At 43.3% G+C, this 144,179-nt stretch overlaps 3 protein-coding genes across 15 annotated transcripts; 1 reads left to right on the top strand and 2 right to left on the bottom strand.

The window, feature by feature from the left end:
* Positions 1–15,311: 15,311 nt before the first annotated feature.
* Positions 15,312–25,651, bottom strand: LOC129814832 (uncharacterized). Its single transcript, XM_055867906.1, has 12 exons — positions 25,346–25,651; positions 24,450–24,696; positions 24,134–24,176; positions 22,377–22,420; positions 22,210–22,263; positions 21,501–21,537; positions 21,276–21,326; positions 20,928–21,020; positions 20,595–20,803; positions 17,431–18,893; positions 17,168–17,255; positions 15,312–16,477 (listed from the first exon to the last, which is right to left on the bottom strand). Exons 2-12 carry the CDS (start codon positions 24,682–24,684, stop codon positions 16,389–16,391), a joined length of 2,406 nt encoding a protein of 801 aa, XP_055723881.1. The 5' UTR covers positions 24,685–24,696; positions 25,346–25,651; the 3' UTR covers positions 15,312–16,388.
* Positions 25,652–40,679: 15,028 nt separating this feature from the next.
* LOC129814831 (poly(rC)-binding protein 2-like) lies at positions 40,680–56,605 on the top strand. 11 transcript variants are annotated; one of them, XM_055867894.1, is made up of 12 exons: positions 40,680–40,862; positions 42,593–42,731; positions 42,890–42,946; positions 43,055–43,171; positions 43,509–43,640; positions 46,525–46,659; positions 46,897–46,971; positions 49,521–49,562; positions 50,555–50,648; positions 51,037–51,098; positions 51,307–51,476; positions 52,419–55,430. In XM_055867894.1, the coding sequence occupies exons 2-12, from the start codon at positions 42,663–42,665 to the stop codon at positions 52,822–52,824; spliced, it is 1,359 nt and encodes a 452-aa protein (XP_055723869.1). In that variant the 5' UTR covers positions 40,680–40,862; positions 42,593–42,662; the 3' UTR covers positions 52,825–55,430. The 11 variants fall into 11 exon arrangements, with proteins under 11 accessions (XP_055723869.1, XP_055723875.1, XP_055723871.1 ...); XM_055867900.1 differs by having other exon boundaries at positions 40,681–40,862; positions 46,525–46,653; positions 50,576–50,648; XM_055867896.1 differs by having other exon boundaries at positions 40,681–40,862; positions 46,525–46,653.
* On the bottom strand, positions 55,917–134,949 carry LOC129814829 (mitogen-activated protein kinase kinase kinase 12-like). Of its 3 annotated transcripts, XM_055867892.1 has the most exons (17): positions 134,439–134,949; positions 133,204–133,317; positions 126,730–127,318; positions 117,246–117,429; positions 116,556–116,747; positions 116,117–116,275; positions 90,099–90,257; positions 87,770–87,878; positions 69,654–69,763; positions 66,558–66,674; positions 66,127–66,264; positions 65,586–65,831; positions 64,815–65,005; positions 64,205–64,467; positions 63,975–64,042; positions 63,525–63,819; positions 55,917–59,267 (listed from the first exon to the last, which is right to left on the bottom strand). In XM_055867892.1, exons 3-17 carry the CDS (start codon positions 127,232–127,234, stop codon positions 59,172–59,174), a joined length of 2,832 nt encoding a protein of 943 aa, XP_055723867.1. In that variant the 5' UTR covers positions 127,235–127,318; positions 133,204–133,317; positions 134,439–134,949; the 3' UTR covers positions 55,917–59,171. The 3 variants fall into 3 exon arrangements, with proteins under 3 accessions (XP_055723867.1, XP_055723866.1, XP_055723868.1); XM_055867891.1 differs by lacking the exon at positions 133,204–133,317; XM_055867893.1 differs by lacking the exon at positions 133,204–133,317 and having other exon boundaries at positions 64,815–65,002.
* Between the last annotated feature and the right edge of the window lie 9,230 nt (positions 134,950–144,179).

Below are 144,179 nucleotides of genomic sequence, written 5' to 3'. Positions count from 1 at the left end.
CAACCATCACTCCTGTGTTCCAATGGTACGTTATGTTAGCTAATCCAAGTTCATCATTTTAAAAGGCTAATTGATCATTAGAAAACCCTTTGGAATTATGTTAGCACAGCTGAAAACTGTTGTACTGATTAAAGACGCAATAAAACTGGCCTCCTTTAGACTAGTTGAGTATCTGGAGCATGAGCATTTGTGGGTTTGATGACATGCTCAAAATGCTCAATGCTGTGTACTACTCCCTTCACAGAACAGCACAAACTGGCCCTAACCAGAATAGAAAGAGGAGTGGGAGGTCCCGGTGCACAACTGAGCAAGAGGACAAGTACATCAGAGTGTCTAGTTTGAGAAACAGACGCCTCACAAGTCCTCAACTGGCAGCTTCATTAAACAGTACCTGCAAAACACCGGTCTCAGCGTCATTAGTGAAGAGGCGACTCCGGGATGCTGGCCTTCTAGGCAGAGTCCAGTGTCTGTGTTCTTTTGCCCATCTTAATCTTTTATTTCTATTGGTCAGTCTGAGATATGGCTTTTTCTTTGCAACTCTGCCTAATATTCCATAAAAAAATCTGCTGTTTCCAGCTACACTATTTCTGATCAATTTGTTATTTTAATGGACAAAAAATGTGCTCTTCTTTCAAACTTTTAAACGGTAGTGTATATTATTCAAATTAGCATTCAATAAACATTCATACTTCCTTACCATTGTTCTTGGCTTGTGCCACCTCTGCTCACTCTCAGTGCAACAATAGATGGGGAAACTGCACCAATCCCAAATTGGGAGTAGTTTGCTGTCTGGTTGAGCAGTGCAACTGTGTGGTTGCACAAAGTAGTCCCAGCAACACGGGAGCAGCGGCAGTGGGCCAGGATTACAGGGAGTGACACCTTTAACACAACAGCGCTGTTCAAATGTAGGTAAGTAAACAAACCAAGAACAATAGAAACAAACTGACAGCTCAAAGAAGGAAATCCTCAAACTAGTTTCTGGGGAGCCTATTCTAAATTCACACCTTAAGTGAATTATTTATAATATTACTGTTAAACTGTGCTATGTTGACTACACTATCTAGACAATCAATTTCCAAGTAGCCTCGCTGTGCTGCCATCCTGTTAGAAGGTAACAGATCATTTTATTACAATTTATTACAAATTTATTAAGATGGATTTTCATTGTGTTCCATGGTGTTTATCGCCCCCTAGTGGAGCTTTCTGGTACTTATAAAGACTGTAAGGAAACAGGAAAAGACACGCAGAGAAGCAGCTAAAAACAACGCTACGGTGTACCGCTTCAGCCTCGGAAAATATTTGTTTGTAAATTAGATTCAAGCATATTGCTAGTGATGATAATCTTGTTATTGATAGTATTGCTTACTTATCAATGTTAGTTGGTTGCATTTACTTACACAAATTGCCTTGCCTGTCATGTATGCCGTCAGCTGTATTATTTTGCTCGTGCGTCATGTAAACGAATTGTAAAACATACAATACTGTAGTTTTGTTACTGTTTCTATCGTAATATGCTTTGTTATTGTACAGAGGTGGCTGCACATTATTAGAGTAATGAAAAGAGTTAGCCAATATGAATAACGATTAGCAATATTGTTTGGCATCATGCCAGATACATGGTACCTTGGCACATGCTTTGTATTTATGCAACTTTAACTTGAAATGCATTATGTACAGCTACAGTATGTCGATGTGAAATTGAATACTAAAGTATATTATTTTCTGAATTTTGCAGTTTCACAACATTAACGTTTTCAATATATTCATTCAAGAAAAGTCACGTCTTGGGAGTTTTATTGAAGACTTAGCTGTTAGCTATCTGTCTAGTTTTGCATGGGAACGCAATTCCAGGACAGAATACTCGCCATTATTTTTAGGCACTTATTAATCCCAGGGAATTTGTTAATAACAACCCAAACAGTAAAACTTTGTGTTTTTCTATATTCATCCTTCTCTCAAACTGTGTAACTTCTCGGATTTCCTCATTGCCCTGTAACAAGTCACCCTCATGCTGATCTATCCTGTCACCTGATCTTTGTTGGAAACTGATAAATGCAAATAAAACAACTTAACCTTTTAGGAAAATGACTACTTAAAAACCTCTAGAGGATCGGACCCTTTTTTTTTTAAATTTTCGCCTAAAATGACATACCCAAATCTAACTGCCTGTAACTCAGGCCCGGAAGCAAGGATATGCATATTCTTGATATTATTTGAAAGGAAACACTTTGAAGTTTGTGAAAATGGGAAAGGAATATAGGAGAATATAACACAATAGATCTGGTAAAAGATAATACAAAGGAAAAACCAACCATTCTTTTGTAGTTTTTGTACCATCAACCTTGAAATGCAAGTGAAAGGCCATCATGTATTATTCCAGCCCAGCTGCAATTTAGATTTTGGCCACTAGATGACAGCAGTGTATGTGCAAAGTTTTAGACTGATCCAATGAACCAGTGCATTTCTGTTCAACATTTTGTACCAAGACTGCCCAAATGTGCCTAATTGGTTTATTAATAACTTTTCATGTTCAAAACTGTGCACTCTCCTCAAACAATAGCATGGTATTCTTTCACTGTAATAGCTACTGTAAATTGGACAATACAGTTAGATTAACAAGAATTTAAGCTTTCTGCCAGTATCAGATATGTCTATGTCCTGGGATATGTTCTTGTTAATTACAACCTCATGCTAATCGCATTAGCCTACGTTACCCACCAATCCTAAAGAAGTTTTAACCTCTCTGAGATAGGGTCTAGTTTCTTGAATTTACGCCTGACTGACGTGCCCATAGTAAACTGCCTGTTATTCAGGCCCAGAAACCAGGATGTGCATATAATTGATAGATTTGATAGAAAACACTTTGAAGTTTCTAAAACTGTTACAATAATGTCTGAGACTATAACAGAATTGATATTCAGCCCCCTCCTGTATTCCCTGTTCACTCATGACTGCACGGCCAGGCACGACTCCAACACCATCATTAAACAGTGGTAGGCCTGATCACCGACAATGACGAGACAGCCTATAGGGAGGAGGTCAGAGACCTGGCTGTGTGGTGCCATGACAACAACCAGTCCCTCAACGTGATCAAGACAAAGGAGATGATTGTGGACTACAGGAAAGAGGAAAGAGCACGGCCACATTGTCATCGATGGGGCTGCAGTGGAGCAGGTTGAGAGCTTCAAGTTCCTTGGGGTCCACATCACCAACAAACTAACATGGTCCAAGCACAACAAGACATGTAAAATGTATGTATATGTAGATTTTTGTTGTTGTTGATATTTGTCCTTCAAAGAGGGGGGGTTATTAAAAAATAAATAAAATAAATAATTTATACAAAAATCATAAAAATAGTTAAAATACTAAATACTAAAATATTAAAAATATAGAACTAACATTGTCCAAGCACACCAAGAAAGTCGTGAAGAGGGCACGACAAACCTATTCCCCCTCGGGAGACTGAAAAGATTTGTCATGGGTCCTCATATCCTCAAAAGGTTCTACAGCTGCACCATCGAGAGCATCCTGACTGGTTGCATCACTGCCATGTATGGCAACTGCTTGGCCTCTGACCGCAAGGCACTACAGAGGGTAGTGCGAACGGCCCAGTACATTACTGGGGCCAAGCTTCCTGCCATCCAGGACCTCTATGCCAGGCGGTGTCAACGGAAGGCACTAAAAATTGCCAAAGACTTCAGCCACCCTAGTCATAGACTGTTCTCTCTGCTACCACACGGCAAGCAGTACCGGAGCACCAAGTCTAGGTCCAAGGGGCTTCTAAACAGCTTCTACCCTTAAGCAATAAGACTCCTGAACATCTAGTCAAATGGCTACCCAGACTATTTGCAGTGCTACTCTCTGTTGTCATCTATGCATAGTCACTTTAATAACTACTAAGTATTCAGACCCTTTGCTATACAACTCCAAATTGAGCTCTTGTGCATCCTGTATCCATTGATCCTCTTTGAGATGTTTCTACAACTTGATTGGAGTCCACCTGTAGTAAATTCAATTGATTGCACATCATTTGGAAAGGCCCCCAACTGTCTGTATAAGGTCGCACAGTTGACAGTGCATGTCAGAGAAAAAACCAAGCCGTGAAATCGAATGAATTGTCCATAGAGCTCCGAGACAGGACTGTGTTGAGGCACAGATCTGGGGAAGGTTACCAAAACGTTTCTGCAACAATGAAGGTCCCCAAGAACAGTGGCCTCCATTCTTAAATGGAAGATGTATGAAACCACCAAGACTCTTCCTAAAGCTGGCCACCCGAACAAACTGAGCAATCGGGGGAGAAGGGCCTTGGTCAGGGAGGTGACAGAGCTATAGTTCCTCTGTTTATTTATTTATTTATTTATTTATTTTTTATTTAACCTTTATTTAACCAGGTAGGCAAATTGAGAACACGTTCTCATTTACAATTGCGACCTGGCCAAGATAAAGCAAAGCAGTTCGACACATACAACAACACATAGTTACACATGGAGTAAAAACAAACATATAGTCAATAATACAGTGAAAAAGATAAAAAAATAAGTCTATATACAATGTGAGCAAGTGAGGTGAGATAAGGGAGGTGAAGGCAAACAGATATATGTATAAATAAATAAAAATATAAAAAGGCCATGGAGGCGAAGTGAGTACAACACAGCAAGTAAAATAAAAACTAAAAAAAACACTGGAATGGTTGGTTTGCATTGGAAGAAAGTGCAAAGTAGAGACAGAAATAATGGGGTGCAAAGGAGCAAAATAAATTAATAAATACAGTAGGTAAAGAGGTAGTTGTTTGGGCTAAATTGTAGATGGGTTATGTACAGGTGCAGTAATCTATGAGCTGCTCTGACAGCTGGTGCTTAAAGCTAGTGAGGGAGATAGGTGTTTCCAGTTTCAGAGATTTTTGTAGTTCGTTCCAGTCATTGGCAGCAGAGAACTGGAAGGAGAGGCGTCCAAAGGAAGAATTGGTTTTGGGGGTGACTAGAGAGATATACCTGCTGGAGCGCGTGCTACGGGTAGGTGCTGCTATGGTGACCAGCGAGCTGAGATAAGGGGGGACTTTACCTAGCAGGGTCTTGTAGATGACCTGGAACCAATGGGTTTGGCGACGAGTATGAAGCGAGGGCCAGCCAACGAGAGTGTACAGGTCGCAGTGGTGGGTAGTATATGGGGCTTTGGTGACAAAACGGATGGCACTGTGATAGACTGCATCCAATTTATTGAGTAGGGTTTTGGAGGCTATTTTGTAAATGACATCACCGAAGTCGAGGATTGGTAGGATGGTCAGTTTTACAAGGGTATGTTTGGCAGCATGAGTAAAGGATGCTTTGTTGCGGAATAGGAAGCCAATTCTAGATTTGACTTTGGATTGGAGATGTTTGATGTGGGTCTGGAAGGAGAGTTTACAGTCTAACCAGACACCTAGGTATTTGTAGTTGTCCACATATTCTAAGTCAGAGCCGTCCAAAGTAGTGATGTTGGACAGGCGGGCAGGAGCAGGCAGCGATCGGTTGAAGAGCATGCATTTGGTTTTACTTGTATTTAAGAGCAGTTGGAGGCCACGGAAGGAGAGTTGTATGGCATTGAAGCTCGCCTGGAGGGTTGTTAACACAGTGTCAAAAGAAGGGCCAGAAGTATACAGAATAGTGTCGTCTGCGTAGAGGTGGATCAGAGAATCACCAGCAGCAAGAGCGACATCATTGATGTAAACAGAGAAGAGAGTCGGTCCAAGAATTGAACCCTGTGGCACCCCCATAGAGACTGCCAGAGGCCCGGACAACAGACCCTCCGATTTGACACACTGAACTCTATCAGAGAAGTAGTTGGTGAACCAGGCGAGGCAATCATTAGAGAAACCAAGGCTGTCGAGTCTGCCAATGAGGATGTGGTGATTGACAGAGTCAAAAGCCTTGGCCAGGTCAATGAATACGGCTGCACAGTATTGTTTCCTATCGATGGCGGTTACGATATCGTTTATGACCTTGAGCGTGGCTGAGGTGCACCCATGACCAGCTCTGAAACCAGATTGCATAGCGGAGAAGGTGTGGTGTGATTCGAAATGGTCGGTAATCTGTTTGTTGACTTGGCTTTCGAAGACCTTAGAAAGGCAGGGTAGGATAGATATAGGTCTGTAGCAGTTAGGGTCAAGGGTGTCCCCCCCTTTGAAGAGGGGGATAACCGCAGCTGCTTTCCAATCTTTGGGGATCTCAGACGACACGAAAGAGAGGTTGAAGAGGCTAGTAATAGGGGTGGCAACAATTTCAGCAGATAGTTTTAGAAAGAAAGGGTCCAGATTATCTAGCCCGGCTGATTTGTAAGGGTCCAGATTTTGCAGCTCATTAAGAACATCAGCTGACTGTATTTGGGAGAAAGAGAAATGGGGAAGGCTTGGGCGAGTAGCAGAGGGGAGGGCAGTGCTGTTGTCCCGGGTAGGGGTAGCCAGGTGGAAAGCATGGCCAGCCGTAGAAAAATGCTTATTGAAATTCTGGGAGATGGGAGAACCTTCCAGAAGGACAAACATCTCTGCAGCACTTCACCAATCAGGCCTTTATGGTAGAGTGGCCAGACGGAAAACACTCCTCAGTAAAAGGCACATGACAGCCCCCTTGGAGTTTGCCAAAATGCACCTAAAGACTCTCAGACCATGAGAAACAAGATTTTCTGGTCTGATGAAACCAAGGTTGAACTTGCGGAAACTTGCACCATCCCTACAGTGAAGCATGGTGGTGGCAGCATCATGCTGTGGGGATGTTTTTCAGCGGTAGGGACTGGGAGACTAGTCAGGATCAGGCCAAAGATGAACAAAGCAAAGTAGAGAGTGTTCCTTGATAAAAACCTGCTCCTGAGCAATCAAGACCTCACCTTCCAACAGGACAACGATCCTAAGCACACAGCCAAGACAACGCAGGAGTGGCTTTGGGACAAGTCTCAATGTCCTTGAGTGGCCCAGCCAAAGCCCGGACTTGAACCCAATGAAACATGTCTGGAGATACTTGGAAATAGCTGTACAGCAATGCTCCCTATCCAATCTGACAGACCTTGAGAGGCTCTGCAGAGAAGAATGGGAGAAACTCCCCAAATTCAGGTGTGCCAAACTTGTAGCGTCGTACTTGTTTGGCACTTGTAGCGAAGACTCAAGGCTGTAATCGCTGCCAAAGGTGCTTCAACAAAGTACTGAGTAAAGGGTCTGAATACTTACAGTTGAAGTCGGAAGTTTGCATACACTTAGTTTGGAGTCATTAAAACTCGTTTTCAACAACTCCACAAATTTCTTGTTAACAAACTATAGTTTTGGGAAGTCGGTTAGGACATCTACTTGGTGCATGGCACAAGTCATTTTCCAACAATTGTTTACAGACAGATTATTTCACTTATAATTCACTGTATCACAATTCCAGTGGGTCAGAGGTTCACATACACTAAGTTGACTGTGCCTTTAAACAGCTTGGAAATTCCAGAAAATTATGTCATGGCTTTAGAAGCTTCTGATAGGCTAATTGACATCATCTGTCAATTGGAGGTGTACCTGTGGGTGTATTTCAAGGCCTACCTTCAAACTCAGTGCCTCTTTGCTTGACATCATGGGAAAATCCAAAGAAATCAGCCAAGACCTCAGAAAAAAAATGTAGACCTCCAAAAGTCTGGTTCATCCTTGGGAGCAATTTCCAAACGGCTGAAGGTACCACGCTCATCTGTACAAACAATAGTACGCAAGTATAAACACCATGGGACCACGCATCCTTCATACTGCTCAGGAAGGAGACGCGTTCTGTCTCCTAGAGATGAACGTACTTTGGTGCAAAAAGTGCAAACCAATCCCAGAACAACAGCAAAGGACCTTGTGAAGATGCTGGAGGAAACAGGTACAAAAGTATCTATATCCACAGTAAAACGAGTACTATACCGACATACCCTGAAACGCCGCTCAGCAAGGAAGAAGCCACTGCTCCAAAACTGCCAGAAAAAAGCCAGACTACGGTTTGCAACTGCACATGGGGACAAATATCGTACTTTTTGGAGAAATATCCTCTGGTCTGATGAAACAAAAATAGAACTGTTTGGCCATAATGACCATCGTTATGTTTGGAGGAGAAAGGGGGAGGCTTGCAGGCCGAAGAGAACCATCCCAACCGTGAAGCACTGGAGTGGCAGCATCATGTTGTGGGGGTGCTTTGCTGCAGGAGGGACTGGTGCACTTCACAAAATAGATGGCATCATGAGGATGGAAAATTATGTGGATATATTGAAGCAACATCTCAAGACATCAGTCAGGAAGTTAAAGCTTGGTCGCAGCATGGTCGCAAGCTTGGGTCTTCCAAATGGACAATGACCCCAAGCATACTTCCAAAGTTGTGGCAAAATGGCTTAAGGACAACAAAGTCAAGGTATTGGAGTGGCAATCACAAAGCCCTGACCTCAGTCCTATAGAGAATTTATGGGCAGAACTGAAAAAGCATGTGCGAGCAAGGAGGCCTACAAACCTGACTCAGTTACACCTGCTCTGTCAGGAGGATTGGCCCAAAATTCACCCAACTTATTGTGGGAAGCTTGTGGAAGGCTACTCGAAACGTTTGACCCAAGTTAAACAATTTAAAAAGCAATGCTACCAAATACTAATTGAGTGTACGTAAACTTCTGACCCACTGGGATGAAAGAAATAAAATGTGAAATGTGATGAAAGAAATAAAAGCTGAAATAAATAATTCTCTATACTATTATTCTGACATTTCACATTAATAAAACAAAGTGGTGATCCTAACTGACCTAAAACAGGGAATTTTTACTTGGATTAAATGTCAGGAATTGTGAAAACCTGAGTTTAAAAGTAATTGGCTATGGTGTATGTAAACTTCCGACTTCAACTGTATGTAAATGTGATATTTCATTTTTTTTATAGGAACTATTTCTAAAATCCAGTTTTTACTTTGTCATTATGGGGTATTGTGTGTAGATTGATGAGGGGGGGGGGGGGATTTAATACATTTTAGAATAGGGCTGTAACCTACCAAAATGTGGGAAAAGTCAAGGGGTCTGAATACTTTCCAAAGGCACTGTATTGAATTTACTATCGTCGCATCTACAATGTAACCACATGGACTTGGATGAAATACCTCATCCAAGTCTGTGGCTACTCCTTCTGAAAAGACTGTATGTGCTAAAAGTGCAAGGATTTCCTTGTTACTAAAACCAATTCTAATCTATTGTTTCACCAGTCATCTAACTCAAGCATTTCAACTGTGGCGTTCACAGTAACATGGAGACTGTCACGCCCTGACCTTAGAGATCCTTTTTATGTCTCTCTCTTGGTTTGGTCAGGGCGTGAGTTTGGGTGGGCATTCTATGTCTGTTGTTCTATGTTTAATTTTCTGTGTGTTTGGCCGGGTGTGGTTCTCAATCAGAGGCAGCTGTCTATCGTTGTCTCTGATTGAGAACCATACTTAGGTAGCCTTTTTCCACCTGTGTTTTGTGGGTAGTTGTTTTCTGTTTTGTGTTGCGGCACCTTACAGGACTGTTTCATTTCGTTCACTCTCTTTGTTGTTTTTGTTATTTCAGTGTTCAGTTTATTTATGAAATTAACATGAACACTTACCACGCTGCGTTTTGGTCCACTCTTTCTTCCCAGGACGATGGTTACAGAGACATGCAAATAATTACCAAATCCCATACTTTAATATTGAAATATAATTTTCTTTATTCTCAAAATACTTCCACTATTCTGAAAATATTTCCACTTTATTCTCTAAATATTGCCACTTTTTTAAAGCACTATCCATGCAAAAACAATTATCCAAGTACCACCACCCACCTGTTTGTTAATATTTTCTCTTCACTTGGCCCTAATACTCTTGCGTACTTCTAATTTGACATAACTATTGAACATTTAAATGAAATGTGCGTGAGCCTGTGTATTTCGGACTTATTTGTTTCACTAGGCTATTGCATATCGCAAGCAATTATGACCGCAACAGGAAGAATACCTTTACGTTACTTCAATGCTCACATGAAAATCTTCCCGCCAGCCCGCCACTAATTGTTACTGGGCAGATTTCTGCTAACAAATCCAAGCCAAATCAATAGAGGCGCAAATCTAGCAACAGACGAGCATCAAGCCAGCAAACACGGCAATACAAGTGACCAAAAAAAGCAGTATCCAAAATACCAAATATACCAAATATACCAAATCATTTGTTTTGCTTTCAAAAGTATTTTTTTTATTTGCACATAAACCAATATTAATGTGATATTTTTTGTTGAACTCAGACACAGTGACTCTGACTTAAGCACTTGGATCAGTACTCAAGTAATGGGACTCCAGCCATATGGACCCCTGTCTCAACTCGTGACTCAACCATTGGTGACTCGGACTCGAATCAGACTTAGCCATAGGGACTCGTGACTCGACTCAGGCACAAGGGACTTGGCACTTAGCACTAACATCCATCCCCTTGCTCCCACAGGCAGTGGCAAGAAGAAGCCAGTCAAGCTGAACACGGCAGCTAAGATGTTGTCCAGGCTCCATGATGTTCCTGCGGACCTGAGGAGCAGCCGTGAGACGGAGGCAGAGGACAATACTTTTACCACAGTGAGACATGGGTTGTGTTCATTAAGGCACAAAATAGATAAATCATTTTACCTATGGTGCTCGTTGATGGCCTCTCTAAGCAAATAGTTTTTCAAAAAAATAATTGCTGCTGTGCTCGTCTCTTGATAGGTCGTCATTGTAAATAAGAGTCTGTTCTTAATTGTCTTCCCTGTATATATAAAGGTAAAATTAAAATAAAACATTTGCATGTGTTTGTATGTGAGATTCTGACTCCATCGTATCTGTCATGCCCTGACCATAGAGAGCCTTTTATTCTCTATGTTGGTTATGTTAGGGTGTGACTAGGGTGGGTTATCTAGGTTGTTTTATGTCTATGTTGGCATGGTATGGTTCCCAATCAGAGGCAGCTGTTTATCGTTGTCTCGGATTGGGGGATCATATATAGGCAGCCATTTCCCCACTGTTTTTTTGTGGGATCTTGTTTTGAGTTCGTGCCTGTGCACCTCGTATGTTTTGGTTCGTTGTTTGTTTATTTTTTTGTTTTGTAAGTTTCACTAAATAAAGATGTGGAACTCAGACCACGCTGCGCCTTGGTCCGTTTATTCTACAAACGAGCGTGACAGAAGATCCCACCACACCAGGACCAAACAGCGTGCCCAGGAGGACCGGCATCCTGGACTTGGGAAGAGATCAAGGAGAGAATATCCTAGACTTGGGAGGAAGATACGAAAGCCTGCCCGGGAAACAGACGACAGGAGAGAAGGGAGGAAAGCGACGATGCCGGGGTTCGCGGCCAGGTAGAAAGCCCAAAAGACAGCCCAAATCTTTTTTGGGGGGGGACGACACACGGGGTGGTCGGCGGAGCCGAGGAATGAGCCAGAGACCGTCAGGGAGTCGAAGGAGGAACTCGACGAAAGATTCCGGAAAGAGGTGGTGGCGATGAGAGTGTTGCAGAGCGGGCGTGCTGAGGAGCGTGACACCAGTCCGGTGTCATCTGCACCAGTTTCACGCATCTAGCCTCCAGTGCGCCTCCCCCGTCCGGTACGTCCTGTGTCTCCTCCACGCACTCGCCCTGAAGTGTGTGTCACCGTTCCGGTACAAGTTGTGGCGGTTCTACGCACTAGGTCTCCAGTACACAGCCCAGTACGTCCTGTGACAGCTCCCCGCTCTCGCTGTGCGAAGTGTGCCATTGTTCCGGTACAATTTGTGCCAGTTCTACGCACCAGGTCTCCAGTGCGCCTCCACAGCCCAGTACCTCCTGTGCTAGCTCCCCGCACTCACCGTACGGAGTGTGTCATCGTTCCGGCACCATCTGTGCCAACTCTACACACCAGGTCTCCAGTGCGCCTCCACAGCCCAGTACGTCCTGTGCCTCCTCCTTGCACTCTCCCTGAAGTGCGTGTCCCCTGTCCGGTACGTCCTGTGCATGCTCCTCGCACTCTTCCTCAAGTGCGCCTCCAAAGCCCAGTACGTCCTGTGCCTCCTCCTCGCACTCTCCCAGAAGTGCGTGTCCCCAGTCCGGTATGTCCTGTGCCTGCTCCTCGTATTCTCCCTCAAGTGCTCCTTCCCAGTCAGGTACGTCCTGTGCCTGCTCCCCGCACTCGCCCTGAAGTGCGTGTCAACAGTCCGGTGCCACCTGTGACTTGCGACTTGGACTTGGTCCGTTTACTCTAAAAATTATCGTGACAGTACCGTTGTCTACTCTGTTGGCAGCACATGGACAGCAGGGGGGAGGCAGGGAAGTGTAAAGGTTTGGGCTGTACATCTGAGGAACATCTGAGGGACTCTGAGGAACTCAGCAGGAGAGACGATACTGCAGCTGAGGAGCCACCCTCTGGGCATACCCAGCTCTATCTTATGCCCTCTGCTCCACGACCTCGCTGAGGAACAGCGCTTCAACGTCAACTATCTCGACATAGGTAAATATCCCCTATTTTACTGGGGTCGGGAGTTTTATTTACCATGACCTGATTAGGAAAACTAGGCCCTGGTGTTGTTCCTCATTTATCCATCACCATTATCTCTATAATTCACTCCTCAGCAATATCACTTCTAATTTTGTTTCAGCAATGAGCAAATTTCAGGTCTGCTGAGCGCAAACTTGAACATTGTGAAAATTCTGTGCACCTTTTCGTGCGTGTTTACTTTGAACACTGAGACTGTACCCGCTTTAAGTTACAATTTTAACAGTGGCCATGCACAGTATATGATCAGACCAATAATAGATTAGTTGTATTACTTGTGATGCACAGCTGAGTGAGCATACATTCATTACTGCTGCAGTGCTTGTTGTAGTGGAAATAGAGTGAGTGGAAATAGGAAGAAGTCGCATTTTCGGGCTTATAAAAGTGTTAAATACAAAGTTTTGACAGTGCTGAGTAAGAACTTAAACATGAACTCTTTTCTCTGGGCCTTCCAAGAAGGCAGAGTTTGTACTTTCAGACAGATTAAATGTTTCAAAATGGCAACAGTTCGACCTACCTGGCGCACAGGGCAGCTGAATCGGGTGCAACTACTGCTAACAGCCCGAGACGATAAAAAAAAAAATAGGAACACAAGGCTTTATTGTTAGTTTTTTTTAATTTTTAGAAATGTTTGGTGATCGACTAGGAATGCCTTGGAGATCAACCAGTTAGTGACCACTGCTCTAGAAAGTTGAGTGAAGTTCAATCTCGTGCTTCTCTCTGTGGGCTGATATTTCTTTGCAGCAGTCCCTGGGCAGTCTCAGGGTTACTGTTGAGAGGGAACATTGCTCCTCAGTATTTAGTATCCTACATGTATGGCTTGATGCTGGCAACAAACAATAGAGGATTTGGTAATTAATAAACAGATCTGGCAACCAGGCTAGAGATGGTGGTCTTTATTGTATTGAACCTAACGTAGGTTTGTTCATTTTAACTTGTTGTTCAAGAGGAGCGTAGTCTGAGCGATCTATGCCAGTGTCTGTTAGAGCTATCCACTCAGCCAATCAGTGTGCCACGGCTTCGCACCCAATCCGGACGCTGCCCATGCCAGCGCAGCCCACAATGCACTGCAGTACCTTAAAATCATAGCCAGGGGGAAGTGAGCAGGCAGTGACTCCGTCTTCCAGACCCAACTCGCTCTCCATGGCCGACCTTGACACTGGTCACATGACATCCACCTCTGAGGATGGAGCATCCTCCAATCAATGGTGGTCAAGGGACATGACCATTGATTGACCTTTTCCACAAGTTTATCCAGAATTATCCATAATCCATAATCCATTTATCCATTTTCATTTCTAAATGCCCTGAAGATATGGGATTTCCCTAGAGGATGCGTCCCTATAACATTGAAGATTTGGGCTTGCCCTTGACGCTCTCCTATACCTCTGAAGATATCCCCCATAGCCCGAAATGCCCTCTTGATTGCCTACCCTGACCATTCATTTGGATTGTCAGTCACCCACCTGCTCAGCTGTAACATGCCTAGAGACATAGACCCTGTGGGGAAAGGGCAGAAGACAATTTAAAAGAAAAAAATAACATTTTACTGTAGCCTCAATAACCCATTTTTCACACCTAAAATGTTAATTGATTGAAAAAATGGCCTTGGTTGCCTTTTTATTACTAAGTACTTTGTCGTCGACCAAAAACATTTCTCCCCCCGTTGTCACTTCACCTGGATAACTGTTGAAGAAGAGAGCTTGGTCCGCGTAAAGTATAATTTGGTGCATTTATAAAGTGGACATTTTAAATAGGAATTCTTAAATTGGAGACCTATGTATTTTTTTATCTACAAGACTCACCCGGTCTGTCTTACATGCCTTGTCATTAGTTGGATTATACCGAACTATGTAGTAAGGCCTTTCGAAAAGTAATCGGATAACTATTAAGGTCTACCTTTTACATTTGAATTGTTTAACATCTGAAGTGTAAAATGTTATTTTATGATGATTGGAACTCCATTTTAAACATTGGCTATTGAATTTGTTAATTTTCAGACCTCACAAACCCCACTTTTTTAAATTGTGTGACAAGATCGCTACTGTGATTAAAATTGGTCATTTTAGGGCGTCGCAAGTTTTAATAGCTGTTGAAGCAATGTTATCTTGTGTTTTGTGTGTTCGAGTAGCTGGTTACTCTCATAAAACCATGTCCATGGTCCTTAATTAACTTCGGTAACACAACTACTATCATTTTGAATTGTTAATATTACATGCCTCGACTGTCGTTGTGTTCATAATGTCTGAAATAGAGCATGACATTGAGATGGAACTACATTGTTACTTCCTGAATTGACTGTCATTTAAATCGAATTGACCCCAACCCTGTTGCTGACTAATCTTTTCTTCATCTTCCGTTACATGCTAATTGTGTAACCTGAACTCAATATTCTCCCATGTTTACTCCCAAGAGTTCAAATACAGATAGTCAAACCATGTTTTTGTATTGGAGGTAAAGTAAGGATCATTTTGGTAGTAAGTGTATCTAAAGTAAACTGGCCATAGTAGGCTATCTACCTATACGGGATTGCTGCTACATAGTAAGGCTACATCTCCTGATGATGATTATGATATGATTAGCAGAGAAGTTTAGCTGAAATTGACATAGCCCAATGTGTGTGATGTTGTGGAATGTGTTGCCCAAATACAAAGTAGAATTGGAACTGAAATGTTGCCTTTTATCATGTCCCTATGGCAGCTATAAACTGTTTGATTTGTTCCTGTTTAAATTAAATATTTGTGCTATTTCAGTGCAGGTTGATGTTAATTGAAGTCACTTAACATTCATATAATGATCATCTTAAATGTGTTTAAATTATCTTTATTAACATCCAATAAATAAATACCAACTTTCACAAAGCCACAGCAATAGTATCTTATGTACAGTACATCTGTCAAGGCTCAGGAGAAGACCTAGACGCAGACAGTTTCGAAGTAACAAACGTCTATTACAATAACAGAGAGGCAGGCAAATGACAGGTCAAGGGCAGGCAGAGGTCAGTAGTCCAGAGCAAAGTCCATAAGGTACAGAACGGCAGGCAGGCTCAAGGCAGGCAGAGGTCAGTAATCCAGGGTGGTGTGACAAGGTACAGAACGACAGGCTGGGTTGAGGCTGGCAGAACGGTCAAAAACCGGGAAAGCTAGAAAACAGGAACTAAAGACAGACGGGAAAACACACTGGTAGGCTTGACAAAACAAAACAAACTGGATACAGACAGAAAACACAGGTATAAATACACTGGGGATAATGAGGAAGATGGGCGACACCTGGAGGGGGGTTAAGACAAGCACAAAGACGGGTGAAACAGATCAGGGTGTGACAACATCGATTTAATGATTGTCACCAACAGGAACACTATACATGGAGATAGGACAATCTCTTCACAATTAAACAGTATGTGTGGACTATACCTCCAGGGCAATGCTTTCTGTCAGATTACGCAACTCTGTCTGCACTCAGTCAAAGGACTGGTGTCGCATAGGAGTGGCAGCATTCAGAATGCACCGACTGATCCCACCTGATTCATAATGTCATTGACGCTAACATGAACAGAGAGCCAAATCTCTTCATACTTCATAATCGAACAATCAGTCTCTGTTGAATATACCTACAGTGGATGAACATGTGTTCTGCGTGACTCATACAAATAATACTCAGAGTTCCCCGAGTCTAGTTCCCAGAGAGCCTTGGTCAAGTTCCTGCCCGACCACAACGCCCTAGTAGGTATTTAACATATCACCTAACCACATCGTATGATATAGCAATCTGATGCCCGACTGCACAGTCGATGACATGGCACTGACATGGCACGCGACCATTGGTTGACGCAAATGCGATGCCTGCGCGTCGAGTCAGGCAGGAACTCAACCGTTCTGGGTCTGTCAGCTCTTGTCTCTGTCAGTGGAGTAGACGTCTTCATCAGCGTAGCCACTACTGTCCGACTGCATGCTGTCCCCTCGAACCACCAGACCTACACAGAGACAAAGACACTGACACTGTCAGGTCTACACAGAGAGAAACACAAGCACACTTACATGGCACAGCCTGCATACTGTACAGGCAGATAAACACACAGTCAGGTCGAACGCGGATTTAGTTACACAGTCATACTCGTGTCACTTAACCCTTGAACCACCACCAGGCCTACAACATAGACACACAGATGGACACACAGTTCTATTCTATTCGTGGATTTAACACGTCAGGCCTGCAGTACAGTACTTCCCAGAATAAAACATGCAGGGTTGGCCAGAAATCAGCCCGCACTTCACTCAACATTTCCAGTTAGCTGACGAATCATAAAGAACAAGAACGTAAGAAAAGGTGTGAGAACAAGTGGTGAACGCAACCCTTTCTTCACACGCACACACACACACACATGCATGCACAGATGCACACAGCGACTCATTCACAGCTAACATGACGACAGCACTGCCCATTTGAGGAACAGTATCAACCACATTCACTTTCAAACTGTAAATTGAAACGGTTGTGTGTTCCTGTGAAATTAAACAGAAGTCACATTCAGCTGCTCCGAATCGCGGTAGTCAGTCACCGTTCACTAAACAACTACTTTGGTAGCAAGCAGATTGTACACTGTTAATATCACTCGGTTCAGCTGAATATGACCATGATGTGTCAATCAAGACTATGAACTCACCTGTGTTTTGATTGACGGTCGACAGTGACAAAGATGTTGACCGTACGGTTTCTTGCTGTCCAAAGTCTTCCTCCCCTGCACTATGTACCTATTAAACAAAATTGGAAAACAGGTGGTCAGAAACTCCTGGCTCCAAGTATATGTCAGGCATGGGTGGATAGGTAGTCGACTACGCCACCTAGATGTGTCAATAAGCCCTAGGAAGTCAGACTGGAGTAGATTGTGCCATATAGGTTAAATCCCCCCAAAATTCTGTCATTTACCTCCTCTAGCTCAAAGGAGTTGGCCTGTTGAAGACTGTGGGAGGCCTCCCCTTGGACCTGGATTGGTGTCGGTTTCAGAGGACTCAGGCACCACTTGTTCTCCCATCCACCTGGAGAATACTGGGCTGCTGTAGGCACCTCAGTGGTACCACCACTGGGAGTGAGAACCATCTCCGGTGTGTCTGCAGAACTAAAACTACAAGCCACATCAGTTACAGTGATTAGACAAGGGGACCTCTTTCCACTAGGGAGCTTTATGGGCACGAACGTTGGCTCCACCAGTGTCCCAGTTTCTCCCAAACGGGAGTCACCCTCGGGCTCAGCTTTTGGAATGGGAGTTATGACGACCTCTAAACTCTTGGCTGAGTTATTGGTAGTCAAACCCTTCTCCTCCCTGGGTTTGTGTAGCGTGTCTGATGTGGTGAAGGACCGGTCAGATCTGACGTTCTCACAGGACACAACAGACGACAAAAGGGTCGCCATCTGCGTGTTATTATTCCACTGTTGTAGTTGACTGCTGTAGAGTGCCTGGTGCACACTCTCAACGACCTGAGGACATATGACGTCATGGGTAACCTTGGCAACCGGTGGTGCCACCACCGCTGCCCAGTCTGTGGGATGAATTGTGTTTTGAGTTTCTCCAACCTCACAAGTAGGACTTGGAGTGGTAAGGCAAAAGTCCAGCTTCGTTCTACTACTGGGTTCTCGCTGACCTGATTCTGAAAGTGATGATGCTCGAAGATTTGGAGTTCCGTCGGTGTCTCTCTCTAAATCAGCCCCATCCCCATCTGATGACGATCCCTGGTCCAACCCCTTGCCTCTGACTGTGCCTCCATGTCCCTGTGTCTCTGTCGCTCTGTCCTTGACCAGACGTGGCTCCACAGAACTAATCAAACTACTATGCCCTGTGTCCATATCCTGTACATCTGATAACAAACCCTGCTCCATCTCCTTGTCACTGACTGTGTCTATGTGTCCTTGTGCCTCTGTCTCTCTATCCTTCACCATAGTACTCGTGTCCACAGCAGCACTCGTCCCATTACTGTCCCCTGTATCCTGATTATCCTCCTCCATGTCTCTGGATACAGCCTCTGCCTTGGCATTCTCCAGGACCAGTCCCACCAAGTCAGGCAGGCTGCTTCTCTTCTTGGGGGACAACCCAGACCCAGGTCCGAAAGAAAATCCCGGACCGTGGCAGGCAGAGTCTGAGCCTAGCTGGGTGGAACCACCAGAGCTAGTATACAGGCACATCTTAGAAACCGTGTCCTTGAGTCGCTCCACTGGAGACCTCGGCTCGCTGCGAACGCTTCCCATGCAGCGCCGTCCAGTCTGCTTGTCGGCGGTGGGGGAGAAGCTGAACTCGGGAGGGGAGAGCTTCTGAAGGGGCATGCGGGACACATGGGAGTAGAGGGAGTAGAAGGCATTGGCCATGGTTGTTAGCACCTCTACCTGCCTGAAACGACCTGCAGGGGGGAAGGTACGTTCATCAGGACAATTGAATGAGAAAACAACAATTTGTTTTGAATGTTCTGGCTGCCTAACGCACAGGACAATGAGAGATGCATTAACGTTTTTTGTTCATAGCAGACGGAGTATGATGTATTTATTGTATGTTAGTGTCGTGTCTTTGGCATTATTAAACTGAAGACGTATTTATCAAATAACTCTGTAATTATTATTACGCGATTAAACATGTAACTGTAATTAACTAGGAAGTCGGGGCACCAAGGAAAATATTCAGATTACAAAGTTATAATTTTCCTAATATAACTTTCAGATATTTGAATATCTGATCACTTAGTCTTCGAATTAATGAATTATTTATCCCATGTTAGTCTCATTCCAAACGTCGTAAATTGTTGGTTATCTGCACGAACCCAGTCTTCACTATGAGTCATCCATACATCAATTGTCTTAAATCATTTATTTACTAACTAAGTAATTCACAGAAATGTATAAACAAACAGTAGATAGTTGCAAGGAAATGATAACGGAGTTTCCCTAGTGGGATAAACCGGTATCGCGGCTTGGTGGACAAAAAGGGAAGTGGGGGTCAACTGAGATGAGAAACTATAAAGTTGATAATTATAACAATTGAAATGCTAATCCTTTGCACATGAACGCTCACTCATTCTGGAATAATCTAAGAGTTTAACCACGTGGTATGGTTAAAATATTCAGCCATCTACTAACACCTTAGCTTATACTCAGGTTTATGGTCTCCTATCAAACCTTGGCCCTCTCGTTATCGAGGAAAGCAGGTCTGGTGATAGAAAACCCGGGTGGGGGTTTGATTTGGAAGAGCAGAAAAGGGCCTGTCCCAGGACGCAAGACCATAACTGTGCTCATGGGCGGTCCTCTGATTTAGTTAAACTCCAAAGGGAATTGGAGTTTCCTTCATTAAACAGTCCAAAATCACATTACACAATTTGACAAACAGTATCATCCTCACTCATTCATCTTATACAACAATTAGATGTAAGCCTCATAACTGAGGCTATTATATAAACAGCGTTATGGTAATGTGGCCGTATTGTCTCCCATGAGTTTCACAAAATTGTACCAACGGACCAGTTCGTAGCTGGATTCTTCACTGATCTTTTATACCTTCTCCAGAACATAAATCTTGTTCGGACCTCAAGTTCTGTGAGGTGGAAGAAATTCCTTTGTTCTCTCTCACTCTCTCTCTCTCTATACTGTGGCCATGAGGAGATAATCTCCTCCAGGAATTTACAACCTGAGGTAGCAGCAGCCTGAGTGTAGGAGACAGAGAGAGGGGGATGGTGCTCGCTGTACCCAAAGAGGGCAACGTCATGACATTAGGATGATTGGTGGAGAAACATACTATACTGACAGTGCTATGTAAATGTAGACCGAGTCATATAGACACTGTCTGTGGATATAGGTGTCTATTTAGAGATGAAGCTCTTTAAACCATTTGAACTGCATAAAAAGTGCTGCATAACTAAAGTTATTATGTAAATGAAAGTTGACTCATGTACAGAGACTCTCTATACCTGGTTGTGTTGTGGGTGGGTGTTTATGACAATGATGATCATTACCACAGTAATGTGTGGGATTCCGACACATTGGTGTGTGGGATTCCAACACAATGGTGTGTGTGTGTGTGTGTGTGTGTGTGCGTGCATGCGTTTGTGTCTTACTGGCCAGAGAGAGTCCTGGGTCCTCCTGTCGGAGGCGGTTCAGTTGGGACTGGAGGAAGAGGCGGAAGTTGATACCGTGAAGCTGGGAGGGGAAGTTGAGGAAACGGGTGGGGATGCGGTCTGTAACCTCAGGCTCGTCACATCCGAACCCCAACTCGTACAGAGTCTCCTCTGCATCCTCTGCACACAGTTTCAGCACCTCAGACACACTGGGGTGTGTGTGTGTGTAGGTGAGTGGTGGGGATGGAGAGATAGAGGGAGATAGAGATGTCCTGACAGATTTGATATACTATATGACTGACATAAGGTTGATAGTGGTTGGTCCTAACACACCTTGATGCCTTACTGGTGCTGTTGGAGAAGCCACTGGAGGCAATACTGTAACCGAGGTGGAGTAAGGGCAGAGCCAGCCTCTGACGGGGAGTACTGCAGGAACAAAGACATGAGATCAACATGCGACAGGTGAAAAATAAGCAATGAAACAACTTCAAAAACAAATCAGAATTATTATAGTAACAGTGTATTAATGGTTGAAGCATGCCTGTATTCAACAGATATCATATATTAATGTAACCTTATTTAATGTACTAGTAGCTGGGAAAATGCATCAGGAGGGATAGTCGAAATAAACTCTAGAATATAAATATAGCTTGTCATAGTTTGTGGGTTGCTCTAACTGACCTGGTGGTGACTCCACCTCTGTGAAGATGTTCGGGTGGCGGAAGCAGCACCCTACACAGGCACCAGTCAGCAGGCACCACCGTGGGAAGATAAAAGCAGGTCAAGCTCAAGTCATGTCAACCAGACTTGACAAATCTAAACCTCCCTCTGAATAGGAAGGAATTTGGGGCATAATTTCTGTCATGAAACCACACATTCTTCATGTTTCTATTCCATTTATCTTACCTCAGTTCTGAGACTCCTTCGACATTTAATGCTGTAGCTGTAAAACATAAAAGTTTGAGTGAAAACAGAACACTGTTTGTGTGTGCGAGCGTGCGCATTTGCATTCATGCTTATGTGTGTGCGTTTTCCTCCCAGATCTCTGTGACATTTGGCCCTTTGTGTTGTGAGGCTCCAGTGAGTGGTGGCTCCTCTCTTTGCAAACATGCTATTATTGCTTTGTATATCAGGCCAATCTTAGGGAGAGTTTCCGTCAGTCAGCAGCTAAATCACACGCACCAGGATGTCAGTCGCTCATGGAAGAGGTGAAGGCTTAAGGTTTGATGCTACAATGAGTACATGTTCCTGGTGTACTATCAGTGGAGAAGCAGTCCTTAGACATGAGGACGGGGTATGTCACCAACATGTACAGACTTCTACTCTGAATTTAAATGGAAAATGTAAAAAATGAAAGCGTCCACTATTCAAACCGGTATAATAAATGGATTAAAGGCCTATGTTCTTTAAACATATTCAGTAATGGAAAACGAGTTTGAATAGGAATAGCAAAAACAAAGAGGAAGGCGCTCACTCAGAGGCAGGAACAAAGAGGAAAATAACCTTTTCCAAAACCTCCATGATGCTCTCCTACGTTTCCTACAAAGCTAGTTCCTGCTTTGATTATTTACTATGGTATGCGTGTCATTGGGTTTATGTTCTCTTTCATCCTCACCATCGGCACCCAGACTCAGGTCATCTTCAAAACTGTTCGCTTTCAGCAGAGACTCTGGAAGAGGAGAATACATTTTTTTTTTAAATAGAAGAGGAGAGACTATAATCAGTGTTTTATGCCGACCAGTCGGTAGATTGCAGTGACGCTGGCTTTATTGTCAGACTTACCAACAGTCAGATGATTGCTAGAGTTCTCTGCGCCTGTCTTCAGCCTATTAAAAATATATAACGTACACCAAAACAAAAGTTTAGGATTCTGTATGGAGGAATGTGTAAGCGTGTGAACTGGCGGCAGAGAAGTCAGACGCGGGAGAGAAATAACTGTGTTTTCAACGACGCAGTTTATTTACAAAGAAAACACCGGAAAACATAATAAAAATCAATGGGTAACAGAACCCGACGCACACTAGTACAGACGTACACATACACTTACAATAAACAATCACCGACAAGGACATGAGGGTTAAATACACAACATGTAATTGATGGGATTGGAACCAGGTGTGATGGAAGACAAGACAAAACCAATAGAAAATGGATCAGCGATCGCTAGAAGGTCGGTGACGTCGACCGCCCGAACAAGGAGAGGGACCAATTTCGGCGGAAGTCGTGGCAGAATGGTCTAAGATCACTCCAAATGTGTTCTCCAACTCATAAAACTAAAAATAAATGTTTTGAAAAAGGCTCAGGGCCAATATCTTCGCAAGGTCAATCATTTTGGATGACTTGTTCAACAAAATCTCTTTCTCTGAGCAATTGTATTAGTATAAAATAATATCCCACTTTTTTTGACCATACTATATAAAATAACAATTTGGTGTGTGCTTCTATTTGTCCTATTTCACACAAGTACATGTGTGTATTAATACACATGTGAATTAGAAATTTGTTTTCTTGCACATCCCAACTCTTCCTGAGATACTCTTGGAGAGTAGGGTCACAGCCAGGGTCTGCCATAATCAACGGTGACCCTGGAGCAATTAGGGTTAAGTGCCCTATTTCTTTTACAGAAGTTCACTTTGTCGGCTCGTGACCTTTCCGTTACTGGCCCGATGCTCTAACCGCTAGGCTACCTGCCGTCCTATATATCTATTTTATACAGTCATTTTTAGCTCATCTTTATCAAGGGTGTCAATTTCGCACACCACAGTATACTATACAGCTCTGGATCAAACCTATAGGCATCATCTCTAGCTAGCTATCCTCCCAGTCTGTTCAGTAAAGCCGAACAGCTTTTAAAAGTCGGCTCACTTCCTACATAGGAGATGCTCTCAGGCTGAGTGGTTAGCAGTCAGATTGTCAAGTCACGTTAACCACAGATGTTCTAAGAACGCCCCAACATTTCTTATCTGACATGATTTTAAATCAGATTCTATAAAACCCACAAAATAGCCTGATCATCCAAGTTCACACACCAGTTTAGCCACATTTTCAGACTCAACTTGATCAGCCAAGTTAGCCATGATCATTAGTAATACATGTGTAATTGCACAAAGCTTGCATCCAGTGATGGAACAATTGCTTTTCTGTGCTTACATGACTATAATTTTCTGGTCAACATATAACTGGAAGAATCAACAGAACAAACAGTACTTTTGTAAAATTTCCTATGATGCAAAGTTGGGACCATAAACACCAAAATAATTCAAATAGAATGTCCTCTAGTATAAACAGTGCCAAACTAGTTCTAGAACCAATGTGTTTTGGAAGAAGAATCCACTTTGGGCATTGCCATTGACCTGTATCCATATTCTAAACAGAATTCACATCTGTAACATTTCCCCAAACGGTGGGTGATTTACCTAGACAATTTATTTGTATTGTTTAACTTACCAGTTGCCACTGGCTGACACATCATCCTTACGAGTCTGTCTTGTAAATGTCATTTCAAAGTCAAACCTTGCACGGAATGTTCACTCACTCACCCACAGCCCAGAAGCCAGCTCTCAATCTTTCCTGCGGAGCATCCTGTGGAAACAGTGGACACAGAACAGTCTGGGTGAGCATTCAGCATTCAGAAAAGTCAAACTTCTTACACTGTTTCTTTCTGTGCTTTGTCGCAAAGATGTGTGATGCATCATGATGTGGCCAACCGCCCACATATGAGTTATAAATATACCAGACTAAGCAGAGTTTTAACCCCCTGCATGTTGTTTTCTTTATCACACAGATATCTTACACTAATAAATCAATGTCACTCAAATGTAAATTCTTAATCAAGCTACCAAAATGAGAACTGACCATCTGAGAAGACGTCATCCTCTGATGCAGACTGGTGTTGATCAGAGGGATAGGTGTACGGTGGTCCATGTGGGGCAGAAGGATGGGTATATCCTGGCCGTTGTAGGGTAGATGGGTGGGCAGAGGGGTGGATGTATGGTCCTGGTACCTGTGGATCTAGTTCTTCCAGGGTTAGCCACTGTCGACTGGTCTGGACCCAGGCCAGACGCCTGGTCGTAGAAGACGGGCTCTCCATCAGAATGCTCACCTATTCAAACAACAGTTCACCTATTCATTGAATAGCCTACTTCAATAATTATCAACTGGGAGAACCCAAATCATGAAGTAAGTGCTATATCATCAGTAGGTTTATATAGACACAATACTTCCAAACCAGGACCATCCAAATGATAGTTTCAGTGAAACTACAGTTGCCTACAGGGCATGCCATGCAGGAACAGATACCCCCCTGATTTATAATCTAGTACATCTGGTTGGAATAGCAAATTATTACATTATTGAAATGAACAGCTGTAATTTGAAACGAATTCACACCATAAGTAGATAATCATCATAATAGTCACAAACTCACAAAATATTTGCAATTATGTTAATGTTGTGCTGAAAAATCATAGCCTTACATGACAATCACATTAGAAGTTCCCTCTTAGAAAAATAAAGTTATTATATTATATAGCCTAGCAACTGCCAATATTTGTAGAAAGCTTTTCAGTGCACATAATTACTCATGTCAAATGTGATCAAACTTTATTTCACTGCTCAAGCAAAAACAAGGACATATATAGAAAACATGGCTGAAAATCCAAACGCATGCAGATGCTGATACCAAAGTAGGCCTACCGTATTCTATTTCAAGGACTAATGTAGAGACAAGCAAATGTTCATTTCAAGCCTACCTTCACTGGCGCACCGCAGGTTTCAATTCTGGTTTCTCCCACTGCGCTCACCAGTCTCGCCTCGCATCTTATTATCAGAATAGCACTGCATGACGTTACATCATCCAGGTTTTCTTCCGTTTTTCTGATGACAATTTACTTCAACTGTTTATCAAGTACAAATGTTGAGACTATCAACGCATCGCCTAGGCTACATGTTCGCGACTGTCTCGTTCAACTGTCTCTTTAGGCGCAAATACAAAGAAGATTAAAAAAAAGGAAGTGTGGCTTCAACTGACATGCGCCGAATATAACAATGAAATGCTTACTTACAAGCTCTTAACCAACAATGCAGCTAAGGAAATACCTTTAAAAAGTAAGAAATTAAAGTAACAAATAATTAAAGAGATGGTAGCAGCAACATTATGTACAAAATAAGTTACAAACAATGCAAAATATATTTTTTAAATAGTACAGTTGGTTAAGAGCTTATAAAACGGCAACCATCCTCTCCGGCGCCATTCTGTACAGATGATCTGTGTACTGTGTATCCAAGCAAACTATGGAACATTCTAATTCATCCAAAACCCAGATTTTAGTCTGTAACCTATGCCTATCTTAACATCTGGCACATAACAACAGCACAATTGCCAGAAAATAGCCTAACATTTCTTGCTCAGAGATTTCAAAATCCTCTCTCCAACTTTTATCACTCAAACTCTCCTTTCTGATTTATCTATAGTTATGCAAATGCGCATAGGGGATTTATTTACAATTATAAACCTGGTTCGAGCCCTGAAAGCCATGGTATATCAGACCATATACCACCGGTATGACAAAACATGACTTTTTACTGTTCTAATTACGTTGGTAACCGGTATATAATAGCAATAAGGCATCACATGGAAGAACTCTCTGGTAGCCTATTCCCTACATAATGCACTACTTTTGACCAGAAGTAGTGCACTATGTAGGGAATAGGGTGCCATTTTTGGACACCGATCTGAAATCCTAATTTGATATATTTTTGTTGTTGTTGCTATTTATGATTAATTATAGGTATACATTCAAGCTATCATGCTTTGATAAGTTTACTATCATAGCAAAACATGGTCTGAGGTTTGAACTAGGTCCCTTAGTTCCAGTGAAGGGAAATCTTAACGCTACGGAATACAATGACATTCTCGATGATTTTGTGCTTCCAACTTTGTGGTAAGTTTGGAGAAGGCCCTTTCCTGTTTTAGCATGACAATGCCCCCGTGCACAAAGCAAGGTCCGTACAGACATTGTTTGTTGATCGGCATGGAAGAACTTGACTGGCCTGCACAGAGCCCTGACCTCAACCCCATCAAACACCTTTGGGATGAATTGGAATGCCGACTGCGAGCCATCCCTATTTGCCCAACATCAGTGCACGACCTCACTAATGCTCTTGGGGCCGAATGGAAGCAAGTACCCGCAGCAATGTTCCAATAGGGGAAAGCCTTCCCAGAAGAGTGTAGGCTGTTAAATCAGCAAAGGGGGGACCAACTCTATATTAATGCCCTTGATTTTGGAATGAGATGTTTGACGAAAAGGTATCCATATACTTTTGGTCATGTAGTGTAACGTAGGCTAACGTGATTAGCATGAGGTTGTAAGTAACAAACCAAAAAATCCCAGGACATAGACATATCTGATATGGGCAGAAAGCTTAAATTCTTGTTCATCTAACTGCACTGTTCAATTTACAGTAGCTATTACAGTGAAATAATGCCATGCTATTGTTTGAGGAGAGTGCACAATTATGAACTTGATCATGTATTAATAAACCAATTAGGCACCTTTGGGCAGTCTTGATACAACATTATATAATGGTACATTGGATCAGTCTAAAACTTTTCACATATACTGCTGCCATCTAGTGGCCAAAATCTAAATTGCGCCTGGGCTGGAATACATTATTGCCTTTTTCTTGCATTTCAAAGATGGTACAAAAATGTTTTTATCTGTATTATCTTTTACCAGATCGAATGTGTTATATTCTCCTACATTCATTTTACATTTCCACAAACTTCAAAGTGTTTCCTTTCAAATGATATCAAGAACATGCATATCCTTGCTTCAGGTCCTGAGCTACAGACAGTTAGATTTGGGTATGTCATTTTAGGCGGAAATTGAAAAAAAGGGTTGGATCCTTAATTAAAGGCCCGGTGCAGTCAACGTGATTTTTATTAAAAAACCTGTTTTGGTGGGATAGCGTTTTGGCCTGTCTGGTGTCATCCCCAGGAGGTAAATTGGTTAATAGACATACCAATAAGAAAGAGTTACAAACCTCTTTGTCAATAATAGTTTGTTTTCAGTTTCCCCCTCCTCACTCAGACCACCACGACAGTCCAAGCTACATTCTTGCTTGAGAAATTGCTCTTTGCTAAGAATCTACTGTGTTTTTGTTTCTTTTTCGTCACTTTTTAATTGTTACAGAAATGATTTGATATTGAGATGATGGCTGCATTGGACCTTTTATATTGAATATGTCCTGTTGGGGCTTGAGGTTTAGATCAACTACAAGTTGTATGGGAAATGTATTTCAAGTGTTTTACAGTATTTGGTTGTCAACTCCTATCCTTCCTAGCAATTGTTAATCGTTTCTTTTCATTGGCCAACAAGTGCCCTTTACTTGGTTTTGTATTTGTGAATATTATTATTACTAATGCCAACAGCTGGATTAAAATGAATACAAAATATGTATGATCTATTCTTTGTGATACAAGTTGATTCTTTCACTGTTATGTCTGTAATGCTTTGTCCCTGCTGGCAGTCACTGAGTTTGAGGTGCTAAAGGAGCTCCTTTAACTTGACCCCCCAAAAAACATCTGGGTCAGATGGTTTAGACGCTTTCTTCGGTCCACCGGCTGAGATCCTCTTTTTTTATTTCACCTTTATTTAACCAGGTAGGCCAGTTGAACAAGTTCTCAGTTACAACTGCGACCTGGCCAAGATAAAGCATAGCAGTGTGACAAAAACAACAACACAGAGTTACGCATAAACAAACGTACAGTCAATAACACAAAAGAAAAGAAAAATAGAAATATCTATGTACAGTGTGTGCAAATGTAGAAGAGTAGGGAGGTAGGCAATAAATAGGCCATAGAGGCTAAAATAATAAAAATGTTGCATTAATACTGGATTGATATATGTGTAGATGATGATGTGCAAGTAGAGATACTGGGGTGCAAAAGAGCAAGAGGGTAAGTAATAATATGGGGACGAGGTAGTTGGGTGTGCTATTTACAGAATGGCTGTGCACAGGTAAAGTGATCGATAAGCTGCTCTGACAGCTGATGCTAAAAGTTAGAAAGGGAGATATAAGACTCCAGCTTCAGAGATTTTTGCAATTCGTTCCAGTCATTGGCAGCAGAGAACTGGAAGGAAAGGAGACCAAAGGAAGTGTTGGCTTTGGGGATGACCAGTGCAATATACCTGCTGGAGCGCGTGCTACTGATGGGTGTTGCTATGGTGACCAGTGAGCTGAGATAAGGCTGGGCTTTATCTAGCAAAGACTTATAGATGACCTGGAGCCAGTGGGATTGGCGACGGATATGTAGTGAGGGCCAGCCAACGAGAGCATAGAGGTCGCAGTGGTGGGTAGTATATGGGGCTTTGGTGACAAAACGGATGGCACTGTGATAGACTACATCCAGTTTGCTGATTAGAGTGTTGGGGGCTATTTTGAAAATGACATCGCCAAAGTCAAGGATCGGTAGGATGGTCAGTTTTACGAGGGTATGTTTGGCGGCATGAGTGAAGGAGGCTTTGTTGCGAAATAGGAAGCCCATTCTAGATGTAATTTTGGATTGGAGATGCTTAATGTGAGTCTGGAAGGATAGTTTACAGTCTAACCAGACACCTAGGTATTTGTAGTTGTTCACATATCGGGCGGGCAGGTGCGGGCAGCAATCTGTTGAAGAGCATGCATTTAGTTTTACTAGCATTTAAAAGCAGTTGGAGGCCACGGAAGGAGTGTTGTATGGCGTTGAAGCTTGTTTGGTGGTTTGTTAACATAGTGTCCAAAGAAGGGCCAGATGTATACAGAATGGTGTCGTCTGCGTAGAGGTGGATCAGAGAATCACCAGCAGCAAGAGTGACATCATTGATATATACAGAGAAAAGAGTCAGCCCGAGAATTGAGCCCTGTGGCACCACCATAGAGACTGCCAGAGGTCCGGACAACAGGCCCTCCGATTTGACACACTGAACTCTATCTGAGAAGTAGTTGGTGAACCAGGCGAGGCAGTCATTTGAGAAGCCATGGCTATTGAGTCTGCCGATAAGAATGCGGTGATTGACAGAGTCGAAAGCCGTGGCCAGGTCGATGAAGATGGCTGCACAGTACTGTCTTTTCTTGATGGCAGTTATGATATCGTTTAGGACCTTGAGCGTGGCTAAGGTGCACCCATGACCAGCTCTGAAACCAGATTGCATAGTGGAGAAGGTACGGTGGGATTTGAAATGGTCGATGATCAGTTTATTAACTTGGCTTTCGAAGATTTTAGAAAGGCTGGGCAGGATGGATATAGGTCTATAACTGTTTGGGTCTAAGGTGTTCCCCCTTTGAAGAGGGGGATGACCGCGGCAGCTTTCCAATCGTCTTTAAAGGTTGCTGCCCTATGATCTCCAAGCCTTTCTCTCCTTTCTGGGGAGGTTGCCGTTGCTTGGAAGGCAGCCACAGTTTGTCCTTTATTTAAAGGGGGAGATCAAGGTGTTCCTAACTGTTATAGGCCTATTTATATTTTGCCCTGTTTATCAAAAGTGTTGGAAAATATTGTCAATAATCAACTGACTGGCCTTCTTGATGTCTATAGTATTCTCTCGGGTATGCAATCAGGTTTCCGCTCAGGTTATGGATGTGTCACTGCAACCTTAAAGGTCCTGAATGATGTCACCATTGCCCTTGATTCTAAGCAATATTGTGCTGCTATAGTTATTGACTTGGCCAAAGATTTTGATCCGGTAGACCATTCCATTCTTGTGGGCCAGCTAAGGAGTATTGGTGTCTCTGAGGGGTCTTTGGCCTGGTTTGCTAACTACCTCTCTAAGAGTGCAGTGTATAAAGTCAGAACATCTGCTGTCTCAGCCACTGTCTGTCACAAAGGGAGTATCCCAAGGCTCAATCCTAGGCCCCAAGCTCTTCTCAATTTACATCAACAACATAGCTCAGGTAGTAGGAAGCTCTCTCATCCATGTATATGCAGATGATACAGTCTCATACTCAGCTGGCCCCTCCCTGGATTTTGTGTTAAATGCTCTACAACAATGCTTTCTTAGTGTCCAACAAGCTTTCTCTACCCTTAACCTTGTTCTGAACACCTCCAAAACAAAGGTCATGTAGTTTGGTAAGAATACCCCTCTTCTCACAGGTGTTATTACTACCGCTGAGGGTTTAGAGTTTGAGGTAGTACTTGGGAGTATGGCTTGACGGTGCACTGTCCTTCTCTCAGCACATATCCAAGCTGCAGGCCAAAGTTAAATCTAGACTTGGTTCTCTCTATCGTCATTTATCCTCTTTCACCCCAAACTAACCCTGATTCAGATGACCATCCTACCCATGCTAGATTGCTAGAGAAAATGTATAGATCGGCAGGTAAGGGTGCTCTCGAGCGGCTAGATGTTCTTTACCATTCGGCCATCAGATTTGCCACCAATGCTCCTTATAGGACACATCACTATCACTATTCCTTTGTAAACTGGTCATCTCTGTTTACCTGTCGCAAGACCCACTGGTTGATGCTTATTTATAAAACCCTCTTAGGCCTCATTCCCCTCTATCTGAGATATCTACTGCAGCCCTCATCCTCCACATACAACACCCGTTCTGCCAGTCACATTCTGTTAAAGGTCCCCATAGCACACATCCCTGGGTCGCTCGTCTTTTCAGTTCGCTGCAGCTAGCGACTGGAACAAACTGCAACAAAAACACAAACTGGACAATTTTATCTCAATCTCTTCATTCAAAGACTCAATCATGGGCACTTACTGACAGTTGTGGCTGCTTTGTGTGATGTATTATTGTCTCTACCTTCTTGACCTTTTGTGCTGTTGACTGTGCCCAATAATGTTTGTACCATGTTTTATGCTGCTACCATGTTGTGTTGTTACCATGTTGTTGTTATGTTGTGTTGCTACATTTACATTACATTTACATTTAAGTCATTTAGCAGACGCTCTTATCCAGAGCGACTTACAAATTGGTGCATTCACCTTATGACATCCAGTGGAACAGCCGACTTTACATTAGTGCATCTAAATCTTTTAAGGGGGGGGGGGGGGTCAGAAGGATTACTTTATCCTATCCTAGGTATTCCTTAAAGAGGTGGGGTTTCAGGTGTCTCCGGAAGGTGGTGATTGACTCCGCTGTCCTGGCGTCGTGAGGGAGTTTGTTCCACCATTGGGGTGCCAGAGCAGCAAACAGTTTTGACTGGGCTGAGCGGGAACTGTACTTCCTCAGTGGTAGGGAGGCGAGCAGGCCAGAGGTGGATGAACGCAGTGCCCTTGTTTGGGTGTAGGGCCTGATCAGAGCCTGAAGGTACTGAGGTGCCGTTCCCCTCACAGCTCCGTAGACAAGCACCATGGTCTTGTAGCGGATGCGAGCTTCAACTGGAAGCCAGTGGAGAGAGCGGAGGAGCGGGGTGACGTGAGAGAACTTGGGAAGGTTGAACACCAGACGGGCTGCGGCGTTCTGGATGAGTTGTAGGGGTTTAATGGCACAGGCAGGGAGCCCAGCCAACAGCGAGTTGCAGTAATCCAGACGGGAGATGACAAGTGCCTGGATTAGGACCTGCGCCGCTTCCTGTGTGAGGCAGGGTCGTACTCTGCGGATGTTGTAGAGCATGAACCTACAGGAACGGGCCACCGCCTTGATGTTAGTTGAGAACGACAGGGTGTTGTCCAGGATCACGCCAAGGTTCTTAGCGCTCTGGGAGGAGGACACAATGGAGTTGTCAACCGTGATGGCGAGATCATGGAACGGGCAGTCCTTCCCCGGGAGGAAGAGCAGCTCCGTCTTGCCGAGGTTCAGCTTGAGGTGGTGATCCGTCATCCACACTGATATGTCTGCCAGACATGCAGAGATGCGATTCGCCACCTGGTTATCAGAAGGGGGAAAGGAGAAGATTAATTGTGTGTCGTCTGCATAGCAATGATAGCAGAGACCATGTGAGGTTATGACAGAGCCAAGTGACTTGGTGTATAGCGAGAATAGGAGAGGGCCTAGAACAGAGCCCTGGGGGACACCAGTGGTGAGAGCACGTGGTGAGGAGACAGATTCTCGCCACGCCACCTGGTAGGAGCGACCTGTCAGGTAGGACGCAATCCAAGCGTGGGCCGCGCCAGAGATGCCCAACTCGGAGAGGGTGGAGAGGAGGATCTGATGGTTCACAGTATCAAAGGCAGCCGATAGGTCTAGAAGGATGAGAGCAGAGGAGAGAGAGTTAGCTTTAGCAGTGCGGAGCGCCTCCGTGACACAGAGAAGAGCAGTCTCAGTTGAATGACTAGTCTTGAAACCTGACTGATTTGGATCAAGAAGGTCATTCTGAGAGAGATAGCAGGAGAGCTAGCTAAGGACGGCACGTTCAAGAGTTTTGGAGAGAAAAGAAAGAAGGGATACTGGTCTGTAGTTGTTGACATCGGAGGGATCGAGTGTAGGTTTTTTCAGAAGGGGTGCTACCATGCTATGTTGTTGTCTTAGGTCTCTCTTTATATAGTGTTGTCTCTCTTGTTGTGATGTGTGTTTTGTCCTATGTTTTAATATTGTATTTCATTTTTTATTTTAATCCCAGGTCCCCGTCCCCGCAAGAGGCCTTTTGGTAGGCCATCATTGTAAAGAAGAATTTGTTCTTAACTGACTTTGTAACGATCTGGGTGTAGTGGGTGCGAAGTCAGGCGCAGGAAGCAGAGAGTTCAGTGGTAGTGCTATTTAATGCACAAAAGCGGCGAACATCAGCCAACCCACAAAACACAGGGCGCACACAAAACAAATGCCCCAAAACCAGGGACTGAAACAGTCCAGCAAAACCCACAAAATGAGAAACACGTAAACCTCAAATGTGCACCCTAGTCACACAAACAATCCCACACAAATAGCTGGCGGGCCTACTGGTTAATATAGCCCGACTAATCAACCAAACACAAACAGGTGAAACCAATAAACAGAAAAAGGGAAAAAAGGATCAGTGGCAGCTAGTAGGCCGGTGACGACGAGCGCCGAGCGCCACCCGAACAGGAAGGGGAGCCACCTTCTGTAGGAATCGTGACAGACTTGCCTAGTTAAAGGTTAAATACAATTTTTTTTAACAACGCTGTAATGATAAGTCAAATTGGGGATGTCATCAGATCAATTATTTTTGTCTCCCTCTCTGCCGGCTACAGTATACAACTACAGTTCACCTGTTGAACCAAGACCTCAGTAAAATAAATGACAAGAATACTGAACAATCCATTTTCAATATAGCTTTAAAATAAGAACCATTGACTAAACTCAAACATGGATACACAGCTTAGTCAACAGTTGATTTATTACTCAAATCTGATTAATATCCACAATATTAAAATCAACAACAATATTGCAGAATATAGAACAGAACAATATAGCAGCTTCCTCATCTGAATATGAGCTACCTGTAATCCCAGGCCAGTGATTCACAATATGGGCAACAGCTTCCTCTAGGAGAAACTCATAAAATGGGTAAAATGTACAACAATCCTTTTTATATAAAATAATACACTTTTACTTCTCTGAGAACATTGTTTTACGCCGCTTGACATGTCAATGTTGCTGTCACCATACTCTTATTACGGCCATTTAATTTAATGCTAACATTTAACTGTAAGCTATACAGATTTAATGATAACATTTAACGGAAAAAAAGTAGAGACAAAGTATCAATTCATGCCAATCAACCTTGAAGGGCCTTATTGAAGAACTGGATCATTTCAGTTTTTCTGGACTAAAACCCAACGATGGTAAGTGTGCTTGTGTCTTTTTGTAGAGTGAAACTTGTTATGGAAGGTACTACACCGCGCGCACAGACCCCCTCGCGCACTCAACGTTGTCGAGAAACTTTTGGTCATGTAGTGTATGTGGACACCTGCTAGTCGAACATCTCATTCAAAAATCATGGGCATTAATATGGAGTTGCACCTCCCCCTTGCTGCTATAACAGCCTACACTCTTCTGGGAAGGATTTCCACTAGATGTTGGAATATTGCTGCAGGGACTTGCTTCCATTCAGCCATAAGAGCATTAGTGAGGTCGGGCACTGATGTTGGGCCAATAAGCCTGGCTCGCAGTCAGTGTTCATCCCATCTCGCAGTTCAATTCATCCCAAAGGTGTTCGATTGTATGCTGTAGCGTTAAGATTTCCCTTCACTGGAACTAAGGGGCCTCGCCCGGACCATGAAAAACAGCCCCAGACCATTATTCCTCCTCCGCCAAACTTTACAGTTGGCACTATGCATTGGGGCAGGTAGCATGCATCTTTGTAGAAAATAAATGGATGCATATATGATGCATTTGTTTTGTTTTTTATTCTGAAGGAAACATTTTTAGGGAGTTGTGCCTGATTAATAGATAGAGCCAGGACTTTCTCCCTGATATAACCTAACCAGGAAAAAACTTTTATTTTTTTATTTATAGGACATGTATTATTCTATTCTATCCTAGTTAAAGCAGTGATGTGTATATCCTTTCTTATAGGATGTCTTTTAGTGTGTCCTGGCTCTAGACGTGCAGCAGGGAAGTGTGTTCCAGACTAGTCAACGCAACTCCATGGAGAGGGAGGCAGGCCAGGTCAACGGGACACTCACAATTGTGTTAGGTTCTTCCAGCTTATCAATGGCTAGCCATTGCAAAACTACAAGGTAATAGGCCCAGACACACACACAGAAGATGTCACGATAGACACGGCAGCTCTGTTTCTACTGTAGCTCCTAAGCAACTTTGCAGTATTTAAAGAAAATACATACACAACCGTTCAAAAGTTTGGGGTCACTTAGAAATGTTCTTGTTTTTTAAAGAAAAGCACATTTTTCGTCCAATAAAATAACATAAAATTGATTAGTACAGTGTAGACATTGTTAATGTTGTAAATGACTATTGGAGCTGGAAACAGACAATTTTTTTATGGAATATCTACATAGGTGTACAGATGCCCATTATCAGCAACCATCACTCCTGTGTTCCAATGGCACGTTGTGTTAACTAATCCAAGTTTATTATTTTAAAAGGCTAATTGATCATTAGAAAGCCCTTTTGCAATTATGTTAGCACAGCTGAAAACTGTTGTTCTGATTAAAGAAGCAATAAAACAGGCCTTCTTTAGACTAGTTGAGTATCTGGAGCATCAGCATTTGTGGGTTCGATTACAGGCTCAAAATGTCCAGAAACAAAGAACTTTCTTCTGAAACTCGGCAGTCTATTCTTGTTCTGAGAAATTGCCAAGAAACTGAATATCTTGTACAACACTGTGTACTACTCCCTTCACAGAACAGCGCAAACTGGCACAACCAGAATAGAAAAAGTAGTGGGAGGCCCCGGGGGCACAACTGAGTAAGAGGACAAGTACATTAGAGTGTCTAGTTTGAGAAACCTAGAAGGCCAGCATCCCGGAGTCGCCTCTTCACTATTGACGTTGAGACTGGTGTTTTGCGGGTACTATTTAATGAAGCTGCCAGTTGAATAGGATTCTTTGTCCGTACCCCCCAAGGCGAGTGAATTTATCGCAGAGGATGCATTATCTTCGGTTATCATCACAGCCATCTATATTCCCCCTCAACCCGATACCACAACGGCTCTCAAGGAACTAAACTGGACTTTGTGCAAACTGGAAATTGTATATCTTGAGGCCGCATTTATTGTAGATGGGGACTTTAACAAAGCCAATCTGAGGAAACCGCTACCAAAGTTTTATCAACACATTGCCTTAGTCTTCGGGCTTCAAAAACTCAACCGTTGGTACTCTCCCTTCCGAGATGGCTACAAGGCCTTCCCCCGCCCTCCCTTTGGCAAATCAGATCACGACTCCATTCTGCTCCTCCCTTCCAATAGGCAGAAACTCAAACAGGAAGTACCCGTGCTAAGGTCTAGTCAACGCTCGTCTGACCAATCGGAGTCCATGCTTCAAGATTGCTTTGATCACGCGTACCGGGATATGTTCCGGGTTGGCTCTAAGAATACCATTGACGTATACACTAACACTGTGACTGAGTTCATCAGGAAGTGTACAGGGGATGTTGTTCCCCCTGTGATGCTTAAAACCTATCCAAACCAAAACCGTGGATAGATGGCAGCATTCATGCAAAACTGAAAGCGTGTACCACTTCATTTAATCACAGCAACATGACTGGGAATATGGTAAAATACAAACAGTCCAGTTTTGGCCTCTGTAAGGCAATCAAACAGGCAAAATGTCAGTACAAAGTGGAGTCACAATTCAATGGCTCAGACATTAGATATATGTGGCAGGGACTCCACACAATCACGGATTATAAAGGGAAAACCAGACACGTCCGGGACGTCTTTCTCACGAATAACCTAAACACCTTTTTCGCCTACTTTGAGGATAACACAGTGCCACCAACCCGAGGACTATGGGCTCTCATTCTCAGTGGCCGACATGAGTAAGACATTTTAGCGTGTTAGCCATCACAAGGCTGCCGGCCCAGACGGAATCCCTAGCCACGTCTTCAGAGCATGCGCAGACCAGCTGGCTGGTGTGTTTACAGACATATTCAATCTCTCCCTATCCCAGTCTGCTCTCCCCACTTGCTTCAAGATGTCAACCATTATTCCTGTACCCAAGAAAGCAAAGGTAACTGAACTAAATTACCATCATGAGAGGCTAGTTAAGGATCATATTACCTCCACTTTAACTGATACCCTAGACCCACTGCAATTTGCATACCGCCCCAATAAATCTACAGATGATGCAATCGCCATCTGGATAAGAGGAATACCTATGTAAGAATACCGTTCATTGACTACAGCTTAGTCTTCAGCACTATAGTACCCTCCAAGCTCATTATTAAGCTTGGGGCCCTGGGTCTGAACCCCGCCCTGTGAAACTAGGTCCTGGACTTCCTGATGGTCCGGTAGTGAAGGTAGGAAACAACACCTCCACTATGCTGATCCTAAACACAAGGGTCCCACAAGGGTGTGTGCTCAGCCCCATCCTGTCCTCCCTGTTCACCCATGACTGCATCACCATGCACGCCTCGAATGAATCATCAAGTTTGCAGATGGGGCCTCCCGAGTGTCAAAGTGGTCTAACACACTGCATCGCAGTGCTAGTGGGGTCACTACAGATCCGGGTTCGAGAACGGGCTGTGTTGCAGCCGAACGTGACCGGGAGAACCATGAAGCGGTACACAATTGGCCCAGCATCGTCCGGGTTAGGGGTGGGTTTGGCCGGCATGTCCTTGTCCCATCGCAATCTAGCGACTCCTGTGGCGGAACGGGCGCATGCACGCTGACACGATCGCCAGTTGGACGGTGTTTCCCTCGACACATTGATGCGGCTGGCTTCCGGGTTAAGCGAGAAGTGTGTCAAGAAGCAGTGCGGCTTGACATTCCAGGGTTTCTCTTTATTTTTACTATATTGTAGAATAATGGTGACAACATCAAACTATGAAATAACACATATGGAATCATGGAAGGTGCTCCGTTCATCTTTCGCTTGATCCTGACTAGTCTCCCAGACCCTGCCGCTGGAAAACATGCTGCCACCACCATGCTTCACCGTAGGGATAGTTCCAGGTTTCACCCAGACGTGATGCTTGGCACTAAGGCCGAAGAGTTCAATCTTGGTTTCATCAGACCAGAGAATCTTGTTTCTCATGGTCTGAGAGTCCTTTAGGTGCCTTTTGGGGGAACTCCAAGTGGGCTGTCAGGTGCCTTTTACTGAGAAGTGGCTTCCGTCTGGCCACTACCATAAAGGCCTGATTGATGGAGTGCTGCACAGATGGTGGTCCTTCTGGAAGGTTCTCCCATCTCCACAGAGGAACTCTGGAGCTCAGTCAGAGTGACCATTGGATTCTTAGTCACCTCCCTGACCAAGGCCCTTCTCCCCCGATTGCTCAGTTTGGCTGGTCGGCCAGCTCTAGGACGAGTCTTGGTGGTTCCAAACTTCTTCCATTTAAGAATGATGGCCACCGTGTTCTTGGGACCTTCATTGCTGCAGAAATGTTTTGGTACCCTTCCCCAGATCTGTGCATCGACACAATCCTGTATCCAAGCTTTACAGACAATTCCTTCAGTCTCATGGCTTGGTTTTTGCTCTTACATGCACTGTCAACTGTGGGACCTTTATATAGACAGGTGTGTGCCTTTCCAAATCATGTCTATTTGATTGAATTTACCACAGATGGACTCCAATCAAGTTGTAGAAACATCAAGGATGATCAATGGAAACAGGATGCACCTAAGCTCAATTTTGAGTCTCATAGCAAATGGTCTGAATACTTATGTAAATAAAGTATTTTAGTTTTTATCTTTGCAAACATTTCTAAAAACTTGTTTTCGCTTTGTCATTGTGGGGTATTGTGTGTAGATTGATGAGGATCTTATTTTGTTTGATCCATTTTAGAATAAGGCTGTAACGTAACAAAATGTGGAAAAACGGAAGGGGTCTATACTTTCCGAATGCAGTGTACATACTCTATACATTTTACAGACACAATGTATTTTACAATAGTTCTCCTTTTAACATTTTTTATGTGTGTTATCAGTTACGATTCCGAATTGACCATTATCATGCACCTGTCTCAGAACAGGGGCATGGGGAAAAAAATGTCATCTATGCACTTAAATAACGAATGGAGGACGCTTGTCCCATGGTTCATTTTCATGCCAGTCAGGTAGGCTATACTCCTGTTGCAAAGCAATGTGCTTAATATTAGGAAAGTTGATAAATAAATATAGTAAGCCTATCCTATAGAATGCTGATGGACACCTCCTCTTTTTAATAGAGGCCATCAAAACTCTGTTTTCTCATGCATTTGCATAGCCTATGAGCAACGTGAGCTCATGGGCACTCGTGTAGTGTTTGATTCAATTTTTGAAACATTTGGATTGATGTCAGAATGATTAGAGGAACAATAGAGTGCTGAGTATCAGGCAGTTAGCAAGTTTCGTAGGCAACTAATGACCATCAGCAGCATCAGAGCTTGGAGAAGCCTAATTACCGTGACTAAATGGTCACGTGGAATTTGACTGCCGTTATGACTCGTGACCGCCGATGTGGCAGTAATATGGTCACCTTAACAGCCCTAGTTGGAGGTCGGCACTTCTGTGGTGATAGGGAATGTTTCTCCTTGGTTACTCCCAGATTTTGTTGATTTAACCTTGGTAGAGAAAAGAAAAGATTGGCCAGATGTCAGTGATATTGGGAAACTGGTTGACAATTACATTAGTATAATTTTTTTTCTTCATTTTTACCACTTTTCACAGATGATACAAGGACCAAGATAGTGGGCACACAGGAGCAGGCTTTTGCATTTATAAATTTGATATGTAGAAGACTAACGGATGAACTGTCAGTATACTCAATTGAACTGTTGGCGATAGGTTGAACATCCTCCACCAACTGGAGGAGGATACTGTCAGAATTATAGTATGCTCAGATTCCCTGTCTGTATTGAATAGTTTATCATCTGGCAAATCTAGTACGAGGGACCTACTATTGGAGGCATTAATGTTATTATGGACAATTGATTTGTATTAGTGAGATTCTGCTGGGTCCCAGCCCATTCGGGTGTGGAAGGGAATACAATTGTAGACCAGATAGTCAAAATAGCTTTAAAATGAGATATAATTTATATTAATGTTCCACTGGGTAGAGGTGAGGCCAAATGTTAGGTGAGAGTCATTTTGATAGATGTTGGCAGAAGAGATGGGACTCTGAGCCCAAGGGCCGGCATTTATATGCCCTCCAAAGAAAGATCGGTGGACCAAGATTCAAAGGTCAGATTAGGAAGGAAGAGGTGTTTGCTCGATTACGCCTAGGACATTGTACAGTGAACTCGTCATTACATCTGGTTGGCAAGCATGTGAATGGTGTGTGTCTGGAGTGTATGGTCTGTGAAACGGTAGTATGTATGTTGAAGAGACCGAAAGATTGAAGTCAGGGTTGGAAGGGATTTGGGGCATGCGAGAGGGTCTATTATAAGTCAGTTTGGCTCTTTTTTAAGTTTTTTTTTTTTTCTCTCAGAAGTACTGAATTAGGTAGGAGGATTTGGAAATGTGGAGCTAATGTTGTACACCGTGATTGACCACACTCCTAAACAGTAGGTGGCGGCATGCACCATTAACGTTTGTTTGCGGACCTCCATTATATCATGGAAGAAGAAGCAGCTCAGCGACTGGAGCCCGATCATCATCTCACACTTCCCTCTTCCCCGAATCCTTTTAAAACTCTCCCCCAGGTTTCTACCCTCCCGAACCTCTCCCTTTCTACCCTCACAACCCCACCCCCTCCCCGACAACGCATCCCAAAACACGGATCAGGTAAGAACATTTTCTATGTGTGTGCAATTACAATCACAAATAAACCCACACCGCGTGATTTTGCCAGGCCGCACGACTTGCACGCAGCTCACAAAGCCAGCCAAATGGCTGCTATTTACGCTTGTCCATTTGTAAATGACCAGTGTTGGTGTTTGTAGCCGATATTCTTGAAACAGTGCTAGCGTGAATGATAACTGCACAGCCATTCATACAATGTGCACATGCTCCACATATGGATGCTAGCCACTCAGTTAACTTGCTAGTTAGCGCGCTATGCTAGGTCGTAAATCTAGCTAAATGCCAAACTAGAGCCGGCCGGTGAGGCTAAACTGTATGCTTTAGCTATGAGTGAAGTTAAATTCATTGCAGCCAAGTAATCGGACACATTGTCCATTCATTTACGAACTGAGCCGTAAGTTACTTTCGTTCGGGATTCAGTCTTGGGACCATTAACCTGTTTGTTAGTCTAACATGCCAGCAGTGTGCTACTAGCAAGCTAAAATATGCACACGTGAACCATTGCTATGATGACCACGCCAACTAAATGTGTTCCTTTTAGTCCAATAGCAGGTTACTTTGCTTGAATTATGATACAGTGCTAATGATAATCATACACGCAACCTCATACTAGAAGGCCCCATTCTTTTTTGGGGTCAGAAGTTAGTTGAGAACTCAACTCTATTCATATAACGTTAGCTACATCTCTACGGAGTTGAGTGTTGGCGGATGCTCGTAAAAAAATATATTGTTCAATGCTTACCTTGTACTAGCTTTTCTTTGGGTGCTGAAATCCGTAGTTTAAAAAATAAATAATTAGCATTTTACGCGTCCTCTGCATAGGTAACGTTAGCCGTTGTTGAGAAGGAGCAGACCGTCATTTCACGGCAGATTTTTACAGTCGTTTTGGCAAGGGGCACAGAATGCGTTATAGATTTATCAAACTAGGGATTCCTGACAATCGGGACAAGCACGGGTACACAGTAAGCGTTAAAACATTTATGTATTAAAGTATCGAGTAGTAGAGAACGTTTTGAAGTCGTAACTTCGCACTCCATTGAAAAGCTGTGGATTAAAGGGTGCAATATGACAGACCTCACTCAAAACGACTTAATCAAAAACGACGGAATTCAGCACCCAAAGAAAAGCCCACAGTTACACGGGACAAACATGGGTACAAGGTGAAATAAAATAATGTACATTTTTACATCCCTGATAGCGACTCGATGTAGTTGTTGGTACTCTCAGCCAACATTTATCGCAACTCTACTCTGTAGAGGTACAGAGTTGAGTTTATGCAGCAAGGTGAAGAGCTGCAAAATGATGTTTCACTCTTCTAATGATGGCAATCAGTTTAGATCAGGTGTTATGCATATATTTGATTAGTTTGTAAGAACATCAGTGCCTACAGATAATCTCATCCATTGAACTAAAAGCAGCTACTGTTGTAAGAAACATATAATTACTTGGATGGTTTCAGCAGCTTGTATCGTTTACTTGATACCTTCCTATTAAGTTTTATGAGTTCAATAGTTCGCTAGCTATTTAGTATGCTTGTACAAAGTCATAGGCTGAATTAATAACCAAAACCACCGGTCGTGGCCTGTACACTGATCTCACATTCTATATTCAATTGTTCTCCTCCTCTTCCCTCCGCCTCATAATACTTCTTCCTATGCACTATTCTAACTTTTCCTACTTTTCTCACTGTGTTCTTGTCTGACCTCCTCCAGATCCAATCTTTGTGACCATACCCCAGGTTTTACCCATCTGCAGCAGCTACTCTCCCATCCAGTGGTAGTTATGGACTCTGGCGTGATTGAAGGAGGACTCAATGTCACCCTGACCATTAGATTGCTCATGCACGGCAAGGTGAGCAAGATCCCACAGCAGATGACTGTTAGCCCACGGTGCTAAAGGCTAGGTAATGTCATGCTGACCATTAGATTGCTGGTGCAAGGAGTGACCTCCCACAGCAGGTGACTAAAGTTGAGGAATTACAGTTCTAAATGCATTTGTTTTTCTTTTAGGAGGTTGGAAGCATCATTGGCAAGAAAGGTGAATCTGTGAAGAAGATGAGAGAAGAGGTGACAGATGCCTTCTGTTTCTAAATGACACTAAAGCTGTTTGTGTTCTGTCAGTTGCACCTTTTTTATTTAACTCTTATAACTAATGGTGAATTTCCTTGCGTCCAGAGCGGAGCTCGCATCAACATCTCAGAGGGCAACTGTCCTGAGAGGATCATCACTTTGGCAGGCCCCACCACCGCCATCTTCAAAGCATTCTCCATGATCATCGAAAAGCTGGAAGAGGTGACTTAATTACTCTGTCTCGTCCAAGCCCAACTGTTTATTTGTCACTTTGGCATCTATAGGGAATGTGATGAAGCTATTTTTACGGAACCGATTAACACTACCTCTCAGTTCAGGTGCATGAATAGAGGAACTGACTGGATGTGTGAGGTGTTCAACTAATCCAAGAGGACTATTAGAAGTTGATTTGAAAAAAGGTTCTTTATTAACAATACATCTGTTTACAGTTGTCCTCCAAGAGTGTCTGAGCACCTTTCACATATCCATCAAGGATGTTGTCAAGTAGACGTTCTGGAGTAAGTTAATTGATCAATCAATCTCCTCTCTTCTCTCCCAGGACATCAGCAGCTCCATGACGAACAGTACGGCCACCAGCAACCCCCCTGTCACCCTCCGCATCGTGGTGCCAGCCAGCCAGTGTGGGTCCCTCATTGGCAAGGGAGGCTGCAAGATCAAAGAAATCAGAGAGGTGGGTGGGAGAACATATGTACTCACACATGCACTTGTTTTTTCTTACTAGCCAGCAATGCAAACTAGTCACCTTTTGGCTAAATTACAATTTTTGAATCCAAAATAGGTGGCCTACGTGATTCGTGTAGATCCGGTGAGAAAAGTTTGGGCGGGGGAGGAAGTGGGAGTTGGCTTTGGATCACTACTGGCTGTAAGCGAACAAGTGATGCGCGTTTGGAGCAATACTGGCTGTATCCAAGACTCAGCCAATCGTTCACATTAACAGAATGCAACACGCGACTGAAGTTAGAAGAGACAACCAATTTGCTTGTTACAGCATCAGCGCGCGCTCTGGAAAGGCAGTTTGCCAGTTACAGCAGCGCGTCCCCTGAACGATAACAAAGAGATAGGTGAGAAACCTGACCACAGAGATGGGGGTGAGAACGTGATGACGCGTATTTCATGAGCTGTAACCGAAAAACAACTGACATTTGGAAAGTTTGGGGTGAGGTAGGGCTGGGCGGTATACCGTATTTGACTATATACCGGTATTGATGCACGGACCTGTTTGGGTTTTTACTTTACCTTCTATAATGGTATTTTAATATTTGGTTTGTTAAATGTGATGCGCAGTGTGTAACGTTCGTTTTTATAGTTTACTCCGCTACTTGAGTCATCCCTCTATGCTCTCTCTTTCCATGCCGCTTTCCACACAGATCTAGTCACTCAAGGAGCGCATTTGTTGTTGCTTGACTACACTTTCGTTCACTCTGCATGGTCAATGTAGCACATGCAACAATGTTGATGACAACAATGCTGTTTCCACTTTGATCTTAATATAAATCCACAAGCGTTCTATAATTATAATATTAGTTTGTGTTTCTTACATCTGCAAACAGCTAGTTTGTATTTTCTTAGTAAGTTAAGCTAAATCGTGTTAGCCACTAATGCTAATCGCTAGTTATAAAAGTACTGAGTCAGAGCAAACGTAGCTAGCTAATACAGCCTGATACCAGTGCTGGTGGAGGCCTAAATCAGCATGTTTGTGCAACAGTATCTTCTAAATCAAAGAGGAATAGGCGAAGCATGAATGTTGGCTACATAAATAAAGATTTAATGTAGCCAGAGACTTTAAGGTCCCCTAGGAAACACTGAACATCACTTTGGTTCCTACCCTGTCACAATAACTCGTCCATGGCATTTTCATTCGTTGTCATGTCAAACAACACTATTCAAAGTGCCCACTATTAGTTATATTCCAACTATAGAATTATAATAAACATTCTATTTCTGTGATTCCAAAAGTTTACCCATGTGTTTTTGATCTAAATCCCAATTGCAACATTTGGTTATAAATACATTTTGTATTTTTGCCAATACCGTGGAAATTGATGGAAATGCAGAAAATTATTTTAGGTTAAATTGAACAGCATAAAACAATCTGAATGGAGAAAGACCCATTGAAATAATTTAGAATATATGTTGCCACCCTAGGGTCATGCACTACTCATAAAGCAAATGTAGAACTTTTATTAATCAAAAACATAAAATACCGCCAAATGTGAAAAATACCATATGATATTTTGGCCATATCACCCAGCCCTTATGTGAGGAAGAAAGTGTGGTTGAACAAGTATTGTTAGCAATGTTAAGTATCTTGCTAGCTGGATCGAATTCTCCGTTAGCTAGCCAGAGAAATGTTGGGCAACCTTAGCCAACTTAACTGATCAAATAGAGTTTATTAAAATGAGCTCATTAATAAAGTCAGACAGCTAGCTAGCTAACATTACAACATCAGATGAGCTAACTTTAGTAACCTAACCAAAACCTAACCTATAGTTTTAACTGGTATGCGACTCCTTGCCGTTCCTCAAGTTATAACGTGTTACTTGCTTACTGGACCCTGGCAATCTGTGTGAAATGTTAACTAGCTAATGAACTAACTGCTATCTGTGAGCTAATGTTTTCCCTCTACAGTATGTGGTTAATTTTCAGAATGAGAGAATTAGGTGAAAATCAGGCGTTGCTTGTTAAACAAGTGGATTCAGGGATCAAGTGTAGTTGGAGCTGGGCCTGGCTTAAGCTGGATGCCACTATAGAGGTGAAAGGAACACCACACACTTTCCCTCTTTCTCACTTTTTCAATATACTTTTTCAATTATGCCAACAAAGGGTATCATGCTCAGCTGGCACATTGTACACTTTCTGCCTGTGGACATCTGTTCTACAATGTAATAATGTGCAGTGTAGCCCAAAGATATTGGTTTTGTTGAACTTTCCTATAACACTTGTGTGAGTGAAGGGGGATTTTTTAAATTTATTTTTACCCTGAACGTTATTTTTGCACACATGTAGCCCTGTTTCATTCTATTTCTACTTTAAATGTTTTTTCCCGAAGTGCAATATTTAGATTGTGTGGTCACAAGCTTTCTATTATAAAGGCTGTCATGGCTAATAAATAGTTTTTTTCTCAAGACTTGAGTGTCGTTTGCAGTAAAGTCTAGGCAACAAATAATATTGGATTGCTTTCTTATTTATTTATTTTTAGCTGTGAGTTAGGTTCACGTAAACCACTTTATCTTACACACAGAGACTGATCGTGTAGATTCTTTGTTTAATTAGTTAACTTACATTTCCCCCTAGCAGGGATTTTTGGGATGTTTTGGTGCAAAAAAAAGTGTCACCTTCTTGGGCCCGCACCAGTTTGCATCCCCGACTTGCACCGATTTAGCAGAAAGTGGCTATTTTGAAAGGTTTTACTTGCAGTGACTGTGATCGGTGGTCGTTTTACCTACCTTAGTTCAGAGCACTGATTGTAAGTTTTCTCTGGATATGAGCGTCTGCTAAATTACAAAAAATGGTTAGTGTAATTCCAGACCAGTCAAGCTCTCCTCTCTCTCTAGTCGACAGGTGCTCAGGTACAGGTGGCAGGGGACATGCTTCCTAACTCTACAGAACGGGCCATCACCATCGCAGGGACCCCCCAGTCCATAATTGAGTGTGTCAAGCAAATCTGCGTGGTTATGCTCGAGGTAGGTGTAAGTAATATCTTCAAATTGTTGATCTATTTTTATTCAGCTTTAATGTTAATACTTTTCTTCATTCGTCAAATTACCCTTGCAACCTCTTTGGTACCCATTTTGGCATCTCTTGCTTGCTTATACAAAAGTGTTTTGAAAACACGTCTGAATTAAACCCATTTTCCTGTCCCTCCTTCTCTCCCATCCCTCCTCTCCTGTCTCTCATTTTCTCTTTCCCTTCCCTCTTTCATCCAGTCTCCCCCTAAGGGGGTCACCATCCCATACCGACCAAAACCTTCAGGATCCCCTGTCATCTTTGCTGGAGGACAGGTATGTTTGATATTTTTTTAATTTATATACATGTTTTTATATCGATCAACTTAATCAACTTACTGCTGGCTGGGAAGGGGAATGGGGGGGGGGTTCCTCTGAGAACTAACCTGTAGTTGATCTGTTATCTGTCCTGCTGTATTTTTTATAGGGAATTTACCAATAATAATAATAAACTCTGTATGATAATTTTGCTCAGCCTTTGGTTTTATGTTACTGTTATGACATCTCTGGTGGTTACTAACAGAAATAGGGATGTGCACGGTTATTTGAATATCTGAACGGACGTTAGTATTCAAATACTCGTGGGAGTATTCATTTTTGTGGGCAAGAGTGTAGGGGCCTATTTTAACAGAGGAAAGGGCTTTTTTTCAAGTTAAAATATCCATGTTACATACAAGGATAACCATGACATTTCAAATTATTAATTTAATAAAAACCTTTTCAGTGTAGCTATGACGCACTCCCATACGTCATAGCAGAGTCTTCTTGCTCCCATTTCACTGGCCCCTCTGCTTCAGCACTGGCCCCTCTGCTTCAGCACTGGCCCCTCTGCTTCAGCACTGGCCCCTCTGCTTCAGCACTGGCCCCTCTGCTTCAGCACGGGCCCCTCTGCTTCAGCACTGGGCCCCTCTGCTTCAGCACTGGGCCCCTCTGCTTCAGCACTGGGCCCCTCTGCTTCAGCACTGGGCCCCTCTGCTTCAGCACTGGGCCCCTCTGCTTCAGCACTGGGCCCCTCTGCTTCAGCACTGGGCCCCTCTGCTTCAGCACTGGGCCCCTCTGCTTCAGCACTGGTCCCCTCTGCTTCAGCACTGGTCCCCTCTGCTTCAGCACTGGCCCCCTCTGCTTCAGCACTGGCCCCCTCTGCTTCAGCACTGGCCCCCTCTGCTTCAGCACTGGCCCCCTCTGCTTCAGCACTGGCCCCCTCTGCTTCAGCACTGGCCCCCTCTGCTTCAGCACTGGCCCCCTCTGCTTCAGCACTGGCCCCCTCTGCTTCAGCACTGGCCCCCTCTGCTTCAGCACTGGCCCCCTCTGCTTCAGCACTGGCCCCCTCTGCTTCAGCACTGGCCCCCTCTGCTTCAGCACGGTCCCCTCTGCTTCAGCACGGTCCCCTCTGCTTCAGCACGGTCCCCTCTGCTTCAGCACGGTCCCCTCTGCTTCAGCACGGTCCCCTCTGCTTCAGCACGGTCCCCTCTGCTTCAGCACGGTCCCCTCTGCTTCAGCACGGTCCCCTCTGCTTCAGCACTGGTCCCCTCTGCTTCAGCACTGGCCCCCTCTGCTTCAGCACGGTCCCCTCTGCAGCTTCAGCAATATCGCGCCAGCCTCTCTCCCTTGCGTCGCAGTGCTGTTAAAAACTTAAGTAAAAGAATGTCCAGTAATCCCACACACATGCATGCTATTATTCGAATAGTGAGCTTATTTCAAAAGCCCCATCCCTAAACTGAAGTAGACCTCCCTCCACCCACCATTGTTACTGTTACTGGGAGAATGAATGGATAAAATCCCTGGCAACCCACGCCCAGTTCATGCTGCGCTAGGCAGAATGGAAACGTGCTTTGTTTTTTTCTGTGTTTTCAATCGCTTTAACATCCTTTTAGAAATGTTATCTTTCTCGAGAATATGGATACTTTGTTCAATTTTTGGCTACTTTAAAATGTATTGAGAGCATTTAGAGATATACACCTATAGGATCTGTGTGTGTTGAAGAAAAATATACTCTTGTTTTGGGGACATGAAAGCTCTAGTCCTGAGCGCCGAGTTGTTAAATTGTTTCAAACCATTTTTAAACTCTAAATTGTTGTTTTGAGATGGATGTACAATGCATAGTGAATGTCTACACACCCTTGCAACGTTTTTACATTTTGTTGCCTTAAATTTCTATAAAAAATAAAATATTTAAATTGTGATTTCCCCCCACTGATCTACACAATATACTCCACATTTTCAAAGTGAAAGAGAAATTATAGAAATTTTCGGGGGGAAAAAAAACCAAACAGACATCTTGATTGCAAAGGTCTTCACACCCCTTTCTGTGGCACATCTAAATACGTTCAGGAGCAAGTTTTCATAAAAATGTCTTGGATGGGGTCCATCTGTTTGCGAAAGAGGTGATTCTCTTGATTTGACGTTAGAGTATTTGACTCTTTTTCAAAATCAAATCATCGATTGCAATATCGAGGAGAGTGATTCATTTGCACGTGCTATTACAGTAGAACAAGCTAATTAATGCCAGTTTAGAGTGGATGCTTGGCGAATGTTAACGCGCGTGCACTTTTAAGGTACTCATTTAGCAAAATGAAAGTAATCTGAACGCAAGTGTGACGTGTAGAAGACATTGGTCTTAAATACACAACCTATTTCAGTATATTCATTGTTTTGACACTGGACTATAAATCCATAACAGGAAGCAGCAACATTATCAACTTGTGTTTTTAGGCATAACATTTTCTACTTTTAACATCCTAACATACGTTTGTCCCGTGTACTCTTGTGGCTGCGAATCGTGATATGTTGACAGGATGCCTATGAACACGTTGTTCTCTTTTCAGGCGTACGCCGTTCAAGGGCAACATGCGATACCCCAGCCAGATGTAAGTGCTGTTGTCACAATGTCTCCCCCCTGGTGTCCGTATCCTCTCTACCCTCTGTCCTTCCCCCAAAATCCTTACCTGTCCCTGGCCTACCTTTCCGTACCTTCCCTACCTTATGCTATCATCCCTACCCTTCACCTCTCAATGTATACCCCCCAGTTCCCTATCCTCTGTACCTCCCTGCCCTCCCAATTTCTTTTATCTACCATTCCTAACCGACCCTCCCTCCAACCAGTGCACTAGGAAAAGGTGTTAGGTAGACTAGGGCCGAGGCTCCAAACCCAGCCTGGTTGTAAATGCCTTAAGAGGAAGGGTTTGGTCAGAAAGGAGCCTTATGGTGAAGAGATGACATTTAATAGACAAATCATGTAGAGGAGTTAGTGTATTTGGTAGTGTATTAACCAATAACGTCATTCTCAACATTTTTATTTAACATAGCACTGGGTTATGGTATAAGAAATGATGTTTATGTTCACTATTGATCTTACGTTATTGTCTTAACTACTACTGTGTTGATTATACCATGGCCTGTAGTTGTGTGGGACTGGTTGGTTTTGTTTGGTACGGGCCAGGAAATATCTATTCCTACGTACTGAGAACATGTAGTGTCATATCCATCTGCCAGAAGACTATAGGCAAACGTTCCAAACGGAGTCCGAGTTCTCCAGAGCTACAGTGGAAAGACCACGGGGTACGAATGTATGAAGAATGATTTCACAACCCACGCAACACTTGTCCGTTTTAGAGAGAGAAAATGAGATGGCTGGGTTATGTGTTCATTAGTGCACGCAACAGAGTTTAACAGGGAAAAGTCCAGGTAGTCCCTTAACTGCTCCAGTCAGTTTGGTATGTAATGAACACAACTCCAACTACTATTATGAATGAATGTTGTGGTGATTGAAATGGTTTCGGTGCTTTACTGACCGTGCTTCTTGTCTCGTTCCTTTCCATTTCTCTCCCTCCCTCCCTGCCCCCATCTCTTGCCCTCACAGTCTTCCTCTATCTCTCCACAGCTCACCAAGTTACACCAGCTGGCCATGCAGCAGAGCCCCTTCCCAATGGCCCCAAGCAATCAAGGATTCCAAGGTACTAAGGACTTCCCAATACAATAGTTTGTATTTTTTATTTTTTTATCGAAATAAAAATATAAGGTTCTTGAAACTACTGCGCTCAGAACTGGTGTGTTGACCGAATGAAACCATCAACAGGAGTGTGGACCGCACTCGGTTATTTTATGCTTTTTAAAATTTTATTCGTTGAGGCAAATGGCAAACTGCAAATGTTCTGGCTGTCAGGCCATCGTTGGTGTGTCACACGGATAGAAAAAAATAACTCCTCGACGAAGTCTTTACCTGCTGAAATGCCAGTTAAGAGTTTGTTACGTTGAACCTGCCACCACAATGGCATTTACATATCACGAAGAGTGCCAAGTTCCTGTTGATCCTTGTTTTGTTTATGTATTTTTGGCTTGTTGATTTAGGAGGGATGGATGCTTCTGCGCAGACTAGTTCCCATGAGATGACCATTCCAAATGATGTAAGTATTTCCACAGTGATGACTCTGACCCTCCCCTTCCATTTCCCTCCAGTGATTAGACATTTCACACTATCAATCGACTCTAATTGATTGGCGTAACTGAATTCCTGGTTCTGTCTGCCCTCTTGTTGATTGGCTAAACTGACTTCCTGTTTCTCTCCTCTGTAATTGATTGGCTTAACTGACTTCCTGTTTTTCTTCCTCCTAGTTGATTGGCTGCATCATTGGTCGCCAGGGTGCTAAGATCAATGAGATTCGCCAGATGTCGGGTGCCCAGATAAAGATAGCTAACTCTGTGGAGGGCTCCGCAGACAGACAGGTCACCATCACTGGTTCCTCCGCCTCCATCAGCCTGGCAGAGTACCTCATCAACGCCAGGTCAGACACATTAGTTACAAGCTTTTTAACCAACTACCATCTTTTGTGCTTTTAGAGTAGGGATCATTTGACTTTGGGTTGCAAAATTCCAGAAACTTCCCCTAAATTCCTGGGATAGATTCTCAGTTGGAAGATTACCTCCCTGCATGTTCCCTCCTGATTCTGGAAATCCTCCAACCATGTTTTCTGAAAAACCTGAGGACTTTGGGTTCTGGGAACTTTCTGGAATTTTGCTGCTGGTCCTGGAGCACCACATTTGCTTGGTGCAGTAGGCTTTTGATCCAGCCCAACGCAAACTAAAACAGAGATGGGTTGGCACAAATGCCTGTGGCTCTCCAGAACTAAGGTAGCCAAATATTCAACCTAGCCCCCTTAAAAAAAAAAATGTATTTTATTTTTTAAGTAGAACTGAGAATCCACCCAATCTCATCTACCCCACACCATGGCACTTCCTTTTGATATTTGGCTGCCTCCAGTTAGTCTGATTTACAGTACAATGTGTTTGTGTTAGATGACTGCTTAACCCCCACCTCTATCCATGGCATGTTTGAGGGGATCAGTTTGAACAAGACGAGGCACAGAATCGCTGGTCTTTATCACATAATGAGTAGTTATTCGGGGTTGGAAGGTGATTTGTAGATCCGTGATCCTGTGCAGTCCGGCTGGAACGTAGTCGATCTCAAACACGCACATTGTCTATTGAAACATGAGTCGGTCTTCTAATGACGTTTACTCATTGATGACCACTATTGTCAGTTTTTTTTTTATGCCTGTCACTCTCACACCCCTCCCTGACTGTCAGTCTGTGCTTATGATTCCCCCTCATGCACCCTCCCAACCCTGAAGTCTACCCCTCACTCCTTCCATACCCACCAGCCTATCCTGGAACCCATCCCGACTGTGTGTCCCTCTTTTTCCTTCTTGTCTCTCTCGTTTCTACAGCGTAGAGTCCTCTAAATTCTCCTCCTCGAACCCTGAACAGACTCACAGCACCAGCCTCCTCTGCCCTCCTCTCTCCACTACTACCACCTCTCCTGCCGCTACCTCCTCTACTGCTTCCTCCTCCTCTTCCTCCTCCTGTTTGGCGCCCCCCTCCGCCTCCATCTCTCTGTCCTCGTTGGCTCCTCAAGGACCTTCTTCCTCTGACTCACCACTCCCACCCAACTCCCCTGCTGTCCCCTGTGTCTCCAGTCTGCTCAGTCTTAAGCCCCTCCCCCTCCTGGCCCTCCATGTCGTTTCCACTGGCCCCACCTCCTCCAGTAACCCTGCCCACTCAGCCAATCCCGAGCCAAAGCTTTCCTCCGAGCTGGGCTCCAAGTCTAAGAGGCGAAGGCTTTCTCCGTACTAAAGCCACGGCCGTAATAGAAACTACAAGTACAGACGTGAAGTGTGTCCCAAATGGCACTTCCTTCTACAGTGCACTACTTTTCACCGGGGCCCTCGTCAAAAGTGGGCTCTGGTCAAAAGTGGTGCACTTTATAGGGAATAAGGTGCCATTTGGGATGTTGCCAAGCTTAGCGCTGTCTGTACCTGGTCCTCACTGCTTTAAACCTGGCTGTGCCCTATGCCACATGCTTCTTAAACAATTAATCCAAAAAAAGTTAAACTCAGATATGGCTTCTCTCCTCCATGTCCTTTGGTCCACTGTTTGGTGTATGTCTCGCTCACCCTCTTGAAGGTCCCTGATCGTTCTATCTAAAGACTGCATCAGCATGGGCACGCTTGTCTCAGACTGACTTCAACGTTACTCATTTTAAAAGCTTTTGGTTGGATTCTCTCTCTTGCTGTAAGCTCAGGTAGCACCTCTCATGCCATGTTTCATTTATTTGAATATTAACTTTGTCCTGGATGATACAGTTGAAGTCGGAAGTTGACAAACACCTTAGCCAAATACATTTAAACGCAGTTTTTCACAATTCCTGACATTTAATCAGAGTAAAAATTTCCTGTCTTAGGTCAGTTAACATCACCACTTTATTTTAAGAATGTGAAATGTCAAAATAATAGCAGAGAATGATTTATTACAGCTTTGATTTCTTTCATCACATTCGCAGTGGGTCAGAAGTTTACATACACTCAATTAGTATTTGGTTGCATTGCCTTTAAATTGTTTAACTTGGGTCAAATGTTTCAGGTAGCCTTCCACAAACTTCCCACAATAAGTTTGGTGAATTTTGGCCCATTCCTCCTGACAGAGCTTTTTCAGTTCTCCCCACAAATTTGATGGGATTGAGGTCAGGGCTTTGTGATGGCCACTCTTATACCTTGAATTTGTTGTTCTTAAGCCATTTTGCCACAATTTTGGAAGTATGGAAGTATTTATTTGCGACCAAGCTTTAACTTCCTGACTGATGTCTTGAGATGTTGCTTCAATATATCCACGGAATTTTCCTTCCTCGTGATGCCATCTATTTTGTGAAGTGCACCAGTCCCTCCTGCAGCAAAGCACCCCCACAACATGATGCTGCGTCCTCCATGCTTCACGGTTGGGATGGTGTTCTTCGGCTTGCAATTCTCCTTTTTCCTCCAAACATAGTCATTATGGCCAAACGGTTCTATTTTTGTTTCATCAGACCAGAGGACATTTCTCCAAAAAGTGCGATCTTTGTCCCCATGTGCAGTTGCAAACCGTAGTCTGGCTTTTTTTGTGGCTGTTTTGGAGCAGTGGCTTCTTCCTTGCTGAGCGGCCTTTCAGGTTATGTCTCTATAGGGCTCATTTTACTGTGGATATAGATACTTTTGTACCTGTTTCCTTCAGCTTCTTCACAAGGTATTTTGCTGTTCTGGGTTGTATGCACTTTTCACAATAAAGTACGTTAATCTCTAGGAGACAAAACACATCTCCTTCCTGAGCAGTATGGCGGCTACATGGTCCCATGGTGTTTATACTTGCATACTATTGTTTGTACAGATGAGCGTGGTACCTTCAGGCATTCGGAAATTGTTCCCAAGGATGAACCAGACTTGTGGAGGTCCACAATTTGTTTCTGAGGTCTTGGCTGATTTCTTGGGATTTTCCCATGATGTCAAGCAAAGAGGCACTGAGTTTGAAGGTAGGCTTTGAAATGCATCCACAGGTACACCTCCAATTGACTCAAATGATGTCAATTAGCCTATCAGAATCTTCTAAAGCCAGGACATAATTTTCTGGAATTTTCAAAGCTGTTTAAAGGCACAGTCAACTTAGTGTATGTAAACTTCTGACCCACTGGAATTGTGATACAGTGAAATAATCTGTCTGTAAACAATTGATGGAAAAATGACTTGTCATGCACAAAGTAGGTGTCCTAACCGACTTGCCAAAGCTATAGTTTGTTAACAAGAAATTTGTGGAGTGGTTGAAAAACAAGTTTTAATGACTCCTACCGAAGTGTATGTAAACTTCCGACTTCAACTGTACGTGTGGTAGCTAGTTATATTTGTAAAGTGTTCATTATAGTGTTAAAATCTTGTTTTGTTTATGCATCTATCTGCCACATGGGGTAAAGTTGGGCTTAATCACTATAATAATTTGCCCTCAGGTATCATATAGACCTGCTAATCATGGGTTGTTGGACCTTTACAATTTCCGGAAATTGATGTCCTCGTAATGCCTAGATTAGGACTCTTGATTCGAGCCATAACTGCTTCCTTTATCCTTTCGCTGGCAATCACTGATGCACTACAATGTATTAGCACTGATCAGAGGTCAGTGACCGCAAGGCGAAATGGAAGGACATGGAATACACTCTTCGAAGAGGTTGATGTCAAGGAAACCACATCCTCTTATCCATTGGTAGTTAATACACCTCTAGAGGCTTATCTATTGGGTAGACATTTTATGAGCTGAAAAAAGTGTTGTGGAGGTTTGTGGAAGGTTAAATTGTGAAGAGGTGAGTTTGTCCTGTTTTTATCGTTCTAATTTGAAACGCACGGCTTATTCTCTCCCCCTTCGATCTCTCAATGTGTCTCTCTCTCCAGGCTCTCTTCTGAAGCGACAGGACTGGCGGCCAACTGATAGAACAGACTGCATAGACGTGATCTGCACTAACCCCCCCCACACACACACACATTTTACCTTCTACCACCAATCGATCCATCAGTCAGCTCTCTCCTTTAAAGTGGTCAATGCAACTATCCAACTCGGTTTATTTTTTATTCTTTTTTGAAAATCACGCCACCCACCTGATTTTTATTTTGATCTGCGGTCATTTGTCTGTTTTTACATAATTCTTTTTGTTAAGGCCCTTTGTGTCCCAGTTGGATGTTTTTAATGATTTGTTCTAAGGTTCTTTTTTGTTGAAGGGAGAAAGTTTTCTGTCTTTCTTGACACCATCACAAGAGTATAGGTAGAAAAATCTGAATGGGTTTAGTTCTCTAAAAGTTTTTGTATTTTTGTTTTATACAAAGAACAAATAAATGTCCAAACAAAATATACTTTTTTCTTCTGCATTTTTTCCCCCCCCCCCCCCCCCCCCCACACTCAACCCACCACCATCCTGCATCCCCTAGTAATTTTATCCATTGCAGAAATTCAAACTCACCTTGATTTGGTGATGTCACTTCTTATGTAACTTCCTGTTATGTCACTATGCTCGCAAAATGAAAGGGGGAATACGTGTTTGTCATCAAAGGGGAAATCAGTCACTGCTGGTATTTTGGGTATGACAAACAGCTCTAACACTACTGGAAGACATGGATATTGCATTTGTTGAAAACAATGTCAAACTGTATGTATTCATGTCACCTTAACTTTTTTGTTTCTGTGTCATTCCTATTTTTCCACCTTCACTTTTGACCCCCCCCCCCCCCTCCCGTGATCATGTTTCTTCAATGGAGGAAGTATTTGTTTTAACTACCAAAGGAGAGAAACTCCTGAACTATGACTGGCGTGTCTGTTTGTGAGTGTGAGGAGAGAAACTAAGATATTATGAATCGCTGAAACTAAGACGGGGCGATTAAAAAAAATAATAATAATAATGAATTTCCTGCTCTTTGCTTTCTTTGCCCAAGTCATATTTAATTTTTTATTATTTGCAGGAGATAAAGTCACTTTTGTGCACGTTTTGGAAAGAAATGTAGACATTGAGTGCCACGACATTGTTAAAAAAAACTACAGGAATAAAGATGTGAAATGCTCAAACGACAAATTCTCGTTCTGTGTTGCTGCCTGTCGCGTGTGTGTGTAACATCCATAAAATCTATTCCTTTTCATAATGGGCAATAAGTTATTCTACTGGGCACTGAAGTTCATAGGAATGGTCACTGCTATGATTTTATGAACACTTTAACACTTACCCAGCATTAAAATCTGACACCCACATTTCCGGTTTTTGAACAGTGATTTTTATTTGTTTCTTAAATATATTTATTGTACACAGATGCGATTATAAAAACAAAACACGTACTTTCAAAGGGACGAGGAGTCTGTTTTTGATTCAGCATTTTGGAAACTAGCTTGGAGCCAAATCGGTTAGTGCTGTGCTGCACAAACATTAACGTGACATTTACCATGGGGACTTGGTAAGACAAATCAACACATCAGGCTAATCAGAAACATACAGGAGCCTCTTTCTCCAGTCACCATAGGGCAGTGGTGTTTTGCTGTATTGGCAACAAAACAATTCATTATTTGTCCACATCTACAGTCAGGTCCTAAATGATTGGCACCCTTGAGAAAGATGAGCAAAAAAAGCCTATAAAATAAAACAAATGAAGAGTTAAGAGGACAGAATAAATTCAGAGATTTTTTTTAAACGTTTTTTACAAAATGTATGCTTTTACAGAAAATAAATATTAGTGGATATATAAAACCTTACAGAACACAGGAGCTGCCACTTTATAGCTTATCAAATGGAACCTGCTGAGTCATTTGATAGGAGAGGATGGACCGGAGGCTGTTTAAACAGAGGCCTCTATTGCATCCCGATGCTGCCCGAGTTCACACTTGCGCACTCCTCCCCAAGGATAATAAAACATATATTTGGATTGGTAGAGGGTGGTTCCACCATATTTCTTACATCTTTCCTTTTCAATCCAAGAAGGGAAGTGAACAAGTGCACATTTAGGTGATAAGGATTTAGAATCGGGACGCAACCTTAGTTGACAGGAAAGTAACTAGTTGCCAGACAACTAGTTAGTTTAGGAACACACTAGTCTGCTGCTCATGAGTTGGATAGTTAATTAGTGAGTGGTAGATTCCCTTTCTATGGGTGATTAAGTCCCTTTGATCTGAGCCTCATGCTCTGACTAACATCTGCATTTGGACAAAAAATACAAGTACAACCCATACATACTATATTACAACCATGCTTTAGTGATCTGATCTAGTATCTTTACACTTGTAGATGGCAATGCACATGGTCGGTGACTGAGGCTTCGTCTCGAATGGCACTCTATTTCCTATGAAGTGCACTACTTTTGACCCAAAGCTGTGGGGATTAGGGTGCCATTTGAGATTTGACCTGAGGTTTTGTTCTCAATGGTATCCTAGTACGTAGTATTGCATTTTAATACAGTATAAAGACTGCAATACCAAATAAATACAATAGTTAATCTACAAAAACAAGTGCGGTCAGACCTTGGAAGAAAGGGGCTGTAGTTTTAGTTTACAGCCAGGGGAATGATTCAGAGTTAGTGGACATATTGCTTGGTGTTGTTCATTATCTATCATTGTTCTGCTCTCTTCAACCTGTCTTTAATGCCATAGAAATATAATTATTAGATTATATTTCTATGCTTATTAATGCCCTGTCATCATCGTCATGAACAGCATCATGAACAATAGAATATCTGTTCAGGGCCATGTTCAGTAGGCAAACGTTTGAATGGTTCAGATAGAAATGTCACGAATAGAGCTGACATGGTTCATTTGTTCTACATGTCAGAGAGGTATGTATGTTCTACATCATCTTTTTCTATCTGAAATATCCACAATGTTGTGCCCTGCTGAATGCACCTGAGTTCTGTTGTCTGGTACAATTCAATAGCGCCCTCTAGTGTAAAACATTAGTCAGCACCATTAGATGATCCAGTCTCACATTTCAACTCTTACAAATGTTTGTTAATTGAATAGTGTCTCAAGAGGTCCAAATATTTACATACAGTTGATGTTACATTAAATAAAATACAGATTGTATAAAAAAAATGTGGACAACAAAATCCCTGATGAAAAACATTTATAAATACATGTGAAAATATAAAGAAGAAGAATGTAAACATTGATTTTCTCTCTAATACCCAATAAATAAATTAAACGACACTCAGTGCACAATCCTTGTGAGGAAACAAAAGATTTTGGACATGAAATAATCCGTACCAATCAAGTATACAAAGTGCAGATGCCTCTCTGACAATGTAGACATATAATCTTAATGGGAGACTTTACATAGAATAGATAATAAAGTATGACAATTTTTTGGACAAAATATAGAAGTAAGAAACAACGGATAGTGAAAGAACAACGGATAGTGAAAGAATCACTATAACATGTAGAAGTTACATCTGTAGTATGGTGTTGCAGAGGTCCCTGAAGGTGAGGTGAGTTGGCTTGTTGAAGTGTTTTTGCAAGGCTGGGACTGGGTAATGAGAGAAGGGAGGTTGAGTTGAGGGTGGGGGCAGTTTGGTTGGCTGTACATAGGCCTGTCCAGGAGGCTGGGGCTGAGGTCTGGGGGGGAATGGGCCTGGGTCTCAGTCTGAGGCTGTGGCCTGGCCTCCTCACCAGTTGGTGCTGGGGAGCCTATGGGGCTGGGGCTCTGTGCAGCCTGAGTAGTCCAGCTCAGCACTGTCACACTCAGAGTCATCATACAGGCCCTGGGGTGAGGTGGAGAGGCAGAGTTAGAGGATGGCAATGGGCATTACTGCATTGTGACTGGTTATTAATACAGTTTTTCCTAGCCATTGATTAAATACATTTTTCCCTCATCAATCTACACACAATACCCCATAATGACAAAGCGATTACAGGCTTTTTGAAATTTTTGCAAATTATACTTATTTACGTAAGTATTCAGACCCTTTGCTATGAGACTCAAAATTGAGCTCGGGTGCATCCTGTTTCCATTGATCATCCTTGAGATGTTTCTACAACTTGATTGGAGTCCATCTGTGGTTAATTCAATTGATTGGACATGATTTGGAAAGGCACACACCTGTCTATATAAAGGTCCCACAGTTGACAGTGCATGTCAGAGCAAAAACCAAGCCATGAGGTCGAAGGAATTGTCCGTAGAGCTCAGAGACAGGATTGTGTCAAGTCACAGATTTGGGGAAGGGTACCAAGAAATTTCTGCAACATTGAAGGTCCCCAAGAATACAGTGGCCACCAAATGGAAGAAGTTTGGAACCACCAAGAGTCTTCCTAGAGACCTCAGACTGGGACGAAGGTTCACCTTCCAAATGCAAAACGACCCTAAACACACAGCCAAGACTACACAAGAGTAGCTTTGGGACAAGTCTCAGAATGTCCTTGAGTAGCACAGCCAGAGCCCAGACTTGAACTCGAGTTGAACATCTCTGGAGAGTAGAGGTCGACCGATTAATCGTAATGGCCGATTAATTAGGGCCGATTTCAAGTTTTCATAACAATCGGTAATCGGCATTTTTGGACACGATCATGGCCGATTACATTGTACTCCACGGGGAGACTGCGTGGCAGGCTGACGACCTGTTATGCGAGTGCAGCAAGGAGCCAAGGTAAGGGGCTAGCTAGCATTAAATGTATCTTATAAAAAACTATCTTAACATAATCACTAGTTAACTACACATGGTTGACGATATTACTAGTTTATCTAGCTTGTCCTGCGTTGCATATAATCGATGCGGTGCCTGTTAATTTATCATTGAATCATAGCCTACTTCGCCAAACGGGTGATTTAACAAGCGCATTCGCGAAAAAAGCACTGTCGTTGCACCAATGTGTATCTAACCATAAACATCAACGCCTTTATTAAAATCAATACACAAGTATATATTTTTAAACCTGCATATTTAGTTAATATTGCCTGTTAACATGAATTTCTTTTAACTAGGGAAATTGTGTCACTTCTCTTGCGTTCTGTGCAACAGAGTCAGGGTATATGCAGCAGTTTGGGCCGCCTGGCTCGTTGCAAACTGTGTGAAGACAATTTGTTCCTAACAAAGACAGCCAACTTCGCCAAACGGGGGATGATTTAACAAAAGCGCATCTGTGAAAAAAATCACAATCGTTGCACGAATGTACCTAACCATAAACATCAATGCCTTTCTTAAAATCAATACATAGAAGTATATATTTTTAAAACCTGCATATTTAGCTAAAAGAAATCCAGGTTAGCAGGCAATATTAAACTAGGGGAATTGTGTCACTTCTCTTGCATTCATTGCACGCAGAGTCAGGGTATATGCAACAGTTTGGGCTGCCTGGCTCGTTGCGAACTAATTTGCCAGAATTGTACATAATTATGACATAACATTGAAGGTTGTGCAATGTAACAGGAATATTTAGACTTATGGATGCCACCCTTTAGATAAAATACGGAACGGTTCCGTATTTCACTGAAAGAATAAACGTTTTGTTTTCGAAATGATAGTTTCCGGATTTAACCATATCAATGACCTAAGGCTTGTATTTCTGTGTGTTATTATGTTATAATTAAGTCTATGATTTGATATTTGATAGAGCAGTCTGACTGAGTGGTGGTAGGCAGCAGCAGGCTCGTAAGCATTCATTCAAACAGCATTTTCGTGCATTTGCCCGCAGCTCTTCGCTGTGCTTCAAACATTGTGCTGTTTGACTTCAAGCCCATCAACTACTGAGATTAGGCTGGTGTAACCAATGTGAAATGACTAGCTAGTTAGCGGGGTGCACGCTAATAGTGTTTCAATCGGTGACTTTACTCGCTCTGAGACCTTGAAGTAGTTGTTCCCATTGCAAGGGCCGCGTTTTTTGTGGAGCGATGGGTAACGATGCTTCGAGGGTGGCTGTTGTCGATGTGTTCCTAGTTCGAGACCAGGTAGGGGCGAGGAGAGGGATGGAAGCTATACTGTTAAACTGGCAATACTAAAGTGCCTATAAGAATATCCAATAGTCAAAGGTATTTGAAATACAAATGGTATAGAGAGAAATAGTCCTATAATTCCTATAATAACTACAACCTAAAACTTCTTACCTGGGAATATTGAAGATTCATGTTAAAAGGAACCACCAGCTTTCATATGTTCTCATGTTCTGAGCAAGGAACTTAAACCAAATTGAACATGTTTCATTATTTATTTGAGCCTAAATTGATTTTATTGATGTATTATACAGTATTAAGTTAAAATAAGTGTTCATTCAGTATTGTTGTAATTGTCATTATTACAAATAAATAAATAAAAATCGGCCGATTAATCGGTATCGGCTTTTTTGGTCCTCCAATAATCGGTATCGGCGTTGAAAAATCATAATCGGTCGAGCTCTACCGGAGAGACCAGAAAATAGCTGGTGTGACATGCTTGTAGCGTTAGAAGACTTGAGGCTGTAATCGCTGCCAAAGGTGCTTCAACAAAGTACTGAGTAAAGGGCCTGAAAACTTATGTAAATGTGATATTTCATTTATTTTTATAACATTAGCAAAAATGTCTAAAAACCTGTTTTTGCTTTGTCATTATGGGGTATTGTTTGTAGATTGATGAGGGAGAAAAAACGATGTAATCCATTTTAGAATAAGGTTGTAACGTAATAAATTGTGGAAAAAGTGAAGGGGTCTGAATACTTTCCAAATGCACTGTACTTTTGTATATATAGTGCACATTGTGCATAACAAGCTGTGAAATCATATAGCATCAATTTTAACACCACAAAGTAAATGGAACATCCTGGGGCACTCAAATGTGCACTCAGTCAGAACTTCTGGGTCTGGTCTAGCCTCCCTCCTAATGAGTCTCTCGCACTAGGTGGCTTACGTCCTCACATGAGACTAGATCTGCTCTGTCAGGTAAAGATGGGGCTAAAACATGAAGTTCATTGTAATTAATCTGGAAATATATCATCATAACAGTCATCAGAACCTGGGACCTGATAAACCGGACATCTACATCCAACAAGAGTCCAAGGACAGATGGATACACTAGCTAGAACTTTCTCATCACGGATATAGTAGGACAAAAAAGCATGACTGTGGCTGGACAATTGTATTGTTTCTCCCACGGTGTTCATCAGGTTCTACTGTCGGTGACAAGGCAGGCACCATGTTGTGTGGACTAAAACAGCATCAACCCGGGTGTATCACAAAGCATGATCAAATGAATTGGCCAGCTACAGTAATTTTGAGAAACATTGAGAAATAGTTTGGTAAATATTTTGGTCAAATTAACCAGTTATCTACCTTTGATAGAAGTAGCTAGCTATAGCTAGCTGGTTGCTTGCTAGCTAGTTATCTCCCATGCCAATTTCTAATATCTGACTTACTCGCAAATATGAAGTTATTTCATAATGAAAGTTAACTGGCTAGCACATCAAGGTTTGTGACATTAGCTATCCCCAGTTAGATCATGTGTTTTCCCTTGTTGCATCTGCATGCTTGTTGCGTTCTCCCTGGTGCACTTGTTTGTTCGTGAGCTGGCTGCTCATTCGAAATAGTATAATCTAATTTGTTCAAAACTGTGGCAGCATGTGACATGCAATAGTGAAGTAAGTGTGTTTACGCTGTTGTTCAAATGCACAGATCACTTTGAATATCTTTTCAAAGGAACTACCGGTAGTTTGAAAACTTGGCATATTTCTGTCATGCTGCTTTGTTGACAACTTCAACCACGACCACCCCCATACACCCAGCCAATCAGCGGCCGCCACTGGTCCCTACACAAGAGCAAAAATCCAAATGTAGACCTATTTTCTGTCATAGGGGTAGCAGCCTTAATGATCAGAGCATGCATTATAATCAGGATTTCGGCTCATCATTTCCCGTCGATTATTGCTAAACATAACAGTTCTCATGGCAACCTTACCATAGTTCTAGTTGTCACGGTAACACTTTGTCACAGTTCTAGTTGTTACGGTACCCCACCTCATAGTTCTATGGTTCCCAGAGTAACCCTTTCCCTGCCTACCTCATAGCTCTGCTCTGTGTTGAGCTGGGTCTTGACCTGGCGGATGGTGGCCTCCTCTGATAGGCCTTCGGCTGGGTCAAGGGTAGGGTCGGCAGAGATCTCCGACCCCTGGGATAGAAGGTCGTCGCTCTTGTCGTCCAGCCGCTCATCCGTGTTGGTGCTGACCACGTCGGGCGTGCCACTGTGGGAGTGGTCGCTGGTGTTGCCCTCCTCTCCGTCCGACACGGACACTGCTGACAGGTTCTCAGAGCTGAAGGTGGACAGGGACTGGCACTTGTTGATGCTCACTGGCCGACTGCATGGGGAAGAGAGGAAATAGATGAAATAATGGGGCTCTCAATAACTCAGACACAAGCTATTTTTTATCACACCAAGAGGTTCTTCCTGCTGGACTATATACTTTAGAATCTTGACTACATACACTATCATGTATAAGATGTATATTCTCACCGTCTCCGCGGTAACTCCACCTCACTGTCCACCTCCCCTTCCTCTTCCTCTGAGGACACACCACATCTCTGGAGGAGACATGGGAGAGATATGATGAGACTTAGAAAGGGATCAGCTTAATCTCACAACTATTTTTCTCAATTGATTTGGCACGTTGTCGGAATGTTTTTAGGAAAAGAACCAGCACCTTATGCATTACAGACAAACATCTTTTTTTCTGGCAGATCTACCTGTTTGCGTGTGACTTGTTTCCGGTAGAGCAGTGCTGCAGGTGTGAGGTAGCACCTGGGTGACCTTATGATTCCCGTCTCCTCCTCCTCCTTCTCATCCTGGGGTGTTCTCCCTGGGCCTCCCAGCAGCGACCCCCTCCCTGCTGTCGCCCCCCTCCCACAGGGCGAATCTGGGCTACTGGAGAACGGGATGGAGGCCGCGTCCTCGCTGGGGGTGTAACTACGCATTGGGGTCTCTGCCTGATCGTCTGTCCCTCCTCCACCTGCAAGTCATTCATACCAACCAGCATCAGTTTCCTTATTTCCTAAACACAGAAGGACTATACACTGTAAATGTTGTGTTAATGTGTATTTATTGACGAATGTCTGTCTTGATCATGTCTTGTGATCTATGTCCTGTGACTGAAGTGATGTAGGTGATATATTATGGATGCATCCCAAATAGCACCCTATTCCCTTTATCGTGCACCACCATATAGGTCTCTAGTCAAAAGTAGCGCCCTGCGTAGGGAATAGGTTGCAATTTGGGACACCGCCTATATGTACGCCATGTATCCCTGTATATCACCAGCAAATTTCCCTATGGGACATTATTATAACTATTCATCACCTCCTCGCAGGCCAGCAGAGGCGCTCTGGCTGCCCCCTCTCTCCAGGCCGGGCTTCTCCTGTCCCTTGCTGCGGCCCTCTGCCTCCAGATCGGTGGAGATAAGGTCCGGGCTGGATGAGGGCATCTTCTTCAGCAGCAGATCATGCTGGAGACCTCTCAGAGCTGCACTGGGGTCCAGATGCTGCTTGCTGCTGGGGGGGGGATACATCTTTATTGTGGGCCCTGAAGGCCGATTTGAGGATAGTTTTCAATGTATACTAAGTGTACAAAATATTAACTTTCCATGACAGACTGACCAGGTGAATCCAAGTGAAAGCTAAGATCCCTTATTGATGTCACTTGTTAAATCCACTTCAATCAGTGTAGATGAAGGGAATGAGACCGGTTGAATAAGGATTTTTAAGTCTTGAGACATGGATTGTGTATGTGTGCCATTCAGAGGGTGAATGGACAAGACAAAAGATGCCTTTGAACAGGTATGGTAGTAGGTGCCAGCACTACCAGTTTGTGTTAAGAACTGCAACGCTACTGGGTTTTTCACACTCAACAGTTTCCTGTGTGTTTCAAGAATGGTCCACCACTCAAATGACATCCAGCCAACTAGACACAACTGTGGGAAGCATTGGAATCAACATCCCTGTGGAACTCTTTCGACACCTTGTAGAGTCCATGCCACAACAAATTGTGGCTGTTCTGAGGGAAAAAGGGGGTTGGGGTGCAACTCAATATTAGGAAGGTGTTCTTAATGTTTTGTACACTCAGTGTAAATACCTGGGTGTGGTGTTGGTGGTGGTCAGTGACATAGTATTAGCCAAGCCCAGGTTAGAGGACAGGGCTGCCTTCAGCCCAGCCAGGTCTCCACTGCTGCCCTTCCCTGCCTTCCTGTAGCGGGACTTGGCCCGACGCGACCTCCCCGGGGACGTGGAGCCCTTCTGGGGGCAAGAGGGGATGGTCACCTGGGTGATGGAGGAGTCCAGTTTGGGGAGGATCACCTCTGACTTCAGCAGGTCTGGCCTACTGGAACACACAGTGAGTAAAGTCTACAGTTTCAGTACACTGAATAAATAGAGTCAAAGTCAAAGTCAAGAGAAATAGATGCAGCTACAGCCTTTCTCCTTGTATCCAAATAAACAATATACAGTGAGGGCTCAAACTGTACATGCTTACAACCAGTAATAATACATAATAGCTGTATGCCCGGTAAGTGTTACATGCTATTTAATCCAAAAACACATGTATACAGACAGCGATTGAATGTGTGGGATTAGTGAGTGTGAATGGTTCAATGGTTTCCCCCCCCCCCCAGTCTCACCTCTTGGTGTGAGAGGCCAGTTTCTGAGGTACGTTGCGTTTCTTGATGAGTTTCTCCATGGAGTTGGACGAGCGTTCTTGTCTGGAGCTGTGGTGTTTGACGCATACTGGGTACTTCTTATCCAGGGACTGCTCCCTCCTGGGAAAAACCCACACACACACACACACACACACACACACACACACACACACACACACACACACACACACACACACACACACACACACACACACACACACACACACACACACACACACACAACATCATTCATTACTTAGCCACAGTAAACATATCACAAACGTCTGCATTATGTATTACATTATGTCTGCCGTTCCCTTTCCCTGCTTGTGTCTTTGGCAGATGAGCATGAATATTGTACACGCAGGTAGATATTGATTGTAAAGGTGTGCAACAATGAATAGGATTGTCACTTGAGTAGCTCTTTCTCCTTGAGTTCCAGCTGTAGCATGACAGCATTGAGCTCCATGTAGAGGTTGTTGGCCCTGTCCAGTTTCCTCTCGTAGTGCTCACGGATGTCCAGGGCATGCCTGAGACGGAGAGAGAGAGAATGGAACGGGGCGGACAGGGTTAAAACACGCAGCACAGCTAGCCATTCAATTTGATGTATGCAAAGGCGCAATGGACACAATTGGTGAGCAACATCATCAACATCATTGGACAGCCATAAACAACACACACAGTAAAGCTTTTGCTGTATGTTGATATGTACAGTTGAAGTCGGAAGTTTACATACACCTTAGCCAAATACATTTCAATTCAGTTTCACAATTCCTGACATTTAATCCTAGTAAAAATTCCCTGAAATTCCCTGACCCACAAAAAGTTGGGTGAATTATGGCCCATTCCTCCTGACAGAGCTGGTGTAACTGAGTCAGGTTTTATAGGCCTCCTTGCACGCACACGCTTTTTCAGTTCTGCCCACAAATTTTCTATAGGATTGAGGTCAGGGCTTTGTGATGGCCACTCCAATACCTTGACATTCTGAGACTTGTCCCAGAGCTACTCTTGTGTTGTCTTGGCTGTGTGCTTAGGGTCGTTTTGCATTTGGAAGGTGAACCTTCGTCCCAGTCTGAGGTCTCTAGGAAGACTCTTGGTGGTTCCAAACTTCTTCCATTTGGTGGCCATTGTATTCTTGGGGACTTTCAATGCTGCATAAATTTCTTGGTACCCTTCCCCAAATCTGTGACTCGACACAATCCTGTCTCGGAGCTCTACGGACAATTCCTTCGACCTCATGGTTTGTTTTTTGCTCTGACATGTCAACTGTGGGACCTTATATAGACAGGTGTGGGCCTTTCCAAATCATGTCCAATCAATTGAATTTACCACAGGTTGACTCCAATCAAGTTGTAGAAACATCAAGGATGATCAATGGAAACAGGATGCACCTGAGCTCAATTCAAGTCTCGTAAATAAGGTATTTCAGTTTTTTATTTTTAATACATTTGTAAACATTTCTAAAAACCTGTTTTCACTTTGCATTTAGTGGGGTATTGTGTGCAGATTGCTGAGGATTTCTTTTTATTTAATCCATTTTAGAATAAGGCTGTAATGTAACAAACTGTGGAAAAAGTCAAGGGGTCTGAAAACTTTCCGAAGTCACTGCATGTATGTATGTATAGTGGCAAGAAAAGTATGTGAACCCTTTGGAATTACCTGGATTGGTCATACAATTTGATCTGATCTTCATCTAAGTCTTAACAATAGACAAACACTGTCTGTTTAAACGAATAACACACAAACAATTACACGTTTTGTTTGTATGTCTTTATTGAACACGTCGTGTAAACATTCACAGTGCAGGGTGGGAAAAGTATGTGAACCCTTGGATTTAATAACTGGTTGACCCTCCTTTGGCAGCAATAACCTCATCCTTATGTTTTCTGTAGTTGCGGATCAAACCTGCACAACGGTCAGGAGGAATTTTGGACCATTCCTCTTCACAAAACTGTTTAATTTCAGCAATATTATTGGGATGTCTGGTGCGAACTGCTCTCTTGAGGTCATGCAACAGCATCTCAATCGGGTTGAGAACAGTACTGGGCCACTCCAGAAGGCGTATTTTCTTCTGTTAAAGCCATTCTGTTGTTGATTTACTTCTGTGTTTTGGGTCATTGTCCTGTTGCATCACCCAGCTTCTGGGTGATGTCCTATTGAGCTTCAATTGGCAGACAGATAGCCTTACATTCTCCTGCAAAATGTCTTGATAAACTTGGGAAATCTGTCGATGATAGCATGCTGTCCAGGCACTGAGGTAGCAAAGCAGCCCCAAACCATGATGCTCCCTCCACCATACTTTACAGTTGAGATGAGATTTTGATGTTGGTGTGTTTTTTTTCTCTCCACACATAGTGTTGTGCGTTCCTTCCAAACAACTCAACTTTAGTTTCATCTGTCCACAGAATATTTTGCCAGTAGCGCTGTGGGACATCCAGGTGAACTTTTGCGAACTTCAGACATGCAGCAATTTTTTTTTGAACAGCAGAGGCTTCGTCTATGGTGTCCTACAATGAACATTATTCTTGTTTAGTGTTTTACATATAGTAGACTTGTCAACAGAGATGTTAGCATGTTCCAGATATTTCTGTAAGTCTTAAGCTGACACTCTAGGATTCTTCTTAACTTCATTGAGCATTCTGTGCTGTGCTCTTGTAGTCATCTTTGCAGGACGGCCACTCCTAGGGAGAGTAGCAACAGTGCTGAACTTTCTCCATTTATAGACAATTTGTTTTACCACATACTTTTTCCAACCTACACTGTGAATGTTTAAATGATGTATTCAATATAGACAAGAAAAATACAATAATTTGTGTGTTATTAGTTTAAGCACACTGTGTTTGTCTATTGTTGTCACTTAGATTAAGATCAAATCAAATTTCATGACCAATTTATGCAGAAATTCAGGTAATTACAAAGGGTTCACATAATTTTTTATTTACTTTTTTTTCTTACCCCTTTTTTCTCCCCAATTTCATGGTATCCAATTGGTGGTTTATACAGTCTTGTCTCATCGCTGCAACTCCCGTACGGACTCAGGAGAGGCGAAGGTCGAGAGCCATGCATCCTCCGAAACACAACCCAACCGTGCCGCACTGCTTCTTGACACAATGCCCATCCAACCCGGATGTGTCAGAGGAAACACCGTACACCTGGCGACCTGGTCAATGAGACAAGGCCAAACCCTCCCTAACCCAGACGACGCTAGGCCAACTGTGCGTCGCCCCATGGACCTCCCGGTCGCGGCCGGCTGCGACAGAGCCTGGGCTCGAACCCAGAATCTCTGGTGGCACAGCTAGCACTGCGATGCAGTGCCTTAGACCACTGCGCCACCCGGGAGGTCCACATACTATTTCTTGCCACTGTATGTATGTATGTAGCTATGTATGTATGTATCTTTTGTAGCATTATTTCTGTATGTTCATTCCCTCGCTTTCTCACTCACTCACTCACTCACTCACTCACTCACTCAAATATTCATTCATCCGTCCATAATACTCTCCCTGTACCTGAGCTCCTCTTTGCGTCGTATGATCATCTCCTCATCCAATCTGTGTATACAGGTCCCCTCAGACTTGATCTTTTCAAAGTGCTGCTTCACCTCCACTCGCCACTCCGCCTGCACCACGGACACAGCAACAGATCATGTGTTAGTTACAACTCAGCAACACAGGCCATAGTGTCTCAGTCACAACAGTCAGACAGACAGCAGCATAGACATATTGACATGTGTCAATCAAAACAACGGTCAAAACGAATCCATGTCACTGAGCATCTCAATCGTGCTCAGTAAACACAGTGAAAACATTCTGAAAGGACACCGTGGACATTTTCCTGACTGCGTATCATTCTGACCTGTCCCTCTAGCTGCTGTCTGTTTGTCTTGTCTTTTACAAGGACAGAAAGGTTTTAAAGAGAGAGAGATAGAGAGAGTAAGTGTGTGTGCTCGCGTGCATGTCAGTCTATCACGGTCCCTTCTGTGTGTGTGTGGCTCTTGTTATTAAGCTAATGCAGCCATCCCTCATTCCTCTACGTCCCTCCCTTCTCTCTGCCTCTCCTCCCTGCATTTCCTCCCCTCTTGCCTGCCTCTCCTCCCATCCTCTCTGCTTCTGTCCCCTCCCTCCCAGACTCTCCTCCTCTCCCCTCCTTCCTGCCTCTCCTCTCCCCTACTCTCCTCTCCCCCCATCCTCTTCTCCCTGTCTCTCCTCCCTGCCTCTTCTCAATACCCCCCCTCCCCTTTTCTCACTGCCTTTCCTCCTCTCTCCTCCTCCCTGCCTCTTCTCCCTGCTTCTCGTCCCCATTAAAACAATCAGGAATTAGCTATGGCATAAGGATTCAGACGCATTGATCTCCTCGTCTTTGACAAAAATAAGAGATAACATGACTAGCTAGAAAGCTAGCTAACTGTCAGTGCCCTCCATTTGGATCCTATTAAATTACAAGAAGGGCTATGTCATAAACCCTCAAAGTGACAGAGTGGGGTGAAAATGGTAGCCATATTGGTCAGGGAAAATTCAAACCAGTCTAATTGGAATTAAGGGCAGTAGAGGCATAATCCTGATTTTACTTATGCAGGAAAAGGCATGTGATATCCGAAATTGTGTAATCTAATTATTGTCAAGCTAAGATATAGTCATGTAATTATAAACACAGTTTCTACGGGTTTTATACACATTTTCTGTATAAATAGCCTCTAAAATGTAGGACGGTAAATGTCAAAGGTGTGTTTTATTGGAAAGCTGTGAGTGCTATTATATGATACAATATCAAATACGTGTCACATTAACAACTTGTGTCAGCCATTGTATGGCTGTGAATTGACTGCATTGTTTGAATGGAATGTTGGCATATTGGCAGTTAATTAGAACAATCAATTGAATAATCCTGTATGGCTAGCTAGCTAACACACATAGAGTGTAGATATATTCTTCCAATTCATTATTTCACACAATATCTTATCACAGCACTGGCTAACCGTGGTTGACCAACTCCCTGACCAAAATGGCTGCATCATAAGAAGGTTCATCCCCATTCTACATAGTATTCAATGTCCTAATTCTATGGTGCACTGCTAGCTGTCAGTGTCAGTGCCCTCCCCTCCCCGTTTGTTGTTGTTTCTCTCCACTCCAAGTGAAATTCACAACAACAATATGTGCACACCCCCAATTCAGGTCTATCTATTAGTAGCCCCTGTCATTATTTGGTGGTAGAACTAAACTAAAGCATTTCTGCTGTTAGACAGGATTTATATCAAAATAGGGGTGACATTACCCTCTGGTTTAAGGTTTATGACATAAGCCACTGGAGTGTAATAGTGTATCTCTATGGGTACAGTAGAGCAGTGGTTCCTAAACTGTGGGTTGGTGTATTACAACAAAAATAGTAATATTATTTAAATATACAGTGTAATCAGGAAAGTATTCAGACCCCATTGACTTTTTCCATATATTGTTACGTTACAGCCTTATTCTAAAACGTATTAAATAGATGTTTCCCCCCTCATCAATCTACACACAATACTTCATAATGACAAAGCGAAAACAGGGTTTTATACATTTTGGCAAATGGATTACATAAACAAAACTGAAATATCACATTTACATAAGTATTGAGACCCTTTGCTCAGTACTTTGTTGAAGCACCTTTGGCAGCGATTACAGCCTAGCAAGCTAGCCAACGTTAGCCAACGGCTTGACTGCTGTTGTTAGGTCAGAACGCTCGGATCCACCCTACTCCTCTGGTTTGTAGAAATGTTCGCAAATGTATTAAAAATAAAAAGCATAAATACCTTATTTACATAAGTATTCAGACCCTTTGTCACGCCTTGCCCTGAGATGTCTCTGTTTTCTTTATATTTTGGTTAGGTCAGGGTGTGACTAGGGTGGGTACGTTAGTTTTTGAATTGTCTAGGGGTTTTGTATGTCTATGGTGTTTTGTATGTCTATGGTGGCCTGATATGGTTCCCAATCAGAGGCAGCTGTTTATCGTTGTCTCTGATTGGGGATCATATTTAGGTAGTCATTTTCCCTGTGGTGTTTGTGGGTTCTTGTTCTATGTTTAGTTGCCTGTCTGCACTATCCATATAGCTTCACGGTTCATTTTGTTATTTTGTTAGTTTGTTCAGTGTTCATTCGTTAAAATAAATAAGAATGTACGCATACCACGCTGCGCCTTGGTCTCCTCCTTACAACGGCCATGACACCCTTTGCTATGAGAATAATTGAGATTAGGTGAATCCTGTTTCCATTGACCATCCTTGATGTTTCTGCAGCTTGATTGGAGTCCACCTGTGGTAAATTCAATTGATTGGACAAGATTTGGAAAGGCACACACCTGTCTATATAAGTTCTAACAGTTAACAGTGAATGTCAGAGCAAAAACCAAGACATGAGGTCGAAAGTTTTGTCCGTAGAGCTCCGAGACAGGATTGTGTCGAGGCAGAGATCTGGAGAAGGGTAGTGAAAAATGACTGCGGCATTGAAGGACCCCATGAACACAGTGACCTCCATCATTCTTAAATGGAAGAAGTTTGGAATGACCAAGATCTTCCTAGAGCTGGCCGCCAGGCCAAACTGAGCAATCGGGGGAGAAGGGCCTTGGTCAGGGAGGTGACCAAGAACCCGATGGTCACTCTGACAGAGCTCTAGGGTTCCTCTGTGGAGATGGGATAATCTTCCAGAAGGACAACCATCTCTGCAGCGCTCCACCAATCAGGCCTTTAGGGTAGAGTGGCTAGACAGAAGAAACTCCTCAGTAAAGGCACATGTCAGCCTGCTTGGAGTTTGCCAAAAGGCACCTAAAGTCTCTCAGACCACCAGATATAACTGCCGAACTGCAGTCAGGTCAAGACTCTGGTGAGGATGACAAGCACGCAGATGAGCTTCCCTGGGACGGTTTCTAACAGTTTGTGCAGAAATTCTTCAGTTGTGCAAACCCATAGTTTCATCAGCTGTCCGGTAGCTGGTCTCAGACGATCCCACAGGTGAAGAACCCGGATGTGGAGGTCCTGAGCTGGCGTGGTTACACGTGGTCTGCGGTTGTGAGTCTGGTTGCACTTCCTGCCAAAATGTCTAAAATGACGTTGGAGGCAGCTTATATCTGGTGGACATTCCTGCCGTCAGCATGTCAATTGCCTGCTCACTCAGACTTGTGACACTTCTGTGGCATTGTGTCGTGTGACAAAACTTCATATTTTAGAGTGGCCTTTAATTGTCCCCAGCACAAAATTTGAGAGGAATAAGCTTTTTGTGCTTATGGAACATTTCTGGGGGGAAAAAATTCAGCTCATGAAACATGGGACCAACACTTGACATGTTGTGTTTATATTTTTCTTCAGTCTATTTTTCTTGTGACAGAAGCAAGAAGTATTAGCTGGTCGATTTTAGCTTTTGACACCATGTAGATGTGCATAAAGATAAACACACGTAACTTTACTTGCCGAAGTCTGGTGGTTTATTCACATACAGCTAGCTAGCATACAGCCAAATATGCTCCTTGTTCTATCTGTGATACAGCGGTACCAAAGACAGCACAGTATGAAGATAGGCAGAAACTGCTTCTCCAATAGAAATCCCTGATCACGCTTGTAGGCGTTGCCAGGCAATGTTGGCTAGGTAAGCTACAACACAGAAGCATGCCTTCGGGTCTAACATTCATCTCGCACCGCACTGCGAAATGTGCAGACCTTCAAATCAAAGGTACTCCTTCAATATAAAGTAGCTTTTGTCACTGTCACGAGGTTGGAGTAATAACATGTTCAACTATTTTAGACATTGGCTCAACTCTAGGTTGTACATTTAGATTTCAAGAAAATTAACAACCAAGGAAGAATTTTTCACTTCTCTCATTGACTTGTCAAACTCAAAACCCCGGCCTTGTCTGCTTGGTCTGTTTCGCAAGTGTAAGCACCTCTAACTTTAGAATCTCTGTGGCGGTACTGGTACATCCAGATACCTCCGAGTGACTGTGACCTACCCATGATGCTCTAGTGAAGACCTAGGCAACAATAAACAAAAACACATTCCATATTTAGGCTAAGGCTAGTGTTCAAAAGATTAACCATAACACTGGCTATGGCTGGTTCTGGAGATGGTTTGTCATAAGCATTTAGGGAAAACTTTGCCATCTAATGTCATCTCTAAATGGGTGTTCTCGTGTCCACTGCCAGTGAAAATCTGTGCTGCAGAGAGGTAGAGGAAGCTTATGTTGCTGATTGCATTTCATTCTCAGTACATAGTCATCAATCATGCAAGGAAAAATGACTGAAAGACACAAAATGACATATGGTGGTTGTTTTGAGCCCTTTGTTGTTCACACAAGAAACCTATTTTCAATGATATAGCTACCATCACATAACACAGATGAAAGGGTAAAGGGTTTATAATAATCTTTGAGCGAACTGTTCATGCACCTACACTACATATTTATTCTCCAAAAGAATAGCAATGGTTGTCCTGTAGCAGAAAGTGTATGCCATAGGATTAGGAATGTCATTTAATAGGATCTCTGTGGTGTATGCATGCACTTTACAGGTGATGGCAAAGTGCAAAAACGTGTTGGTGGCATGCTACTGACCACTCAGGTTTTGCCCTATATGCCTCAACCCATATGCCCTGCAGGCTGTATGCAATGCTTACAGGCAAGAACATGGGGACATGGATGCTGAAATAAGTGGGTAGGTAAATGCAAAGTATGCTATGTTGGCGCACAGGAAAGCTTCTAATTATAGGGAGACTGGACATCCCTATAATAACTGAAATATCAATGAACCCCCAGTCAATCGGGACATCTAACCCTGAGCAAAATAATAGTGGACTAGAACACACCTGTAGGCTTTCTGTAGATTGGAATAACTTTTAATCAATTTAAAAGTTTTCAAATCAGATCAAGCATTAACCGGCGATAGCAGACACTCATATACGTTTTGGCGGATGCTTTGTTGGTGTCAGAGGTGGAACTGCATTGGTCAAATCGGTGAGCAGCTGCTCTTAAACCACACACGCCCTACTCCAGTCAGAAGTTCAGAATGAGAAAGTGTAGGCTATATAGAAATAATTACGCTCAAATAAAAAAATATTTAAAGGAAATTAGGATCGCTGATCCTAATCGAGGTGTAGAGCACATTTTATATTCCTGTGTTCGGACTTGTACACAAGGCTGCATGGGATTCTGTTAATGCAACTCGGTGCAGCCAAAGGCAATGTCCACTTTAGGTATAATGCCGGGAGCCACTTGAGGATTTGACAGCTCTAATGCAGTTCTACCCTGACACCGTTAAAACAACTCTCTACAGATGTTGGCTAAAGCGGATCTGGTTGAATCGAGCCCTTCGTTTGCAATTGTGATAACAGGTTCTGAAAGGTAGGCAAATCGTTGGCAGAAAGTTGTTGTGCATTAGTGTCATGGGTACCTAAAAACAAATGTCCACTTGGTAATCCCAGCGTGTGCAGACCAGGTTCCCCAATCCCACGTACACTGGCTTAAAACTAACCCCATTAGAATAATTTAGTGAGTCAAATTGTGTAAACATCTTTACTTTATTTGAAGGATATAACTATTTTAAAAAACTGTATTTATTGCAATTACAACCACTGCCTCAGCCTCTGTCCATCTGGTCTCATGCAGCACAGCAGTCCTGTAAAACATATGACACAAATGTAGAGTTAGTTCATTGAAGTTATTGTAGGTGGAATCCTAACTTGAGATCTATGTAATTTAACTTTTGTACAAATCATGATGTGATGTCAGTAGAAGATTTATTAGCAGAAATGATGTGTTGATATTACTCAGCTCATTATGTTATGGCTCCAAATCCAACATCAACAAATCTTAGTGATAGGATTCCGTGACTTACCTTCAGCATCCCGGAGTCGCCTCTTCACTGTTGACATTGAGACTGGTGTTTTGCAGGTACTATTTAATGAAGCTGCCAGTTGAGGACTTGTGAGGCGTCTGTTTCTCAAACTAGACACTCTAATGTACTTGTCCTCTTGCTCAGTTGGGCACCAGGGCCTCCCACTCCTCTTTCTATTCCACTTTGCTCTGTTCTGTGAAGGGAGAAGTACACAGCGTTGTACGAGGTCTTCAGTTTCTTGGCAATTTCTCGCATGGAATAGCCTTCATTTCTCAGAAGAAGAATAGACTGAGGAATTTCAGAAGAAAGTTCCTTGTATCTAGCCATTTTGAGCCTGTAATCAAACCCCACAAATGCTGATGCTCCACATACTCAACTAGTCTAAAGGCCAGTTTTATTGCTTCTTTAATCAGAACAACAGTTTTCAGCTGTGCTAACATAATTGCAAAAGGGTTTTCTAATGATCAATTAGCCTTTTAAAATGATAAACTTGGATTAGCTAACACTACGTGCCATTGGAACACAGGACTGATGGTTGCTGATAATGGGCCTCTGTGCGCCTATGTAGATATTCCATTAAAGAATCTGCCGTTTCCAGCTACAATAGTCATTTACAACATTAACAATGTCTACACTGTATTTCTGAATAATTTGATGTTATTTTAATGGACAAAAAATTTGCTTTTCTTTCAAAAACAACAACATTTTTAAGTGACTCCAAACTTTTTAACGGTAATGTACCTTCCTTCACTATACTTGAATGAATGTGTAGACTACATTCTGGATGCCGTAATTCAGTGTAAGTCGGTAGGAACACATTAACTGGTGCAACTGCTGTCTCATCCCGTCTCAGGTCACCACACATCGCTGCTTCCTCGTAGCAGACGAGAAAGACAAAGGTAGATGTGAAGTGTGGTAAGCAGTTGAACAGTTATATCTGTCTGCCATGGCTGTATACAAACAGTTCTTATATCTATCATAGACCAATGTTTAACTTATGGACAGATACTCAAGCATTCTCCAGAGAGGAAAAGCGAGACTGGTGTTTGGACACGGCGTCACTCTTCTCTGGTTGGCCGTATTCGGAGAAGAGGGGGGGGCTAGGATAGTCACGCTTTCCGGCAGCTGTTAGTATGGCCCTGGATCTCCCACAACATCCTGGAACAGTAGCTCCAGGAGTATGTCGACGTAGCCTAGAAAAATAAATTACTTATACAGGTAATTACAAAATGTGAGTAATCACTGTTGCTTAAGCTAACCAACTGTGTGTCTGGAGGGGAATAACTTACCATACGTAGGATGAGGTTTCAAGACTTGGATGGAGTAGTCTCCTTTCTTCCACTTAGGGAACCGAATCTTGAACCTGGGTTCTCGGGCTGCAGTGGTTACCTGAAGCCTGTCTGCAGTCTTGTTGTAGTGCATGGCTGCTAGAAGAAGTCTGTAAGAGAGCATGTCAGACAGGTGAGTGAACATCACAAGTATGTTTAACATTCAATTGATTTGTGCATACCTTCATAACATTCCAGGAAAGGAAAACACCGGATTATTTGAGGCAAACTTTAGGACCATGCAATGGTAGCCTATTTTGGAACATGTCTGGTACATGGGTCTGACTTTACCCACATCTTTCAGCAGGCTTTTCACATACCTTGGTGCCTGTTGAATAGAGTAGTTGTAACTCGGATAAACACAAAGGTACACAAATAGAGGGATCATTAACTTTCGCACGTAGTTGTTTTGGGCCACTCTTTGACCTCTGTGCCTATAACTAGTTGGTGCAGGCAGTTTGGGAAAAGGTAGTTGTCGTCATGACTGTGGACATTTTACATTTACAGTGTCTTGCAAAAGTGTTCATTCCCCTTGAAGTTTTTCATATTGTAATGCATTACAACCTGTAATTTAAATAGATTTTTATTTGGATTTCATCTAATGGACATACACAAAACAAGTCCAAATTGGTGAAGTGAAATGAAAAAAATAAGTTGTGCGTACATATGTATTCAACACTTTGCTATGAAGCCCCAAAATAAGATCTGGTGCAGCCAATTACCTTCAGAAGTCACATAATTTGTTAAATAAAGTCCACATGAGTGCAATCTAAGAATCACATGATCTGTCACATGATCTCAGTATATACAGTTGAAGTCGGAAGTTTACAAACACCTTAGCCAAATACATTTAAACTCACTTTTTCACAATTCCTGACTTTTAATCCTAGTAAACATTGCATTCCTTAGGTCAGTTAGGATTACCACTTTATTTTAAGAATGTGAAATGTCAGAATATTAGTAGAGAGAATGATTTAATTTCAGCTTTTATATCTTCAATCACATTCCCAGTGGGTCAGAAGTTTACATACACTCAATTAGTATTTGGTTGCATTGCCCTTAAATTGTTTAACTTGGGTCAAACATTTTGGTTAGCCTTCCACAAGCTTCCCACAATAAGTTGGGAGAATTTTGGCCCATTCCTCCTGACAGAGCTGGTGTAAATGAGTCAGGTTTGTAGGCCTCCTTGCTCAGACACACTTTTTCAGTTCTGCCCACAAATCTTCTACAGGATTGAGGTCAGGGCTTTGTGATGGCCACTCTAATACCTTGAATTTGTTGTCCTTAAGCCATTTTGCCACAACTTTGGAAGCATGCTTGGGGTCATTGTCCATTTGGAAGACCCATCTGCGACAAAGCTTTAACTTCCTGACTGATGTCTTGATTTTGCTTCAATATAACCACACATTTTCCTGCCTCATGATTCCATCTATTTTGTGAAGTGCACCAGTCCCTCCTGCAGCAAAGAACCCCCACAACATGATGCTGCCACCCCTGAGCTTCACGATTGGGATGCTGTTCTTCAGCTTGCAAGCCCCCCCCCCCCTTTTTCCTACAAACATAACGATGGTCATTACGGCCAAACAGTTCCATTTTTGTTTCATCTGACCAGAGGACATTTCTCCAAAAAGTACGATCTTTGTCCCCATGTCCAGTTGCAAACCGTAGTCTGGCTTTTTTTATGGCGGTTTTGGAGCAGTGGCTTCTTCCTTGCCAAGCGGCCTTTCAGGTTTTGTCGACATAGGACTCGTTTTACTGTGGATATAGATACTTTTGTACCTGTTTCCTCCAGCTTCTTCACAAGGTCCTTTGCTGTTGTTCTGGGATTGATTTGCACTTTTCACACCAAAGTACGTTCATCTCTAGGAGAGAGAACGCGTCTCTTTTCTGAGCGGTATGATGGCTGCGTGGTCCCATGGTGTTTATACTTGCGTACTATTGTTTGTACAGATGAACGTGGTACCTTCAGACATTTGGAAATTGCTCCCAAGGATGAACCAGACTTGTGGAGGTGTACAATTTTTTTCTGAGGTCTTGGCTAATTTCTTGAGATTTTCCCATGATGTCAAGCAAAGAGGCACTGAGTTTGAAGGTAGGCCTTGAAATACATCCTAAGGTACACCTCCAATTGACAAAAATTATGTCAATTAGCCTATCAGAAGCTTCTAAAGCCATGACATTTTCTGGAATTTTCCAAGCTGTTTAAAGACACAGTCAACTTAGTGTATGTAAAGTTCTGACCCACTAGAATTGTGATACAGTGAATTATAAAGTGAAATAATCTATCTGTAAACAATTGTTGGAAAAATGACTTGTGTCATGCACACAGTAGATGTCCTAACCGACTTGCCAAAACTATAGTTTTTTAACAAGAAATTTGATTAAAAATGAGTTTTAATGACTCTAACCTAAGTGTATGTAAACTTCCAACTTCAACTGTGTACACCTGTTCTGAAAGGCCACAGCATCTGCAACACCACTAAGCAAGGGGCACCACCAAGCAAGCGGCATCATGAAGACCAAGGAGCTCTCCAAACAGGTCAGAGACAAAGTTGTGGAGAAGTACAGATCAGGGTTGGGTTATAAAAAAATATCTGAAACTTTGAACATCCCACGGAGCACCATTACATCCAATATTAAACAAACCTGCCAAGAGAGGGCCGCCCACCAAAACTCAGGGACCAGGCAAGGAGGGTATTAATCAGAGAGGCAACAAAGAGACCAAAGATAACCCTGAAGGAGCTGCAATGCTCCACAGTGGAGATTGGAGTATCTGTCCATAGGACTACTTTAAGCCGTACACTCTGCAGAGCTGGGCTTTACGGAAGAGTGGCCAGAAAAAAGCCATTGCTTAACCTCTTTCAGCTAGGGGGCAGAATTTTTATGTTTGGAAAAATAACGTTCCCAAGGTAAACTGACTATTTCTCAGGTCCAGATGCTAGAATATGCATATAATTGACGGATTAGGATAGAAAACACTCTAAAATTTCCAAAACTGTCAAAATATTGTCTGTGAGTATAACAGAACTGATTTTGCAGGCGAAAACCTAAGGAAATCCAACCCGGAAGTGCCTTTTATTTGGAAAAATCGCTGTTCCGTTGCCTGCCCCTCCTCCATTTAAAGGGGTATCAACCAGATTCCTTTTCCAATCGCTTCCTCAGGCTGTGACCAGGCTTTAGACAGTTTCAAGCTTTTATTTTTTTAAATTAGCGAGATTTATCAAAACGCGTCAGGTGTCCTTTGATTAGTTCCTGCGCGCGAGAGATGTAGCTTGACATTTTCTTTCGCTGTAGTATTGAATAGGTTACCGTCCGGTTGAAATATTATCGATTATGTATGTTAAAAACAACCTGAGGATTGATTATAAAAAACGTTTGACATGTTTCTACGAACATTACGGATACTTTTTGGCATTTTCGTCTGCCTTTCAGGACCGGAACGAGCCTGTGGTTTTCTGAACATAACGTGCAAACCAAATGGCGGTTTTTGGTTATAAAACTAATCTTTATCGAACAAAAATAACATTTATTGTGTAACTGGGAGTCTCGTGAGTGCAAACATCCGAAGATTATCAAAGGTAAGCAATTAATTTTATTGCTTTTCTGACTTGTGACCAAGCTAATTTGAGGCTAGCTGTTCTTACTGTTTTGTCTAGTGATTGATAAACTCACAAACGCTTGGATTGCTTCGCTGTAAAGCATATTTTCAAAATCTGACACGATAGGTGGATTAACAACAAGCTAAGCTGTGTTTTGGTATATTTCACTTGTGATTTCATGATTATAAATATTTGTAGTATTTTTTTTAAATTTGGCGCTCTGCAATTCAGCGGTTGTTTACGAAAATGATCCCGCTAAAGGGATCCGTGCGGCAAGAAGTTAAAGACAAAAATAAGTAAGGCATGTGGGAGACTCCCCAAATATATGGAAGAAAGTACTCTGGTCAGATGAGACTATAATTGAGATGTTTGGCCATCAAGGAAAACGCTATGTCTGGCGCAAACCCAACACCTCGCATCACCCCGAGAACCTCATCCCCACAGTGAAGCATGGTGGTGGCAGCATCATGCTGTGGGGGTGTTTTTCATCAGCAGGGACTGGAAAACTGGTCAGAATTGAAGGAATGAAGGATGCGCTAAAAACAGGGAAATTCTTGAGGGAAACCTGTTTTAGTCTTCTAGAGATTTGAGACAGAGGTTCACCTTCCAACAGGACAATGACCTTCAGGATACTGCTAAAGTAACACTCGAGTGGTTTAAGGGGAAACATTTAAATGAATGGCCTAGTCAAAGCCCAGCCCTCAATCCAATTGAGAATCTGTTGTATGACTTAAAGATTGCTGTACACCAGCGGAACCCATCCAACTTGAAGGAGCTGAAGCAGTTTTGCCTTGAAGAATGGGCAAAAACCCAGTGGCTAGATGTGCCAAGCTTATAGAGACATACCCCAAGATACTTGCAGCTGTAATTGCTGCAAAAGGTGGCTCTACAAAGTATTGACTTTGAGGGGGTGAATAGTTATGCACGCTCAAGTTCTGTTTGTCTTGTTTCTTGTTTGTTTCACAATGAAAAATATGTTGAATCTTCAAAGTGGTAGGCATGTTGTGTAAATCAAATGATACAAACCCCCCAAAAATCTATTTTAATTCCAGGTTGTAAGGCTACAAAATAGGAAAAATGCCAAGGGGGTTGAATACTTTCACAAGCCACTGTACATTTCAGTCATTTAGCAGACACTCTTATTCAGAGCGACTTACAGTAGTGAGTGTATACATATTTGAACTGGTCCTCTGTGGGAATCGAACCCACAACATTGTCGTTGCAAGTACCATGCTCTGCCAACTGAGCCACAATGCTCTCCTGGACATGGTTAGCTACCGATGTCCACTGCCACAATTTCCTAACCAGTACAGGTGGTTGATTATGGACCTCCCCCAGCACCTCACCACATCAGTTTCTCTCCTCCCAAGAGCATTCTCTCATTCTTCTCTGCAGATCCTCTCAAGGTCGGTCAGATTGGACGGGGAGTGTCGCTACACAGCTATTTTCAGGTCTCTCCAGAGATGTTCGATCGAGTTCAAGTCCGGGCTTTAGCTGGGCCACTCATGTACATTCAGAGACTTGTCCTGAATCCACTCCTGCGTTGTTTTGGCTGTGTGCTTAGGGTTGTTGTCCTGTTGGAAGGTGAACCTTCGCCACATTCTGAGGTCCTGAGTACTTTGGAGAAGGTTTTCATCAAGGATCTCTCTGTACTTTGCGCCGTTCATCTTTTCCTCGATCCTGACTAGTCTCCCAGGCCCTGCCGCTGAAAAACATCCCCACAGCATGATGCTGCCACCACCATGATTCACTGTAGGGGTGGTGCCAAGTTTCCTCCAGACGTGATGCTTGGCATTCATGCATTCATGAGTTCAATCTTGGTTTCATCAGGTCAGATAATCTTGTTTCTCATGGTCTGAGAGTCCTTTAGGTGCCTTTTGGCAAACTCCAAGCAAGCTGCCATATGCCTTTTACTGAGGAGTGGTTCCGTCTGGCCACTCTACCATAAAAGCCTGATTGGTGGAGTGCTGCAGAGATGGTTGTCCTTCTGGGAGGTTCTCCCATCTCCACAGAGGAACTCTGGAGCTCTGTGAGAGTGACCATCGGGTTCTTGGTCACCTCCCTGACCAAGGCCCTTCTCCCCATATTGCTTAGTTTGGTCGGGCGGCTAGCTCTAGGAAGAGTCTTGGTGGTTCCAAACTTCTTCCATTTAAGAACGATGGAGGCCACTGTGTTCTTCGGGACCTTCAATGCTGCAGACATTTTCTGGTGTCCTTTCTCAGATCTGTGCCTCAACACAATCCTATCTCGGAGTTCAATTGACAATTCCTTCAACCTCATGGCTTGGTTTTTGCTCTGACATGCACTGTCACTGTGGGACCTTATATAGACAGGTGTGCCGTTCCAAATCATGTCCAATCAATTGAATTTACCACAGGTGGATACCAAACAAGTTGTAGAAACATCTCAAGGATGATCAATGGAAACAGGATGCACCTGAGCTCAATTTCGATTCTCATAACAAAATAAGGTATTTCTGTTTTTTATTTTTAATAAATGTGCAAAATTGTCTAAAAACCTGATGTCACTTTGACATTATTGGGTATTGTGTGTAGATTGATGAGGATTTAAAATAAATATATATATATTTTAGAATAAGGCTGTAATGTAACAAAATGTGGAAAAAGGAAAAGGGTCTGAATACTTTCCGAATACACTGTATAGCTGACTCTTCCACGTCTTGATGTGGTCGCAGTGAGGGCTTATCTGGACAATTGAGATCAGTATGCCTTTGAACCGCTGCAAACCAGACAGGAGTGGAAAAGCTGCAGCACACAGTCGTCGTACACAATGTAATTCCTCAACATGTGAACAGGTGTGTTAAGGACTCTGTAATTGCCGGTATGAGGTACACTGTTTTTCACTGTCTACATTAGTCTACAACACATTTAGTCATAAAATAACATTACAAGCTCACTACAGTGTCATCTTACAGTTCGCCATCGCAGATGGTGTTTGTGTCGTCATCAGGGTGACAACTGGAGTCATCGTTGGAATAGTCCAAGGAGCTGAGGACTGCAAGGAGCTGAGGTTTCAGGCATGCGCACCAGTGTTGCTGTATTTGAAGACACGCTCTTGTGTTTTGGCTGGAACTGGGCGGCTGTAGATTATGCAGAAAGACAACTGATGTTTTGGCGTCTCTGTGATACTCCTATCATGGCGTACCATCCACATGCAACTCTTTGTGGTGATAAACAGGCAAAATGACACGTTTGATAATCTAGAGAACTGTAGGCTACATACATTAGGCAGTTCATTATCTCATTCCCATTGGCAAGTCCAGTCAAACTGTCTGCCCCCAAACCCCTTCCCCACCCAAGTGCAGCCTGACCCTCTCACACTCTCCGCAGCTCCACTGAACCCTACATCAGATAGCGATTTGTATTGGTATTGTTTCTTAGAGATGCTTCTCAATTGAGCTGCGGATTTACCCAGTAGGCCTGTATTTGAAGTCATCTGAATGTCAACTATGTCAGTAGCAACAGTAACATGAGGTAACATTACATCTGAATAGGTGGGGAGAGGCAAAGGGAATAGCCAAGCCAACTAGCTAATTATTCTTGTTGATTGTGTTATTATGAGCACCACTGTAGTTTCTACTTGAGCGTCATAAACTCGACCTTGCTCCTCCTTTGTGGGGATGCTTGCGCAGAGACATTACAAGCCTGTGGCGGGTCTATCTGGGAGCAATCTCTCTTCTGCTAGAAACCCGTAAATATATGTACATTGTAACCTAGAAAGTTTTGGATACGTTTTGTCCTAAACCAAATAGTTTGGTGGCTAGCTAGCTATCTTGAACTGAACTCACTTCACTCGGATGTTTTGATATCATACATTTATCACAGCTAAGCTAATGTCGTTAGCTAGCTAGTTTATTGCATAAGCATTTCATGTAATGATGTAGCTAACTATTGTAGAAGGGGCACGTTTATAATTTACATTTGATCAGATAACTAGCTAGCTGAGAAGCTCTCTTTTACTTACAGTCTCGCCGTCCGGGTAGATGGTTGGAAAAGCATCTTCATTGAGTCAAAGCCTCATTTGAAAGCCCAGCTCCACCGGCAAGTAATTAAAAAAGGACTCCCGGGTGATGTACACATTGCAGACTGACACACGTACAGTTTCTTACGACTCTTCAAAGCTGAGGAAAGTCATCCACTGGCAGTAAACATGAGGATGGAGACATCGAGAGGGCAACTCATACAAACTCCAGTCTTTGATGTTTCAACCAGCAACCCTGCACGCACCGTAGCCGCGGGGCATTGCACAAATGGACAGACAGACACACGTATAAAGCTACAAAAAGACAAAGAGATACAGAAGTGAGACAGATAAACTTGGACAAAGCTACAAACAGACAAATGGATTTAGACAAATAGACAGATTGATATATAGATATAGAGTGCAAAGTAGCGGTTTAAAACAGCAGCAATAGCAAGTGGACGTCGAAAGGATGTTTGGCTCAGTCGCGAAGAGGAATAACTTTGCATTTGTTTTTAATAAATATTTTAAATTCAGGCCATGCTTGTGGGTGGTAACATTTAAATAAAACCCAGCCCTGACCCAAAACGTAGGCAAAAAATTATTTGTACTTCATCTCATAGGAAAACCCATTGAGTGGGCAGTTCGGATTTGTCACTTCAAGCCCAAATATATCATTTGTTGACTAAAAGGGTGACTTATTGATTTAAATCGTGCAACATCATGTGTAAGCTCTGGCCATTGTATTTCAGCTCTAAAAATTGGATTTCTACTCGTATGGGCGTTTCAAAGAATTAGTAAGTTATTTCAGAACTTGAATTACTTGCCAATACAACTACATGAATCTAGAAAATACGTTTTGTGGGTCAGAGTGCAGTATTTATTTAGTAAAGTGCCTTCGGAAAATATTCAGACCCATTGACTTTTTCCACATTTTGTTAGGTTGCAGCCTTATTCTAAAATTGATTAAATAGTTTGTTTTCATCAATCTACACACAATAACCCATAACGACAAAGCAAAAACAGTCTTTTAGAAATGTTTGCTACTTTATTACAAATAAAAAACTTAAATCACATTTACATAAGTATTCAGACCCTTTACTCAGTACTTCGTTGAAGGACCTTTGGCAGTGATTACAGCCTCGAGTCTTCTTAGGTATGATACTCAAGCTTGGCACATTCCCATTCTTCTCTGCAGATCCTCTCAAGCTCTGTCAGGTTGGATGGGGAGTGTTGCTGCACAGCTATTTTCTGGTCTCTCCAGAGATGTTCGATCGAGTTCAAGGCCGGGCTCTGGCTGGGCCACTCAAGGACATTCAGAGACTTGTACCGAAGCCACTCCTGCGTCGTTTTGGCTGTGTGCTTAGGGCCGTTGTCCTGTTGGAAGGTGAAACTTCGCCCCAGTCTGAGGTTCTAAGCGCTCTGGAGCAGATTTTCATTAAGGATCTCTGCACTTTGCTCAGTTCATATTTGCCTTGATCCTGACTAGTCTCCCAGTCCCCGACGCTGAAAAACATCCCCACAGCATGATGCTGCCACCACCATGCTTCACCATAGGGATGGTGCCAGGTTTCCTCCAGACAAGACATTTGTCATTCAGCCCAAAAAGTTCAATCTTGGTTTATCAAACCAGAGAATTGTGTTTCTGAGAGTCCTTTAGGTACCTTTTGGCAAACTCCAAGCGGGCTGTCATGTGCCTTTTCCCGAGGAGTGGCTTCAATTTGCCCACTCCACCATAAAGGTCTGATTGGTGGAGTGCTGCAGAGATGGCCTTACTTCTGGAAGGCTCTCCCATCTCGACAGAGAAACTTTGGAGCTCTGTCAGAGTGACCATCGGGTTCTTGGTCACCTCCCTGACCAAGGCCCTTCTCCCCCGATTGCTCAGTTTGGCCAGGCGGCCAGCTCTAGGAAGAGTCTTAGTGGTTCCAAACTTCTACCATTTAAGAATGATGGAGGCCACTGTGTTCTTGGGGACCTTCAATGCTGCAGAAACATCTGGGCCTCGACACAATCCTGTCTTGTAGCTCTACGGACAATTCCTTCGACTTCATGGCTTGGTTTTTGCTCTGAGATGCACTGTCAACTGTGGGACCATATATAGACAGGAGTGTGCCTTTCCAAATCATGTCTAATCAATTGAATTTACCACAGGTGGACTCCAATCAAGTTGTAGAAACATCTCAAGGATGATCAATGGAAACAGGATGCACCTGAGCTCAATTTCGAGTCTCATAGCAAAAGGTCTGAATACTTACGTAAATAAGGTATTTTATGTTTTTTATTTTTACATTTGCAAAAATGTCTAAAAACCTGTTTACGCTTTGTCCTTATGGGGTATTGTGTGTACATTGCTGGGGATTTTTAAAATGTTTATCCATTTTAGAATAAGGCTGTAACAAAATGTGGAACAAGTCAATGGGTCTGAATACATTCCGAAGGCACAAAAGTTTGCTAGCAAGTCTTTCACACTGGCTTTGGCCAGGGCCTCCCCGGCCAAGTCCAGGGGGTTGCCTAGCAGCACTTTCCTCTAACAGCTATCACGACAGCTCAAATGGCTTTGAAAAAATACAATTTCAGCTAATAGTGAGAAATGTCTAACAAAATAATTATATTATGGAATTCACTAATCATAAACGATTTACATATAATAGAAATGTGGGTACATTTGTGGACAAAATTCGAAATTACTCAACTGTACAATGAAAGTTTAATTTCTAAATGGCCGTCCTATAGTAATGTTGCCGGCATGCAAAGGTCCATTCTAGTGTTTAATTTACTTATGTACCTGATATTTTAAGTACGTCTCTTGTGGGGTTAGGGTTAGAGAGCAGTAATCTACTGTACTCTACTGGGCTCTACTTTACCTGAGATTTGAAGTATGTCTCCTGTGGGGTAGACAGCAGGTCAGCTGAAGCGATATCCAGATGTAGGAGGATCTGACGGAAAGAAGGTCTGTTCCTGGGCTTACAGCTCCTGGGAGCAGACAAAACAACAACATGAGAACATGTCTACTTCTACCTTTTAAAGGGTAACTCTCAACTCCAATTTCAGCCTTTGTCCAACCCCTTCAAAATAATAAAATGCATTCAGGTGAGAAGTTGTGAGTGGGGAGAATTGCTCATAAATACTAATTTTGGGGGTGGGTAAATGCAGTTATACCTGATCCCAACAATTTCTCACTAGCATACTTACTAGAAGTCCACTGGCATGCTCAGATAATAAAATGGTGTGCATCGCAAGTAAATATGGCTCTGGATAGTTCTCTCACAGTGGTAATATGCCGAGTTCCTGACATTAATTGCCACTTGCCAGTTCGAATCCCCCATGCAGTTAATTTTTTTTTTATTGTGGTCTCGGTATTGTTTTGGGAAGAAAAGTGCTATCGTCACTGTGAAAATGAAGATTAGGGGCTCATTTCAATCCAAACCGCATTGCAGTATTTACGCAGTAGCTTTTATCCCAATGATCAAATTACTCACAGATTGGTCTTGGGTACTGTATAACAACCTACAACTACTACCACCCATCTCACAGATATGCTTTCACTTTCAGAATTAGATGTGTGGGCATCGGAGGAATATTTTAAATTAAATATTTAAAAAGCAGGTAGCTTGCGATCGACCTGTTGGAGACCACAGACGTAGAGGTGCCTCTACATCAGGATTTCAATGGTAGAGTTGAACCGCTGTGGGCAAAAAGAGCTAGATTGACAACTAAAAGACCAAAAACAAGTATGTGGACACCTGCTCGTCGAACATCTCATTCCAAAATCATGGGCATTAATATGGAGTTGGTGCCCCCTTTGCTGCTATAACAGCCTCCACTCTTCTGGGAAGGCTTTCCACTAGATGTTGCAACATTGCTGCAGGGACTTGTTTCCATTCAACCACAAGAGCATTAGTGAAGTCGGGCACTGATGTTGGGTGATTAGGCCTGGCTCGCAGTTGGCGTTCCAATTCATCCCAAAGGTCAGGGCTCCGTGCAGGCCAGTCAAGTTCTTACACACCGATCTCGACAAACCATTTCTGTATGGACCTCGCTTGATGCACAGGGGCATTGTCATGCTGAAACAGGAAAGGGCCTTCCCCAAACTGTTGCCAAAAAGTTGGAAGCTCAGAATCGTCTAGAATGTCATTGTATGCTGTAGCGTTAAGATTTTCCATTACTGGAACTAAGGGGCCTAGCCCGAACTATGAAAAACATCCCCAGACCATTATTCCTACTCCACCAAAGTTTACAGTTGGCACTTTGCATTGGGGAAGGTAGCGTTCTCCTGGAATCCACCAAACCCAGATTCGTCGGACTGCCAGATGGCGTGTTTCATCACTCCAGAGAACACGTTTCCACTGCTCCAGAGTCCAATGGCTACGAGCTTTACACCACTCCAACAAACTCTTGGCCTTGTGCATGGTGATCTTAGGCTTGTGTGCGGCTGCTCTGCCATGTAAACCCATTTCATGAAGCTCCCGACGAACAGGTATTGTGCTGACGTTGCTTCCACAGGAAGTTTGGAACTCGGTAGTGAGTGTTGCAACCGAGGACAGATGATTTTTACATGCTACGTGTTTCAGCACTCAACGGTCCCGTTCAGTGAGCTTGTGTGGCCTACCACTTCGCGGCTGAGCCGTTGCTGCTCCTAGACGTTTCCATTTCACAATAACAGCACTTATAGTTGACCTGGGCAGCTGTAGAAGGGCAGAAATTTGATGAACTGACTTGTTGGAAAGGTGTCATCCTATGACGATGCCATGTTGAAAGTCACTGAGCTCTTCAGTAAGGGCCATTCTGCTGCCAGTGTTTGTCTATGGAAATTGCATGGCTGTGTGCTCGATTTTATACACCTGTCAGCAACAGGTGTGGCTGAAATAGCCGAATACACTAATTTGAAATGGTGTTCACCTACTTTTGGCCATGTAGTGTATATCACTTTTGCAATAAACTGTCAAAATGAAGACCAGAATTGATGCGTTTTACTATATATATATATAAGCCTAAAAAAATGTGGTTTTCGAAGAAAATACGTTTTTTCATGAAAGCTGCTCTTGTAGCTCTTGTTTATCTCCTCCTCAGTTACTGCCATGTTTATGGCCTTTCCTCCACGCCTCCCTTCATCCATCTGTCCATTTCTATACCTCCCACCCCTTTCCCCCTCCCTTCCCACCTCTCTACCTCCCTCCCATTCCTCTATCTCACCAGCACTGTCGCAGCAGTATTTTGAATCCATCTGGGCAGCTCTCTGGGACGGGCAGGTTCAAGCTGTTGTTGCCCACTCCCCAGATGATGGCCGAGGAGTCCACGTCTTTATACGGCACCTCTCCTGTTAGCATCTCCCACAGTACCACACCAAACGACCTAGAGTGAAAGAGAGAGAGAGATCTATGAGCTCCAACTAATCTTTAACACTAACCTTTCCATACCACCCTGCATCCTACTGCTGGCCTGCCTCTAAAGCTAAGCAGGGTTGGTCCTGGTCAGTCCCTGGATGGGAGACCAGATGCTGCTGGCACTCTTCCCTCTAGTCTAAGGAGATCCCAGGATAGTGAAGGGGATATTGCCCTGCCTAGGGTGCCATCTTTCAGATGAGATGTTATAAGGGTGTCCTGTGGTTTAAAAAGAAATATCATGGCACTTATCGTAAGAGTTAGGTTCTAAACCTTGGTTTCCTAGCCAAATTCCCAATCTGGCCCTTTTCAGTCATGGCTAACAAATCATCCCCCTGATTCCCAATTGGCATATATCACACCTCACTTCTCCACCATGACAGCTGATGTGTGGTGAGTGTTCTTGAACAAAATGGTTTCCATGCACCCCCCTAAATGGGTGTTACACATTGGTCATGGAAGAGGTAAGTTTGCCCCCTTACTATGGTAAAGCACTTTTAGCACCTACTGTAGGGGGAAAGGCACTATATAAATGCAATACATGATTATACAATAAAGACTGAAACCACTCTAGTACACACGTTTTACAAGACAACAAATCACTACCCCGCTTGTGTTTGTTTTTCAGCCTCTTATATGTACCCACCATGCTTTTTCCAATGTTGTTTTCATCTCTGAACTAACACACAATGAACACAACACTGTGTACATGTTTGTTTGAGTATTAAAAGGGTCAGACATGTACACAGTACACACAGCATATGTGTGTACTATGCTCCCCTGGCCGCCGATGCAGGTCACCACCGCTCATGAGGACTGTGAGCTCTCGTTCTCCGTGGCCGACGTGAGTAGGAAATGTAAGCGTGTTAACCCTCGCAAGGCTGCGACGGCATCCCAAGCCGTGTTCTCAGAGCATGTGCAGACCAGTTCAATCTCTCCTTATCCCAGTCTGTTGTCCCAATTGCTTCAAGATGTCCACCATTGTTCCTGTACCCAAGAAAGCGAAGGTTCCTGAACTAAATGACTATCGCCCCGTAGCACTCACTTCTGTCATCATGAAGTGCTTTGAGAGGCTAGTTAAGGATCATATCACCTCCACCTTACCCGGCACCATAGACCCACTACAATTTGCATACCGTCCCAACAGATCCATGGATGATGCATTCGCCATCACACTGCATACTGCCCTATCCCATCTGGAAAAGAGGAATACCCATGTAAGAATGCTGTTTATCAACCACAGCTCAGCCCTCAACACCATAGTGCCCTCCAAGATCATCACTAAGCTCGGGGCCCTAGGTCTGAACCCCACCCTGTGTAACTGGGTCCTGGACTTCCTGACTGGCCGAACCCAGGTGGTGAAAGTAGGCAACAACACCTCCGATACGCTGGTCCTCACAAAGGTGCATGCTGGGCCTCCTCCTACACTCCCTGTTCACCCATGACTGCGTGGCCACGCACGTCTCCAACTCAATCATCAGATGACGCAACAGTGGTAGACCTGATTACCAACAATGATGAGACAGCCTACAGGGAGGAGGTGAGGGCCTTGGCGGAGTGGTGACAGGAAAATATCTCTCCCTCAATGTCAACTAAGTGAAGGAACTGACCGTGGACTTCAGGAGACAGCAGAGGGAGCACGCCCCACATCCACATTGACGGGGTCGTAGTGGAGAGTGTGAAGACAATGTGGTGAAGAAGGCGCTACAGCGGCTCTTCAACCTCAGGAGGCTGAAGAAATTCAGCTTGGCCCCAAACTTCTACAGATGCACCATTGAGAGCATCCTGTCGGGCTGTATCACCGCCTGGTACGGCAATTGTACCGTCCGCAACCGCAGGGCTCTCCAGAGGGTGGTGCAGTCAGGGGGCACACTGAGGGCCCTCCAAGACATCTACAGCACCCGGTGTCAAAGGTAGGCCAAGAAGATTGTTGGAGCCAAATTCTAATTTTCTTTATTTGTGCTAGATTTATTGTTTTGCTCAATTTATAAAAAATGTATTATTGAATATAAGTATAAATATTTAATTATGAATTATGGAGAATAGTTGATGAACTCATGTGTTTCTATTATGATTATCACGGGTACTTAAAAGCATTATAGAGCCTTTCCTGGACACACCCCTTTCTTCCCATGTTCCCCTTCCCTTTACCTATTTTGTTTTTTTGCAGTATGGGTCTACTAGGCCAAAGAGTATGGCGGTACCTTCTCGTTTTGTTGACCGCTACGCTACAACTTGCAACTAAGACATCTCCTACGAGTCTATTGTGTTTGCAGCTTAAACCTGATCGCTTTGACTTTGTTCATCGATGGATATAGCCTATGAAATGACCTTTTGTCTGCAAAATAAATGTTTGTTTTTACACTATTGGGGCTTGGGATTCCCTGTTCTGGGGTTCCCTGTTCTGGGGTTGCTTTGGAAGCGCATCTGACTACGGCATCACATACAGTACCTGTGGCCTCAAGGCAAGTTTGGAATTGGATTACGAATTGCCTTTATAAAGATCATCAAGGACCTCGGTGACACGAGCCATGGCCTGTTCCCCCCGCTACCATCTAGAAGGCGGAGACAGTAGAGGTGCATGAAAGCTGGGACAGAGAGACTGAAAAACAGCTCCTATCTCCAGGCATCAGACTTTTAAATAGTCACCACTAACTGGCCTCCACCCAGTACCCTGCCCTGAACTTAGTCACTGTTACTAGCCGGCTACCACCCGGTACTCTACCCTGTACCTTAGAGACTGCCGCCCTATGTACATAGTCATTGAACACTGGTCACTTTGATAATATTTCCAAACTGTTTTACCCCCTTTGTTTGTATATATTGTATTCTAGTCAAGGCTCATCCTTTATAACAACTGCTGTACACACCTATTTCTATTCATATACTGTACATCAGTGGAGGCTCCTCAGAGGAGGAAGGGGAGGACTATCCTGCTCAGAGTAATTTCATAAAAATAAAATATTAAAGTTATCATTTTTAGATAAAACTATACAAAAAATATTCATATCACCAAAAAATTGGTTAAAAATACACTGTTTTGCAATGAAGGTCTACAGTAACTTCAACAGCACTGTCTGGGGTAGCACCATGGTGTAACCGGAGGACAGCTAGCTTCTGTCCTCCTCTGGCTACATTGACCTCAATACAAAACCTAGGAGGCTCGTAGGCCTCAGCCCCTTCCATAGACAGACATGATAATTATGACCACTTCAACCAATAAATTATTTTGCAGTAAGAACTGACATGTTGTCCATCCAATCATAGAATTAGTATCAGAGAATGAACCTAGTGTGTTGTGTTGGGTTTGTGCCACAGAGCATTATGGGGTTCTGTGGGTTGAGAAACTTGGTGACATTGTTGGATAGAGATTAAGATCAACTCTATAAGGCCATAATTAAACAATATAATGCTCATCCATAAGCGGTGCTCCTAGTGGCCGGGGACTTAAATCCATTTTACCTCATTTATACCAGCATGTCACATGTGCAACTAGAGGAAAAAAAAAACTCTAGACCACCTTTACAGAGATGCATACAAAGCTCTCCCCGCCCTCCATTTGGTCCTGATTCCTGCTTACAAGCAAAAACTAAAGCAGGAAGCACCAGTGACTCGCTCAATACCGAAGTGTCAGATGACACGGATGCTAAGCTACAGGACTGTTTTGCTAGCACAGACTGGAATATGTTCCGGGATTCATCCAATGGCATTGAGGAGTATACTACCTCAGCCTTCGGCTTCATCAATAAGTGCATCGATGACGCCGTCATGACAGTGATTTTATGTGCATATCCCAACCAGAAGCCATGGATTACAGGCAACATCCGCATCGAGCTAAAGACTAGAGCTGCCACTTTCAAAGAGCGGGACACTAATCTGGACGCTTATAAGAAATCCCGCTATGCCCTCATACGAACCATCAAACAAACACAGCGTCAATTCAAGATTAAGATTGAATCCTACTGTCACGAATCCCGCTTCCTGAGTCTGTTTTTGCCTGTGTTTTGTCCTGGAGTGTTTTTTCCAGTGTCCTGGAACGCACCCTGTCTGGTTGCCGGGCGACGTAGCTAGTTGGAAGATCTCTGAGTACCCGCACCTGTATCCCATCAGCTATCTGCACACCTGGTCCTGATCATCACCCCTCCACTTCATAAGCGCTGACCTGACATCCATTCCCTGCCGGATCGTTAGCCATGAACAGTATGTTGTGCCAGCGTATCAGCCTCCAGTTTGTTAGAGTTTGTTTTGTTGTTTTGTACTCTTGCTTGCCTTGAACTTACCTCCGTTTGTTCTGTCTACAGTCATTCACCCGGAACACTCACCCCATTCCTGCCTGGTCGTAGGTGGCTTCTGTTACTCCCTTGGATATGCCTATTCACTCCCATCAACTCACCTCCGCTGCCCGCTCCGCCACCTGGATCTTTCTACCTCTACATTTAAATTTGTAAATAAATACTCACCTTCGTCCTACTCTCCTTGTCCTGGTCTGCTTCTGGGTTCTACTTTAGAAAAAGCGTGACACCTACTGCACCGGCTCTGATGCTCGTCAGATGTGGCCGAGCTTGAAAACGGATTACAAAGGGAAACCCAGACGCAAGCTGCCTTGTGACGCAAGCCTACCAGACGAGCCAAATATCTTTTATGCTCGCGTCGAGGCAAGTAACACTGGAGCATGCACGAGAGCACCAGCTGTTTTGGATAACTGTGTGATAACGCTCTCGGTAGCCAATGTGAGCAAGACCTTTAAACAGGTTAACATTCACAAAGCCACAGGGCCAGACGGATTACCAGGATGTGGACTCAAAGCACGCGAGGACCAACTGCAAGTGTCTTCACTGACATTTTCAACCTCTCCCTGACCGAGTCTGTAATACCTACATGTTTCAAGCAGACCACCATAGTCCCTGTGCCCAAGGAAGCGAAGGTAACCTGCCTAAATGATTACCGCCCCGTAGCACTCACATCGGTAGCCATGAAGTGCTTGGAAAGGCTGGTCATGGCTCACACTCCAATTCGCATACCGCCCCAACAGATCCACAGATGATGCAATCTCAGTCGCATCCCACACTGCCCTTTCCCACCTGGACAAAGGGAACACCTATGTAAGAATGCTGTTCATTGACTACAGCTCAGGGTTCAACACCATAGTGCCCACAAAGCTCATCATTAAGCTAAGGACCATGGGACTAAACACCTCCCTCTGCATCTGGATCCTGGACTTCCTGATGGGCCGCCCCCAGCTGGTAAGGGTAGGCACCAACACGTCTACCACGCTGATTCTCAACACTGGTGCCCCTCGGGGGTGTGTACATAATCCCCTCCTGTACTCCCTGTTCACCCATGACTGTGTGGCCAAACACAACTCCAACACCATCATTAAGTTTGCTGACGACACAACAGTGTCACCGACAATTATGAGACAGCCTATAGGGAGGATGTCAGAGACCTGGCAATGTGGTGCCAGGACAACAACCTCTCCCTCAATGTGAGCAAGACAAAGGAGCTGATCATAGACTACAGGAAAAGCTGGGCCAAACAGACCCCCATTAACATTGACAGGGCTGTAGTGAAGCAGGTTGAGAGCTTCAAGTTCCTTGGTGTCCACATCACCAACGAACTATCATGGTCCAAACACACCAAGACAGTCGTGAAGAGGGCACGACAACACCTTTTCCCCCTCAGGAGACTGAAAAGATTTGGCATGGGTCCCCAGATCCTCAAAAGGTTCTACAGCTGCACCATCGAGAGCATCCTGGCCGGGTGCATCACTGCCTGGTATGGCAACTGCTCGGCATCTGACTGTAAGGCGCTACAGAGGGTAGTGCGTATGGCCAAGTACATCACTGGGACCAAGCTTCCTACCATCCAGGACGTATATAATAGGCGGTGTCAGAGGAAAGACCAAAAAATTGTCAGAGACTCCAGTCACCCAAGTCATAGACTGTTTTCTCTGCTACTGCACGGCAAGTGGTACCGGAGCACCAAGTCTAGGACTAAAAGGCTCCTTAACAGCTTCTACCCAGGGGCTGAGCCAGAGGGGTGTCCGGGGTGGCGGGAATTTTCCACAGCTCCACAAGCTCTTTTTGCGATTAGCGAAAGCATCATATTTGAAGTAAGTTTTAAGGTTTACCAACGGCTTTAGGTTTCCTGAACAACGCTGTGTAAGTTAACGTTAGACCTTTGGCTCCATTTAAAAAATATATATATATATTTCACCTTTATTTAACCAGGTAGGTCAGTTGAGAACAAGTTCTCATTTACAACTGCGACATGGCCAAGATAAAGCAAAGCAGTGCGACACAAACAACAGAGTTGCACATGGAATAAACAAACGTACAGTCAATAACACAATAGAAAAGTCTATATTCGGTGTGTGCAAATGTAGTAAGATTAGAAAGGTAAGGCAATAAATAGGCCATAGTGGCGAAATAATTACAATTTAGCAATTAAACACTGGAGTGATAGATGTGCAGAAGATGAATGTGCAAGTAGAGATACTGGGGTGCAAAGGAGCAAAAAAGAAATAACAGTATGGGGATGAGGTAGTTGGGTGGGCTATTTACTGGTGCAATGATCGGTAAGCTGCTCTGACAGCTGATGCTTAAAGTTAGTGAGGGAGATATAAGTCTCCAGCTTCAGTGATTTTTGCAATTCGTTCCAGTCATTGGCAGCAGAGAACTGGAAGGAAAGGCGGCCAAATGAGGAGTTGGCTTTGGGGGTGACCAGGGAAATATACCTGATGGATCGTGTGCTACGGGTGGGTGCTGCTATGGTGACCAGTGAGCTGAGATAAAGCGGGGCTTTACCTAGCAAAGACTTATAGATGACCTGGAGCCAGTGGGTCTGGCGACAAATATGAAGCGAGGGCCAGCCAATGAGAGCATACAGGTCGCAGTGATGGGTAGTATATGGGGCTTTGGTGACAAAACGGATGGCACTGTGATAGCAAATTGGATGTAGTCTGAGTAGATTGTTGGAGGCTATTTTGAAAATGACATCGCCGAAGTCAAGGATCGGTAGGGTAGTCAGTTTTACGAGGGTATATTTGGCAGCATGAGTGAAGGATGCTTTGTTGCGAAATAGGAAGCCAATTCTAGATTACATTTTTGGATTGGAGATGCTTAATGTGTGTCTGGAAGGAGAGTTTATAGTCTAACCAGACACCTAAGTATTTGTAGTTGTCCACATATTCTAAGTCAGAACGGTCCAGAGTAGTGATGATAGACGGGCGGGCGGGGTGTGGGCAGCGATCGGTTGAAGAGCATGCATTTAGTTTCACTTGCATTTAAGAGCAGTTGGAGGCCATGGAAGGAGTGTTGTATGGCATTGAAGCTCGTCTGGAGGTTTGTTAACACATTGTCCAAAGAAGGGCCAGAAGATTACATAACGGTCACAGACAGTTGATCAGGTAGAGATCGGTTCCCAATTTAGCCTAACATTCTGTTTACATCTGTGCTAGTAATACACACAGATTCTGGGTTTATTCTCCATTCGAAGGCAGAGCATCATATCAATGTTATGTCTGCATCGAATCAGCATAAAAGGGCTATTGACAGCAACTCATCAATGTTAGATGTCATAAATGAGGACCGTAAAAAGAAAGTGGAGGAAAACGGTACTTACATTAAAACAATTGCAGATGTGCTCCTATTAACTGCCACTCAGAATATAGCGCAGAGAGGTCATCGAGAGTCTGATGACTCTCACAACAAGGGTCATTTTTTGACAATCTTAGAAGAAATAGCAAAGCATGTCCCTCTCATAGAGAAAAGGATGAATGCCTGTGGCAATGCTAAGTACACAAGCCACCAAATCCAGAACAAAGTTCTTGAGGGCTTAGCTGAGATGGTACAGAGTGAAATAATCGGATAAGTAAAAGAAAGTTACGTTTGTGTAATTGCAGATGAAACCAAAGATTTAAAGAAAAAAAGAACACATTTCTTTAGTTGTGAGGTACTATTACAACGGGGCCATCCACAAAAGCTTTTTGGACTTTCAGTCAGCTGAAAGCTTAGAAGCAGCAAGTCTCACAAAAATGATAATTGATTGCCTTGAAAAACATGGTCTGGACTACAGAAATAAATATTGTGGGGCAAGGCTATGACGGTGCATCCGTCATGAGCGGAAAGCATTCTGGTGTGTGTGCACGGATTAAAAACAGTGCAAGATTTGCATTTTATGTACACTGTAATGCACATTGTTTGAATTTGGTTATTGTCGATGCTGTCAAATCAATGCCAGAGGCAGTTCACTTTTCTGCTCTCTGCAGAAGCTTTATAACTTTGTATCTGGCTCGTATGTTCATCTAAAGTGGCTTGCAGTTCCGAAAGAGCTGCATCCACAGCAGCAGCCCAGGGAACTACAGAGACTTACGGATGTAAGGTGGACATGCAGATACCGTGCCGTAATCTGAGGGACACGCTTCCAGCAGTTCTGAGAGTGCTACAGGATTTCACACTTGAAAATAGTGGCGATATATCAGTGGAGGCAAGGGGCCTTCTTTCTCACATATATGTACATTTAATAGGGCTTTTGGTTACCTTTTGTATAGCGCTTGGTGATGCCAAATGTCTTTCTGACATGTTCCAATCAATCTCTCTTGACCTAGCAAGGGCTGTGGATCTAGTAGGTGCCCTTACAGACACATTACAGGACTACAGAAGCGAGGGTTACTTTGGAGAACTATGGAAAGAGGTTGAAGAGATTGCAGAGCATTGCAAAATAAGTGTACAAATAGTGTGTAAAAGACCGCCTAAAACAAGCTTAAGATTTCACGAGTCATTGATGATGAGCACTGTAGCACAGAAAAAGGCTGGGCTGGGCTGGGTTCGCGCCCAGGCTCTGTCGCAGCCGGCCGCAACCGGGAGGTCCGTGGGGCGACGCACAATTGGCATAGCGTTGTCCGGGTTAGGGAGGGTTTGGCCGGTAGGGATATCCTTGTCTCAGTATGTAAAATGTAATAAAATGTATGCACTCTACTGTAAGTCGCTCTGGATAGGAGCGTCTGCTAAATTACTAAAATGTAATGTAAATGTAAAAATAAGGACCAAAGTGATGGTGAGAGCTATCTTTTATCAGGTGCTTGACAGTCTCACAGCTGAGCTGCAGAGGCATTTTTCAAAGAATTGCGAGAAAATGCAACGGATGCAGTCTCTCAACCCAAAGAGTGCAACATTCTTGAATGAGGAGCCTCTGTTTGCCTTTGCTCAGACCTTTGAGTCAGATTTAGAGGACCTCAAACTAGAGGTCGACCGATTATGATTTTTCAACACCGATACCGATACCGATTATTGGAGGACCAAAATAGCCAATGCCGATTTAATCGGCCGACTATTTTTATTTTATTTATTTATTTGTAATAATGACAATTAGAACAATACTGAATGAACAGGCCTCACCTCCTGGTTACACTAGTGACCATATCCCCCGTGCATCCCGCAAAGGCGGAGGTGTTGCTAACATCTACGATAGCAAATTTCAATTTACACAAAAAAAAATGGCGTTTTTGTCTTTTGAGCTTCTAGTCATGAAATCTATGCAGCCTACTCAATCACTTTTTATAGCTACTGTTTACAGGCCTCCTGGGCCATATACAGCGTTCCTCTCTGAGTTTCCTGAATTCCCATCAGACCTTGTAGTCATAGCAGATCATATTCTAATTTTTGGTGATTTTAATATTCACATGGAGAAGTCCACAGACCCACTCCAAAAGTCTTTCGGAGCCATCATCGACTCAGTGGGTTTTGTCCAACATGTCTCTGGACCTACTCACTGCCACAGTCATACTCTGGACCTAGTTTTGTCCCATGGAATAAATGTTGTAGATCTTAATGTTTTTCCACATAATCCTGGACTATCGGACCACCATTTTATTACGTTTGCAATCGCAACAAATAATCTGCTCAGACCCCAACCAAGGAGCATCAAAAGTCGTGCTATAAATTCTCAGACAACACAAAAATTCCTTGATGCCCTTCCAGACTCCTTCTGCCTACCCAAGGACGTCAGAGGACAAAAATCAGTTAACCACTTAACTGAGGAACTCAATTTAACCTTGCGCAATACCCTAGATGCAGTTGCACCCCTAAAAACGAAAAACATTTGTCATAAGAAACTAGCTCCCTGGTATACAGAAAATACCCGAGCTTTGAAGCAAGCTTCCAGGAAATTGTAACGGAAATGGCGCCACACAAAACTGGAAGTCTTCCGACTAGCTTGGAAAGACAGTACCGTGCAGTACCGAAGAGCCCTCACTGCTGCTCGATCATCCTACTTTTCCAACTTAATCGAGGAAAATAAGAACAATCCAAAATTTCTTTTTGATACTGTTGCAAAGCTAACTAAAAAGCAGCATTCCCCAAGAGAGGATGGCTTTCACTTCAGCAGTAATAAATTCATGAACTTCTTTGAGGAAAAGATCATGACCATTAGAAAGCAAATTACGGACTCCTCTTTGAATCTGCGTATTCCTCCAGGGCTTAGCTGTCCTGGATCTGCACAGCTCTGCGAGGGCCTGGGATCGGGAGAGACACTTAAGTGTTTTAGTACTATATCTCTTGACACAATGATGAAAATAATCATGGCCTCTAAACCTTCAAGCTGCATACTGGATCCTATTCCTACTAAACTGCTGAAGGAGCTGCTTCCTGTGCTTGGCCCTCCTATGTTGAACATAATAAACAGCTCTCTATCCACCTGATGTGTACCAAACTCACTAAAAGTGGCAGTGATAAAGCCTCTCTTGAAAAAGCCAAACCTTGACCCGGAAAATATAAAAAACTATCGGCCTATATCGAATCTTCCATTCCTCTCAAATATTTTTGAAAAAGCTGTTGCGCAGCAACTCACTGCCTTTCTGAAGACAAACAATGTATACGAAATGCTTCAGTCTGGTTTTAGACCCCATCATAGCACTGAGACTGCACTTGTGAAGGTGGTAAATGACCTTTTAATGGCGTCAGACCGAGGCTCTGCATCTGTCCTCGTGCTACTAGACCTTAGTGCTGCCTTTGACACCATCGATCACCACATTCTTTTGGAGAGACTGGAAACCCAAATTGGTCTACACGGACAAGTTCTGGCCTGGTTTAGATCTTACCTGTCGGAAAGATATCAGTTTGTCTCTGTGAATGGTCTGTCCTCTGACAAATCAACTGTACATTTCGGTGTTCCTCAAGGTTCCGTTTTAGGACCACTATTGTTTTCACTATATATTTTACCTCTTGGGGATGTTATTCGAAAACATAATGTTAACTTTCACTGCTATGCGGATGACACACAGCTGTATATTTCAATGAAACATGGTGAAGCCCCAAAATTGCCCTCGCTAGAAGCCTGTGTTTCAGACATAAGGAAGTGGATGGCTGAAAACTTTCTACTTTTAAACTCGGACAAAACAGAGATGCTTGTTCTAGGTCCCAAGAAACAAAGAGATCTTCTGTTAAATCTGACAATTCATCTTGATGGTTGTAAAGTCGTCTCAAATAAAACTGTGAAGGACCTCGGCGTTACTCTTGACCCTGATCTCTCTTTTGACGAACATATCAAGACTGTTTCAAGGACAGCTTTTTTCCATCTACGTAACATTGCAAAAATCAGAAATTTTCTGTCCAAAAATGATGCAGAAAAATTAATCCATGCATTTGTTACTTCTAGGTTAGACTACTGCAATGCTCTACTTTCCGGCTACCCGGATAAAGCACTAAATAAACTTCAGTTAGTGCTAAATACGGCTGCTAGAATCCTGACTAGAACCAAGAAATTTGATCATATTACTCCAGTGCTAGCTTCCCTACACTGGCTTCCTGTTAAGGCAAGGGCTGATTTCAAGGTTTTACTGTTAACCTATAAAGCGTTACATGGGCTTGCTCCTACCTATCTTTCCGAGTTGGTCCTGCCGTACATACCTACACGTACGCTACGGTCACAAGACGCAGGCCTCCTAATTGTCCCTAAAATTTCTAAGCAAACAGCTGGAGGCAGGGCTTTCTCCTATAGATCTCCATTTTTATGGAACAGTCTGCCTACCCATGTGAGAGACGCAGACTCGGTCTCAACCTTTAAGTCTTTACTGAAGACTTATCTCTTCAGTAGGTCATATGATTGAGTGTAGTCTGGCCCAGGAGTGTGAAGGTGAACGGAAAGGCTCTGGAGCAACGAACCGCCCTTGCTGTCTCTCCAGGGCCGGTTCCCCTCTCTCCACTGGGATTCTCTGCCTCTAACCCTGTTACTGGGGCTGAGTCACTGGCTTGCTGGTGCTCTTTCATGCCGTCCCTAGGAGGGGTGCGTCACTTGAGTGGGTTGAGTTACTGACGTGAACTTCCTGTCTGGGTTGGCGCCCCCCCTTGGTTGTGCTGTAGTGGAGACCTTTGTGGGCTATACTCGGCCTTGTCTCAGGATTGTAAGTTGGTGGTTGAGGATATCCCTCTAGTGGTGTGGGGGCTGTGCTTTGGCAGAGTGGGTGGGGTTATATCCTTCCTGTTTGGCCCTGTCCGGGGGTTTCTTCGGATGGGGCCACAGTGTCTCCTGACCGCTCCTGTCTCAGCCTCCAGTATTTATGCTGCAGTAGTTTATGTGTCGGGGGGCTAGGGTCAGTTGGTTATACCTGGAGTACTTCTCCTGTCTTATCCAGTGTCCTGTGTGAATTTAAGTATGCTCTCTCTAATTCTCTCGTTCTCTCTTTCTCTCTGAGAACCTGAGCCCTAGGACCATACGTCAGGACTACCGGGCATGCTGACACCTTGCTGTCCCCAGTCCGCCCGGCCTTGCTGCTATTCCAGTTTCAACTGTTTCTGCCTGCGGTTACGAAACCCCTACCTGTCCCAGACCTGCTGTTTTCAACTCTTAATGATCGGCTATGAAAAGCCAACTGAGATTTATTCCTGATTATTATTTGACCATGCTTGTCATTTATGAACATTTTGAAAATCTTGGCTCTCTCTAATTTTCTCCTTCTCTCTTTCTCTCGGAGGACCTGAGCCCTAGGACCATACGTTGGGACTACCGGCCGTGGTGACTCCTTGCTGCCCCCAGTCCGCCTGGCCTTGCTGCTATTCCAGTTTCAACTCTTCTGCCTGCGGTTATGGAACCCCTACCTGTCCCAGACCTGCTGTTTTCAACTCTTAATGATCGGCTATGAAAAGCCAACTGAGATTTATTCCTGATTATTATTTGACCATGCTTGTCATTTATGAACATTTTGAAAATCTTGGCTCTCTCTAATTTTCTCCTTCTCTCTTTCTTTCTCTCGGAGGACCTGGGCCCTAGGACCATGCGTCGGGACTGCCGCCCGTGGTGACTCCTTGCTGTCCCCAGTCCGCCTGGCCTTGCTGCTATTCCAGTTTCAGCTGTTCTGCCTGCGGTTATGGAACCGCCACCTGTCCCAGACCTGTTGTTTTTCAACTCTTAATGATCAGCTATGAAAAGCCAACTGAAAATTGTTCATGATTATTGTTTGACCATGCTTGTCACTTATGAACATTTTTGAACATCTTGGAATAGTTCTGTTATAATCTCCACCCGGCACAGCCAGAAGAGGACTGGCCACCCCTCATAGCCTGGTTCCTCTCTAGGTTTCTTCCTAGGTTTTGGCCTTTCTAGGGAGTTTTTCCTAGCCACCGTGCTTCTACACCTGCATTCTAGCTGTTTGGGGTTTTAGGCTGGGTTTCTGTACAGCACTTCGAGATATTATCTGATGTACGAAGGGCTATATAAAATAAAATTGATTGATTGAAATTGAACAATTTTTTATTTTAACTATATATAATACATCAATAAAATCAATTTAGCCTCAAATAAATAATGAAACATGTTCAATTTGGTTTAAATAATGCAAAAACAAAGAGTTGGAGAAGAAAGTAAAAGTGCAATATATGCCATGTAAAAAAGCTAACGTTTAAGTTCCTTGCTCAGAACATGTGAACATATGAAAGCTGGTGGTTCCTTTTAACATGAATCTTCAATATTCCCAGGTAAGAAGTTTTAGGTTGTAGTTATTATAGGAAATATATGACTATTTCTCTCTATACCATTTGTATTTCATATACCTTTGACTATTGGATGTTCTTATAGGCACTTTAGTATTGCCAGTGTAACAGTATAGCTTCCGTCCCTCTCCTCGCCCCTACCTGGTCTCGAACTAGGAACACATCGACAACAGCCACCCTCGAAGCATCGTTACCCATCGCTCCACAAAAACCGTGGCCCTTTGCAGAGCAAGGGGAACAACTACTTCAAGGTCTCAGAGCGAGTGACGTCACCGATTGAAACGCTATTAGCGCGCACCCCGCTAACTAGCTAGCCATTTCACATCGGTTACACCAGCCTAATCTCGGGAGTTGATAGGCTTGAAGTCATAAACAGCTCAATGTTTGAAGCACAGCGAAGAGCTGCTGGCAAACGCACAAAAGTGCTATTTGAATGAATGCTTACGAGCTTGCTGCTGCCAAACCACCGCTCAGTCAGACTGCTCTATCAAATCATAGACTTAATTATAACATAATAACACACAGAAATACCAGCCTTAGGTCATTAATATGGTAAAATACGGAAACTATAATTTCAAAAACAGTGAAAAACATTCTTTCAGTGAAATATGGAACCGTTCCGTATTTTATCTAACGGGTGTCATCCATAAGTCTAAATATTCCTGTTACATTGCACAACCTTCAATGTTATGTCATAATTACGTAAAATTCTGGCAAATTAGTTCGCAACGAGCCAGGCGGCCCAAACTGTTGCATATACCCTGACTCTGCGTGCAATGAATGCAAGAGAAGTGACACAATTCCCCTAGTTTAATATTGCCTGCTAACCTGGATTTCTTTAACTAAATATGCAGGTTTAAAAATATATACTTCTGTGTATTGATTTTAAGAAAAGCATTGATGTTTATGGTTAGGTACATTCGTGCAACGATTGTGATTTTTTCGGAAATGCGCTTTTGTTAAATCATCCCCCGTTTGGCGAAGTTGGCTGTCTTTGTTAGGAACAAATTGTCTTCACACAGTTCGCAACGAGCCAGGTGGTCCAAACTGCTGCATATACCCTGACTCTTTTGCACAGAACGCAAGAGAAGTGACACAATTTCCCTAGTTAAAAAAATTAATGTTAACAGGCAATATTAACTAAATATGCAGGTTTAAAAATATATACTTGTGTATTGATTTTAAGAAAGGCGTTGATGTTTATGGTTAGGTACACATTGGTGCAACGACAGTGCTTTTTTCGCGAATGCGCTTGTTAAATCACCCGTTTGGCGAAGTAGGCTATGATTCAATGATAAATTAACAGGCACCGCATCGATTATATGCAACGCAGGACAAGCTAGATAAACTAGTAATATCGTCAACCATGTGTAGTTAACTAGTGATTATGTTAAGATTGTTTTTTATAAGATACGTTTAATGCTAGCTAGCACCTTACCTTGGCTCCTTGCTGCACTCGCATAACAGGTAGTTAGCCTGCCACGCAGTCCCCTCGTGGAGTGCAATGTAATCGGCCATGATCGGTGTCCAAAAATGCCGATTACCGATTGTTATCAAAACTTGAAAATCGGCCCTAATTAATCGGCCATTCCAATTAATCGGTCGACCTCTACCTCAAACATGAGGTTCATCAAAACAAGCGGCTTCTTGATAGGAGAGAAAAGTGGAAGGGACAGACTGTCTACTCTCCTTCATATTGTTGTGTTTCTAGAACCTTTATAAAGAGGTCTTCCATGAGATATTTCAACTTTATAAGATTTCTGTTGTTACACCAGTCGGCAGTGCTTCTTGCGAGAGAAGCTTCTCAGCTTTAAAACTGATTAAAACCCACCTTAGGACAACAATGTTTGATGACAGGTTAAGTCACCTCGGAATTCTCAGTGTGAGTCAAGGAGGGCAAGCTCCCTGTCACATTCGTCGTAATGATTGGAACAAGGCGCAGCGTGCGTAGAGTTCCACATATTTTAATAAACTGAAACTCACCAAACAAAACAATAAAGTGCAAGAACAAACAAAACGTGAAGCTACTGGTGTGCACACAGGCAACTATCTGTAGACAAGATCCCACAAAGCACAATGAGGAAATGGCTACCTAAATATGATCCCCAATCAGAGACAACGATAAACAGCTGCCTCTGATTGGGAACCATATCAGGCCACCATAGAAATACAATTCACCTAGATGACCCACCCTAGTCACTATCACGCCCCAACCAACATAGAGAATAAACAGCTATCTATGGTCAGGGCGTGACACTCCCTCAACATGGATGACATTGTGAAACATTTTGCCAGTTCTCACCAGAACCGCAGACTTATGCTGTTTTAAATCTACCTAGGATAATTTGGCACTTCCCTCTGGTCATGATTAAAACCTGCACTGTGTACTAGCTAGTACACTGACATTCTAAAATGATCAATCCAAAGGGTATCATTTGGTCTTGATTAGGCCAATTCCAAAACGTTTCTTTGTTATTAGTTAACATAATATATATGAGCATAAATATGATACTGTAAGTCTGTAATATTGATGGGCACCAAAATAATTTTTGTTTTTCAAGTCCATTTCTGCTTGTCAAATTGTAGTGTTTTTTTTGTAAACATAATTTTGTAAATAAACTATGCAATTTATGTAACACACAAATGCTATTTTATCTCCTTGGTGCTTGAGCTTTATTTTCTGAAAATATTTTAATGTTTAAAAAAAAAAAAAATTATATTTTTTTTTACATTTTATCCCATTTTCTCCCCAATGTTCGTGGTATCCAATCGCTAGTAATTATCTTGTCTCATCGCTACAACTCCCGTACGGGCTCGGGAGACACGAAGGTTGAAAGCCATGCGTCCTCCGAAGCACAACCCAACCAAGCCGCACTGCTTCTTAACACAGCGCGCCTCCAACCCGGAATCCAGCCGCACCAATGTGTCGGAGGAAACACCGTGTACCTGGCCCCCTTGGTTAGCGCGCACTGCGCCCGGCACGCCACAGGAGTCGCTGGAGCGCGATGAGACAAGGATATCCCTACCGGCCAAACCCTCCCTAACCCGGACGACGCTATGCCAATTGTGCGTCGCCCCACGGACCTCCCGGTCGCGGCCGGCTGCGACAGAGCCTGGGCGCGAACCCAGAGACTCTGGTGACGCAGTTAGCACTGCGATGCAGTGCCCTAGACCACTGCGCCACCCGGGAGGCCATATTTTGATGTTTTGATGACACTTATTGACCCAGATTATATATTCATGAAAACAGAGTGACTCAAGTCTCTCCATGTATGCGAGTACAGTACAGTGTGTGTGTGAGAGAGTAAGAAATTGAGCTGCAGTTCCGAGGTAGAGACACTGACTATTCATAGTATGTTAAAGAATTCTAGTAAAGTAACCCTTTTGGACCACACTATCTGCCACATTGAAGAACTCCGGGTTCAGTGAATTATCACTTCTACCTCTAATCAGCAATCATAGGATTTATTCATGATCCTTAGACGCCAGGTCAGGGTTACACACTAATTTTATGTCATGGTCTATGGACCCCCTGAAGTAGACTGGGCCACCCCATGTATAAAACTCTAGTTCTGCCACTGCTTCTACCCCCAAGCCATAAGACTGCTGAACAATTAATGAAATGGCCACCGGACTATTTACATTGACACCACCCCCCCCCCCATTTATTTTGTACACTGCTGCTACTCGCTGTTTATTATCTATGCATAGTCACTTCACCCCAACCTACATGTATAAATTACCTTGGCTAACCTGTACCCCCGCACATTGACTCGGTACCGGTACCCCCTGTATATAGCCTCGTTATTGTTATTTTCTTGTGTTACTTTTACGCATTTTTTACTTTAGTTTATTTGGTAAATATTTTCTTAACTTCTTGAACTGCACTGTTGGTTAAGGGCTTGTAAGTAACCACTTTACGGTAAAGTCTACACTTGTTGTATTCGGCACATGTGACAAATAAGGTTTGATTTGATATTGAACTTTCGACTGTCTTTTGTAGGATGTCGAAAACAATTCCGAATGATTTTATAGCTTCCATCGCATCATCCATTTAAAAAATGATTAAGGAGAGTGGTTGACGCAGCGCATTTTTATGTATACGCTCAAGTAGGCTTTCCACTTTCCTCCGGTATTTATTTAGCAAAGATGCAGACACATAATCGCTCAGACACAAGCAAAAACTCATGACAAATGTTGCAGCAACCTAGACTACACCTAAACATTAGAAATCGGACATGTTGTATGTGATGAAAACAATACTATTTTTCAGTCTGATCAACTGTAGGCTACTAATAAGAGCAGCTGCATACATCCTATGCGCTCTGTCCATCTGGTCAGGGTAAACTAATTGGTAACGTTGTGTCATGACGTTGGCCTAGGGATAGGTTTATGACAGTCATAAATACCTCTTTCCCCCCTTTTCCCTCTCCCTACTATAACTGATGTGACATAAGAAAACCCCTTGGTTAACATAGAGATTCTGGGAACATCAGAAGTGGGGGGAAATTAACTATATTCTGGTAATCCGACCAACTGAACATATGCGGTGGTACTTAAGGTATATTATGTCAGTTCGGTTGCCCTCTGACACATTCTCATCAATGATAGAATGACATAAACTCTACTGTGGAAAGTCTAAACGTCAGAGGTATCGGATTCACATGGAATTGTTGTTTAATTCAAATGTTTGAATATGAAATTATTTGTGAAGAGATTAAATGTAATTTTAGCTTCCAAATGAGAGATTTGGATTTTCATAAATTTGGGCTTCTGCTCAACTAGGGGCCCGCCCCTGCGAAGAGACATGGGTTATAAACTTTTCAGACACACCCCTCTCCCTCCACTATAAAAGCCATTGACAAAAATATAACTTCCTGTTCCGGGTACATTTAGGATGACGATCCGATGTCAGAATGGTTCAGATAATAACTACAGAACTCAGCCAACATCAGCATGGACTTTGGTTGTAAATGGTATGAACTTTGAACTCGTATTCACTACAGAAGTGATACCTCCTAGCCGTTGAGTTAGCAACAGCTGCTACAAACGCAGGTTAGGAAGGACAGTCAGAGTATCCCGTCTACTACACATCGACGTTACTCCAACGTATCCAGTGACCACCAAAGACATTCTTCAAAGGACAGAGGACTCGGTTTGGCAAGACGGTCTTCCATCTACCACCAACCTACTGAAGCGCAGCTCAGAGTAAATATTTATTGCATTTTCCTTTTCTAAATGGGCGGTAATTTAGAATGCATAAGATACTGTATTTACGATAGTACAGCTTCGCCTCTGTCCCAGTCTCCCGCGCTTTCACTAAAACTCAGCCCCTTCCCTTTGTGTAACAAGCTGTCATATCTATTCCGCCCGCTAGGGACGTTTTCCTTTATGATGGCAATTGGTAATCAAGTTATGATTTAATTGTGTATGTGTGATTCTGTGTGATTAGTTAGGTATTTAGTAAATAAATAATTAAACCCAATTTTGTATTGCTAATTCAACTTGTTAGCCAGGATTCTTGCAGATAACCAAGGATTTACAACTTTCAGATGAGACTGAATAAAATGACGATTAATGTGACTGCTATGGATGTAAAATATTACTAAATCTTTAAGAGTTTATTCAGAAGATAACCGCTCTATAAATATTATTTTGTGGTGTCCCTCTCTAGTTAATTACATTTACATGATTAGTTCAATCAGGTAATATTAATTATGGAGAAATTATTTTATAGAATAGCATGTCATAGCAATTAATCTGGCATAGCCAAAGACATGACAGTTATGTATTCACAGTCCGGTATATCCTGTGCCTGCTCCCCGCACTCGCCCTGAAGAGCGTGTCACCAGTCCGGTGCAACCTGTGCCGGCCCCACGCATTAGGCCTCCAGTGCGCCTCCCCAGTCCGGTACGTCCTGTGCCTGCTCCTCGCACGCGCCGTAAAGTGCGTGTCACCAGTCCAGGGCTTCCGGCGACGGTCCCCGGCCCGGAGCCACCGGCGACGGTCCACGGTCCGGAGCCTCCGGCGACGGTCCACGGTCCGGAACCTCCTGCGACGGTCCACGGTCCGGAACCTCCTGCGACGGTCCACGGTCCGGAACCTCCTGCGACGGTCCACGGTCCGCAACCTCCAGCGAGGGTCCACGGTCCGGAACTTCCAGCGACGGTCCACGGTCCGGAACCTCCAGCGACGGTCCACGGTCCGGAACCTCCAGCGACGGTCCACGGTCTGGAACCTCCAGCGAGGGTCAACGGTCCGGAGCTTCCAGGCAAGGCGTCCATTCCCGCTCCAGGGCGGGAGCCTCCCTCTGCACCGGTGCCCAGTCCAGGCACGGCGTCCAGTCCTGCTCCAAGGTTGGAGCCTTCCTCTGCGTCGGGGCCCAGTCCGGGAACGGCGTCCAGTCCAGCTCCAAGGCCGGAGCCTTCCTCTGCGCCGGTGCCCAGTCCAGGCACGGTGTCCAGTCCTGCTCCACGGCAGGAGCCTCCCTCTGCGCCGGTACCCAGTCCGGGTACGGTGTCCAGTTCAGCTCCATGGCAGAAGCCTTCCTCTTCACCGATGTCCAGTCCAGGCACGGCGTCCAGTCCTGCTCCATGGCAGGAGCCTTCCTCTGCGTCGGTGCCCAGTCCAGGAACGGCGTCCAGTCTCGCTCCAATGCTGGAGTCTTCCTCGGCGCCAGTGCCCAACTAAAACATTTTTATTCTCGAGACATAAAGCAAAAAAAGAAATGTAATAAAATGTAAATATCAACACTTTATTATAGAAGACCAAATCCTATCATCCCTGTCACATAGGCTTATTTATTAGTTTCAAGCACGTCACTAATGTCAATGCCACATAAGACGATATTTACGAAGTTCTTATGAAGAAAGATATTTACAAAGTTCCGATGAAAACTACGAATTCCCGAAGAACATTTTGAGGAATTGCATTTACGAACTATCTTATGAACTTCTTATTAATTGTCTTGAGCAGCTTCTTAAGTTTTTTCATAAGTAATGTTTTGTGAATCCGGCCCCTGGTCCCATCATAGTCCATATAAAACCTTTTTTTACAACTGATTAATCACCGTCATACCTTATAGGGTCCAGAGTTTTCCTAATTAGGTTAACATTTAAGGAAAAACTCCAGGCCCCACGGGGTAAAAATTGCCCCACTGCTCTGGGACCTATGGTGCCACCAATCTGCGTGCAGATGTCAGTTATCGTCAGGTATGTGGATGATCAGGGCTTTACTCAGGAACGTTTCTTGGGCTACTTTGATGTGTCAAGTGGGCGAGATGCGCAGTCTGTGTTTGACTTTATGAATTTTGAGATGTCTGAGTTTAACTTCATGGAGAAACTTATTGTCCAAACCGACGATGGCGCAGCTGTAATGTAATGTATCTGCTATTTGTATTTAAAGCTAAGTCCCCTCCTGTTCCCTGATTTAAGAGGTGATGACCACTCCACTACCATTGTCAACTCTCTCCTGACATGAACTGAAGCCACGTCTCATGTGCCCGCTCATCCACTGGTTTCCCCTCCATGCACTGTGAGTGCCCCTTTCAATTTTCTCTCCTTACTCTATGTAGAATCAATCACAAACACAAAATCAATCACATTATTACACATCAGTGATTTTACTCCTTGCTTGGACTAACTCATTCTTAGCTCTTTTGTCTAATCTGTGTAGCTAACTGCATTAGCATCGAATAGCCCCAGCGATATGCAACTTTTTAGGGAAGTCAGGAACCATATTACACAGTCAGTTAGGAAAGCAAAGGCTAGCTTTTTCAAACAGAAATTTGCATCCTGTAGCACTAATTCCAAGAAGTTTTGGGACACTGTAAAGTCCATGGAGAATAAGAGCACCTTTTCGCAGCTGCCCACTGCACTGAGGCTAGGAAACACTGTCACCACCGATAAATCTACAAAAATTGAGAATTTCAATAAGTATTTTTCTACGGCTGGCCATGCCTTCCACCTTGCTACCCCTACCCCGGCCAACAGCTCTGCACCCCCCGCAGCAACTTGTCCAAGCCCCACACCCCCCCGCTTCTCCTTCACCCAAATACAGATAGCTGATGTTCTGAAAGAGCTGCAAAATCTGGACCCCAACAAATCAGCTGGGCTAGACAATCTGGACCCTCTTATTCTAAAATTATCCGCCAGAATTTGTGCAACCCCTATTACTAGCCTGTTCAACCGCTCTTTCGTATCGTCTGAGATCCCTAAATATTGGAAAGCTGCCGCGGTCATCCCCCTCTTCAAAGGGGGAGACAATCTAGACCCAAACTGTTACAGACCTATATCCATCCTGCCCTGTCTTTGAAAGCCAAGTTAACAAACAGATCACCGACCATTTCGAATCCCACCGTACCTTCTCCACTATGCAATCTGGTTTCAGAGCTGGTCATGGGTGCACCTCAGCCAAAGTCCTAAACGATATCATAACCGCCATCGATAAAAGACAGTACTGTGCAGCCGTCTTCATCGACCTGGCCAAGGCTTTCGACTCTGTCAATCACCATATTCTTATTGGCAGACTCAATAGCCTTGGTTTCTCAAATGACTGCCTCGCCTGGTTCACCAACTACTTCTTAGATAAAGTTCATTGTGTCAAATTGGAGGGCCTGTTGTCCAGACCTCTGGCAGTCTCTATGGGGGTGCCACAGGGTTCAATTCTCGGGCCGACTCTTTTCTCTGTATAAATCAATGATGTCGCTCTTGCTGCTGGTGATTCTCTGATCTACCTCTACACTGACGACACCATTCTGCATGCATCTGGCCCTTCTTTGTACACTGTGTTAATAAACCTCCAAACGAGCTTCAATGACATACAACACTTCTTCCATGGCCTCCAACTGCTCTTAAATGCTAGAAAAACGAAATACTTGTTCTTCAACCGATCGCTGCCCACACCCGCCCGCCCGACTAGCATTACTACTCTGGACGGTTCTGACTTCGAATATGTGCACAACTAAAAATACCTAGGTGTCTGGTTAGACTGTAAACTCTCCTTCCAGACTCACATTAAGCATCTCCAATCCAAAATGAAATCCAGAATCGGCTTCCTATTTCGCAACAAAGCATCCTTCACTCATGCTCCCTCGTAAAACTGACTATCCTACCGATCCTTGACTTCGGCGATGTCATTTACAAAATAGCCTCCAACAATCTACTCAGCAAATTGGATGTAGTCTATCACAGTGCCAACCGTTTTGTCACCAAAGCCCATATACTACCCACCACTGCGACCTGTATGCTCTCGTTGGCTGGCCCTCGCTACATATTTGTCGCCAAACCCACTGGCTCCAGGTCATCTATAAGTCTTTGCTAGGTAAAAAGCATGCGCTCCAGCAGGTATATTTCACTGGTCATCCCCAAAGCCAACACCTACTTTGGCCACCTTTCCTTCCAGTTCTCTGTTGCCAATGACTGGAACGAATTGCAAAAATCACTGAAGCTGGAGACTTATATCTCCCTCACTAACTTTAAGCATCAGCTGTCAGAGCAGCTTACCGATCACTGCACCTGTACACAGGCCATCTGTAAATAGCCCACCCAACTACCTCATCCCCATATTGTTATTTTTTTGCTCTTTTGCACCCCAGTATCTCTACTTGCACATTCATCATCTGCACATCTATCACTCCAGTGTTAATGCTAAATTGTAATTATTTCGCCACTATGGCCTGTTTATTGCCTAACCTCCCGAATCTTACTACATTTGCACACACTGTGTAGATTTTTCTGTACGTTTGTTAATCCCATGTGTAACTATGTGTTGTTATCTTGGCCAGGTCACAGTTGTAAATGAGAACTTGTTCTCAACTGGCCTACCTGGTTAAATTAAAAAAAATGTGTGTGTTATTGTTTTTTGTCTTCCCAGTCAAACCCTGTCCTCCACTGGTCAAGCCTCTGAACACCTCAACTCATGCCTCATTTCCTCATTCAATCACTGCTGTGATCCCTTTCATACATTTCCCGTAATATTGTACTGTAAATGTCTTTATTAAATGCTTCAGGATAAAATAATTAGTCTTTGATGATTTTTGAAACACTTTGTGCGTTCCGCGCCTATACCATGGGTCTACCATCGTCCTCAATTTTTCAAGTCACCAGCCTCCACTGCTGTCCATACTGTCTATAACACCATCATATACAGTGCATTCGGAAAGTATTCAGACCCCTTGACTTTTCCCAAATGTTGTTACTTAACAGCCTTATTCTAAAATGTATCTAATTAAATGTTTTCCTCATCAATCTACACACAATACCCCATAATGACAAAGCGAAAACAGGTTTAGACATTTTTGCCCAAATAATTTAACAAATATAATAATAATAATAATAATAATAATAATAATAATAATAATACACTATTTACATAAGTATTCAGACCCTTTGCTATGAAACACAAAATTAAGCTCAGGTGCATCCTGTTTCCATTGATCATCCTTGAGATGTTTCTACAACTTGACTGGAGTCCACCTGTGGTAAATTCAATTGATTGGACATGATTTGGAAAGGCACACATCTGTCTATTAAAAGTCCCACAGTTGACAGTGCATGTCAGAGAAAAAACCAAGCCATGAAGTCGAAGGAATTGTCGTAGAGCTCCGAGACAGGATTGTGTTGAGGCACAGATCTGGGGAAAGGTACCAAAAAATGTCTGCAGCATTGACGGTCCCCAAGAACACAGTGGCCTCCATCATTCTTAAATGGAAGAAGTTTGGAATCTTCCTAGAGCTGGCCGCCTGGCCAAACTGAGCAATCAGGGGAGAAGAGCCTTGGTCAGGGAGGTGACCAAGAACCCGATGGTCACTCTGACAGAGCTCCAGAGTTCCTCATGGGGATGGGAGAACCTTCCAGAAGGACAACCATTTCTGCAGCACTCCAACAATCAGGCCTTTATGGTAGCGTTGCCAGATGGAAGACACTCATCAGTAAAAGGCACATGACAGCCCGCTTGGAGTTTGCCAAAAGGCACCTAAAGACTCTCAGACCATGAGAAACAAGATTCTCTGGTCTGATGAAACCAAGATTGAACTCTTTGGCCTGAATGCCAAGTCACATCTGGAGGAAACCTGGCACCATCCCTACGGTGACGCATGGTGGTGGCAGCATCATGCTGTGGGGATTTCTTTCAGCGGCAGGGACTGGGAGACTAGTCAGGCTCGAGGGGAAGATGAACTGAGCAACATACAGAGAGATCCTTGATGAAAACCTGCTCCAGAGCACTCAGGATCTCAGACTGGGGTGAAGGTTCACCTTTCAACGTGACAACAATCCTGGCATAAATGTCCTGGTACTTGGTAGCGCTCATGATGATGTTGACTCCGGGACCAGTGGAAGCAAAACAGCCCCATAACATCAAACATCCACCACCATATTTGACACTAAGTATGAGGTTATTTTCTGCATATGCATCTTGCTTTTGACGCCAAACCCACCGCTGGTGTGCGTGGCCGAAGACCATAGCATCTGGTTCCAATCCAATCCATTTCTTGGTTACTGTCAATAACGGCTTTTTCTAGCAACGCTTCCAAAGAGCCTGTTGGCACTGGGGTGGCGTCTCATTGTAAATTAAGAGACTCTGTGAGCTCTCTATTTCTCCAACTGTGGCTTTGTACTTTTCTTTGCCTCCAGAACCATCTTCCTCACTTTGCGTGGGGACAAGATACACCCCACTGGGCACAGATGTCAATTCAACGTCTATTTCAATGTTGGTTTAACGTCATTTCATTGAAATTACGTGGCACAAACATTGATTAAACCAGTGTGTGCCAAGTGTGCCTTGGGAGAGAGAGACACACAGAGACACACAGAGACACACAGAGAGACACAGAGATTACTCTTACCAGATGTCAACCTTCTCTGAGACGGGTTCGTTCCTGATGACCTCCGGGGCCATCCAGGCCACCGTACCGGCGAACGACATCTTGGTGCTCTTATCACTCATTTCCTTAGATGTGCCAAAGTCTGAGATCTTCACTGCGTCGTCGTACGTAATCAACATGCTGGAGGGAACAGGCACAGTCAGGAAAGTGTACAGTAGCCACAGCTACAGCCATTCTAGGTTTCCCTGGCCTAGAACTATTCAAATGACCTTAACGAGAATATGGTTTTGAGGTCTGGTACCGTGATACACTAACACTAAAACACCCTCAAGGGAAGTAAGTCGTATAAATTGATATTTACTTTGTGTATGACCATTTGTTTGCATGACAATGAACACAACAGAGGTGTTGGCTCTGTATATGAAGCTAAAATATAGTTATCAATGTAGGTAGAACTTACTTGGGTGACTTGAGGTCCCTGTGGATGATCTTGTGGAGGTGAAGGTAGTTCATGCCCCCAGCGATGCCCATGGCCCAGTCGATGAGTAGGGAGGGGGTGATTTTCCTGCCCGCCCTTAGCACCTCATACAGCTGGCCCTGCGCACAGTACTCCATTAGGATACAGTAGCACGGAGCCTGGGTACAGATACCCCTAGAGAGGCAGAGAGGGAGAATAGGAAGGAGAAGAAGAGAAAAGGGGGTGAGTAAAGACATGACACAGTACTCCATGATGATGCAGTAGCACGGAGCCTGGTTGCAGATACCCCTGGAGGGAGGAGAGGAGAAGAAACAGAGGGGAGAGGGTGAGTAAAGGCATGACTCAACATTTAATATTTTTTATAACTTATACACGTCTTTGTAGGGAAGAGAGGGAACAGTGGGATTATAGAAGGCTTGAGGAAATGAGCATATAGTCACTATTTACAACCTACAGTACCTACCGGAAGGAATTCATTAATAAAACGTATTGATTCTCTAAGGGGAAATTAGGTTTGTCACCAGTATAAGACAAAAACATGGACAAGCCAGACACAGGCATACATGATCAGAACAGAAATATCTGAGGACTAATGGCGAGGAAAAGAGGAAACTGGGGACGACATGAGCAGATGAACAAGAAAACCCGTGCTATTTCTGCTGGTATTCTCACTTGAAGGTGATGATGTTGGGGTGTTTGAGCTTCCTCAGGTGTCTGATGTCTGTCTCCTTGATGTCTCGAACCTTCTTCACAGCTACTTCCTGTCCGTGGAGTTTCCCCAGGAAGACAGCCCCCTGGACCCCGCTGCCCACCCACTGCAGCTCTGAGATGTCCTCAAACGGTACCTCCCACAACTCTGGAGGGGGGAGAGGAGAGGGGATAGGAGGGAGGGGGAGAGAACGCGGAGAGACGGAGAAAAAAGAGGTCAGTGATACAGCAACGGCAGAAAAAAGGGGCCGGGGTGAGACACATCCTGTTTATGAGTGAGTGAGTCACTGCTTTCAGAATGACAGTAACTGAAAACCAATATTTCCAATATTACTGCATCTAGGATGGACACCATTCCTTGATATATTATGTACATGTACATACTGTACCTTTAAATTATCAATTTGATCCACACTGGATGTCAGCACCCAAAGCCAGTGAGCTCACTGAAATTCTAAATAAGGAGTTAAGGTCAGTATCAGAATGGGTGATTAATAATAAACTGGTCTTAAATACATCTAAAACAAAAAGCATTGTAAACCTCAACTGGAGTTGTCCATAAAGGGTGTGACCGTTAAGCAAGCTGAGGAAGCTAAACTACTAGGTATAACATTGGATGGTCAATTATCACAGTCAAGTCATATTGATAAAATTGTTGTTAACATGGGGAGGGCTATGTTTGTTATAAAAATATCTTCTGCATTTTTGACACTGTCTGCTAATATGGTCAAGTGCAGCAAAGAAAGACCTAGCAAAGCTGTAGCTGGCTCAAAACAGAGCAGAATGCCTTTCCCTTAACTGCACATGCAGAACTAACATCATCAACATGCATGCCAGTCTTTCCTGGTTGAGGATTGACGAGAGATTAACTGCTACCTTTTTTTCCTTTAACGAGTCTGACGAGGCCGACGCAAACGATATACTGCTTTCTCGGGAACAGGCCCAGATCCCTGTGATTTGCATGAAGAGGAGGTGGGAAAAAAGGGGCCAGAGGGCCGGCTGCCCCCTGAGAATTCTTAGGCAATCGAATAAACCTCCACTTCCTTCCATTCTGCTAGCAAACGTGCAATCTTTGGACAATAAAATCGATGACCTACGTGGAAGATTAAACTACCAACGGGACATTCAAAACTGTGATACCTTATGCTTCACGGAGTCGTGGCTGAACAACGACACTATCAACATACAGCTAGCTGGTTATACACTGCAGCGGCAGGATAGAACAGCAGCGTCTGGTAAGACAAGGGGCGGCAGACTGTATTTTTGTAAATAACAGCTGGTGCACGATATCTAAGGAAGTCTCGAGCTATTGCTCGCCTGAGGTAGAGTTTCTCATGATAAACTGTAGACCCCACTACCTACTTAGAGAGTTTATCTGTATTTTTCGTAGCAATTTACATACCACCACAGTCAGAGGAATGAGCTGTATTCCGCCATAAGCAAACAAGAAAACTCTCACCCAGAGGCGGCGCTCCTAGTACCCGGGGAATTTAATGCAGGGTAACTTAAATCCGTTTCACCAAATTTATATCAGCATGTTAAATGTGCAACTAGAGGAGAGAAAAAAAAACCTCTGGACCACCTTTACTCCACACACAGAGATGCATACAAAGCTCTCCCTCACCCTCCATTTGGCAAGTTTATTGAAAAAAAATAAAATGTGACTATTTTATCCTCCCGATTCCTGCTTACAAGCAAAAATTAAAGCAGGAAGCACCAGTGACTAGATCAATAAAAAAATGGTCAGATGAAGCAGATGCTAACCTACAGGACTGTTTTGCTAGCACAGACTGGAATGTTCCGGGATTCCTCCGATGGCACTGAGGAGTACACCATATCAGTCATTGGCTTCATCAATGAGTGCATCGATAACGTCGTCCCCACAGTGACCGTACGTACATACCCCGACCAGAAGCCATAGATTACAGGCAACATCCACACTGAGTTAAAGGCTAGAGCTGCCACTTTCAAGGAGCGAGACTCTAACACGGAAGCTTAAGAAATCCCGCTATGCCCTCCGACAACCATCAAACAGGACTAAGATCGAATCGTGCTACACCGGCTCTGACACTCGTCGGATGTGGCAGCGCATGCCAACCATTATGACTATAAAGGGAAGCACAGCCGAGAGCTGCCTAGTGTCATGAGCCTACCAGACTAGCTAAACTACTTCTATGAGCATGCACAGTAGTACACTCCTGTACTCCCTGTTCACTCATGACTGCACGGCCAGGCACGACTCCAACACCATCATTAAGTTTGCCGATGACACAACGGTGGTAGGCTTGATCACCGACAACGACGATTCAGCCTATAGGGAGGAGGTCAGAGACCTGGCCGTGTGGTGCCAGGACAACAACCTCTCCCTCAACGTGATCAAGACAAAGGAGATGATTGTGGACTACAGGAAAAGGAGGATCGAACACGCCCCCATTCTCATCGACGGGGCTGCAGTGGAGCAGGTTGAGAGCTTCAAGATCCTTGGTGTCCACATCATCAACAAACTAACATGGTCCAAGCACACCAAGACAGTCGTGAAGAGGGCATGATAAAACATATTCCCCCTCGGGAGACTGAAAAGATTTAGCATGGGTTCTCAGATCCTCAAAATGTTCTACAGCTGCACCATCGAGAGCATCCTGACTGGTTGCATCACTGTCTGGTATGGCAACTGCTCGGCCTCTGACCGCAAGGCACTACAGAGGGTAGTGCGAACGGCCCAGTACATCACTGGGGCCAAGCTTCCTGCCATCCAGGACCTCTATACCAGGCGGTGTCAGAAGAAGGCCCTAAAAATTGTCAAAGACTCCAGCCACCCTAGCCATAGACTGTTCTCTCTGCTACCGCATGGCAAGCAGTAGGACTAAGTCTACGCCTAAGAGGCTTCTAAACAGGTTCTACCCCCAAGCTATAAGACTCCTGAACACCTAATCAAATGGCTACCCAGACTATTTGCATTGCCCCCCCCTTCCCCGTTTACACCGCTGCTACTCTCTGTTGTTATCATCTATGCATAGAAACTTTAATAACTCTACCTACATGTCCTTGTTACCTCAACTAACTGGTGCCCCCGCACATTGACTCTGTACCGGTATCCCCTTCTATATAGTCTCTCTATTGTTATTTTACTGCAGCTCTTAATTACTTGTTACTTTTATTTCTTATTATTATCCGTATATTTTTTTATCTGCTTTTTTGGTTAGGGGCTTGTAAGTAAGCATTTCACTGTAAGGTCTACCTACACCTGTTGTATTCGGCACGTGACTAATAACATTTGATTTGATTTGATTCTCATCTAATTCTTATGAGAAATATTACTGTGATTAAAAATTCCAGGTTGTCTGGAATATCAAATAACATTCAGCTCAGACACCGATACATACCCCAAAAGACATGCCACTAGGGGCCTTCACAGTCCCCAAGTCCAAAACGAATTCACGGCAACGCAGAGTATTATACAGAGCCATGATCGCATGGAGCTCCCTTCCATATCCAATTACACAAGAAAACAACAAAGTCGCCTTTAAAACTGGATTAAACAACATCTCATGGAACGGCGGGGACTGTGAGGGGACACACACAAACACACGCGCAAACATAATTGTTGTTGTTGTATTGTTTTTAGATCATTGTATTTAACATTTTGGTGACTGTCCTTGTCTATCAGTGTATCAGTGTTTTGTTGCTTGTCATGTTTTGTGTTTCTTGTGGACACCAGGATGAGTAACTGCTGCTTCTGCAAAAGCTGGTGTGCAAACCATGTGTGAACGAAAGACAACTACAACAACAACAGAATATAACAATCATACTTCATGGCAATAATTGATAGACTTCTGAAAAAACGAATCCATCAAGGTAGATCGTTAATCATTCGCGGCGTCCTGGCTAATTTGATAAATGTATCCGAAAATTCTCCCTGTGAAGGAAGGGAACAGCAGTAAATTCTGCATCCGGTGTTAACCGTCTCTGTCTGTCTCCCCTTACCAGGCACACTCCCCTTCCCCAACCCCCATCACCCCTATCCCTGGGGAATCCCCCCTACCCCTCCTCTGCTATCTTTCCACATTAGCCTCTCAAATCCCCCTCTTCCCCTCCTCTCAACACTCCCCTCATGTTCCCTCGCTCTTCCCCCTCCTCTGCTACCCTTCCAAAATCCCTACCTTCCTCTCCTCTTCCCCTCTCCTCCCTCTCCCACTACTTTTCACCTCTCCTCCTCCTCTCATCCCCCTTCTCCCGTTCCCTCTCTCTGTCCCCTCTAGAGCACAGAAGTCTTGTTACAGTCGCCTTGCCACAATAGCAGGATTTAGAGTAGAAAGTGTATTACCCAGAATATTACTCTGTGTGTGTGTGTGTGGGGGGGTGGTGTAAGGTAAGGATCAAGTGTATTCACACACTCCATGTGTAAAGCTAGCTAGGGGTGAACTGGGGGTGTGTGTGGTATGTTATTTGAATCTTGAATCTGAAACCAGTACAATGCATATGTGCTACTGATTGAAAAAACTGAGATAAAGGAGATGAGGCTTTGTTAGAATTCTTCTTTGAACTAGATAAACGGAACAATTTAGACTACAGCCTTGTGGTGTTATTGCAGATCCCCAACAGTTCTTTGGAATTGATAGCCAATGGAAGCAGTCCAATATTACTACTACAGTCTGTAGGTAACGCTACAATGTTCCATCTTATCAAAAAACAGGCCTGCCTGAGCTGCCTTGCCACAAAGGGTCTTTATGATGGTCCAATCTGCTTTTCCTTTCCTGTTATTTTATGGATTCAAAAGGGGAACATTGTGTAGTGTATAGGCAAGGTGCAGAGAGGTGGAAGCTCCAGATGTTTCGAGAATAATAAGAATGAATTAAATGAGTGCAAGAGATGGGGAGAGAGAGAAAGAGCGGAGGGGGAGAGAGAGAGGTGTAGAAGGAGAGCGACATAAAGGGAGAGAGAGGGGGAGAGAGAAAGAGAGAGAGGGATTGAGAGAGCATAGGACTACTCCATAGAAGCGTCAAAGGACATTTTTACTTTTAATTTCCCCATCCCTCTGCTCTACCTGGCTGTTCCTCCCCCACCAAGCTTTATCCATCTGCCTAGCAGTGACTGTGTGTGTATGTATGCATGTGTGTGTCTGTGTGTGTGTGCGCGTGTGTGCATGCGGTGGTGTGTGTGTGAGACGCAGGCAGGGAGGCAGACCTGTTTATGTCTGCAGCCTGGTTGCTACAATAGCCCTCCTTTCCCCTGGGACCCCTCCACCAAATCTAACTCATACATTATTCAACACCACACACTGACCCTGCACCTCTCATCTCTATTAACACACACAGCCACAGCAAACACTATCTCACACACACACACAGGCGTGCACACACACACACACACACAATCTGGCAAAGAGGTGCACATGTTTTATTCCATCTCTCTCTCCTCTCTCTCTCTTTCTCTTTCTCCTTCTCTCTCCAGTCAGAGTGGGTTTGCTTACAATATGCTGGTGTGTTTTAATTTGAGTAATTTTACCACCGACTGGTTGATATAATTATACATAATCACATGTAGGCCTAATCATCTCATTAACATACGCTATACAGTTGGTCGGAAGTTTAAATACACCTTAGCCAAATACATTTAAACTCAGTTTTTCACAATTCCTGAAATTTAATCCTTGTAAAAATTCCTTAGGTCTTAGGATCACTACTTTATTTTAAGAATGTGAAATGTCAGAAAAATAGAAGAGAATGATTTATTTCAGCTTTTATTTCTTTCATCACATTCCCAGTGGGTCAGAAGTTTACATACACTCAATTAGTATTTGGTAGCATTGCCTTTAAATTGTTTAACTTGGGTCAAACGTTTCGGGTAGCCTTCCACAAGCTTCCCACAATAAGCTAGGGGAATTTTGGGCCATTCCTCCTGACAGAGCTGGTGTAACTGAGTCAGGTTTGTAGGCCTCCTTGCTCGCACACGCTTTTTCAGTTCTGCCCCAAAAAAATCTATGGGATTGAGGTCAGGGCTTTTTGATGGACACTCCAATACCTTTACTTTGTTGCCCTTAAAAGTCACTTTGCCACAACTTTCTAAGAATGCTTGGGGTCATTGTCCATTTAGAAGACCCATTTGCAACCAAGCTTTAACTTCCTGACTGATATCTTGAGATGTTGCTTCAACATATTCACATACTTTCTCTTTCTCATGATGCCATCTATTTTGTGAAGTGCACCAGTCCCTCCTGCAGCATAGCACCCCCACAACATGATGCTGCCACCCCCGAGCTTCACGGTTGGGATGGTGTTCTCATTTTACTGTGGATATAGATACTTTTGTACCCGTTTCCTCCAGCATCTTCACAAGGTCCTTTGCTGCTGTTCTGGGATTGAGTTGCACTTTTTGCACCAAAGTACATTCATCTCTAGGAGACAGAACACTTCCCCTTCCAGAGCGTTATTTAATTGTATTTATTTTTTTACCAGGAAGGGCTCATTGAGATTTGAAATATATTTTTCAAGAGCGTCCTGGCCAAGATAGGCAGCACCAAGTCATTACAAAATTAAAGACAAACAACTAGAAAAACTACATAACATAAATAACAAAATCATAAAACAGCAAATTAAAAACATTGACAGGTCAGGGAATCAGTTTCAAGATCATTCATCAGTGATTTAAAAATACCAATCGGGACAAGTTCTTCCAGTTTAAAAGTATTTTGTAAAGCGTTCCAAGACGATGGCGCAGAGTACATAAAAGCCCTTTAACCAAATTAAGTTTGGACATTTGGAACAGTTAGCAGGATAAAGTCCAGTGAACGAAGAGAGTACCCACCACATTTCTGAGCAATAAAAATGCCCAAATAAAAAGGTAGTAAACCCAAAATGGCTTTGTAAATAAAAGTATACCAGTGACTGAGCCTACGAGTGACTTGAGAAGGCCAGCCAACCCTGGTATACAAAGTGCAGTGGTGCGTAAGGGTTTTGCAGTTTAAAATAAATCTCAAAGCGCCATGGTGAAGGGTGTCAATTGATTTCAAACACTGAGCGGAAGCATTCATATATAAAATATCCCCATAGTCTGATACTATCGTCCTTCTGGCTTCAAAGGAAAAACAGGCCTTATTCCTAAAATAAAATCCCAATTTCAGCTTCAATTTTTTTGTAAATTGTTGAATATGCAATTTAAAAAAGAAGCCGTCATCAATAAAAATTCCAAGATATTTATATGAGGTTACAGTCTCAATCTCATTGCCCTGACAGGTAATAATAGGTGAAAGGTTCAGAGGTCTATTTCTTGATTTAGAAAACATTAGTTTAGTCAGTATTGAGGATACGCTTCAATTGAAACAAGGTATGTTGAACTGTATTAAAAGCAGTCTGCATGTTCTGGAAAGCTTTTGTAAGAGACGAGGCACAACAGTAAATAACAGTATCATCAGCATAAAAATGAAGTTGCGCATTTTGGACATTTTTGAATAAATTATTTATATAAATAGTGAATAAGAGAGGACCAAGTACAGAGCCTTGGGGCACACCATTACAGACAGACAATTTAACAGACATGAGCCCATTAAATTGAGTTATGATGGCTGCGTGGTCCCATGGTGTTTATACTTGCGTACAATTGTTTGCACAGATGAATGTCGTATCTTCAGGCATTTGGAAATTGCTCCCAAGGATGAACCAGACCTGTGGAGGTCTACAATTTTTTTTCTGAGGTCTTGGCTGATTTCTTTGGATTTTCCCATGATATCAAGCAAAGAGGCACTGCATTTGAAGGTTGGCCTTGAAATACATCCACAGGTACACCGCCAATTGACTAAAATGATGTCAATTAGCCTATCAAAAGCTTCTAAAGCCATGACATATTTTTCTGGAATTTTCCAAGCTGTTTGAAGGCACAGACAACTTAGTGTATGTAAACTTCTGACCCACTGGAATTGTGATACAGTGAATTATAAGTGAAATAATCTATCTGGTAACAATTTTTGAAAAAATTACTTGTGTCATGCACAAAGTAAATGTCCTAACCAACTTGCCAAAACTATAGGTTGTTAACAAGAAATTTGTGTAGTGGTTGAAAAACGAGTTTTAATGACTCCAACCTAAGTGTATGTAAAATTCTGACTTCAACTGTATTTACAAAAGTATGTGGACACCCCGTCAAATAGTGGATTCGGCTATTTTAGCCACACCAGTTGTTGACATGTGTATAAAATCCAGCATACAGCCATGCAATCTCCATAGACAAACATTGACAGTAGAATGGCCTTACTGAAGCGCTCAGTGACTTTCAACGTGGCACCGTCATGGGATGCCTCTTTTACAACAGGTCAGTTCGTCAAATTTCTGCCCTGCTAGAGCTGCCCTGGTCATATGTAAGTGCTGTTATTGTGAAGTGGAAGCGTCTATGGGCAACAATGGCTTATCCGCAAAGTGGTAGGCCACACAAGCTCACAGAACAGGACCGCCTAAACATTCCCTATCCTTGGTTGCAGCACTTACTACAACACCTGCTGCCTTTTGAAGCAACGTCAGCACAAGAACTGTTCATTGGGAGCTTCATGAAATGGGTTTCCATGGCCGAGGAGCTGTACACAAGCCTAAGATCACCATGCGCAATGCCAAGCTTCGCCAGGAGTGATGTAAAGCTCACCGCCATTGGACTCTGGAGCAGTGGAAATGTGTTCTCTGGACAAATCTGGGTTTGGCAGATGCCAGGAGAATGCTACCTTCCCCAATGCAAAGTGCCAACTGTAAAGTTTGGTGGAGTAGGAATAAATGGTCTGGGGATGTTTTTCATAGTTCGGGCTGGGCCCCATAGTTCAAGTGAAGGGAAATCTTAACGCTACAGCATACAATGACATTCTAGACGATTCTGTGCTTCTAACTTTGTGACAACAGTTTGGGGAAGGCCCTTTCCTACATCAGCATGACAATGCCCCTGTGCACAAAGTGAGGTCCATAAAGAAACGGTTTGTCGAGATCGGTGTGGAAGAACATGACTGGTCTGCACAAATCCCTGACCTCAACCCTATCGAACACCTTTGGGATGAATTGGAACGCCGACTGCGAGCCAGGCCTAATCGTCCAAAATCGGTGACCGACCTCACTAATGCTCTTGTGGCTGAAAGGAAGCAAGTCCCTGCAGCAATGTTCCAACATCTAGTGGAAAGCCTTTCCAGAAGAGTGGAGGCTGTTATAGCAGCAAAGGGGGAACCAACTCCATTATAATGCCCATGATTTTAGAATGAGATGTTTGACAAGCAGGTGTCCACATACTTTTGGTTATGTGGTGTTTCAACGCTTTCATCCATACTTAAATATATTTATTTTTCTGTAAAGGCATACCAAAAAGCTATCATTGAATCTGTTCAAATTGTGATCACACACAATAGTGTGCATTGTTTCCTGGTCAGGTCATGCTGTCAGGAGAAGTTCCTGACTCTAAACACAATCCCTATCTCTCTTCTTACCTTCCAGGTTGTGTTTGTGTTCGGTGGAGTAGGCCTTGCCGATCATGGTCCAGACTGGCTTCAGACACCCAAACAGTCCCTCCAGAAACCCTCCACTTCCTCCCGACAGCAGTCTCACATCATCAGCCTTGCTCTGGATCGCACCTTCCTCCGCATCCTGGCCCTCCCCCCTCCCCCCTCCTTCCCCATTCTCATGGAGCTTCAGCACGCTGTTGGCAAAGTGCTCCTGCTGTTCTTCGCTCGGCGTGGGGCTGTGTCCCTCACAGGTGTGTTCTTCATTATGGCTGCCTCCTCCACCTCCCCCACCCTCAGGCTCCGGAGCACCCCCGGTATCGATGGATAGTACGTTCCGCAGGACACACTGGGTGGGGGTCAGATCCATCTCAGGGGTGCAGGCGGGGGACTCGTCCAGCCGGTTCCGGAAGGGAGGGGTGTGTTCTGAGAGGGAGGTGTTGAACTCTGAGAGGGAGGGGGATGGGGCGCGGGTCTCGGTGATGCAGGCCATGGGGAGCTGTGGTCATGGGAACCTTAAGAGCCCCGGGACTTGTGTCTGGCTGACTGGTGGTCAGGGCCAGAGAGAAAGGTTGGCCTGTAGGAGGAGAAAGGACAGTCATCATTCTAGATAACTACAGTTTCGCCTTCTATCAATAGCAACCTTGGAACGACATATGTATTACACTGTATACTTGTAACGGGGACACTGAAGTCAGAGTCTGCATCAGGATTTTGAGGTTACCATGTCAACCTTTTATCCTGATATGACTTGCCTTCAATGAGGAGTAGACCCTATGATGATACTCATAACAGAGGCTAGTCATATACGGGCTAGTCACCACTAACCAAAGAATAAACATGATGCGTGTCTTCTCATATTTTATATTCTTAGAAGAGTATTCAGTCATTGTTCAAATACAAACAGTGTGTAGGCTAACATACTGCAAATCAAATTGGAGGGAATTTCCCTTGTCTAAGTGTTGTGCACAGTCCTGTTTTCTCTCATATCCTCCTACTCCATCTCTGGGAGATCAGTGCAACGTTTGTTAATAGATCAGTGCTATTTAATATGATAGCAGTTCTTGTGTTGCTGTTAGTAATGACAGAAAAGAGTGAGTGGCTGCTCTACAAAGCTTGTCAGGTCCCCAAGGACAGACATCCCCCACAACATATCCCGGAGAATATGAATAGATTTTCCTCTCTGACTTCTAGGCTATTTTTATTACTAATGATGATAGAGTATAAGGACAATACTGCAATGACATATTCGTATAACAACATTCAACTTGGTAAATTAGCTGTTCTACAAAATAATGATAGCCAATATGGATATCAAGGCAAAGTTATGATAACTAGGCCTAGTAATACAACACACCTCTCATCACAAAATGATTTGCACCGATAATTCCAGGAGGATATTGATATTAAGGAACTCTCGAGGTTCTGTTCCCCTGAGTTAGAATACCTCACGATAAGCTGTGGACCATACTATTTACCAAGAGTTTTCATTAAATAAATTCGTAGCTGTCTATTTACCACCACAAACCGATGCTGGCACTAAGACCGCACTCAACGAGCTGTATAGAGCCTTAAACAAACAAGGAAATGCTTAAGTGTTGTCCATTAGTTTACTCGAATTAGGGGAGTGGTGGTAGGGCAAGAGGAAAATATATTTGAAAAAGATAAACATAGTGCATTCGGGAAAGTATTCAGACCCCTTGACTTTTTCCACATTTTGTTATGTTACAGCATTGTTCATTTTCCTCATTGCTCTACACACAATACCCCATAATGACTAAGTGAAAACAGCATTGTAGGTCCCCAAGAACACACTGGCCCCCATCATTCTTAAATGGAAGAAGTTTGGAACACTGACACTCTTCCTAGAACCTGGTCGCCTGGCAAAACTGAGCAATCAAGGGAGAAGGGCCTTAGTCAGAGAGGTGACCAAGAACCCGATGGTCACTCTGACAGAGCTCCAGAGATCATCTCTGGAGATGGGAGAACCCTCCAGAAGGAAAACCATCCCTCCAGCACTCCACTAATCAGGACCTAATGGTAGAGTGGCCAGCCGGAAAACACTCCTCAGTAAAAGGCACATGACAGCCCGCTTGGAGTTTGCCAAAAGGCACCTAAAGACTCTCAGACCATGAGAAACAAGATTCTCTGGTCTAATGAAACCAAGATTGTACTCTTTGGCCTGAATGCTAATAATATGGACTTGGTCTTTTGCCAAATAGGGCTATCTTCTGTATACCACCCCTACCTTGTCATAGCACAACTGATTTACTCAAACGCATTAAGAAGGAAAGAAATTCCACAAATTAACGTTTAACAAGTGTGCAAAGATGTCATCAAGGCAAAGGGTGGCTACTTTGAAGAATCTCAAATATAAAATATACACTGCTCAAAAAAATAAAGGGAACACTTAAACAACACAATGTAACTCCAAGTCAATCACACTTCTGTGAAATCAAACTGTCCACTTAGGAAGCAACACTGATTGACAATAAATTTCACATGCTGTTGTGCAAATGGAATAGACAAAAGGTGGAAATTATAGGCAATTAGTAAGACACCCCCAAAAAAGGAATGGTTCTGCAAGTGGTGACCACAGACCACTTCTCAGTTCCTATGCTTCCTGGCTGATGTTTTGGTCACTTTTGAATGCTGGCGGTGCTTTCACTCTAGTGGTAGCATGAGACGGAGTCTACAACCCACACAAGTGGCTCAGGTAGTGCAGTTCATCCAGGATGGCACATCAATGCGAGCTGTGGCAAAAAGGTTTGCTGTGTCTGTCAGCGTAGTGTCCAGAGCATGGAGGCGCTACCAGGAGACAGGCCAGTACATCAGGAGACGTGGAGGAGACCGTAGGAGGGCAACAACCCAGCAGCAGGACCGCTACCTCCGCCTTTGTGCAAGGAGGTGCACTGCCAGAGCCCTGCAAAATGACCTCCAGCAGGCCACAAATGTACTTAATGCAGCTGGTGGCCTCACCTGACTGTTACTTTTGATTTTGACCCCCCCCCTCCTTTGTTCAGGGACACATTATTCAATTTCTGTTAGTCACATATCTGTGGAACTTGTTCAGTTTATGTCTCAGTTGTTAAAACTTGTTATGTTCATACAAATATTTACACAAGTTAAGTTTGCTGAAAATAAACGCAGTTGACAGTGACGTTTCTTTTATTGCTGAGTTTACTACCACCGGTTCATCCAAAACTGCACCAGCACAACCGCTTCTCTCAGCTCTCACCAGTCAAAAAACCTGTGCCCTCCAATGGACCGACACCGCCCTTACAGCTTCACCTCTGCACCCATCCTTAGGCAGCCAGATCCTACTCTTCCTTTTGTTCTGGAGGTTGATGCATCCGAGGTCGGCGTAGGAACGGTTCTCTCTCAGCGGGTACACCTCGCAAATTACAACCGTGCACCTTCTTCTTTTCCAAGAAACTGTCACCCGCTGAGAGGAACTATGATGTCGGGAACCGAGAGCTCCTCGACATTAAGCTGGCTATCGAAGAGTGGCGCCACTGGATAGAGGGAACTCATCACCCTTTCCTGGTCCTTACTGACCACCGTAATTGTGCTAAGAGGCTCAAGAAAAATTTGAAGGCTGATTCCTTATCCCGTCTATTTGATTCCCCTTCCTCTAGCCCAGCTCCTGAGCCCATCCTGCCTCCATCTTGTGTCATGGGACCCATACAGTGGAAAATCCAATCAGCTGTCCAAGAGGCCCTATGCTCCGACCCAGCACCTCCCGACACCCCTGCAGGCAAGACCTACGTTCTGGCCTCCGTCAGACCCCAACTAATGCAGTGGTGCCATACCTCACTGAGTTCTGGCCATCCCGGGATAACCCGGACCACAGAGCTCCTGAGACGCAAGCTCTGGTGGTCATCCCTAACAGCAGACGTACATAGATTACTTTCTTTCCTGTCCCGTCTGTGCAAGGGCAAAGAGCCCTGACCAACTACCTACCGGTAAACTCAAGCATTTACCTACACCACACAGACCATGGTCCCACATTGCCATGGATTTCCTCACTGATCTGCCAGACTCGTCGGGCTTCACTACTATTTTAGTTGTAGTGGACCGGTTCTCCAATATGTGCTGACTCATCCCCCTTCTGCATCTATCTAATGCCATGGAAATGGCCGAGTGCATGTTCCAACAGGTGTTCCGTCTGTATGGGATCCCGGAAGGCATTGTTTCTAATCGGAGACCCCAGCCTTCTGCGACCGACTGGGGGTCGGCCTATCCTCCGGATACCTTCCCAAACCAACGGGTAGACCAAACGCCTGAATCAGGAAATAGGGAAGTACCTTTGCCAACACTGCACCCACCAACCACACGAGTGGAGTTGCTATCTAGCCTGGGACGAATACGCACAGAACACGCTGGTGCATTTCTCACTCCTTTTCAGTGTGGGGATACCAACACCCCGTGTTCCCATGGGAGACAGAGCCTGGAACTGTGCCTGCCATCGACTAGTGGTTTCGACGGAGTGAGCAGGTTTGGGAGACCACACATCGGCACCTACCGTAATTGCTGGACTATTAAGCGCACCTGAATATAAGCCGCACCCACTGAATTTACATTTATTTATTTTTTTTGTACATAAATAAGCCGCACGTGTCTATAAGCCGCAGGTGCCTACCGATACATTGAAACAAATGAACTTTACACAGCCTTTAAACGAAACACGGCTTGTAACAAAAATAAATAGGCTTTAACGAAACACGGCTTGTAACAAAAATAAATAGGCTTTAACGAAACAGGCTTGTAACATTTTTTTTTTTTTTAAATAGCAGTAAACAATAGCCTACCAAGAAAGTCCTTGGTCACTATCTTCCTCCTGTGCACTGAAACCACTGAAGTCATCTCCTTTGGTGTCGGAGTTGAATAGCCTCAGAGCCTCATTTTCTAGTTCGGGCCATCTGCTTTTCTTTCCTCTGAAAACTTTTGTTGTCTTTTTGCACTAAGTCAGTTTCTCACGCTGCTGTTTCCAACGTCTTATCATCGACTCATTAAGGCTCCCGTGCAGCAGCACTATTTCCTTTTCCAACAGCCAGATCGATCGCCTTCAAATTGAAAGCTGCATCATATGCATTTCTCCGTGTCTTTGCCATGATGAGGGTGACAAAATGACTACCGTAATCAGAATGATGGAAAGTTTGAGCGCGCTCGATTTAAGTCACATTATGTGACGGTGCTCAGTTTTTTGGCGGCATGAATTTGTGAAAGCGGGAAAAATCCATAAATTAGCCGTGTCATTGTATAAAGCGCAAGGTTCATAGCGTGGGAAAAAAGTAGCGGCTTATAGTCCGGAAATTACGGTACATCAAGCTTCCCTCTACTCCACTCTTCCACCCTGGGCAGCGTGTGTGGCTCTCTACCTGGGACATCCGGCTTTGTGACCCTTGAAAAACGTTCAGTCACTGGTTCATTGGTCCCTTCAAAATAACACACTGCATCAATCCTATAACCTACCATCTCCAGTTGCCCTGCCATTACCGGATCTCCTCATTCTTCCATGTGTCCCTTCTCAAGCCTGTGAGGTACAGCCCTCTCCATACTCCAGTTGCACATCTTGGTGCACCCCCTCCGTTTGACGTCGTCGGTGCACCCGCTTATTCCATCCAAGCCCTTCTTGACTCCAAGCGCCTGGGTGGTGGCATCCACTACCTGGTGGATTGGGAGGGATACGGACCCGAAGAACGGTCCCAGGTCATCCTCGACCCAGCCATGATCCTGGCTTTCCACCGTAACCGTCCTGACCGCCCAGCTCTACGTCCCCGTGGGAAGCCCCCTGCTCAACTTCCTAGGCCGTCAAAAGCCACCGTGGAGGCTGGGGGGGGGGGGGGGGGGTACTGTAACATCTGCTTCCAACGCACACTCTCAAACCCATAGATCCCTGAACGCAGCTCACTCTCCAGATCCCAATCACCTGAATTCTGATCACCTGTATGTCATTTACACACACTATTTAGTTCAGTTCTTTGCACCCAATTGTGAGGTATTGTTTGTTTTGATACACATTCTATTCAGAGCTCTGTTTATTTCCATATTAGTCCTCCCGTGTATTGTAGTTTTTGGCCATCCTCACTAATGACGCTTTTTTTTGCCTATCAGATTTCCTGTCATCAACCGTAGTCTCCCGGACTACGTTATTAGTCTTTTCCCTGCCTGTACTGTTATCTTTTTGGAGTCCCTGTGTGTGACCTCATTACATAACCAAGCTATCATTGCTCATTGTGTATTTATTACAATTTTTTTCTTCTTATTATTATTTTTTTTTGGGGTGGTTCTGCATTGTTGGGAAGGGCCAGTAAATACGCATTTTACTCAGTCTACACCTTTTGTTTACGAAGCATGTAACAAATCAAATTTGATTTGAGAATCACATGACTAAAGGACAGAATTATGATTTGGATGAATCTTGTAAATGAAGCTCCTTTTCACTGGCATTTTACCTACCCTCCTCTGTTCTGAGAGAGCCTTGGGGTCTGAAGGTCGGTGTCTCAAATAATAAGCCTACTCACTCACTCATTTCTGTAGGCCTGGATCGCTCCATTACCTGGACACAACTCACTGGGGGAAAAATAGTTGAATCAACGTTGTTTCCAAGTCATTTCAACAACAAAAATGAAATGACATGATGTGGAAAACTGATTGGATTTTAAAAAGTAATCATGGTTAAGGGAATTTCGTATTTTTCCCCCCCACCCAACTGTAAACCTAAATCCAATGAAATTGTGAAATGTTTTGTTGATTTCACGTTGAATTCATGTTGACAACTCAACCAAATGTAAGTCAAAACTAGACGTTGAATTGACGTCTGCGCTCAAAGGGAAGCTGCTTTATACCTAACTGGAAACACCTTTGTCCAAGTTAACTTCAGGACCATGGATAGCGCACGTTGTTGCAAACATTATTTACCAGTTGACTATCTAGAGTTACATGCAGTGCTTCCCATTCTCTTGGTATATTCCCATGTTTGTAAAACTAACTGATAATTCATGGGACCTCTACCCGGCATGCAAAACCAAAAAGGTCAGAGGCAGGAACACAAAAATAACATATTTCAGGCACAAACATGTCCAGCATATTATGTATAGGTCTAACCATGTTCCTGTTTTTATGTGTTCTGTTTACAACAGAAGACACACAACAGAAGAGACACACCGCAACAGTCTCAGCCAGACATTCAAATGAACAATTTTGGACGCTTCAAATTCAGATTTGCTGAATTGGAGGGAGAAATCTGTTCATTGTTTGTAAACTGTCAAATCTCAGAGTAATCACGAAATAATTTCATGCCACTGATTTTTCTCTCAAAGACTCTGTTCCCCTCCATAACAGCAACTGCTAGTAGACAAGTCCCCATGCAGTATAGGCTGGGCGGTGCATTGTATCGACCTTCTTAATGGCACCGGTGCATAGCCTAGAGCCTCCTATATGGCACCAATTCACTTCACATTTACGGGACCCATGCGCTAAGTGCATCACCATAGAATAGCCTATATGTCTATCTATATAAATTAGGCTACAACTGATTTATTTACATGGAAATGTGATTTACACTAACTTGGTTCAAATGACATACCATGTCTTGTGCTTAAATAGTGCGTAATTTGCTATCTGTACACTACATAGCCTGGCAGATTTACAAATATCATCTCATGCATTTTTTTATCATAACGAAGGCCTACCTTTAGCAAATGCAGCAAGCTCAAGTCTCAAACTCCATTGTTGTTAATTGTATCGTTCATATAGGCTGTTTTTTATTGATTTTGTTTCAGACTCAGTCGTCTAAAACAGTGCAATGATACTGCTTTCCTCGTTTTGTTTATATAATCAGTGTCACCGCGCGCGACTCGCATCCACTATTACTGCACAGACTATTCTAGAATGTGCTCTCGAGCGATGGAAGCGGTCAACCCGATCCATATAGACTTAAAGCTAAAATCTCTATACCGGTCCCGCCGGTGATGCGATCATAGACCTGATTTCCCTTTCTTCTCGCCTGTAAGGTGAAGAGATGTTATGTTTGGAGGAGCTGCATGTCCTCCTCTTCAAGCCCCTGTAGGTTTTATATTACGGGAGTGTCTCTGTCACCTGCAAGAGAGAGAGAGGAGACGGGCATGTGTCACTGCTCGTGTACACTAGCGGCCGGTGTACATTACTGGATACACCGCTTCCCATTCATTTTCAATGGAAGGAAAGCGGCGAGAAGCGGAGTGGGCAGGGGACCATTGGGCGGCGCGAACGTGGCGTGGGAGGTGGTGAAAAAGTTCAGCATTTCCCAACTTTATGCAAATCACCAGATTTTTTTATTGAATATCTACGTAGGCTTACAGAGGCCATTTATCAGAAACCAACACTCCTAGCTTCCAATGGCACATTGTGTTAGCTCATCCAAGTTTATAGTTTTAAAAGACTAATTGATCATTAGAAAACCCTTTTGCAGCCTCATTCCTTCGATGATAAACACAAATCCGACCATCACCCTTGGTGAGACAAAACCGCGATTTGTCAGTGAAGAGCACTTTTTGCCAGTCCTGTCTGGTCTAGCGACGGTGGGTTTGTGCCCATATGCAACGTTGTTGCCGGTGATGTCTGGTGAGCACCTGCCTACAACAGGCCTACAAGCCTTCAGTCAAGCCTCTCTCAGCCTATTGAGGACAGTCTGAGCACTGATGGAGGGATTGTGCGTTCCTGGTGTAACTCGGGCAGCTCTACCTGTCCCGCAGGTGTGATCTTCGGATGTACCGATCCTGTGCAGGTGTTGTTACACGTGGTCTGCCACTGTGAGGACGATCAGCTGTCTGTCCTGTCTCCCTGTAGCGCTGTCTTAGGCATCTCACAGTACGGACATTGCAATTTATTGCCCTGGCCACATCTGCAGTCCTCATGCCTCCTTGCAGCATGCCTAAGGCACATTCACGCAGATGAGCAGGCACTCTGGGCATCTTTATTTTGGTGTTTTTCAGAGTCAGTAGAAAGGCCTCTTTAGTGTCCTAAGTTTTCATAACTGTGACCTTAATTGCCTACCGTCTGTAAGCTGTAAGTGTCTTAACGACCTTTCCACAGGTGCATGTTCATTAATTGTTTATGGTTCATTGAACAAGCATGGGAAACAGTGTTTAAACCCTTTACAATGAAGATCTGTGAAGTTATTTTGATTTGTGCGAATTGTCTTTGAAAGACGGGGTCATGAAAAAAGGAAGTTTCGTTTTTTGCTGAGTTTACATTTTTTGAATTCAATCTAGCAAATAGTTTGTGTTGATAATCGTTGCATGAAAGCAATAATTATAGTGGAACACACCCATAGTAACTTGCTGACAGAAGATGTGTGTTTGTTTTTTAAGAAAATATTAACATTGTAGATCACTTCTCCCTTTACACCCCAGACAATGTGATGGGCAATATCAGGTACCTTCAGACTGGTGAGCAGCTGGCCCCTGTGACGAAGAGGACTGAGGACCTGTTCAGATCAAAGTTAAGCATAGTTATTTGTCCTTTACATCTGAGTTCACAGCCAAACTATTTCAGCATTCCTTCAAAAAACACATTATAACATTATTAGTTCTGAAGCATAATGTTATGTGATATACATTCAGTACATAACCCCCAGCAGAGAGTGACCCCCAGCAGAGAGTGACAAAGAGGGTTTAGAAGATACTGTTGCAAATTAAATGCAGGTTGTGAAAATGAGACTTATACTTTGTATGAACAATTCATTGCCAGGAACAGAAATCGTGCATATACTTTTTTGTGTGTGGAATCAACCCTTTTTGGGGTGAATTTGGGGGTCTTTGGCACTGATGGGTGCTGGTTATGATCAGCATCAGACTCCTCAGAGTCGGTCTGATAAAATGTAGGATTTTGCCTGGGAATGACAGCAAGCATGACATTTCCAGAGTAGTAGTGTAGATTTATTTTATTTCAAACACTAAATCTGGTGAGACTCTGGCACCGTTCCCAGGCTTGAGTCTTTCTCTGCCCGAACAAGGCACTCATGGGCTTTCTCATATGAATCTGAAAACATCACGAAACAGGAGCTTATCAGTTCATCTGTAAATGTCTGCAAACAAGTATAATTTAGTATAATTATATTCAGTTAAAGTACTCACTCTTTGTCTTCAGTAATTGAATTGAATTGAATACACCTCCCAAGTATCAATGTTCGGCTGTTCGTGCAACATCACTGCTTTCCTTAACCTCTCTTGGCTCTTGTATAGAGGCCAATAACATTTGTCCTTGATGCACCAGGTTTGAGATGACAGCTAAACTGTCATCTTCATTTGGGAAATTAACCACAACAAACATGGTACTATGAACAAAAAAAACAAATTAGTTTACACAAACATTTCACATTAGTAACATCTAATTGTAGGAGTTTAAGAAAATCCCTTCAAGTAAATATGACATTTTCTGTAATGAAAACAGAAAAAATATTGGTGCTTTGCATCCTACAGATAGACTAACGGCATCCTAGCAAAGCCCTCTTTGTAGGGGGGTAGAACAAACTTCCGTAGAACATTTGTGCCTCGAATGAAAAGAAGTTCATCCTTCTATCCAGAGAGATGGAAAATATCAAGCAGAGATGATGGCAGGGGATATGTGTAAAGGTCTGTCTTGTTCCTAAATGTTTTGTACACAAAGTGTTCCCATGTTCCTCCATCAGCAGGTTTTGTAATAGGACAACCTCCTTGTTCCTCAACTGGACACAATTATTCCCAGTGGACATCTGCATGGAGAAGTGAGTGAACTGCATTTTTATTCTGCTCTTTCACTGTTAGACCATTTGGGACTGGGCCATTGTCATGCTCCTTTCTCTGCGTCTGACTGTGTTGCTCTCATGGCCTCTCTTTCTGACAGCCTCCGTATATATCCTGCTCTAAAGGCTTGTTTGGTTTTCTTATCCTTTTTAACTGGCCAAGAAAATTCTCGAAGGGGAAGCAAGAGATATTGTCAAGAACACCAAATGCTTGTGCTTCATGACTGAGATGGGTTAGGCAATGCATGTGATATGTTATGTTTTCCTTCCCATACAGGCACAAACAAAACCAGCATCGGGAATCAAGGTAAGACCCAGATGCAGACATGTCGAATTGACAATGGTTTAATATTCAAACAGGGGCAGGCAATAGACAGGTCAAGGCAGGCAGGGGTCAGTAAACCAGAATTGGGGCAAAGGTACAGGTCGGCAGGCAGGCTCAGGGTCAGGGTAGGCAGAGGTCAACAATCCAGAGGTGGGGCAAAGGTACAGTTTGGCAGGCAGGCTCAGGAGCAGGCTGAGTGGTCAGGCAGGCGGGCTCAGAGTCAGGACAGGCAAGGGTCAAAACTAGGAGGGCGAGAATAAGAGAGACTGGGAAAAGCAGGAGCTGATAACTAAAATGCTGGTTGACTTGACAAACAAGACGAACTGACAACGGACAAACAGAGAACATTTAAATACACAGGGGATAATTGGGAAGATGGGCAACACCTGGTGTGGGGTGGAGACAATCACAAGGACAGGTGAAACAGATCAGGGTGTGACAACCAGGAGGTTTTAGGCATAGTCTGTGTGGTCTGCACACAACGATACACTTAGGAAGATGGTCATGGCAACAGCAAGCAACATGAAGTGTTCATACATCACCCTTGGAATATTAGACAGGCCCAGTGTACAAGAAAAATGTACGGAACTCAGTTGCCTTCCAACTGTCAGACTCATTCAGTGATCTGGGTCGTCTGTTCATTTCTGATGGAGTGTGAGGTCTTCGGTCAGTCAGCTGTGAAGATACATTTCCGACAACAGCTGGACCTAAACGTGTTTTCACTGGCCCTTTCTGCCATAGAGTTATCAGTTTCCATGTAACTCCCAAACAAACCAGGTGCATGTAGTCAAGAGGAAATGGAGCCAATTGACAATGATCCTAAATAAGTTGCCCCACTGTAATGAGAGTCATCAGTCAAGTCAGCAAAAGTGTCGTGGTTGGACCTCAGAGGGGCTGTTGTTTCTGGGAAGGTAATACAATTCAGGTAGTAGACTCCCTTTTGATGGAATTTGTCACAGCCATAGTAGCCATTGTGACCTTTTGCATTTCTGACAAAGTCCCTTGCTGGTGCCTTAAAAATAAAGCCAGAGATTTGGACTATCTTTACTATTTTTTTAAACTTTTAACTGGTTACTGTTTGTAACTTGACAATATTAACTTTCTGGCTCCCTTTATTGTTCGTGTTACCGGACAACAGTAGGGCACTTTTATTGTCCATGTAACGTTAGTTGGCCAAACCTAAAGTTGTCTGCCAACTTAGCTAACGTTACATTAGCTAGTCTAAATGTTAGCGTCCGTCAACTAACTTGAAGTCCCTAATGTTAACCTTGAAGGCATTATTGACACATGACAGTTCCTAGGGTCCTTGTTGACGTTAACCTTAGCCATACTGTTTGTCGTGATATAACATATCGAACAATAACCATAACTTTAAAAAAATTGAAGATCAGATCAAATTTTATGATCAATTTATGCAGAAATCCAGGTATTTCCAAAGGGTTCACATACTTTTCCTTGCCACTGTGTGCCATTAGAAGCTGTATTGAAGGTGGTGGTGGGGATAGGATTGAGAAGGCAGGTAGAAGGCTTAGGTTGTGATGTCACTTTCCTGAGCATGTCTGTGTCAACCAGGGAAAATAACTCCATAGTGCCTTTGCACATATCATCAAACTTCTCTTGTTTGACTGATAGCCAACATTAGGCTGGGTATCTTATCTCTGAAATATGCTACAAACTCATAACAATTAGATGTGAAGGAAAGTTCACATAGGTTTGCGGGGGAAGGCCATCAATGGTCGATAAGAGCACTCTCAAATTATTCTGATTATTAGTGACCGTTTGGCATTTCTAATTGCCTTGTTATACAGTATATGCCAAGTTGCACTCTCAGAATATCATAATGGACCTGCAACTTTGACTTTCTCTACTTCCGCTCTGCATTTCTGCAATTTCTCTTTAATTGATTTGTTTCCTCACTCCTCCAAAAGGCTCTCCATTTGGATGCAGCCTTTTTCCGACCTTACTGGACCTATGGCATCAATGTTTGTCCTTCATTCCCCATTAAAGTTATCAACTAAATCATCCCAAGAGGAAGGCAAAATAGGTGATGGTTGTACTGTTTATACACTCAATAAAAACTGTAGCAACTTCAAAGGTAAGATAGCTATTCTTAATAATGCGTTCAGTGCCATCCAGAAGGTGAGGTCACTACAGGTGCATCAAAGCTGGGACTGAGAGACTGAAAACACAGCTTGTATCCCAAGGCCATCAGACTGTTAAAGAGCCATCACTAGCCGGCCTCCACCCAGTACCCTGCCCTGAACTTCGTCACTGTCACCAGCTAACTACCGCGCAGTTACTTTACAATGCACTTTAGTGGCTGCTGCCCTATCTACATAGACATAGAACACTGGTGGTCACTTCAATAATGAAACACTGGTCACTTTAATCATGTTTACATACTGTTTTACTGATTTAATATTTATATACTTTATTCTAGTCTAGGGCCGTGGCAGTCACAACATTTTGTCAGCCGGTGATTGTCAAGCAAATAACCGTTGGTCTCACGGTAATTGACCAATAATTAACATAAACACATATAGCATCTCCTGGCTTCCACACATAGCTTACAGGCCATTAAAAAAAGTATAATAAATCCATGTGATATAGCCTAAACCTTCACAAAAAATCCATCATTTATTTTAGACAGGTCTAAAGAAGCATGAATTGAGGAAAATGTAGTCTATTTCTGGATAAAAAAATAGCATACTCTGAGTTGTCCTGTTGTTAAGTCCTGATGTGGCTATGCCAAATGGCTGTGGGCTACACTAGTTCATTTAGCAGACAAGATTTGCTTATAATTCCGTGGCATTATTTTATAGTACATATTAGAGAAACAATGGGAAAGTAATTCTGCTTTTAAAGTTGATCAACTTGTAAACTCACTTTTGAGAAAATGGCCATTGAATGTTTAGGTATCTATTGAAGAGCTCTTCTTTGTCTACACCCATTTAGCATCGTTCAAATCCTCTTAAGCTTTAGCCCCACCCATCTCGTTTCGCTCTCAGAGCACACACTTGACGCTCTGGCAGATGATTGGATAACATGAAAACAGCCTAACCAACTCTGTTGGCAACAATTTCATTACACTGTTTTGCAGACGTTTACTGACACCGGCGATATTCAACGTGTGTTGTACACACGTCACGTTAGCCAACAAGCCAGCCAGCTAGTTAAACAACAATGAACAGTGCTAAGAATGCCACAGTGCTAGTGTGACAGGTTAAAGGAAATACTAATAGCCTGTTATACATTAAACAGTATTAGTAAATTCATAGTATGTGAGGATCTTAAAACATCTAAGGTTAAGAAGATCATGCATTCAGTATTAGTTGATAGATTGATAACATTTATATAATTGTGTTAAAATCCGTCAAGCATACAAAGGGTACGAATTGTGAGGGGAATGTGTAAACGTTATGTTGATTACTTTATGTTGTTGTGGGTAAAAGTGTTAATCTGTGATCTACTAAATGCTCTTAATCTATGAGCCTGAGATCGATTGCTCTGGTCTCCACTCAAGTTCACGGAGAATTCGCGGTCTTTTTCTCATTGCACTAAAAAGTTCTCTAAGTAAACATTCCGTATCACAATTGTGATTCTTTCCCCCTTTTTCAGGTATGTTATTGATGATTAAAAAGAGTAATTTAAATGTAATAACTTGCTAACATGTCAAGAGTGTTTAAGGTTTGTTTTAGTAACATATTGAGGAAGTTAGTTAAGTTTGCAGAGAGTAATATGAACCGTGCTCGGTTGCAGCTAGCTTCGTACTGCTAGGTACTGCTACGTAGCTGCCATTTTATGTCGATTGTGAATGAACAGGTGCTTTGTTAATAAGAGATTTTGCGGCGTTATTTGTGTAATGGTTTTTCAAACACTTTATTGCCTGTTGATAAATTGAGTTATTGAGTTAAAGCTTAGTTATTGAGTTAAAGCTTATATTGAAAATAGTATTTGTTTCAGTGATGTACAGTGTATACTGTTGTGACTTGAATAAGCCTGGTACCCTACAAAACTCTATTTCCTGTAGATCTGTTATTCTGTAAAATGTGTTACTTATGTAAAATGTTTGCACTAAAAAGTTCTCTAAGTAAACATTCCGTATCACAATTGTAATTCTTTCCCCCTTTTTCAGGGGTGTAACACTGGGAGCTAACCAACCAGGTTCAATGTTAGCTAGCTAACATTAGGCTCTGAGTAGAAAAGCAAACGGCTCCGGAATACAAATAATAACGTCAGCTAGGGAGCCAGCCAGCTAACGTTAGCTAGCTAGCCAACAGTACACTTTAGCTTGAGACATATGGCTAGCTAGCTAGGTATCTAGGTAAACAATGAACCTAGCTAGGTAAACAACATTTAAGATCACACACGTCACATAACATTAGCTAACGAGCCAGCCAGCTAACGTTAGCTAGTTAAACAACAATCAACACAGTGTCAAATCATGTTGTTAATACCCTGCATGAATAGCTAGCTAACAGTACACTTTAGCTTGAAATGAAACCACTTTCTGTCAAAATTAGAAATTTGTAATATCTGAAAATGTAGCTAGCTATGCTAGACTTTCTTACCTGTATACATTATTATGCATGATGGACGCGTCTCCCTGTCAGGAATGCCATACCACGGTTGCCCTTAGTTTGAAGATGTAATCCGGAGACAGGTGTTTTCTCCATCTCTTTAGCTATCATACTCTAATTCCACTGATTTCAAAACTTTATCGTCCAGAAAGTGGAGAGCAACACTTATGCAGCTCCACTACACAATTATATTTTAAAAATCCTGCGTTCAGCAGGATTACCAACACAAACTGACGAGCTCAAATAGACAGAAGCCTTCTATATGGCAAATCAATCCGAACTCCAATTATGGCTAGTGGGAAGGTTGCGGTCTTTTACTGTGGTTAACCAACAAGGCTTTTAATTTAACAAATTTATTCGTATTTACAGATGGCATACAAGTTGGTTATTAAGGCCTATGAAAGTTCACATGTCTGAGAAGGTATTTCTGCCAAAAACACTCCAATAGTCTCTCATTCACAATTTGACAAGTACTTCATAATGCCTCGAATTTCACAGCGGCATCCCTTTTGTGGCCGTAAAGCCTCTCACTCACAGGCTTTCCCACGTGACCGGGTCTTTCTCACAGGCTACAAGTTAAGACAGACACATTGCGTCATTATCCAAATCGAGGGTGCATATTGAAGATATTGGATGAACTGTCCACATTTACTTTTCGTCAGCCAACAAGATGAGTAAGTCTGACGAAGAGCACAAGCACTATCATATGTCAGTCTACTATCCCCCATAGTACAAAAGTCGACCTATTCTATTCTGTGATACATAAATATTATAAATAGTCTAGGACAGTTGTGGGATGTGATAGATCCCAAATGAATACGAACCACTAGCATTCCAAAAACTTTTTTATGCTATGTGGCTGACGCAACAGAATGTTTAGCTTCAAATGTTGATAAGCTATTATGCTATTTTTTCACATTATAAGTGCTGCAATGCGCACATGGTTATAGGCTATAAGCGCAAATGTTCCATTACTGGAAAACACCATTATCAAAAGTGACCTCACATGCATTTATGCATGTAATGCTTTTATTATAAAGGTGCATTTGTATGGTGAAAATTATCTTTCCCAAACTTGAAACTCATGCACTGCTTATATATGCCAGTTAGGCTCTACACTCCTTGTAAAGCAGATTAATGTGCTTCATTTTAAGAAGTTATTTGGCCACTTTAGTTGTGATATATATACTGTATATAGTGGTGTAAAAAGTACCCAATTGTCATACTTGAGTAAAAGTTAAGATACCTTAACAGAAAATGACTCAAGTAAAAATGAAAGTCACCCAGTAAAATACTACTTGAGTAAAAGTCTAAAAGTATTTGATTTTAAATATACTTAAGTATCAAAAGTAAATGTCATTTAAGAAATATACTTAAGTATCAAAAGTAAGAGTATGAATAATTTCAAATTCCTTATATCAGGCAAACCAGAAGGCAAGCTGTTCTTGTTTTTGTAATTAATGGATAGTCAGGGTCACACTCCAAGACATCATTTATAAATGAAGAATTTGTGTTTAGTGAGTCAGCCAAATCAGAGGCAGTAGGGATGAGCAGGGATGTTCTCTTGATAAGTGCGTGAATTGGACCATTTTCCTGTTCTGCTAAGCATCCAAAATGTAACGAGCACTAGTGTATAGAGTAAAAGGTACAATATTTTCTTTAAGAATGTAGTGAAGTATAAGTAAAAACCGATGCCTCACAAGTCCTCAACTGGCAGCTTCATTAAATAGTACCTTCAAAACACCAGTCTCAACGAAGAGGCGAC

Source organism: Salvelinus fontinalis, chromosome 18 (assembly GCF_029448725.1).
Source record: "Salvelinus fontinalis isolate EN_2023a chromosome 18, ASM2944872v1, whole genome shotgun sequence".
Classification (NCBI taxonomy): domain Eukaryota; kingdom Metazoa; phylum Chordata; class Actinopteri; order Salmoniformes; family Salmonidae; genus Salvelinus; species Salvelinus fontinalis.
The sequence above is the reverse complement of the archived record's forward strand: the minus strand, read 5'-3'. Positions and strand labels throughout refer to the sequence as shown.

Bases quoted from the DNA above. Each gene is read 5' to 3' on its own strand.
- LOC129814832 (XM_055867906.1), bottom strand. From the start codon at position 24,684: ATGGAGAGCCCGTCTTCTACGACCAGGCGTCTGGCCTGGGTCCAGACC. The intron at 24,177-24,449 runs GTCAGTTCTCAT...CTGTTTCCACAG, and splicing joins GGATGACGTCTTCTCAGATG to GATGCTCCGCAGGAAAGATT. The intron at 21,327-21,500 runs GTAAGATAAATG...GTGCCTGTGTAG, and splicing joins GAAGGAGTCTCAGAACTGAG to GGTGCTGCTTCCGCCACCCG.
- LOC129814831 (XM_055867894.1), top strand. From the start codon at position 42,663: ATGGACTCTGGCGTGATTGAAGGAGGACTCAATGTCACCCTGACCATT. The intron at 43,172-43,508 runs GTGACTTAATTA...CTTCTCTCCCAG, and splicing joins TCATCGAAAAGCTGGAAGAG to GACATCAGCAGCTCCATGAC. The intron at 46,660-46,896 runs GTAAGTAATATC...TCTTTCATCCAG, and splicing joins TGGTTATGCTCGAGGTAGGT to TCTCCCCCTAAGGGGGTCAC.
- LOC129814829 (XM_055867892.1), bottom strand. From the start codon at position 127,234: ATGGCCTGCATCACCGAGACCCGCGCCCCATCCCCCTCCCTCTCAGAG. The intron at 66,265-66,557 runs GTGACAATCCTA...GGTTTTTCCCAG, and splicing joins AAGGAGAAAGAGCTACTCAA to GAGGGAGCAGTCCCTGGATA. The intron at 65,006-65,585 runs GTATTTACACTG...TCCCCCCCCCAG, and splicing joins ACCACCAACACCACACCCAG to CAGCAAGCAGCATCTGGACC.